This window comes from Leopardus geoffroyi, chromosome C1, assembly GCF_018350155.1.
Source record: "Leopardus geoffroyi isolate Oge1 chromosome C1, O.geoffroyi_Oge1_pat1.0, whole genome shotgun sequence".
In the NCBI taxonomy this organism is placed as follows: domain Eukaryota; kingdom Metazoa; phylum Chordata; class Mammalia; order Carnivora; family Felidae; genus Leopardus; species Leopardus geoffroyi.
In genome coordinates, this window is record NC_059328.1 from 211,039,157 (window position 1) to 211,157,921 (window position 118,765).

At 43.0% G+C, this 118,765-nt stretch overlaps 2 protein-coding genes and 1 long non-coding RNA gene across 6 annotated transcripts; 2 read left to right on the forward strand and 1 right to left on the reverse strand.

Annotated features, from left to right (window-relative positions):
- Nucleotides 1-9,199: 9,199 nt before the first annotated feature.
- On the forward strand, nucleotides 9,200-12,511 carry CCL20 (C-C motif chemokine ligand 20). Of its 2 annotated transcripts, none has more exons than XM_045475164.1 (4): nucleotides 9,200-9,360; nucleotides 10,509-10,623; nucleotides 11,340-11,417; nucleotides 12,069-12,511. In XM_045475164.1, the coding sequence occupies exons 1-4, from the start codon at nucleotides 9,282-9,284 to the stop codon at nucleotides 12,088-12,090; spliced, it is 294 nt and encodes a 97-aa protein (XP_045331120.1). In that variant the 5' UTR covers nucleotides 9,200-9,281; the 3' UTR covers nucleotides 12,091-12,511. The 2 variants fall into 2 exon arrangements, with proteins under 2 accessions (XP_045331120.1, XP_045331121.1); XM_045475165.1 differs by having other exon boundaries at nucleotides 10,512-10,623.
- A 38,683-nt stretch (nucleotides 12,512-51,194) lies between these two features.
- Nucleotides 51,195-116,488, forward strand: DAW1 (dynein assembly factor with WD repeats 1). 3 transcript variants are annotated; one of them, XM_045481570.1, is made up of 13 exons: nucleotides 51,195-52,256; nucleotides 64,006-64,078; nucleotides 67,714-67,858; nucleotides 69,760-69,818; nucleotides 76,484-76,606; nucleotides 80,326-80,425; nucleotides 84,201-84,308; nucleotides 86,504-86,610; nucleotides 87,712-87,814; nucleotides 88,892-89,006; nucleotides 96,077-96,153; nucleotides 98,404-98,566; nucleotides 116,452-116,488. In XM_045481570.1, the coding sequence occupies exons 1-13, from the start codon at nucleotides 51,839-51,841 to the stop codon at nucleotides 116,478-116,480; spliced, it is 1,620 nt and encodes a 539-aa protein (XP_045337526.1). In that variant the 5' UTR covers nucleotides 51,195-51,838; the 3' UTR covers nucleotides 116,481-116,488. The 3 variants fall into 3 exon arrangements, with proteins under 3 accessions (XP_045337526.1, XP_045337525.1, XP_045337527.1); XM_045481569.1 differs by lacking the exon at nucleotides 116,452-116,488 and adding an exon at nucleotides 98,922-99,141 and having other exon boundaries at nucleotides 51,196-52,256; XM_045481571.1 differs by lacking the exons at nucleotides 51,195-52,256; nucleotides 116,452-116,488 and adding exons at nucleotides 52,473-52,628; nucleotides 98,922-99,141.
- LOC123599581 lies at nucleotides 88,189-89,993 on the reverse strand. Its single transcript, XR_006713211.1, has 2 exons — nucleotides 89,732-89,993; nucleotides 88,189-88,901 (listed from the first exon to the last, which is right to left on the reverse strand). It is a non-coding gene; the product is annotated as an uncharacterized LOC123599581 (long non-coding RNA).
- Nucleotides 116,489-118,765: the final 2,277 nt, after the last annotated feature.

Below are 118,765 nucleotides of genomic sequence, written 5' to 3' on the forward strand. Positions count from 1 at the left end.
CTCTTTACTTCGGCTTAAACAACCCTGCAGGAATTCAGAAGAGAGCTGGCTTCCTGTTCTAACTGAAACCAATTCTTCAACCATCTCTCGGTGGTGTCTCTTTGGGCTCTTGAAAAGAAGCAGTTTATGCATGAGTCTGTCGGGGGCAATTATAGGATAACGTTATATGTATTTTTTGAAAACTAATGTCAGACCTGGTGCCTGTAGAAATTTGATCACGTATCACGTTGACAAGCGGATCCTGTTTAAGGTTGGGACTGAAACTGAAAGTGAATGGGGAAGACTTCTTTGTCTTGAGGCCTTTCCTCATGGTGCTCGCGCTGATGCCCAGAATCTTGACTCTGGTGTTGCTTGTTGCAGGTCAAAGTCCCATTACATTCTTTGGCTGCTCTTCTTTTCACTATCCCTTTAGTGCTAATTAGGACCTTACGAGGCCTCTTGGTGAATCTCAGAACCATGCGGCCTTGGTTTTCCAGAGTACAATGCGTAAGTATCTCTTAGGGTAACTACACACCTTTGCGTAATGAATCGATAGGCCAAAGCATTTGTCTCACGATAAATGGGACACAAGAAAACAGAGCTGTTACAAGCCAGTGTGTTCCAGGGAAGACTTTTTACCAAACAAAGCTGTCCTCCCGGGGCTGGTGGGGGAATCGGCTGACCTTCGCCCACGTGACGGTTCGTTTCTCCACAATTCCCAACCCCAGATTTCTGCTTCTAGAGAAGCTTTTCTAAGCCAATTGTACCAGGCATCTCTGGACCCCCTGTCACATTCTTTCAGCCACCATTGAGTTCAGCCTCAGCCCCAGATCCCAACTCACTGACAACAACTTACCTTGTCTTTCTGCTCTAGGAAATTCTCATGGCTGAGAGAAAATGTTGAACCCGTCTTTCCCCTCCCAAGGAAAACTTAAATCTGTAGGGGAACTAATACCCCTGGGGACAGTCCTCAACTAATGAGGGATGTGAGCCAACTGCCAAATACTCCATTCACCATCTTTCAGGGGCAAAATTCCAAGACATCTGTTTGTTTCTCAGGTGGTTCTAATGGAATCGGTGTCCCCAGAATGACCTTAAAAGCTGTGTTCTCCCTCCACCCTCCTGCTTCACTCGTGTTTCCTGATTTTATCACTCAAATAAATGACCTTCACCTGGGGCTTCGCTTTTAGGAAATCCAAACTAGGGTGCCAAGAAACAAGATCCTCGGTTTGTTTTAAGTAGTCATTGTGCGAATTCATATCGTTGCGACCCTCCGTCGGAGTTGTGGCGTATTATTTTCATTTTTAGTGATCTCTATAATACCTCAGCATCTGGTGGGTATGATTAAGCCTGTATGGAAACTACAACCTGTATTACTATCTAGAAGAAATGAAAGTGAAGCCTAACGATAGGTAATACCATCCATTGGATAATCAGACAATCAAAGTTTGAGGAGGAAATGAGGAACAATCCACTGACTTAGAGAGGAGGCCTGATTTCTAGATCTAGCTCTGGTCATGATTCCACAGTGACAAAGTCAAACGTCTCTCTGCCTTTGGTGTCCTCATCTTTAAAATTAAGGTATTGAATTAGATGGTCCCTGTCTTTCTCTAGCTTAGAAGTTCTGTAATTTGTACAAGTCAACACCGGGGTAAGAACCTTTCCTGTCGGCGGAGCTCAGCTACAGTCAGGGTCCACTGTGTGGAACCCAGAAAGCCCATGGCTGCCGGCTTTTTGGTGCACATCCCCTTGTTGGAATCAAACATCGGGTTTCTTTGCTTTCACAGCACATTCCCTGCCAAAACATCTGGCATCTCATAGGTGCTCAGTAAATGCTGTTTTAAAGGGAACTCCTACCATCTTCTAAAAAAGACTGTGCATGGAACTGTACTAGAAAGAGTATGGTTTTTGATGGACGCTCCATTAGTCAGGATGTCATAGAAATGGAAGAGGAATTAAGTAACTTTTAAATGGTCACATTTTGTGAACAATTTCTATGAGAATGCTTTATGTAATATGAATATGACACTTACCCAAATTGCCGTGTCTTGTAGTTACTTGTGTTGTGTTTCATTCTCTTATTGTAAGTTCTCTTGAATTTAGTCATGTTCTAGTCATCTGTATATACCGCTAAGTACTTGCCACATAAGACACTTGTCAATTTTGGGGATGGGAAGAGAAAGACACCAAGACTCCACTACATGTAGGAATTAGGACTCATTAGAAGTGTATCTGAGATATTTGAAAAGAACAGTTAGAGGGGTACCTAGGTGACTCAGTCAATTGAACATCTGACTCTTGATTTCCACTCAGGTCATGATCCCAGGGTTATGGGATCAAGCCCTGTGTTGGGCTCTAAGCTGAGCATGGAGCCTGCTTGAGATTCTCTCTTCTCTCTCTCTCTCTCTCTCTCACCCCCTCTCTTTCCCTCTGCCCCTCTCCCCTACTTGCACTTGCTCTCTCCCTAAAATAACAACAAAAAAAGAATAGCTAGAAAATAAATTCCAGTGTGATAAATAGCTTTCTAGTAACTTAGGTTTGAAATACTCTTTTTTTTTAGTAATTTTTTTACTTTATTTATTTTTCAGAGAAACACAGACCAAGTGTGAGCTGGGGAGGGGCAGAGAAAGACAGAGAGAGAGAGAGAGAGAGAGAGAGAGAGAGACAGAATCCGGTGCAGGGCTCGAACTCACAAACCGTGAGATCATGACCTGGGCCGAAGTCGAATGCTTAACCGACTGAACCACCCAGGCGCCCCTAGGTTTGAAATAATCTCATGTTAAACTTCCCATTAACGTGTTTATTGACCCCCCACCCCCCACCGAAAAAAAATCAGTTGAAGGTCACCTTTAAAAAACTGTTTAAGGGGCACCTGGGTGGCTCAGTCGGTTAAGCGGCCGACTTCGGCTCAGGTCACGATCTCCCGGTTTGTGAGTTCGAGCCCCACGTCGGGCTCTGTGCTGACAGCTCAGAGCCTGGAGCCTGTTTCAGATTCTGTGTCTCCCTCTCTCTGACCCTCCCCTGTTCATGCTCTGTCTCTCCCTGTCTCAAAAATAAATAAAAACGTTAAAAAAAAAAACTGTTTAAGTGACATCTGTCAAACCAAGCATTGGGAAATACAATTTCAATCAGTATAAAAAAGTACCAAAAGAAAAAAAAATCAGCCAAAAAACACAATGTGATTCCGAGATGAGAAAGAAGGAAAAGAAGAGAAGAGACAACAGGAATGGAGGAAGAAGGAAAAATGGAGACAGTAGAGGAGAGAAGATCTGTGCATAGTGTGAATGTTTGATCTAGGTAGGTAGAGAATTTTTTACTGTTGTTATGAGCTTTATTGACATATAATTCATGTATCATAAAATTCACTCTTTCCAAGTGCACACTTAGCATACTCACAGTGTTATGCAACCATTGCCACCACCTATTTTTAGATTATAGAGAAACCACATACCCATTAGCAATCACTCTCCATTCCCCTCCTTTTCCCCTGACACCCCACCCTACCCCTACTTCCTGGCTCTATAAATTTACCACTTTTGAACATTTCATACAAATAGAATCTTATAGTATGTGGCCTTTTGTGCTTGTTTTTTCTTTTTCACTCAGTACAGAGTTTTTAAGACTCATCCATGTTGTAGTATCTATCAGTACCTCATTCATTTTTGTTGCCAAATAATGTCCCATTGTACAAATTTACACATTTTATTTAGCTATTCATCACTTGATGACATTTGGATTTTTCCTCCTTTTGGGTGATTATGAGTAATGAAGCCATGAACACTCATGTACAGGTTTTTGTGTGGGCATATGTTATCACTTATCTTGGGTGTATACCTAGAAGTAGAATTGCAGAATCATCTATGGTTAACCATTTGAGGAACTGTCAAACTATTTTTCAGAGGGACCACATCATTTTTCATTTCATCAACAGCATAGTCCCAATTTCTCTATGTCATTGTCAATATGTCTTATCCATCTTTCGATTATAGCCATTCTCACGGGTGTGAAGTGATATGGTATTGTGGTTTTGATTTACCTTCCCTAATGAGTAATGACTTTGATGATCTTTGCATGTGTTGTTGGTCATTTACATCTCTTTGGAGAAATGTGTATTCAGATATTTTGTCCATTCTTAAATTGGGTTGGTTATCTTTTTATTACTGATTTACAAGAGTTCTTCATATATTCTGGATACAAGGAAAAGTCACTTATCAGATATACGAGTTGAAAATTATTTCATGCCTTTTTGTGGGTTATTTTTTGACATTTTTGTAATAACCTTCGAAGCCCAAAAGTTTATCATTTTTATATAGTCCAGTTTATTTGTTTTTTATTTTGTTGCTTGAGCTTTTGGTATTATGTCTGTAAAACACCATTGCCAAGGTCATGAAGACTTACTCCTATATTTTCCTTTAAGAGTTTCATTGTTTTAGCTCTTATATTTAGGTATGTGATCCATGTTGAGTTCATTTTTGTGCCTGGTGCGAGGTAGAGTGTTCTCATCATTTTTGTGCATGTGGATATCCAGTTGTCCCAGCACCATTTGTTGAAAAGATTTTTCTTTCCTCCACTGAATGGTTTTGGCCCCGCAATGAAAAAAAAATCAGTTGATTATACAAGGGGGCTTCTAACTGGGCTCTCAGTCCTATTCCACTGATCTACATGTCTACACTTATGCCAGTATCACATGATGACTTGTAGTTGTGTAGTAAGTTTGGAATCAGGAACCGTAGGTCCTCCGACTTTGTTCTTCCGTTTCTTTGTTGGGTTTGTTCTGAATATTTGGTATCTCTTGTAATTCTATATGAATTTGAGTATTGGCTTTTCCATTTCTGCAAATAAGCCAGCTGGAATTTTGGTAGGAATTATGTTGAATCTGAAGATCAATTTTGGGGGTGGGTGGGTGGTGCCATCTTAACAATGCCAAGTCTGTCTGATTTATGACGGAGGATGTCTTTCTCTTTATTTAGAAGTCTTCCTTCATTTCTTTAATAATAGTTTGTAGTTTTAGTTTCATTTTCCACATCTTTTGTGAAACTTACACCTAGGTATTTTGTCTTTGTTTTTGTTTTTGATGCTATTGTAGAAGTAACTGTCTTCTTACTTGTATTTTCAGGTGCGCATTATTATCAGTGAACACTGATAGTGTGTAGAGATACAATTGAGTTTTGTATGTTGACCTCGAATCTTGCAACCTTGCTGACCTTATCAGTTCTAATAGTTTTTTTTTTTTTAGTGGGTTCTTTAAGATTTTCCATATATAAGATAATGTCATCTGCAAATTAAGATAGCTGCTACTTCCTCTCCAATCTGGGTGTCTTCCTCCTTTTGTTGTACAGATGCCCTGGCTAGAATCTCCAGGACAATGTTGAATAGAATTGGTGAGAATGGACATCCTTGTCTGGGGCCTGATCTCAGGAGGAAAGCATTCAGTCTTTCGACAGTAAGGATGATTAGCTGTGGGATTTTCATCGATGACCTTTATCAGGTTGAGGAAGTTCTTTACTCTGCCTAGTTTGTTGACTGTTTTTATTATGATAGGGTGTTGGGTTTTATTAAATGCCCTTCATACTTCTTTTAAATTTAGTTAATATTATGTATGCCATTTCATGAGATAAGTCCCGCTTGGTTATGGTGCGTGGTCCTTTGTATATACGTCTGGGTATAGATTACTAATGTTTCGTTGAGTATTTTTGTGTGTCTGTATTGATTAAGGCTGTTGGCCTATAGTTTTATTTTCTTGTGATGTCTTTATCTTACTTTAATATCAGTGTGATACTGTCCTCATAGAATGAGTTAGAAATTGTTATCTCCTTTTCTACTTATTGGAAACGTTTCTGAAAGAATTAGCTTCAATTTTTCTTTGAATATTTGGTAGAATTTACTTGGCTTTTCTTTATGGAAATATTTTTAGTTACCAATTTGATATCTTTGTTTGCTGTTGGGCTTTTTGAGCTTTTTATGTTTCCTTGAGTCAGTTGTATCTTTCTCCTCATTTGTCCCTTTTATCTATACTATCTAACTTATTGCATACAGTTGTTCATAGTCATTTTTCTTTCTTACAGTTGGTAGTGACGACCTCTCTTACATTCTTGAGTTTAGCAATTTGTCTCTCAGGGCCCACACCCCCTTCCCCTGCTTTTCCTTGGTTAGTCTAGTTAAAGGTTGTTAATTTTGTTGACCTCTTCCAAGAACCAACTTTTAGTTCCACCCATTTCCTCTATTGTTTTGCTATTATTTCATGTGTCCTTGCTGTAAGTTTCCCTCTGAGCAGTACTTTTGCTGCACCACATGAATTTTGGTATGCTTGTGTTTCCGCTGTCATTCATGTCAACGTATTTTCTACTTTCCTTATGATTTCCTCTTTGACACATTGGTTATATAGGAGTGTAACATTTAATATCCCCATATCATTGTAAATTTCCCAAAGTTCCTTCTGTTATTGATTCTAATTTAATTCCACTGTGTTTTTTTTTTTTTTAACGTTTTTATTTATTTTTGGGACAGAGACAGAGCATGAACGGGGGAGGAGCAGAGAGAGAGGGAGACACAGAATCGGAAACAGGCTCCAGGCTCTGAGCCATCAGCCCAGAGCCTGACGCGGGGCTCGAACTCACGGACCGCGAGATCGTGACCTGGCTGAAGTCGGACGCTTAACCGACTGCGCCACCCAGGCGCCCCTATTCCACTGTGTTTTGAAAACATACTCTGTATGATCTCAATCCTTTTAAATTTATTAGGACTTGTCCTCCGGCCTTGCATGTGATTTATTCTGGAGAATGTTTTAGGTGCACTTAAGAAGGATGGATGCCTATTCTATTGTAGGGCATAGTGTTCTATAGATATCTGTTAGGTCTAGTGGCTTTTCTATCTAGTTTTTCTATTCATTATTGAAAATGTGGTATTGAAGTATCCAATTTTTATTGTTGAATTGTTTATTCCTCCATTCCATTCTGTCAGTTTTGCTTCATATATTTTCGGGGGTTATTGTTAGGTATATATATGATCATAAATCTTGTATCTTCCTGATGAATTTATCCTTTATTATAATGGAACCCCCTCTTTATCTCTAGTAACAATTTTTGTTGTAAAATTTATTTTGTCAGATATAAGCATAGCAACTCCAGCTTTTTTTTTTTTTTTTACTGTTTACATGGTATATCTTTTTTTGACCTATTTACTTTCTTTTTTTTTAATATGAAATTTATTGTCAAATTGGTTTCCATACAACACCCAGTGCTTATCCCAACAGGTGCCCTCCTCGATGCCCTTCACCCACTTTCCCCTCCGTCCCACCCCGCATCAACCCTCAGTTTATTCTCAGTTTTTTTTAAATTTTTTTTTCAACGTTTTATTTTATTTTTGGGACAGAGAGAGACAGAGCATGAACGGGGGAGGGGCAGAGAGAGAGGGAGACACAGAATCGGAAACAGGTTCCAGGCTCTGAGCCATCAGCCCAGAGCCTGACACGGGGCTGGAACTCACGGACCGCGAGATCGTGACCTGGCTGAAGTCGGACGCTTAACCGACTGCGCCACCCAGGCGCCCCATTCTCAGTTTTTAAGAGTCTCTTATGGTTTGCCTCCCTCCCTCTCTAACTTTTTTTTTTTCCCTTCCCCTCCCCCATGGTCCTCTGTTAAGTTTCTCAGGATCCACATAAGTGTGAAAACGTATGGTATCTGTCTTTCTCTGTATGACTTATTTCACTCAGCATAACACTCTCCAGTTCCATCCACGTTGCTACAAAAGGCCATATTAAAAAGAATTATTCACCACGATCAAGTGGGATTCATTCCTGGGCTGCAGGGCTGGTCCAACATTCGCAAATCAATCAATGTGATACATCACATTAATAAAAGAAAAGATAAGAACCATATGATCCTGTCAATTGACCTATTTACTTTCACCATATTTGTGTTTAGTGGATAGTTTTTGTTTAATGATTTCAGGGTTTTTTTAATTTATTTTTTTAAATAATCATACAATACTATTCATTTTTTTCTCTGGATGTACAGTTCTAGGAATTTTAACATACATGTAGATATGTGTAACCATGCCTGTGATAGGATAGAAAATAATTCCATTATCTCCAAAAACTCCCTTCCTACAAACCTAATCCCTAACATACAATGATATTCTCCCTTGTGGAGAGTTCTTATTATACCATCATAGGTCAGGGATTCATTTTACATTATTATCATTATCCCTATTATTTTTTTTTTAATTTTTTAATATTTGTTTATTTTTGACAGAGAGAGAGAGAGACAGAGCATGAGCGGGGGAGGGGCAGAGAGAGAGGGAGACACAGAATCCAAAGCAGGCTCCAGGATCTGAGCCGTCCTCACACAGCCCGACGTGGGGCTCGAACTCACGGACCGCGAGATCATGACCTGAGCCGAAGTCGAATGCTCAACCGACTGAGCCACCCAGGCGCCCCAATCATTATCACTATTATTTGACATTTATTTTGTGAATTGTCTTTATTCTTCAACTCTTCTGAGACTTTGTATTGAGTTATAAAACTACATCTGCATGAAGAGTTAAGGGCAGACGGGGAGTATTTTCTGGGCTGCGATATTGATTAGTCATATAAATGTAGAAGATTCTTAAAAGAATTGGCATGGCATCAAGATTGAGGCTTGAGTCACACTTAAGGTCTGGTATCTTCTGCCAAAATTGGGAAAACTACTACACCACTGTCATATTACCTAATCTGAGTGGTAGTTTGGAAATACAAGGTCTTCGGGGATAGCTGAGCACCAACTATTCAATTGTAAATGCGTCCCCAAATATGCCTGGCGTCCTGTCTCATCCTCTTGCTCCCAGTTGACTCTGGAAAGCAAATACAGTGTGAACAATAGAGTCCTATAATGTCCAGGTGTAGGACTGACCTTTGTATCATTGTTAATCCTTGTCCTCTCTTTTCAGAGACGAGACATTAAGTTGAAACTGCATGAAAACCTTTCCTGAGCCACAGGGCTGGGCAGCTTTTCCTTCTTTGCAAATCCAAAGGATTTAGCAGGATTTTCCCCTTCTCAAATGCCGCCCCCCTCCTCTGACCTTCACAGCTTCCCAACATTAGGGAAAGGCAGGAAGTTTTCCCTGTGGTTATTTTTTTGTGACGACATGATGGGGCAGGTTGATCAATGGGGGAAAACCCACGTTAGAACACGCCTTCTGTGTACATTCCCAATATTTGCTATAAGTAGGGCCATCCCAGACCCAGGCTGCTACCAGAACCCAGCAGCACTCCTAGCACACTGGGTACCCAGCACTGGGCAGATCTATTCCCTGAGCTGAAAATGATGGACAGTGGCAAGAATTTGCTCTTGGCTGCTTTGATGTCAGTGCTGCTACTCCACCTGTGCAGCAAGTCAGAAGGTGAGTATCACTCTTTCTGCTAACGCAGGAGGAAGAACTATTTTCATTTTCCACTAAGCCTTGAGCTCACCCGGGGGGTCCCCAAAGAATGGGAGCCTGTTAGAAAGTCTTCAGAAGTGATGGGAGTTGTCAGCTCATTGGCGAGTGAGGAGGGAAAGGTTGCTGCTGACTGGGCTTTTCTCTCTGCTGGCAATCCCAGCAGATTTGGAGGTGGGTGGGTGGGCTCTTAGAGACCCCCAAGCTCTGCAACAAGGCCAAAGTGCTATTTCTGGGAGTGATGTAAATTGGGTAACATTACCAGTAAATGGGGTCAATTCAGAAATGTGGGGAACACTCCCACCTTCCCAACTTTCTCACCTCTCAGCTAAATAGTAAAGATCCAAACTCACCCTTTAAGGGCAGATGATGGGACCTGTCTTCTCCATCCTTACGCGGCTTTGGGGCCATCTTTTGCCAACTTGGAGACAACATTTCTTCCTTACCGTATAGCAGGTTATAATTTAACCGGGGGGGGGGGGGAATGTCCAAGAATTGCTTTTTGACTGTCAGAGCACATGACGTCTAATGACAGGTGCATCCCTGAAAATGTGCGTGTTGAACTTTTATGATCAAAATAAAACATTAAAATAATAAATTAAATTAAAATATTTCCATTAATATTACACTTTCAATTGCAGCCCGGATAAGCAGCTCCTATAAATCACATTTTCCTTTATAACTTCTTGCCGTTCCCCTCCTCTTAGTACCCAGTGGCCAGATAATAGATTAAGATCTCCATACTTCTTCATTTTCTGAATTTGGAAGCTTATCTATAAGAGTTTCTTCAAGTGGGAGGTACTCATATTCTTGAGTGATTATAGTGAACTTAAAATAAAACACTGTCCATTTGTGTTTCTTAGTAAAGATATTCCTTTCGTTGGAGATCACGTGCTTCTAGACTTTCGAACCAAAATTGCTCAGCACATAAACCATTTTTTTTTTTTTTTTAAAGAGAGCTGGGAGCTACGTTAAATCAGGTCTCAAAGCCATTGGAACTCTTTCTCTAAATAGTTTATTTAGCATCTACAACTCCAACTCCAAGTAGTTCTGTAATACTATCACAAGATACGTTCATTCATGTGGACTCAATACTTGCAATTTCTTTTTAGCAGCAAGCAGCTTTGACTGCTGCCTTCGGTACACAGAACGCATCCTTCATCCCAGATTTATCGTGGGCTTCACGCAGCAGCTGTCCAATGAAGCTTGTGATATCAATGCAATCATGTAAGTTACCAACTGACTTGAATTCAATTGTATCAATTGAGTCTCAAAACATGTTTCGAGTCTCAAAACATGTTTGCTTTTTTTGGAGTTGCATTCAGAAATAACCCATGTGGCAAAGACACGTTTGTTTTGATAGGGCATATGTACTTCAAAGTTTAAATAGGACAGGACTAAGGTGAAAGCTTGGTTTTTTTTAGAAAAAGAACAGAGTCGAGGGCAAAAACCGCTTTCTAAGATAAACTTGTAAGCACCTAACGCGTTAGCTCATGAAAATATGGAAGACATCAATTTGGAAATGAGCATCTTCCACCAGGGAATGGTTGGGGCTTTTATATTTTCACATATAATATTCTTGATTCATATAGGATATTATACTTCGGAATGATATAAATTAGTCAGATATACTCATGTTTAGTGTAACCACCGGCAACAAAATTAAATCATTCTAAGACTGTTTTCCAGCCATTGTTCAACCATTTGTTCAGTTGCAGAGAAAGTAGGAGAGAGTCCCTTTCATTTCTTGCATCAAGCTTTATCAGAAATATTTTTTTTTTTTTTGGTATTTTGTTTCACCTCTGAAATAACTAACATGCTTAGTGGGTAGAGCAGGCAGCTGGAATACAAAATTTCCATTGGGTGTTCTGTGACATAGCCGTTCAAAACTTTTGAAGCACAAATAAAATTTTCTGGTTTTTTTGTTTTTTGTTTTTTTATAGCTTTTACACAAAGAAAAAATTCGCTGTGTGCGCAGATCCAAAGAAGAACTGGGTGAAACAGGCTGTGCATATCCTCAGGTATGAGATATTTACCATCAGTCCCTCTCCAAATGTCTGGGGCAAAGGTCAAGTGCAGAGTAGTGGATCATAGACTCGCTGGGACCCTTCCACCTAAGCACTGTAGAATTTTAAAGGGGAAATTTGAGTTGGACCATAAAACAAAAATTCATTTTTTTCCACTTACATCCTTTTTATTTTTTTTAATTTAGTGAGTTTTACGAGATGTGTTAGTCCCCCATGCATTTAATAGTCACAAGCTTCTTCATTTTGGTGCAAAGATGCCTCCTATTTATAGAATTTACAGACCGCATGATATTTCTTTGTTAAAAACTAAAAAAATAAAGAGTCGACCAGAGATCAATATTCTGATTTCCATTGATTATAATGGAGAGTAACATTTTATCAACATGAACAGAAGCCACCTAATCCAAAGGTGCCATAGACACTGAATTTAAAGATGCAACCTAAGCGCTCAATCCTGTTTCCATCTCTAGCCAGCTCACTTGTGTTGGGCAGGGCCCTTCCTCTCTGAACCTTGATTTCCTCATCTGGACTCTGAGCTGCTGGCACCCTGAGATTAATGAGAAGTAATGTTTAGGTACAAAAGGCACTCCTACCAGCCAGTCCACCCTGTCTTTGCTTATTGTTTTCTTCTCTTCCTCTTGACAGCCAAAGAGTCAAGAAGATGTAAAAACTGATGCTCTCTGCGAAGGAATTGGACAGAGCCCAAGAACAAAAGAATCTAGCTGGAGTTGGCAGTTGAGAGTTTAGCACTTACCTGATTTGTGCCTCCTTGGACTTGTCCAATTGATGACGTTGATACATATTGCATCATAGTTTGCTTTGTTAAGCATCACATTAGAGTCAAACTCTATTTTATGTTATTTATATCTATGTTTTTGTGTGTGTGTGTGTTGCTATTTAATACTAATTTCCTATAAGCTATTTGGTTTAGTATGAATGTGTAGAGGAATGAGGTTATATAGCCTTTCTTGTAAGCTGCAAGCTATTTGTAAAAAAAACTATTTAACATTCTTCTGTCTACATAGGTTTGTTTCTTAAACTGTTGTAATTAACCTGTAAAAGAGAAAAATGATGATTAAAAATAAATATTGAAAATAACAGAATGAAATAAAAATTATTTGTTGATAGAGTTATATAACACTAAGATATATATTAAAATATTTTTAAAATATTTAAAGGCATGGTAAATACCAAAATTGGGGGTGGGGAGGAATCGTATTTCCCCACTTACTCCTGCCTGGTTGTTCTTCTTAACTCTGTTCCTCATGGTCCTGGCTTTCATTCTATACGAATTATAATGAAAAGGTGCTTTATTTTATTTTTTTATTCAAAGTCATCCAAACCAAAAATTAGAAAAATCCTAAATCTGAGATCTATAGCTCAGTGTTTACTGATGTAAAACTTTTCAAAATAAAAAAGTGTACCCATAAACTTTGAGACTACAGGGATATAACAACTACTTCGAAAACACCCTGAGAAATTCCTTTGTCCAGCTAGGGACCTAGGAATGGGCACTTCAGCACTGAAACATTTCTGTATTTCAAAAGTCCTCCTGGGTCGTCTCCAAGCAGTTTCCAAAAAGAAAATGACTATGGAAAGGGTTCTAGAAACTGATTGCCTCACTAAGCAGAAGAGAACTTCTGGGGCGTGAAACCCAGCAAGAACCCAGACATAGGACAAAAGGGTCCTGAACCAGAGTGGTTATTATTGCAATGTTCAGGGGGCAAAGTTCATGGAGTGCCTGGACACAGCACTTGGGACAGTCTGCCTCAGATTTCAAAGGCCCCAAGGGATCACGGGAGGCAAGCACACTGATGGTCTGATGCAAAATCCAAACCCACGAACCCACAAAGCAGGGCGACGGAGGGTCATTGGTGTAGAGCCCAAAGCTGTAAGTGGCTCAGTCAGCCTGGAAGTCATCTCTATGCCCGGGAATAATAACACTGAGTCATCAGGGAAAGTATGCTCAATATCCTGTTTGTTTATTCATCAAATATGAGTTTATTACTTATGATGTGACAGGTACTGAGCCAAGTGAAGCTTGAGATACCGAGAGATTAAGTTCGGACTTGGTCTTTGCTCCCAGGTAATTAGGGCTGAGCAGTGAGTTGAGAGGGAGGGGACAAGAAAATCAGCTCTTACCACACATGGTGTGAACACCTGGGTAAGGAAAAGCACAGAGCGCGGTAGGGCGTCGGTAGTGAGAGCTTCCAGAAAGAAAGAATACTTGGTTGAATCCTATTAAATAGTCAACACTCTGTGTTCTTGAACCATGAGGATGGCAACTGTATATGATTCCATACGTGAGCTCAGGTATGAAGGGCCAGTACGAGCCACCCAGTTGGAAAAGCAGGGGCTGTTTGGAAATATCTGGGAGCATATTTTAGTTCTCAGAATGTCTGAAGGTGGGGTATCGCAGGTATTCAGTGGGCAGAAGACAAGAACGCTAAACCTATTGGAATGCACAGGCCAGTCCTGCACAATAAAGAATTGCCCCATCCAAAATGTCAAGCGTGCCACCAATTTGGCAAACTGGATGAAGTGGAAAGTATGCAGGGAGTGGGGGTGGAGGTGCAGTGGTTGCAAGTTAGGCGCAACTGTTATCTCCGCCAAATCTAGTGGTTTGAACTTGAACATGGGAGCCCTGAAGAACCACTGAAAAAGTCCAAGCAGGGGGGAAGGGAAGTGGAATGGGAAAGGGAAGAAGTGGCGAAGAGAGTGGCAGCGAGTAAGGTTAGACATGACGAGAACTCAGTGAGAGCCAGTGTGGAAAGACAGGGGCAGAAGAGCTGAACTGGCGATTTCTTTTTTTTTTTTTTTAATTTTTTTTTTCAACGTTTATTTATTTTTGGGACAGAGAGAGACAGAGCATGAACGGGGGAGGGGCAGAGAGAGAGGGAGACACAGAATCGGAAACAGGCTCCAGGCTCTGAGCCATCAGCCCAGAGCCTGACGCGGGGCTTGAACTCCCGGACCGCGAGATCGTGACCTGGCTGAAGTCGGACGCTTAACCGACTGCGCCACCCAGGCGCCCCGAACTGGCGATTTCTAAGAATCACTCTAGACCTCCTTCCCACCCACACCCGTTCCCCTCTCTTGGAACAGCACAGAGAAAGCAGGCCATGGTCAGGGAGCCCCGCACCAGGCTGGCTCCTGAGTGGTCTGGGCAAGGGATCCTCGAGGAGCCAGGAAAGTAGCACATGGGTGCTCCGAAGGCGTCTGACTCAAGACTAGGAGTGCTAGTAACTATTGGCTGAGTTTCTGGGGACTGAAATTTCCAGGTCAGGATGCCAATTGATTAATCACAGTGAAAACATTCCAGTGTCAAGTACACGGCCATGAGCACATGGGTGGATCAGCGCGTTCCCCCCTATGAGGTCAAGTTGGAATCACAAAGTCCCATTGCTCAAGCTGGGATCCCAGGGCACAGCTGAGTCCCAGCCGTACAATCTGAATGTTGAATTCCTTAGTCTCCCTGCACTAACCGCATGGGTGGATTAGGGGGGTCGCTCCCTTTACACAGCTCTTCCTCTCCCACCCCACCCCCCTTTTTTTTCATTTTGGAAAATGTGTACCTTTCTATTTAATTTCTAATTCAGGTATAATTTATGCAGAGTAAAGCACACAAATCTGAGCTTTGCATAGGTGCACGCCTGTGTGACGACTCCGGGCCATTCAGATGTTGAATGCTTTTAGCACCCAGAAGGTTCTCTCATGCCCCCTCACGTCTGTACGGCCCCAGAATAACAGCTGTTCTGATCCACTTCTTAATAGATGAGTTTGCCTCTTCTGGGTTTAGTAAGAGTAGAACGCCACGGAATGTACTCTGGTGTCTGGCTTCTTTCACTAGCCTCTTCTGTCTTTTTAACTGATTTTTAATTATACACGTAATACACGAATCCATTCTCTTTCTTAGATTCCAGTGATCGAGAAGCAGCAAAGGCCTCCTTCAACTTCCAACAAGGCCCCTCCTTCTCCGGAGGAAGCGCCACAGGATGGAGTTTGCTTTGTTTTACTCCGAGTGGCCCTTTCTATCTGTGCAGTCGTCCTGAGAACAGAGATCGCCACCACTAATTTACAATTAGAGTCTAGTCTTCTCTCCCAGGGATTAATCTCTGACCGCTTGAATGCGTCTCAGTTGTTCACTCCTACTTTTTCCAAATGTCTCTGTGTAAACTGCTAATGCAAATGCGGATTTGGTTTGTATCCTCAGGGGTGGCTCCAAGTTCTTCTGTATCTCACCAGTGCCTCCCATTAGTGTAGACGTCAATAAGAGGCCACAGAAGATCAGGATGGGGCAATAATGCCTTTTGACTCTGGCAATCGACTCTGTAGGTCATTGGTGATTTTAGAAACAGTGGGTTGAAGAATGAATGGTGATAAATAGTTTGGCAGCGAAAGGAAGAGGAAATGGAAGCTAGAAAGACAGCTTTTTGGTTTTTTCCTGACATTGGGAAACTATTGAAAAATCCAGAAGAAAGACAGACAGACAGACAGAAGGAGAAAGAGGTTGAGAAGACACTGAGGATATTAAAGAGTTGAAGATTCTTTTTTGTTTTAATTTTTTTAAAGTTTAATTATTTTTGAGAGAGAGACAGAGCATGAACATGGGAGGCACAGTGAGAGAGGGAGACACAGAATCCGAAGCAGGCTCCAGGCTCCAAGCGGTCAGCACAGAGCCCGACACGGGGCTCGAACTCACAGACCATGAGATCATGACCTGAGCTGAAGTCAGGAGCTTAACCGACTGAGCCACCCAGGCACCCCAGAGAATTGAAGATTCTAAGAGGAGGGTAAATAGTGTTAACTTCCCTCAAGAGGTGGGAGAAGGGGTTTCCAGAACACAGGTTCGCGGAGTTCGCATCTGGTGGTCTTGCCTTTCTTAGTGAAACACTCATTGTCCTTTCAGAGTTTTCAGAGTGCCGAGTGAAGAGGCAGAGTTGGGGCTTTGAGCTGAAAGGGGAAGCTTTGAGACAGCCCGTGAAGGACACAGGGACAGGCTGAAGGATTTTTCCGTGGTGTCGCGGTTTTACCGAGGTCGGGGACACTCGATGTGCTGTGCCTCCGACTGGCATGTGCCAGGCAGCCTGTTGCAAGGCGAGTGTGAGAGCAGAGAACTCATGGGATGAGTCCAGGCATAGGCTTTGCCTCTAGAGACAACGTGAGGACAAGAGGGCAAGACAGTCAATGTCGAAGGGAGAGAGAGAGAGGTTGAAGTCCTCAACCATGGGCTGTAGGCCAGAGATGACATGAAGCCAGACGGTATCTGAAGACTGGCAGAAAATGGAGAGGCCCCCAGATGAAAGGCCTCAATGTGGTAGAAGGGTAGGAGAGTGGGTGGGCTGGAGGGGCTGGAGGGGCTCCAGGGGCCAAGGTGCAGGGTTATGACTGTGGTGTGTGGTGCGTGGGGAACTGGAAGCCTTTCCGGTTGCATGGGCCACCCCCATGGATTGCTTCTCCCCACTTTGTATCAGGGAAAGTACAAAGGCAGAGGATCCTACACGGAGCCCCCCTCACACAGCTTTAACCAACGAACGGCCATCTTGTCACATCTCTTAACATCGAACTCATTTCTCTCCACTTACGTACCTCCTGAGTAACTTAGCAGGAATCCCCAGACACCAAATTACTCTGTCTATAAATATATATATTTGAAATGCAAGAACAATTTCAGGATCATAGATTTAAAGATCAACACTGATTCCCCAATATTACCAAATACCTGGTCAATACTGAAATAGTCCTGTTTGAAAAAGAAAGTCCCCGTTTGTTTGTTTTGTCTCCCCCCCCCCCCGCCAAAATTGTTTTTATTTATTTATATATATTTTAGCAGTTGAATTTTCTTTTGAATGAAAATCCAGGGGCGTGTGGGTGGCTCAGTCGGTTAAGCATCTGACTCTCGATTTCAGCTTAGGTCATGATCTCCCGGGTCATGCGTTTGAGCCCTGCATCGGGCTCTGTGCTGACAATGTGGAGGCTGCTCTCTCTCTCCCCCTCTCTCTCTCTGCCCCTACCCTGCTCACACCCTCTCTCTCTCTCTCCCTGTCAAAATTAGAAAAAGAGAGAGAGAGAGAAAGAGAAAAAGAAAATCCAGAGAAGGGCCACACCACTGTGTGTGTTTGATTGTTTCTTTTTACTTTTAATCAGTGTTTCTGGTCACCCTCACCTCTGCAATTGATGTTTTGGAGAAACCGGGACATTTGTTCTGTAGTTTCTTACCTTCTGGATTTTGTTGATTGCCTGCGTATGGTGTCATTGAGCATGTTCCCTAACTCCAAGTTACAAATAGAGGCTGAGTTGAAGCTTGATTGGAGGAGGGGGACATTTTATAAGTGACGTTGGGCCAGGCAGGTGTAAAGTTGCCTACCTTGATGTAGCAACAGGAATGAAAGAAGCGACCGTAGGCCTGTGCCAAAGTCTTCACAGAATGTGAAGGATTGTTCCAGACCTTCAGCTGGCAGCTGGGGGTGGTGAGGGAGAGGGGATGTGTTAACCTCATGTACTTCAAAGGGGGTGATGGGGAAAGTGTAGAGGAATGGAGAGGTGCCATCATGGAGGCACAGGAATGCTTGTCTCAACCTGCTCCCGGCCCTATGCTTGTCAGAGAAGACCAGAGGGAGAGTGATGTCCTTGCCTCACACCCAGTTTTCTTTTTTTTTTTTTAATTTTTTTTTTCAACGTTTATTTATTTTTGGGACAGAGAGAGACAGAGCATGAATGGGGGAGGGGCGGAGAGAGAGGGAGACACAGAATGGGAAGCAGGCTCCAGACCCTGAGCCATCAGCCCAGAGCCCGACGCGGGGCTCGAACTCACAGACCGCGAGATCGTGACCTGGCTGAAGTCGGACGCTTAACCGACTGCGCCACCCAGGCGCCCCCCACACCCAGTTTTCAATACAGGCAAGGAGCTAGAGGAGCGAAGGATGGAAGAACAGGAAAGAGTTGCCAGGAGAGGCCAGAGCGGGCCATCGTGGACATGAGTTGGAGGCACAACACAGAATTAGAGTGGGAGCATGAGCGGTCTGGGAAAGGACAGACGAATGCAAGGATTTGGGATTGGGTAGCAGTCCTGTCATCAATAATATCTAGACTAGTAAGCCTAGGTGCTAATATAGGCTGCTAAGACTGCTGATGTATTCTCTCATTTAAACAAGAGGTAGGGACTACCTTTGGGTCTGTTTTGCAGGTAGAGAAACTGAGGGTCAAAGGAATTAAAGAATTCATCTAGTGTCACACAGTCTCGTGAGATATGATGGAATCAGCTGGTCTCAGGTTCTGAGCAGGCATCAGGCAGAAAGATGTTTCTGTGTCAGTGAAGACGGTAACAACGAGTGGTATTATTATTATTATTATTTAATGTTTGTTTCAGAGAGAGACGATGGGGGGGAGGAGCAGAGAGACAGGGGGACAGAGGATCCGAATCGGACTCCACATGGTCAGCACAGAGCCTGATGCGGGGCTGGAACTCACTAACGGGAGCTCATGACCTGATCATGACCTGAGCGGAACAGGAGAAGCTTAACTTGGCTGAGCCACCCAGGCCCGGCGGACAGCAGCACCCGTGGTGTTTGACGCTTCCTAACGTTGCTTCTTTCTTCTGGCTCTTGGTCGTCTTCAGAGTCCCCTGTGAGCTCTGCCACTTTAGAATGTATCCAAGTGTTAGAATATGGAACCTTGTAGACTTTTGGGAGGAGGGGGTATCAAAATGACTTAAAAAGTCTGTTTCTTGGAGAAGCAAACTCCCGCCGTGATGTGGGCGGAGGCAGACGCTTGTCACAACGTTGTGCTTTTTCTTTCCCCTTAGGTGGCGGTTTGCCAAGCCGTGGCTCCAGGGCTGGGCCCAGTGGGTGCAGTCCCCTCTGGCTGGGAAGCTGCGTTTCACCAGTGGAAGGGATTCCATTTCCTCAGTTTCCGCCCCCAAGGCTCCCGGGGCAGGGTTCAGGTTTGCTCTCACTGCCTGTGTGTCTTCCTGCCGCAGCCACGCGCTCGGCTGGGCTCTGACCTTGCCTGGGCCTGACCCCCTGCCCCACTGTACAAAATCGGCTCCACAATCTCCAGATGTGAAACCTGCCTGGGGATGAGTCAGCCTAGGTGGAAACGTCACTTGCCGTGAAGGAGTGTTTTCCGCTTTACGGCAGACCGGGGACGAGGGGCATGTAAAAACATTGTCTCCCAGGAAAACCAACTAGAAACCCCCAACAGCACGGAGCGACCCAGGCAGGCTGACTGCCTCCTCTCTGAGAACGCTGCCTCTTTGCTGGCTTCCTAATCCCATTTCCGTGCACCTGCTGTGCTTTAATCTCATGCAGGTCTCTGATTTCTTGGTTCCCACCTTTTCTTTCAACCTGTCTGGCTTCCGTTCCTCGCCTGCCAACCGAAACCTTATGATGTGTCACCCCGTTTCTGGCCACCTGATCCAGGCTGTCTTCCCACCTATTTCTTAGCAGCTTGTAAATTACTCAGATAGACCGGCAAGCAGTTAGTGCCTCTGTTTCCACATTTATAAAGTGGGGGTAATTCTAGCGCTTGCTATGTGCTGTTCTAGTGGTTATTATAAGGATGAAATGAATTTATAGTGGGAACTGTTCTCAGCACCTCATAGACACTCAAATATTATCATTCCTGCCCCTTGCATCATCGATATTTATCCATTTATGTATCAGTCGGCTAGTTTCTTGAGCACATTCTGATATTGTAATGTAAGTTCATTGGTGCACATTTCTTTCTACTTGTATCCCCTGATACTCACCACTGTATCCCCAACGCCTAAAAGAGTGAGTACATAGAGGGGATTCTCAATAAATAAGAGTTAAATGGAATTATTTCTGTAAAATACTAATCAGGCATGTGTTCAGAGTATATATACATAGAAACAGAAAATCTACAAGAAAAGAAACAGAATTGATTGTTTGATTTTATATATATTATAAAAAGATAAGGATTATATTTTTATATTAATTATAAAAATATATATTGTATATATGTTATATATCTTATGTGTATTATATATATCTTTTATATATATTTTATAAGATATATATAAAATATAAATATATTCGTATAAATACATTATAAATTTATATTTATAAATAACAAATTATGTATAAACATGCTTATATATTATATAAATATAAATAAAAATATAAATAAAATCTATATCTGTATATATATTTCAATATATTATATATATCTTTTTATGTATCATATATATTATAAAAATATATATGCATATTCATAGAAAAATTGAAAAATGAAACGCCAATCTGATTATTTTTCTTAATTCTAGGCCTTGGAACAATGGGTACATTTTGTTTTCTTCTTAACATTTCATTTTCTTTTTGAAAACTTCTCTACCATGTACACATATGAATTTCATAATCAGAAAAAAATTTAAAAATGAATGCTATCTAAAGTTTTGATGAAATATCTAGACTTACTTAAAAATAGAAGCAGAATGGAAATAACTATCGGGTTTCATCTCTTACTTGTTAAAAATAGAAATTTCCAGAGATTCTGATTTATTAGGTCTAGAGTGAGGTCCACGAATCTCTATTTCTACAAGTGCCCAGCTGGTTCTCGACGGTGAAGTGAATTTGGTTCCTGGAAAAAGTTCGTGAGTAAGGGAACAGATCTGTTTATCTCTGTGGAGGTTAAAGTCAGCCTAGAGGAGTCCTATCTTAAAAAGCTCTTTAAACTGGGAGGTTGATTAAAGAAAAGTCCATTAAAGCAAGAAAAATGTTTTCTTCCCCAAGGGTTGGCCTTCTTCATCTAAAGGAAATAAGTGAGCTTTCTCTCCCTACCCAATGGGATCAGGTCACTCCCTGCTTCAAAGCAGTGCTATGTTGGACTTGTCCACGATGGGCACCAGGAAGACAGAGCCATCCAGGTGGGACAAATACCCAAGATTACATGGTCAGCAAGAGGTAAGGCTGGGAACGGAGCCCATGTCAGCTTGGTCCCCAAACCCATGTCTTTATTGAAGAGAATGAGACCATCATCAGATTAATGGTAGCATTCCAAGCACAGGTCACATACCCAGAAACCAAGGACCTTGATCACCACTCTATGTCAGAGCTCAGCAGAGTGCCTGTCACATGCTGGGAACCCAGGAATACCTGCCAAGTTAATGAATGATTGTGAACTTGGCCTGCTCCTGTACAAGACCATACATCGGTGATTTTCATTTAACATGAGGTCTGTAATTTCAGAGAACTCAGTGCAGTTGATACCCAAAAGAGGGATAAGAAATTAAAAGGAATTTGGGCATATCTGTGGTCTACCTCTGTCATCAGTAGAAAGCAGCAACCCGGGGGCGCCTGGGTGGCTCAGTCAGTTAAACGTCTGACTTCGGCTCAGGTCATGATCTCCCAGCTCACAAATTCGAGCCCCACGTCAGGCTCTGTGCTGACAGCTCAGAGCCTGGAGCCCTTGGTTCAGGTTGTGTCTCCCTCTCTCTCTGTTCCTCGCCTGCTCGAGCTCTATCTCTCTGTCTCTCAAAAATAAATAAACATTAAAAAAAGAAAGAAAGCAGCAACCCAGTGTCATTGTCAGAGTCAGAATATTGAGAGCAGATGGGCTTCCATTCTCAATTATGTCTCAGGCTCTCACCGGCGATGTTAGAAGAAACACGCCCCTCCGCCTTGGCTTTCTGATTGAAGTTCATTGCACACATACCCGTGACCTCTTATCTTTTTCAGAACCGCAGATTTCTGTGAAGCTTCTGTTATTTTATTTTGCTCTGTTTTCTTTTCCGTCTTTAATCAACTCTCTAACTGCTGAGTTTGGAGTTGGACCCGTAGTCGGGTAAGGTTAGTGAGCATCTCAAGGTGAGAGAGGCCCCAGGGAAAAATAAAGAAAGGTTAAGTAGAGAAGTGAACATAAAGTGTCGCTTATTTGAAAAGAGGCCTGAATGCTGCCCCAAATAAATGATATACATCACTCCTCACTTAACGTTAACGACGGAGTAAAAGATCAAAGGAAAGGCCACTGAGGTCACTTTCTAAAATGTACTTTCATTATTCATTTACACATTCATTAAAAATTATTTCATTATTGGGGCGCCTGGGTGGCTCAGTTGGTTAAGTGTCCGACTTCGGCTCAGGTCATGATCTCACAGTTTGTGGATTCGAGCCCCGCGTCGGGATCTGTGCTGACAGCTCAGAGCCCAGAGCCTGTTTCAGATTCTGTGTCTCCCTCTCTCTATGCCCCTCCCCCACTCACGCTCTGTCTCCCTCTGTCTAAAAAATGAGTAAACACTAAAAACAAACAAAAAAAAATTTCATTATTTTCAAGTTGTGCCTTTCACTCCAGGTCCCTGTTTTAAAATAATCATCTCTAAGATGGCTTCTAATCTTGTATCTTACAATTCCACGAATCTGCAATGTACTACTTTGAGACTCTGTTTTGGTAAATAAACAGTATCTGGAATGCGCTTTAAGCTAACAAAACTATTTTTTACGAGCTTGGTAGTGTATCGTATGCAATTATAAGCTTAATATGCAATTTTGTAAAGTTAAATGTGCATTTCTAAGTCACATGTTTAACCTGGGCACGGACTGTATTGCATGGTTTTGAAAGAAGTTATTTCATTCTTGATGCAAAGCTGGCTTTTCCTAACACAGAGTTCCTGCCATGTTGATAAACTGCTGAAGACGATAAGGTTATCTGTAGAAGAGGAAGGTTGGGAAATATCAAAATGTCAGCATGGAGATTCTTGCATCAGATGGAAGATTAGATCTCATGACATCTACAAACTTTGCACCTTAAAATCCTGCATGCTTGTCCATGGATTTCTGTGTTAGGCAGATTGCATCATAATTACCTGGACAGATTTTAAAAATACATGCTAGACTCCACCCAGAGAGATTCTTATTCTATAGGCTTTGGGTGGAGTCTGGTACTCTATTCCAGCGCCCAAGGTAGTTTGATGTTCCACATTATGGAATTTCTGACCAAATGTAAATTCCTGTTATTTCCAAATATCTTATATTTTAAGATACGTGTTTCTCAGATTCAGAAAACTTTCCAGAGTTCAGTGTGGATAACGGAAGCCCCTGTAGGTATTTTAATCAAAAAAGGTTTCAATGGAGGAAATTAGGTCTTTGAAAATTATTGGAAGGGTTGACAGAATGCATTCAAAGTTGGGTCTCCAGGAATAATTCTAGAACCATAAAGAAGTGACCCACCATGGGAACCAAGAATATTGATTGAAATCACCCACTGCTGGAAGTGGCCCTGGTGTCTCCACTTCAGCCACCTCTAGATTATCTAGAAACTGGAAAATAGGTGCCAGGATCTTCAACCCAGGGATTAGAAAGCCTCAAAGCCTCATCAAGAGGCACCGATCACTCCCTACCCTCGCGGGGAGAGATGGACTTGGGATGCTAGCAGAGAAACCTCACGATGTCGTGGTTTTTCCAGACAGCAAAAACCAGAAAAGGGGAATGTGAAGATGACCCTGCCTTATTTCTACATTCCAAATCTTGAACGAGTACATCTAACAGGCAGATCACACAGGCACACCCAGCACCCTGGCCGCAAGGGGTTTGAAAACTGTGGCTTTAGCTTTCCAACCTCTCCGATGACAAGAAGGAGGGTAGTTGGGAGGCTGAGTGAGTCCATTTCCAGTATCCAGCACACTGGGAGAACAAAGGGACCTCGTACAAAGGTCGTTTCTATCATGTAGAACAAAGTCATTTGTCTGACTATTGTGGGGATTACAGACAGGAGTATGGCAGGAGACACAGAAGGGAATTTGGGACTTGACTTTGAACCACTGGAGGGTGAATAACATAATCTGATCCTTGCTTGAGGTCCTCGTTTGCGTTGCTCACTGTGGATGGAATCATGGTTTTGTTTAGTGTATTCGATTAATATTATTTTAACCTTATTTTATTTTATTTTTTTAACATTTATTCATTTTTGAGAGACAGAGGGAGACAGACCACGAGCAGGAGAGGGGCAGAGAGACAGGGAGACACAGAATCCGAAGCAGGTTCCAGGCGCTGAGCTGTCAGCACAGAGCCCGACATGGGGCTTGAACCCACAAACTGCGAGATAATGTCCTGAGCTGAAGTCTAATGCTTAACCGACTAAGCCTCCCAGGTGCCCCGTATTTTAACCTTATTCTAAATTATACTCTCTATTAGTTCTAAAACATTCATTTATTCATTACAGTGTCCTCCTTTTGTTAACATTTTTCTTACAAAAATTTTCGGATGTGGAGAAAATTCGAAAGGCTGGGAGCAACACCGTGTATCGAATAACTAGTTTCGACACTTTTAAACATTTTGCCTCATTGTTCTCTTGCTTTTTTCAATCTCTGTCTGTCTGACTCTTTCCCAGAATTATTTAGCTGAATCATTCAAAGTAAGTTTCAGATATAAGGCTATCATATCATAAGAATTTAGCAGGCACCTCCTAAAACAATGAAATTCTCCTCCACGATTAACAGGTAAATTATCACCCCTGATAAAATTAACAGTCATTTTATAATATATCTAGTGCCTAATCCATATTATACTTCCCCAAAATTGTGCTCCACATATCTGTTTTGGCTAGTTTTTTCTTTCACATTAGTTTCCAACAAAGGTCTACACATTGTGCTTGTTGATTTATTATACCTCTTTTGAACAGTTACGCTAGTTATTTGTTTGAATAATTTGCTCGAATAATTATTTTATAAAACTACACATTGGGCATTTGGTGATTGTGTCTTTTAATTTCACTTATTCTCTGTCCTCCATATTTCCTGGAGGAGCAAAGCCTACGAGCTGACTAGATTCAGGTGAAATCTTCTGACATGATTTCATAGGTGAGGTTAATATCATGTGCTTCCCTTCACAAAGCACATAATGCCAGTTTGTCCCACAATTAGTGATGCTGATTTGGTCGCTTGGCTCAGGTGGTGACAGCTATCTCTTTATTTGTAAAGGAAGTAATTCTCCTTGTAAATAGTAAGCAATCTGTGGGATGGTACTTGGACACCATGCCGATATCTGCGACATAACTTATGTAGCAGTTTTACATCCACTGCTGGTCCCTGCATGAATCAATTATTTCTGGTGGTTATAAATCTCCTATTATTCCTTCTATATTACTGGTTGGAGTTCTTCTGGAAAGAAGAGCTTTTCTTCAGCGCTTGGGGATGATTTTCCCAAAAAGGTATTAATTTTCAGGATAATGATTTGGTACGGTAGACACCGCCAGTGATGGCGAACGTTTCCTTTCCTTTCTCTGGGTAATAGTATGGATATTTACTCACTCGATGTGTCACAATCCCTTAGGCTTCATGGAGCCCATAGTGTCCTAAAACCTGACTCCTGTGTCTGACATGTACCCAGTGATGTTTGCGCATTTCTTGTTTCAACAGCAAGATATCCCAGGCTTATCTTGCAGTTTCTGTGCCTCAGAACTGGAATCTGTGATTTCTCCAAGAAATCATAGTTGTGTCTGGGAGTGTGGGGGCGCTGTAAAGAAACCAAGATCTTTGTTCTAAGGTACTGGTTGTAACTGGGTGTACTGCTTCTAATATCTTCCCAGGAAAAAGGACTAGGGAATATGTTTCTAAAAATATATGAGTATCTATAGATATTTCCAATTAAATATTACATTTTGCAATTGTAATTAATATTGCAGAATTTTTACTTAGATGCTTGGGTTTTAGTGTTGGTCTCTCCTTTTGCACTGTCAATCTTGGCTCCTGATAATAACGATGTATTTACTTGCTTTATCTTACGGTATTTATGAGATAGTTTCAAAATAGTAGCAATGTTGTTCTTAACCATAAAACCAATAAATGAAGTTTATAATTTCTTTTTTAGGTCTATGTAGAATATATCCCACTAGGTTTATATACACTGCTGTGTTACAAATCACTTGAAATAAATGTTTTTCTCTGTGTTGTTATCAATTTGACCAATGACTAGGTGAATTATCTCCTTTTCCTTTTTCTTGTTGATTTGTTTCTCTAGCATTTGTTATAAGGTTTTTCAAACATAGAGAGAAATGGAAACAATTGTACAGTGAACACCCATATGATAACTAGATATCATGATAGACATTTAAGTCTGCTCATCTCCATCATCAATCTGACATGTTTTTGATGCATTTCCAATGACTTGCAGACATTAGCACACTCCACTCCCAACTATTTCAGCCTGCATATCAGGGAGTGTGGTTTGATATTTGTTCCAGTACTCCAGTTTTTTTTTTTAAGTAATTTACTTGAAACAAAATGCACACATCTTAAATGTGCCATTCCATGGGTTTTGACAAATGCATACATTTGTGTAATCTAATCTGTTATCAAGATATATTCTCTTTTGTGTTTGGTTTCTTTTACTCAGCAAGGTTTGGGGACTTATCCAGATTGAAGTATGTATTAATACTTTATTTCTCGGGGCGCCTGGGTGGCTCAGTCGGTTGTGCATCTGACTTCGGCTCAGGTCGTGATCTCACGGTCCGTGGGTTAGAGCCCCGCGTCAGGCTCTGTGCGGACAGCTTGGAGCCTGGAGCCTGTTTCAGATTCTGTGTCTCCCTCTCTCTTTGCCCCTCCCCCGCTCAAGCTCTGTCTCAATACACACTGAAAAAAATATTAAAGAAATACTTTATTTCTCTTTTATTACTGAGTAATAGCTCATTGTATAGATATACCACAGTTTGTTTATCCATTCACCTGTTGGTGGACATCCAAGATCTTTCTAGTTTAGGGTTTTTATGAAGAAAGCTGCTATGAATATTCTTGTAGAGTATTTTTGTGGACATACATTTTCATTTTTCTTGGATAAATTAACTAGGAGTGGAATTCTGGGTCAGAGGGTAAATACATATTTAGTTTTATAAGGAAGTGCCATATTTTTTTTTTTCTGAAATGGTTATAACATTTTAAATTCCCACCAACCATGTAGGAAAGTTCCACATCCTTGCCAATATTTACTGATGCCATAAAAAAAAAAAAAAAAAAAACTTTTTTTTTTTTTTTTTTTTTTTTAGCTATTCTGGTAAGTGTGTGGTGATTTTGTTATTGTTGCAAAAAGTTTTATCTTTTGAGAGTGTAAAATTTTATGATCTTTTCTGATTTATAAAAAAGTTGTATTGCTTTATTAATTCTGGGGCCTCAGTATCAATCTTTCACAGAAATTAAAGCCTGCCTGTGATGTTAGATGTTATTTAATTTAACTCTTTTTCTAGGTATAGAAAATGAGGCTTAGGGAGCTTGTCCAAGTAGATACCGAGAAGATTCTAGAATGTGAACTATGAGATTTCTATCCCAGTGCTCTTTCTTTTCTACAAAGCCCCTGCTACTTTCCCCCTTACTGATGACATTCTCTTCTTGCAAAAAGTTGCCTATTCTTGACTTTTAAAAAACAGTATGGCTGACTATGAGGGCACATGTGATCATTCTGAGTGAAGCTTTAATCTATTTTTTGTTTCATTGACTTATAAGTATCGTTCATTAAGAAGGATTCATTCATCAGTTAAGAAGGAATTGGGTGAGGCTGCCAGGGGCTGATAACAGGGAGGGTTGAGCCTGGAGAATCTTTCTTTCCATCTCAAACCTCATTTTCTGAGAGTGTTGCAAAAATTCACAATTTTCTAATGACATTCGCTTTTCCTACCAACTTTGGAGGAAGTTCTTAAATAACTTCTCCGATGGGCATGTACTTAACGTTCAATTTGAGGAACCTTTTCAAACACACGTTGTCCAAGTATTTCTAGAGGAAATGTCAAATGTGGAAAAGATTTTCAAATGAGAATTTTAAACCAACTTCTCACAGGGGCCCTAACCAAACGTCATTTTAAAACATTATAGAGCATTGACTCATACATTTAATTAACATCTAAATTAAGGGAAACACTGGTTTTTAAATGGGGAAATTTTTACTAGCAATACTACACTGGCATTTAAAAAGAGAATCCCTGAACAGTTCTAAATTTTTTTTTTTTTTACATTTATTTATTTTTGAGAGACAAAGTATGAGCGGGGGAGGAGGGGCAGAGAGAGAGGGAGACACAGAATCCGAAGCAGACTCCAGGCTCTGAGCCATCAGCCCAGAGCCTGATGCGGGGCTCGAACTCACAAACTGTGAGATCGTGACCTGAGCTGAAGTCGGACGCTCAACCGACTGAGCCACCCAGGCGCCCCTCTTTTACATTTTTAAACTTCACTCCATCTCATTTCTACTACCTCTCCGGTAAATAATCTCCGAAGAAGTATGAAGAGACAGTGCTAGGTAGGGCCCAAAGGGTCTCTTTTTTGCATTATTTAATTAAAAAAATTGGGGGGCCTGGGTGCTCAGTAGGTTAAGTGCTTGGCTCAGGTCATTATCTCACAGTTTGTGACTTTGAGTGCCATATTGGGCTCATTGCTGTCAACGCAGAGCCCGCTTCGGATCCTCTGTCTCCCCCTTCTCTCTGCCCCTCCTCTGCACTCTCTCTCTCTCTCAAAAATAAATAAACATTAAAACAATTTTAAAAATCAATCCATAGAAACTTGTAATTTTAGAAAATTTACTGCTGAGCATCTATTAATGGACGGGACGAGAATTTCAGGAGGGGCCCCAGGCGGTAGGTAGAAATGAGTGATTCTGCCGGCATCCTGCCTCCAGGGGTAGCAGAACTCCACAGAAAGTCCCTGGAAAGCCCAGATCTCTTGATTCCAGAACTTCTGGAATGGAAAGGCGGGATGGAAAGGCCCCTCCCGAGCTCAGGAATGTGGAGTGCTGACCATCCTTTCTCTTAGGGCTGGAGTCATGGGATGCACCACAGCCCCCTTCCCCTGCCCCCCCCCCCCATCCCCTGCACAGAGGCTTTTACAAACTTCGTCCTATGCCCCAGCAGTGCTGGTGGAGCAAAGCCTTTACGTGTCAAAGAAAAGAAGTTTTCAGAATAGTTGTCATTCCATGCGTGCTTAACCCCAGTTCTCCAAAGGTAGGTCCTTGGAAAATCGTCAGACACGGCATAAGTCTGGAATGAAACATAAAACATAAGGGAGTTTTATGAATTAATAAAGCCATGGGAGTTCTTGCTTCGACAGCACATATACTAATAAATGCATGGGAACACCCTCTAGAAACCAGTCAATTGGGTAGCTCTGGGCATAGAGAGATGAAAATGCCCATTCCTGCTCATCAGATGGGCAAAGAAGGTGAGGCTCTGAATCAAAAGGAATTTCCACGGACTGCCAGTGGGAATATAAATTGCTACCACCTCTCTGGAAGACCGTTTGGCATTTCCTACCAAAGCTGAACAGGAGCATTCTCTGTGACTCAGCGATTCTGTCCCATTTCTGACCTGGAGAAATAACATGCACACATGTGCCAGGATTCTTGTATAAGAATGTCTGCAGCAGCAATGTTTACAGTAGTTCCAAACTGGTCCATCAACTTTAGAGTGAATGAATAAATTGTGGGCTCTCATGCCATGGAAAATGTGCACGGAAGGGAAAATAAGCAAAACCACAGCTAAACGCAATAGCCTGGAATCTCAAACACAGCACTGAGTGCAAGAAACAAGACAAAAGGCAGGGATCTTCGTGCCCTACCCCTGGGATGATCCCATTTTTATAAAAGTCGAAATCAGGAAAAATGAAATGTTGTTGCTTAAGAAGGCATACGAAAGTGGTAAGACTCTAAAGTAGAGTGAGGAGGGGCGCCCGGGTGCCTCAGTCGGTTGAGCGCCCGACTTCGGCTCAGGTCATGATCTCACTGTCTGCGGGTTCGGAGCCCCACGGCGGGCTCTGTGCTGACAGCTCGGAGCCTGGAGCCTGCTTCGGATAAGTGAGGAAGTGATTAGCCTAAAAGGAGAGGATAACAGTTATCTTCAGGGGTAAGCCGTCTGTGTGACAAAGGATACGTGAGACCTTGAAGAGTGCTAACCCAGGTGGAGGCTCTCTGGATTTTTAAAAATTACTATTCAATGTACTCCATATTTGTTTTATGCACTCTTTCCCTATGCTGTTATATCTGAAAAATTTAAAAACAGGTCAATTTAGGGGCACCCGGGTGAGTCAGCTGGTTGAGCATATGACTTTGGATTTTGGCTCAGGTCACGACCTCAAGGTTGTGGGATTGACCTGAATGTCAGGTTCCACACTGAACATGGAATCTGCTCAAGATTCTCTCTCTCTCACTCTCTCTCTCTCCTTCTGCCCCTCTCCACTGCTCTCTCTCTCTCTCTCTGTCAAAAAAGGTAAAGAGGAAAAAAGAACACGTCAATTTATAATCCCACCTTGAATTTTTACTGATAAGGAAGTTAAACCCATGGGGTGGCAGAGGTAGACATGACTTTTGACTAAACCAGGCTAGGAAGGTCATGGAAAGGTGATGTCCTGCACGGGCACTGGAGGAACGGCAGGAGATAAGTTCGAGAAGAGAGGAAAGCATTCTGGGCAGAGGTAAAACTTATCCCGGAAAATGAATGATGGCTGAGACTCCAGGTTTATGTGTGAGAGCATAAGGGGCAGGCAAGGAAGGTCAGATGCCAAATGTCCCACTTGCTTATAGGAGATTTACTAGAAGCTTCCCCCCCCCCCCCAATAAATGCATTCTTGTCATGAAGCAAGAACATGAAGACCTAAAGAAAAAAGAGGAAACGAAGGAAAACTTCAAAGGGAAAATTGAGGCATAGACACAAAGGAGAAAAGCAGGTAGGGAATGAGTTGGGAGGAAATCTGAGGGAAAAATTTATAAAATGTATAAAAACTAAAAACATGAGGAAGGACTAGAGTGAGAGAAAGGCAGGCAGGCAGGCTGTTAAGACCATTTTCCTCTCAGGTGAAGGAAGGGGAAAGATACATGAAAGAGAATTGAGAAACAAAGTTTTAACAGAAAACAGAGAAATCGATCAGAAATGTCTAACGGGAATCGGGAAATTAAAAGTTCATGGGGTAAGAATAAAATGAGGCTTAGTTTTTAAAAGAACAAATATTTACAGGAAATCAAGAGGGCTTATATTTCAAAGTTCAACAAAACCAAGTAATAGAAGTTAGGGGGAAAAAAACCCAACAGCCAACAATGGTCATAAGAGAAAAGTCCAGTTAATTTACTCATTTGTAGATGCTTGGGGAAACGACCAGGTCAATGGGGGCAATATTTAGGAGTTATGATATCAGAGAGAAGATAGAAGGAAAAAAAGATGAAAATGGTTAGATTTTCTAAATTGCCAGTGTCTTTACTTCTTACTTTGCTAAGAAAAAAAGAAAAAGGAAACAAAAGATGAAAGATGAAAAACACCACAATGCCAATCATTTAGGGTCACTCCAAGTCATTAAAACAGGAAGGCACAGGCGGCCTGGTCACAGTTGGGAGGAGGATGGGAAAATGATGAGTTCACTTTTCCCGGGGGCAGGACACTCCCTCAACTGGAAAGGCCAGTTCCACTCAAGCTAAAGGAGCAGCTAGGAAGTGACTTCACAAAAATCTTCCTCTGCTCTAGGGTAATTTGTGCCTTTCATGATTTAACTCAGTCTACCACATCTTGACCTAGTTGAAAACTGGGTCAGACCATTTTATAAACGGAAGCCTAAAAACCACCCACCTTTAAACAAATTCCTATTTTGCACTATTTTCCATATCCAGTTTCTTTTCTAAGTTCTTGGAGATGCTCACAAAAACTGCTTGAGCCCGACGAAGAGCCCGGACTCTGAATCCACAGAGAATTGGAAAGGAACAGGAAATTCACCAGACAGTAAGAAGATTTACTTGCAGCCCTTCCTGCTTGGTCCTGGGTGTTAACTTAGGAGATGTTCAGCTCGTTTGGTGGTGATTGTGACATTTCTCCTTCTCTCCTTGACAATGCAAGTGCAGATGAACCCCATTTTGGCTCAAAGACTTATGTGAGAGGCTGGAGGAAGACTGTGTGGAGGGAGTTGGGGAAGAGAGGAGGAGTGAGTAACACTTAAGGCTGCAGAATAGATTGGGGGCAGGGACTCCCCGGCAACATGAGTTTGCGGGAATTATAAAGAGTGGTAATCTGCTCAGCTTCACATTTGAAGCAGGTTGGAAGGGACTCGAGTCTCTGGCGGAATGAGGGGGAAGAAATTGGTCTGAGCATAGGTCCAACGTGAGAAGCTGCTTACTATTGAACAAACTTTCAGCTTGTCCGGGACCATAAACTTCTCTGAGAGTGTAATTACCCATGCTGTGTTTCCCATCTGCCTGTTTGAAATGGGTACGCTCTCCCAAGGAAGGTTGCCAGGGAAAATAGAGGACAACCAGTTCATCTTGAGTTCCAGATACCCAACGTATTTTTTCTTAGCATTGTTATGTTGCAGGCAATATTTGGAGCAGACTTAACCTAAAAGTACTATGGGCTGATTATCTGCCATTCAAAGTTAATAGAGCATCTTGGGTTTTTATTTGCTAAATCTGACGGCCGCGTCACCAAGGCATTCTTGGGAACCACAGATAGAAGAAGCTAGTGCCGAAACATGAAAGCAGACTGTGCCACTGAATCAAAGCTTGCGTGAGAACTACACAGGAGGGCTGCCTGGATTTTAGGACTCCTCCAGCTTTTAGAACAGTAAGGGAGTAAAGAGATGTTTTAAGTCACTAAGGTTGTGGTAATTTGTTACAGGGATTAATACATAGCTTAGCACTTTGGAACTACTGAACCTCTTCTCTTCTGTTTTTCTTCCTTTTCTGTCTTCCTTGTCTACCTCTCCTTAGACACAGAGAATGCCACCGCTGGAGAGGATATTAGAGATAATTGGAACCAATTTGCTTGTTTTCAGATGAGGAAACTGAGGACACGAGGACCATTTACTTCCCTTGTAGAGTAGCTCGCAGTGTTCTTTGCTCCATGCTATCTATACACTTTCATATTTCTTGTCCCCTTCCTCCTCTCTTCATCTCATTGTCTCCCTATTCCAAAATCTTTCTAGTCTTCCTGTTTCTAGCCCTTATTCTTTTCTCCATCATCCATCCATCCCCCCTCCCTCCACACATGCATCCATCCATCCATCATTTATCCAACATAGTATAGTCTTCCCTGTTTTCTTTAGTTATTCAAAAGGAGCACTTTTCTTTTTTCTTTTTTTTTAAAAGAAAATTTTTTAAATGTTTATTTATTTATTTATTTATTTTAATTTTTTTTTTAATTTTTTTTTCAACGTTTATTTATTTTTGGGACAGAGAGAGACAGAGCATGAACGGGGGAGGGGCAGAGAGAGAGGGAGACACAGAATCGGAAACAGGCTCCAGGCTCTGAGCCATCAGCCCAGAGCCTGACGCGGGGCTCGAACTCATGGACCGCGAGATCGTGACCTGGCTGAAGTCGGACGCTTAACCGACTGCGCCACCCAGGCGCCCCAGACACCACTTTCTTCAGGCTCTGTCGGTCAACCTATAGTATCCCGGATAAAGATAAAGAAGGGACGTCATGGCTCTAGCCATTTCTCCTCATTTTTCGCATCCTCGGTGGTGAAAGCAGTTCTTCTTGTTGATTGGCCCAACTGGGAAAGAAAGAGCCAGAGGCCCCAGGGCTCTCTCCATTCCTGGTGGCCCCTTCCACCCTGGGCTGCCCCACCCCCCCCCACCTCCGGGGTGGTGGGGGGGTGGCTGAATGCAAATATTCTGGGTCCAGGTAGAGGTCTGGATGGTGGCGAACCTCATCCCCGGCAGAAACCACAGCTCAGACTTCTGTTTGGGAGCCAACCTTTCTTCATCACAGGTGTGATGAAAATTTGGTGGCCCCTGGTTCTCCAGGGCACATCAGAATCACCTTTTAGAAATGTGTAGGCACTTGGCTTCAGTTTAGCCCCCTGGGATCAAAGACTGTGGAAAGGAGGTGGTTGACGTATGTTTGTGTTTTGTTGTCGTGTTTTAAACCACAAAACGATCTGCTGTCTATTCGTAAAGACCTTACTATGCATCAGTGGTTCTCACCGATGTCCATGAGTACACTTGCTTGGGGAGCAATGCCTGAGCCCCACCCTAGACTACTTGTATCAGAATTATCTGGGGGTGCCTGGGTGGCTCCGTGGGTTAAGTGTCCAACTTCGGCTCAGGTCATGATCTTGCAGTTTGCGAGTTCGAGGCCTGCATCAGGCTCTCTGTTGTCAGCGCGGAGCCTGCTTCAGATCCTCTGCCTCCCTCACTGTCTGCCACTCCCCCGCTCTCAAAAAAAAAAAGCAAACCATAAAAAATTCCAGATGATTCTAATATGCTGCCAGAGTTGAGAATAAGAGGGAATAAATGCTTGTATCCACAAAATTTTGCATGGGCAAACATTAAGGACGCTTGTAGCCAACAGTCAGCTAGCTACGCTTCAGTGTGACTTTACAAATCACGTCGGCTTTTTTAGAAGCAGGGTAAGCATTGTAATAGAAGCTAATGCTTTCCGAGCACCTCCTGAGTGCCCAGTCCTGTTCCAGGGTTTGCACGTATTGCTAGAACGCACAAGGATGCCAAGAGGTCGGCACCATTATTATCCTTGTTTTACAGGAGAGAGGATGAGGGTTGATTCAGTCGCCTGGGTTCGTGCTGTGGAGTCATGAGGCCGGTGTAGAGGTTTGTGATACCCTGGCAATTAGCACGAGTCCAGCGGGACCCTTGTGAAGGGCAGACACAGGAAAAAAAGGGATCTCTGGAGCATCCCTAGTGGGAAAGAGAATTGGCGCATGAAGACAGCTGAGACTGAGACGAAGACAAAGGTTCTTATCCTGTTTGAACAAGTTTCCAGAGCTTTCTACCCTCAGAAGGGGAAGGAGACTGTCTTTTAGCGTGAGGCATGCAAAGTGTAACCTGCCCTTCCAGGGTGAGTTCTTCCAATTACCACGGGGCTGCCCAAAGAAAATCATCGGAGTTGAAGATACAGCATCGCACTGGTAGGCTCTAGAATGAGGGAGGCAGCAGCCCTTTTCCCTTGTGGCGTTCAGACCACAAGCAGAGAATGAGCCATACCTGGAGAAGCGGAAGAGGTGTGCAGGGTTTCGAGGTACCTTGAAGGGCGCATAGAGCTGGCTTCCCATGGGCTGTCCTGTAGAAGATTTATTAGACTTGCTGAGTCTGGTCTCCAGGGCTGGACTGTTGGTGGACACTGAAGATTTATCCTGTTAGAACAAAGCTATCTCTAACTGCCTTGAGAAGTGAATTCTTTATTCCTGGAAAGAACCAAGGTAAGTCGAACCATGCCTATGGACGAGAGCACCTTTCCAAGGTCTTGGCAAGTGACCTTGTGTGGTTCTGTGATGGTTCCTGATCCTTATTCAGTTAGTGAGCAAGGGTTTATTGTCCTTGAACTAGGCACGAGGGATGCAGTGGTGAACCCACGGATGTGGCAAGTAGGGAGGAAAGAGAAATGGCAGCTTCATTCCTACACTCATGATCCCTCGCTCCCAGGACCTATTCAGATTGTTCGGATTCAGATTATTTGGCACGTTTCCTATTATATTTCAGAGTCAACCTGTCTCTTTCTCCTTTTCTTTCCTTCTCTTTCTCCCTTTGCTCATATGCCCTACGTAATTCCCTCCCTCTTTGTCTGCTTTTAATGCCTCCTTTTCCCTTCTTTTTAACCATCTAACTCTGTTTTTTTAATTTTCTGTTTTATTCCCTGTTGTTCCTTTACCTCCATCCTATCACCCGCTAATGGGTGGAATGAATACATATATTAAAGAATATCTATGTACTATATTTATATAGGTACACACCTAAATATCTGCTCAATGTTTTTATATTTTGGGTTAAATTAGAAGAATCAAATGAATATGGTCTGCAAATATTCAAGGATTGCATATAACTTTCACTGGGCTTGTGAAATATTTTAACTAAAGAGAAAGCAGATTGCTTCTTTCCTCTAAACCAGTTCCCAAAGGTGAACTTCCTTTCTCGGCTCTGTGTATGGGAAGTACTGAGCAGGTTATGTCATTAATATGTCACACATTGTATATTTTTTTTTACCCGCCAATGAATAGCTTTCTTGTTCTGTTCCGGTTTATCAGGTAGCAACATTTTGAGGACAATAGCATCAGTGGGACAGCCAGCCCTGAAAGCTAACTTCGCTTCATTGTTTCAAAAAGTGGTGGTTTCCACTGTGAAGAAATGTGGTTTAAAGTTTTTATTGTTTTCACTGCTGGAGGTTAAGGTGGTGAGTGAATTTTGAGAACAAGCATTTCCAACAGTTCTGCTCTAACATGAAAGCGGAGACCATGTAACAACATATTTTAGGAACTCTAACTTGGAAGGTGCTAAAAAAAAAGAAAAGAAAAGAAAACAGTAGACGATTGCTATGTATTAAAGAGCACGTTCTACTCCAAGAGGGAAATAAATCAAGACGGTAGAGGAAGCAGGGAGCTACCCAAGAACACGGTTCTGTCACCTGTAAACCATTTAACGAACACATCTGGTTACAGCCGTGGTGCGGTCCCGAAGTTTTAGTGGGATATTAACCCCCCATTTTAAAGGGGACTTTGGCCCAGATAACTTCCTACCTCTAAAAAGAAATCAGATTGCCGTGATAGTTCCCCTGGCTTCATGCCCTGTTAAGATAATATCATGAATTCTTTCCTTACCGTTCCTACGATGTTGCACTATTTTTTTTTTTTTTTTTTAACCTCACTGTGTTTCTGGAAAAGATACGACCAGTTGCCAAACTGCCAAACAGATCTGTCGATTGTTGAGGGACGAGGAACCGCCATTTGGCGATGTGTGCCAGGTACTGTACTAGGTGGTTTACACTCATGATCTCACTTATTTCTCACGACAGGGAGAGGTTATCCTTCCACGTACGGGATGCTGGGGCTCAGCTCTGGGAAGGTCAGGATTCGGCAATCGATGAGGGGATTCACACTCTCATTCTTCTGCCTCTGACACCCCCGCACTTAATATTGCAGCTGAAAACAGAGCCCAAATCAGGGTTTAGACACCTCTCCCCCCATTCTGTTTGAGAGAGGTCTAGGGTGGCGAGGTCATGTGGAAAAACGTGTGCTAGAAGGATGTCTGGGAGATGCAGTCTTGGATTCTCAGCCTCCGGCGTGCAGTAAAGCCTGATCCAACACAAGGGGTTGGAATGGGCTAGATGGAGCCATTATCCAATGCTCGCCACAGACCACACCTTTGGCCCCCCCACACCCACGGATACCCTTCATCCTGCCTGTAAACTTTCAAACCACAGCAGCAACAACAAAAAATGCCCTCATTATTGTCATGAAACCATCGCTCATGCAAATAACATATTCAACCTGCCCCTCAAAGCAGACACCCAAATGTTACCGGTGTCAGCCATCGCCTCTGGAGGTCAGCCTTTCCTCCTTTAGTTCGATCTCTGCCTGGGTTGTTTTGCTATAACCTACTGGCAAAATTATAACCAAGCCCCATGTAAAATAGTAGGAAAAGGGAGGAACAAGGTAAGATACAACACAGCATGCTGAGCGGAAACATGTCACCCTCACAGTGTTCATTTCTGCATCTGGTTGTGTGGCTTTATTCAGTATTTGCTATTTCTGTCTTCCTTACTCCACTGCCGGTTCTGTGTCCCCCCCTCAGCAGGTTGGGGTTCTTAATTCAGGGGGAAACTGAAACCTTGGTTCTCGAGGGGCATGAATCTTAGGGAGGTCCTTGTTAAATTGGTCTTCCATTGACTTTGACCACCTGATACAGAGCATGATCTAGAGCCATTCCACAGGATTTCTCGGTTTGAGAAATATTCTCCCATTGTGTGCCTAATTTAACAGGAAGTCCATTTCTCCTTGAAAACCAACCTAATCTCCTCAGTCAGTGTGGTGACCCTCCTTTCCTCTTTTACCTGTTTATCCAGGGACATGAGGAACCCACAAGGGGCCAAAGGCAGTTCTTGGGTATGGAAACATAGTTTTGTCCAACGGTGGAGTAGTTTTGTCCTTGGGATCTCAGACCTCTAAACCAGTAGAACAACTGGTAAAAAGATGATCAGCAAACTTTCACGAGTGAATTATTAGATGGGATGTTAAGAAATGCCACTCTCGTGTCCATCCTATGGATCCCAGAATAATACATTCTGACGATGGGAGAATCAGTACCCAATGTGGTTGTTGGTTCAGAGCAAATAACCACATCAGGAACAACACACCCTAATCTAACCAAGTGTCACTTTCCACCCAGCTCTGGAACTGAGTGCTCCACAGGCCTGTGGCTTCCGGGTGGTGAGGTTGTGGTAAGGACATGGAATGCTTGGGCTCAGGTCTTCATGGCCTGAGCTGAGGTCGGATGCTTAACCTGCTTAGCCACCCAGGCGCCCCACAGAGGCAACACTGTTTAGATATCAGGATGATGTCTCAGTCTGTTCAGGCTACTAACAAAATACCGCAACTGGGCAGCTTAGACAAAGTAAAAATGTATTTCTCATTTATTTCTCTTATGTATTTATTTCTGGAGGCTGGAAGTCCAAGATCAGAGTGCCAGCGTGGGCAGATGAAGGCCCTCTATCAGGTTACAGATGACCTCTTATTGTGTCTTCACATGGGGAGAAGGGTTAGGGAGTTCTCTCTCGGACCTCTTTCCTAAAGGCGTTAATCTCATTCATAAGGGCTCTACCCTCGTGACCTAATCACTTCCTGAAGGCTTCATCTCCTGGTACCATCACATGGGTCTACAGCAGCACCACAGGCAGATCGTGACGCGTGAAGGAGCGTGCGAGGCAGAGAAGAATTCTTACCCAGTGTAGGTGTCTTTTCCACTGGGGGCGATTTTCCGTCCCCTCCATGATGAGAAGCTTCCGTCTAATAAACCTGATGGTGTCAGCCTGGTCCTCAGGGTCTATGGTACAAGAATGGGATTCCAGGTTGGTTGCTGCTGCGGATGATTTGGACCCACCAGACAGGCCAGTCCAGTGGTGACGAGAAATCCTGCCCGGGCCCTGCTTCCCCTTCACCCTTGCCTCTACAGCCACTTTACTCGTGGCCCATCGAGCAAAAAGCGGGGGTGGTGGGGAGGAGACGGACTGACAGCTCTGGGGTGGGTTTACTTTCTTTTTTTTTTTTTTTCTTCATCATTGAAAACCTTCCTTTTGGGGGCTCGGGGGATCGTCTTCGGTCAACATTCACAGGACGTAATAAAGATTCTCACAACCTGGCCCCATTCTGAGATCCCCTCCGCCTTCGTCTTCTCTAGACCTCCTTGTCTCCAAATTCCAACTTTTTCTTTCCAGTTCCCTGAACATTTTTCCAAGTGGTAGGCATTGCTCACACACCAGGCCCTCTTTCCCACCCCAGGCAAAGTGGACGTTGAGCTGTGCCGTTTCGAGTTCTGTCCCGAACATGGCTTTTCACTCCCCAGTGACCCTGACAATTACTTCTAACTGGGATTGTAACTCTGCGGCTGTCCATGTCCAACCCATGAAGGCACATTTCAATCATGTTTAATTTTTTTGTCTTCTTCAGCCCACTGCAAAGCTCCTGACGTGGCTAGAGGTGTGGGCAGAAGAGAAAACGTCAGGGGAGCAGTATAGACATCCTAGGGGTATACAGTTTGTTCATGCAACGAACTGATGCCTTCAGGATCTGCTCCAACGGGATCCCACGAACGTGCTCCCTCTTGTCGATAACGTGCTGCTGGTTACGCCTGACCTTATTGCTTACAGAGCCAGGCAACATCCAGTTTGGGGTGGACACCTCCATTTACAAGGCAACTGGTCTTTTGGTAAGGGGTTTAGCCTCTACTAGGGCTCCATAGCAAGCCAAGCACTATTTTTCCAAAGAAGATTTTCTTCAAGAAGCCATGGTGTACTTCGAAACCAGTGATTTTTTCCTTCACGTCTTTCTGTCTAGAGGCTCTATCCATCATCCATTATGCTTTGACCCTTAAGACCCAAGAGGTGGGGCTGTTCACACTGCAGCCTGGAGATCGGAGGGCGCTCCCAGCTCAGTCCCACTCAGTCAGCCGCCTTAGAGGTCATTCAGTAAATGAGTTGAGACCTGCCGTATTCCCACCAAGCTTTTTGCCTCTTAATTGGATGGAGTGTGGGGTACAACATCTTATTCTTCTCTGCGAAGCTTATGTCCCAACAAGCTTGAGAACACTGGTCTCCCACAAACATCTGGAAGGTGGCAGATCCTTGCATTTAACGGAATTTATCCCTGAACCACTTGCATCGATGGGGTATAGCAAGGTATCCTGCCCTTGCTCACTCCATCTTATTAGTGTATTGTCATTACCTAGTGAACCAGCATGATCTCTCGGGGGCCACTGGGATGGCCAAAGTGCCCCCATGCTGTGGACTCTCAATATCTCATCCTACAATGGTTACAGACCCAACCGTATCAGATGACCACTCCCAGATGCCTATCTTTGAAAATCTGCTCTCTCCAATCACTTTTTCTGACCGAGTAATGATTGGGCAGGGCTTTATTTTATTTATTGATTATTTATTTACATTTTTTAAAAAACATTTTATTTGTTTTTCAGAGACAGAGAGAGACAGAGCATGAGTGAGGGAGGGGCAGAGAGAGAGGGGGAGACACAGAATCCGAAGCAGGCTCCAGGCTCTGAGCTGTCAGCACAGATCCTGACGCGGGGCTTGAACTCATGAACTTCGAGATCATGACCTGAGCCGAAGTCGGATGCTTAACCTAGGGAGCCACCCAGGCACCCTTATTTATTTATTTTTTTAAGTTTATTTGTTTATTTCTAGAGAGACAGAGATAGTGCAAGCAGGGGAGGCAGAGAGAGAGAGAGAGAGAGAGAGAGAATTCCAAGCAGGCTCCACACTGTCAGCGCACAGCCTGATGTGGGGCTCGAACTCACGGACCGTGAGATCCTTCCCTAGGCCAAAACCGGGAGTCGGACGCTTAAGCGAGCCCCCAGGACTTCATTTTAAACAAAAGTCATTAAAACAGGAAAGGAGAACGTTTCCAAGTCACTGGAGGGCTAGAAGAACAGCTGTTGAGCGGAAACTTCAGGGGGGTCTGTGAAAACACCACCAGGGAGCCGGTGAACCACGTTGGTGGCCAGCTCTGCCTTGGTCAGAAAGCAGGGACTCAGGACGCCAGCACCCGGCGGATGGCCACCGGGGCCACAGCACCGTGGGCATTCCGGGTGGCCCGCGCCCTGCTTTCCAGCATCCACGAAGCGAGAGGGCAGACGTGGCAAAGTCTGTTAAAGCTGCTGCCGAAAAAGCTGCGGCGCTTCCGGGGCTGGGAGGCTGAGCCCGCGGCTGCAGCACAATCTCTGCTGCCCGACGGTGGCTCTGCTTCCGGATGGCACAGGCGCCGCCTGTTTGGTGGGAGTCAGGCCCCACGTGCACCCGGGCTCAGACCCCATCTGCAGCCACCAGCCGACCCGAGGCCCCCTAGCGGGGGGATGAAGCCCAGCTGAGGGAGAGCCTTCCTTGCAGGGTCTGCCAAAGGGGCCGCGCAGGAGTTCTGGACATCAAAACACTCATCCGGGCGATTCAACAGGAGGACAGAGAGGGAGGGAAGCGGAGGAAGCTTCCGAAGACGAGCCGGTTTGGGAAAAGGATGCTGTTCCGTAGGTCCCGTTGGAGACAGCAGCGCGGGACTGGAACAAGAAAGAACCAAGTAGATCAGAGAGGCAGGAGAAAGCCACAGACGCTTTGGGAAAGAAGGGGGTGGCATTGAGAGAAAGGGGAGCGAGGGGGGAAAGATCCAGAACCCCCACTGATGATTCCTGTGATTACCCCCAAACACCGCTGCTCTGAGACATACGGGAAGTCCAGGGGATTTAATTCCGGGGGAAAGGATGACAGCAGCAATGACAACAACAAGGACAGCACCCTGGGTCTCAAATTCCGTGTTGCCAAAAGTATTTCTGCGTATATTCCCATGGCAAAGAAGACAGGATGAGGGCGGTTTGAATTTTTTTTTTTTTTTTTTTTTTTTCCTTTTCCATTTTGAAATACGAGCTGTTAGCGACCAGGCCGTGGGTTGAATTGACCCACGTGAAGTCACAGTCCTGGCTGACAGAGGGACAGAAATCACTGCCCTGCAAGGGCCGTGGCTCTGGAGTCCGCACAGACTCCTCTTGGGGAAGGGGCTACATTCTTTGAAAGAAAAGCAGGGGGCCCCCGGGTGGCTCAGTTGGCTAAGCATCTGAGGTCATGATCTCAAGGTTCCTGAGCTCCAGCCGGTCAGCGTTTGGGCTCTGTGCTGACAGCTCAGAGCCTGGAGCCTACTTTGAATTTTGTGTTTCCCTTGCTCTCTGCTCCTCCCCCACTCATGCTCGCCATCTCTCTCTCTCTCTCTCTCTCTCTCTCTCTCTCTCTCCCCCTCTCTCTCAAAAATGAATAAACATTAAAGAAAACCTAACAAGAAAAAAAAAGGCAGGAGAAAATAGAATTTCAGATTTTTTTGAATAAAAAGTGTAGACTAAAAAGGCAAGCGAAAAAAATAAAACACCTGTTTAAAAAGGCCACACACAGGGGGAAGGAGGCTCAAGTTACCTTGCCCTCTCAAAGCCTCAGTTTTCCGTCTGTAAAATGGGGACAATGATCCTCACTTCACTGAGGTGTTGTGAAGATTAAATCAGGTCATAATTTGTGTAATACACTCACCCCTTTGTGGCTGGCACAAAGTAAACGCTCAGTAAATGTAAATTATTATTACGGTTACCGTTGCCAGCATATTTGCATGTTATTAGCAAGGCTCTCCAAACCACGTGTTTTGGTTTCTTACAGCTCTGTCTCCTACCGTAATCACTATCGTATTATACATTCCATAATTGATTTCTTTTGTTTCTGTCAAACAGATTAAACTGTGGCTGAGAATATAGCAGTGAGGCATAAGTAAAAAATGCGGTAGAAAACAAGAGAGTCTAGCTCACCAACATTGAACATTCTTTCCAAGCAAAGAGGAGCACACGTTCAAATGACCAAACCTCAACAGATACAAAATTACAAAAGGATGAACAAGAATCTGTCTTGTGTGCTGTTTTGGTATATCCAGGGCATGGTCTGCAAGGACAGGTTTCTGGAATCCAGACGGAGGGATTGCACTCTGCAAGAGGGTTGGTACGTTCTTTTGTGTGACCCAGTCTCTGCGGTCTCTGCACGTTGGAAAGCACGGGTCCCCGCTCATAGGGAACATATGTATAATGCTGCCCCCTACTGCCAGTGGGCTACTTAGCAGCTAAATAACCGCAACTGACGTGTAAAAGGCCCTCCAAGTGATACTTAGTTTGAAAGAATGGTCAGCTACATGGCGCATGGATACGTTCCAGAGTTAGATATTTCAGCTGTAGAGGCAGATAATTGCAGTGTGATAATGTTTAAAGAAAAATAATGTTAGATGCCTGCAGACTTAAAGGGGTAAACGGTGCGTTGCGTATAGTTACGCCATTAATCGGTGCACGAGTCTCACGAGGCCAACGCTATTATTACCCCTGCCGTGAGTGAGGGAAACCAGGTTCTAAAAGTGACCCCGCTGTACACGGCAGAACTGGCATTCAACTTCAAACTTCTCTGACTCATTTGGGCGTCCTTTCCAGGCCACGATGCCTCCCTGAAGGAGACACAGCGGTCCACAGCATCAAAAGGTTGACTGTTGGCAAGTCTAACAGAATCGCTTTTACACTGCCTCTGCCCTTACCTCTTCTGCATTGAGAAGCAGCTTGCAGGCAAATGCACTTCATTAGAGGATGAGCCACACAAGCGAGTTTAGGGGGGCTAAAGGCTTTTATGTGAATAGGGCTGGAAGGATCAACACCCCCCTTGGGCATGCGCGGAGGACAGCCCTGCTCTGGAGGAAGTGTGTGCAGAAACCTGGCCCGTGGCCAGATCAGGTCGGCCTGCTATGGGGGTGCCCCCATTAATCCTGGCCCTGGAATCCTAGAACGGTGAAGGGGCATCGTTTATAATTTTCCAACCCAGACGTAACACCTTTTTATAATCCCCCAAAGGCATGGCTCGTGCCAGTGTCGACTCCGTAGAAAGCACTGCTGAGTGTTATCTGCCTGTTGGTGATTCACAAGTCCGGCAGAAAGTACTGGCAAACCGGTTCCAAACCGACCCCCTTCACCAGCACCACTCACCAGCATATTTAGAAAATGACCCTGTCACGTGGGTAGACGAAGGAAAGTGGGGACAGTTTGTTATAAGATGAGGGGGGGTGACGGAGAACTTCTTTGGCGTTTGGGATCCAGGAGCAAAGAAGAACAATTCCAGCCTTCTCTGGGATACTGGAATCCAACAAGCCTCACAGCGGAGCTTTTGTGCGTTACCACAACGGGTGGAAACTGGGTAGAACTGGCAGCCCATGGTGGGTTAGAGAGAACCCCCTAATTTCTCATGGTCCAACTGGTGAGTCTAGACACCGGAAACTTCTCAGGGCCCACGACCGGGGCACGAAAGGTAACAACGGGAAAAGCTAGAGAGCCTTCTAGGTTCTGCTGGCCTCGAGGAGCAAAGGGAGAGGTGACGCACAGACGGTCCAGCTGGGATCCAAAGCAAGACACAGTCACATCTCAGCAGCCGGCTGCAAAGAGGCGGCAGGGAGGACCCTGGCAGGTAGGGGGAGGGGTTGCAGACGCAAGTAGGAGGGCAGGACCAAGGGTTACCGGGACTGAGACTTCCGGGCCTTTCTCCGCGGCAAGCCAGGCCAAGTGGCTATCATGTAAGATCTATTGGGAGTTTAGAGTAAACTCTGAGGAGCGCAACACAAATACAGTTCTGAATGTGATGAGGTTTTAAACACGAAATGGCTTCCAGAGGAATCTCCGGACTCATATCAACGTACCTGAAAGTGGCCGGGTGCAGGGTGCTGAATGGGGGCTCGAGGCGGGAACTGCCCGCGTCGTGATGGGAAACCCACACGCGCATGGTTAAATTGAGCTGAGCATGGGCATCATGCTCATGACTGGAGCCTGGTATGACGTCAGAGCAGAGGAAGCATGCAGCCTGTCAGGTGGAAGGATGTCAGACCCAGAGCCCAGAGCATGAATAAGCGGGCCACGTTAGGCTGCACCTGCATGGAATGAAAGACAACGATCTGCAGATGAGTAAGTGGGCGAGGACAAAGGATTGCTCAAAGGTCACCCATGGGAAGGGCAGGATGGGAGCTTTCGTCTCCCAACCTCCAGTCGAGCGCCATTCCCCTGTCCGCATTTCTTCCCTTGTGAAAACACACGGGCAGAGCAGAATCAAAGAACGGCAGCACCGACACGGAAATTAGACCTCCCATGTAGTTCGGACTCTCATCCCGTTGACATTGTGTCCCGCAGTCACAAGCCGGCAGCTGGTCAAAGCGCCTCCGTGAAAACTTGCCACGCTGGGAAATCCTCAGGATTTTCTGAGACAGGCTGGTCTGTTACTGGACATGCTGGCACGAAGTTCTCTGTATTGAGCTGCCCTCTGTCTCTGGGGATCTGCCTCTGTCGACCCTGACCTCTACCTGCACACAGTCAGTTACTTCCTCTTCCAAATGGACCCTCCAAGTTCTTTCTTTTCTTTTTTTAATATCTCTTTTTGAGAGAGAGAGAGAGAGAGAAAGAGTGCTCAAGAGGGGAAGGGGCAGAGAGAGAGAGGGAGGCAGCGGGTCTGAAGCACTGTCAGCGTGGAGCCCTATGCGGGGCTTGAACTCACGAACCGTGAGATCACTGTGTGAGCTGAAGTCGGACACTCAACCGACTGAGCCACCCAGGGGCCCTGGATCCTCTAAGTTCTTAAGCATCAGACACTAATGGAGGACTCACTCTGTGCCAGGCATGGAAGGCGGTATCGTGCCCATGCTAGGCTCCCTTGGTCACGTTTTACACATTCTCAGGTCCTTACCCATTTTTGTTGTTCTTCTCTGGACAGTCTCTAGAGTTGTTAAGATACGTAGCCCTCTCCTCCATTCCAAATCCTCACGGGCCATTTCTTTAAGAAGACAAATCTATTTGGATCTACACAGAAAGTAGTTACGTCCCTAGGGATGTAAACTAGTTTTCGTATTCATACGAATTATACCCATGCTAACATAACTGGAAATGTATACAGAGGACTCCAAATTGCACGTAGGTGATTATTAGAGGAATAGTTGCTCTAGGTTATCAGTTTAAATGGCAGGAATATGCATACACCCTTTCCCCAGTTTCAAACAAACAGCCTTGGGAAAACAAATGCTGGTTATCACCCCCATCGTTGACACAGAGTGTTTCTGAGCAAGCCAGACGCGGAGATAACAACCCCATTAATTAGATGCTGGCATCATTCTTATCTCTCCGATGAAGAAACTGAAGCCACAGGGGTCATGGACCTTGCCTAAGAGCACACGGCTGGTAGACAGCAGGGTCAGGCCTCAAGTCAAGCCTCCTGCTCTTAGTGGGAAAAGCTGTTGGTGCACCAGCCCTGTCAATGTGGCCCGCATGTCCCCACGGTGACCCCTCAGTGAAGGTAAATGCGGTCCCACCTAGAGACATGTCCCCGTCCTCGAACACAATAGTTTCAAACCACCTGAAGTCTGATCCTTTCTAGGAATGACATCCCCCAGGTATTTTTTTTTGCAGAATTAGATCCCTTGTACCTGAATGGTGACTCACACTGGTACGTCTTTTAGGCGTACTTACTGAATGATTCACTTAGTGGCCCCTGGCCCCACAGGTTTCCCGGTTCCAGGTTAAGATCAGTCCTTCAGTGGTGTGGAGGCAGGAATGGGAAGAAGGTTCAAAAGCCCAGTGGCAGCCGCTCTGGGCTCACTGTGCTGGGGTCCACTTACCTGGTGGGGGCACAGCTCTGCCCTGTACTGCCAGTCTCTGAACATTCAGATCTCATTCTTTGTACTTTCTTGCCAGGAAGGCACTGCCCCTTTTTAATGGACCGCTTTCAGCAGGTGCCCCAAAGACCAGTGAGTGAGGCCTCTCATCGATGCCATCACTCCTTCCAGAAGGAACTGGCCAAATGGGAACCCCTGAGCCCCACTGGGGCCGGAATCCCATTCCTGCCCATCTGTCTCACCTCAGTGCTGAGCCAGATTCTCCGGCCTCCCTTCCTGGGTCCTTCTCCTCTTCCTTCTTTCCATCTCCCACTTGTAGATTCCCCCGCCCCCAGCCTTCCTTCGCAGTCTGGTACCTATTGGTATCTCTCAGGGCACTGAGCCTCTGAAATCCAATTATGTGGAGAATTCCAGTTCCTTCCCACATTGTTTCTGGGTCTTACTCACAATCTCGGACGTGGCTGAGCGACCAGTTTACTGTCCCTGACGATCAGGGAAGACTGTACAGAATACATAACGGGCCTGACAGTAGGGGGACGGTGACCGATTTCACTCAGCCTTGGCCAAGTCATGGCCACTAACTACACCAGCTGAGTGGCTTTCGCTCTTTATTGTTCATCAGAATCACCAAAAAGGCTTGTTCAAACACGGACTGTTGGGCATCACTACCAGCATCTGTGACCCTGTAGGTGGCAGGGTGGGGCAAGAATTTACATTTCTAGCAAATTATGGGTGGCGCTGATGCTACGGATCCAGGGACCCACTGAGAACTGAAACCCAGAGTGGCTTCCGTTCACCAGACAGAATTCATTTGGGGGAGTGAAGTTGGTGCTACTAATTTTTAAGTTTCTGGTTGTTCAAGGCAGATGCCAGTGGGAAGAAACCCAGAGTCAAGAGTTACATTTATAGGTACCAATCCGTACGAATGGCCGTTGTTGATCTAGAGAGTCACTGATGCCCAAACCAACACAGAATGGCATGAATTGAGGAAAAGTATTCTACGACTTTTAGGAAGGTACCTGCGTAGCCCCGTGAGGAAGTCGCACCTAGTCAGCTGGACGCTGAGATGAGAACCCATTATCCGGGCAATGTGGGAGTTCTGGTTTTGCAAATTTCTGTACATCACTCATGCTCATAGCTCTGCACTGGGGCTGAGTTAGCGCGAAACAGACTTTGACTCAGGTTGAGAGATTCATGCAGCACCTTCTGGGAATGAGTAAATGGTGAGTCAGTTAAGTGTAGCTGTAACCTCAAGTGAAGCCAAGGCCAAAAAGAGAAATCTGCCGGCACTCGTGACCTTTGCTTGCTTCTCTTTGGATCACTGCTTCATTTGCATGTAACCCTACGACCTTCCAAAGAGGAGGATGGGGTGCTTACATTGGGTATTGGGACAGGATTATGGGTTGTCATGTCATAACACTAAGAATCCTATCAGGAGAGTGTCTAGGGAGGGAACTTGGGAAACTGAAGGACAGCCAGGGTGCTTGGACATCTAGATAAATGACTCTCGAGCAACAGCAGAGGTGAGGGCTCCTGACCTCTGGGGGCCATGGGCTGTGGAAAGATCAGACCTCAACGCCAAAGGCCTGTGCTCCAGGGATGGTAAACAGGGCTCTGGATATGATGTGGCTAGGAAGTTCTCTAACTTAAGTGGGAGAACTTGGCTTAACTTCTTTGAGCCGATGGAAGCATGTCTAAAGGTTCAGAGCTGGCATGCTTTTTTGAAAAGCAAAAGGACAACCTGTTAAAGTTTGGTTCAAGGGAGTAGGAGAAATCCTTTACCTGGAACAGAAATACAGGAGCCACTTAGGAAGTCCAGGAGTCCTGCAAATGGAGAGAGTGGGGAAGGATAGGTCGCAAAGGTGAAGGCTCTTGGTCTCATAACTAGAGGAAGATGGAGGTAGAATTAGGGGTGAAACAGGGAGTGAACTTGAACTTGGGACTCTCTTAACAAAAGTGCAGCCAAATAGTGCTGTGGTTGTTATCTATATCCTGGAGCATTCTGAAGCCTGGCTTGTTTTGTGAAAACAAAGGCCACTCTATTTTGTAATCATTTCAAACATATGAAAAAGTTACAAGAGTTGTATGAGGAACTTCTCAGAAGGAGCCCTTTTGCCTAGCTGGATTCCACATTTTGCTCATTGGCTTTATTGTTTCTTATCCACCCACCTATCCAAACACACACACACACACACACACACACACACACACACACACATACACCTATACATAAACATAAAGTCTTCAAAAAACATTTGAGAGCTGATTGCAGATATCATACCCCTTTATCTCTAAATAAGTCAGTGTATTTTTTTCTAAGAACAAGGACATTCACTTATATAACCAAAGTACAATTATCAAAATCAGGAAACATAATAGTGATATACTATTAATATAATGTTATCTAAACCACCATTCCTACTCAAATCTCATCCAGTTGTCCAACCATGTCCTTTAGAGCTAATTTTCTTCCTGGTTCAGGACCCAGGATCACTCAGGGCCTCTAATTGTTATATGTCTTTAGTGTCCTTTAAATTTTTTAACATTTACTTATTATTGAGAGACAGAGAGACACAGAGTGTGAGCAGGGGAGGGGCAGAGAGAGGGGGAAACACAGAATCTGAAGCAGGCTCCAGGTTCTGAACCCACAAACCACAAGATCATGACCTGAGCTAAAGTTGGACACTTAACCAACTGAGCCACCCAGGTGTTCCAATGTCTTTAGTGTTCTTTAATCTGAAGTAGCCTTCAGTCTTTTTCTTTCTTGACCTTGACAGTTACTTTGTACAATTTCTTCAGCTGGGGTTGCCCTGATGCTTCCTCGTGATTGGACACAGGTATGTATTGCAGGCAGGAATTCCGGAGAACTGCTGTGTCCTTTTCAGCGCTTGTAATAGGAAGTATGGATGTCAGTTTGTCACTATATTGGGGAGGTTAACTTTGATCACATGGCTATATGGTGTCTCCATTTACTATTTTTCCAAAGGCCTCACTTTAAATTTTTTTTTTTTTTTTTTACATTTATTCATTTTTGAGAGAGAGACAGAGCACAAGCAGCGGAGGGGCGGAGAGAGAGGGAGACACAGGCTGTGAAGCAGGCTCCAGGCTCCCAGCTATCAGCACAGAGCCTGACGCGGGGCTTGAACTCACAAGCCTTAAGAATAATGACCTGAGCTGAAGTCGGATGCACAACCGGCTGAGCCATCCAGGCGCCCCCATTTTAATGGAGGCCTCATTTAAAAAAAATTTTTTTTTCAACGTTTATTTATTTTTGGGACAGAGAGAGACAGAGCATGAATGGGGGAGGGGCAGAGAGAGAGGGAGACACAGAATCGGAAACAGGCTCCAGGCTCAGAGCCATCAGCCCAGAGCCCGACGCGGGGCTCGAACTCACGGACCGCGAGATCGTGACCTGGCTGAAGTCGGACGCTTAACCGACTGCGCCACCCAGGCGCCCCTGGAGGCCTCATTTTAAATGTCACAAGCATAAACAATAAATGGGTGAACAAAATCTACTAAAGGCTACCTGGTTTCTATAGATGAACTCTTGGCCCTTCCATACTTAAACCTTTTCCAGTGTTAACAATGAGGGCGGAGTTTGAACTCCGAGGAATCTTTAGATTTCATCTGGTTTTCTGTTTGCCAAGTGTGGGATGCTATGTGCTGGCCGTTTGTATTAGGCTACATTGTATCACACAGTAGCAAAGGTTCTCCTATTCATTGATCTCTCCGATCTCCTGGGTCCCGGAAGTAGAAAGGCTCAGTTGGGTGCCTAGGCTGTCTTGAAAATTTCAAACGGTTGCTGATTTTTCCCTATTTTTTTTTTTTATTTGTTTAAGAAAGGAGAGGCCTTTGGTTCTTGGTCTCTGGTAGGCAAGAGTGTAGGCTTATTCAATAGCGTTTAAAAAATCACATGTGGGGCACCTGGATGGCTCATTCGGTTAAGGGTGGGAATCTTGGTTTCAGCTCAGGTCCTGATCTCACCGGTTGGTGAGTTCCAGCCCCATGACGGGTTCCGCACTGACAGTGCAGAGCCTGTTTGGGATTCTCTGTCTCCCTCTCTCTGTTCCTCTCCCCCCTCAAAGTAAGTAAATAAGTACACATTTTAAATAAATAAATAAATAAATAAATAGTCACATTTATTTTTACAGTTACCTGCTGCTCCTCATTGAAAAGCGTGTGCAAATTTTAATTTACAGGATTAACACCTTTCTTTTTCAGTTTACGTTTAAAAACGTGAAGTAAGATAAGCGAGCCGATTTAGAGAAATTGGAAGATCTTAAAGAAAACTTTTAGGGAGGGGGTCATGGGAGGGATAAGGGAAATTCTGACTTGGAAACTTCGGCCAAATTCCTTAAAGGAAATGGGCAGTGTGGCTTGCTGACCCTTCCCGGCCAGTTTTCCTAATGGCAACTCAAGTTGGCAGGCAAAGGACAGACGCTGGCAAGAAATGGGACAGGCCACCAGAAGGTCCGGATGGCCTTAACCCCAGGGTTTAGGGCACACCGGGCTCCAGGTTACAGCCTCTCATCCCGCTTCCGCCGCTACCTAGCTGGGATCGGCTGTACTTTCTTTCAATCTCAGTCGTCTCATCCGTGACATGGGCCGGTAAGAAACGGTGCACAGCTCCTCCCTCGGTTGGTCTCTATCCCTATAGGTGCAGAAGGTCCCTGGCGCAGCGTCAGGAAACGTAGCCTCTTCGGTGGTGCTCCTAATTCTTTTGTGGGGACCGGGCCTGTGGAGGGGCCTGGAACGGTGACCCGGAGGGGATTTTTCTTCCATCCTCCTGGGAAACCTAATGGGCCACAGTGCACGCGGCCCGCACCTCGCCCTGCTGGGCCGCGCCTCTCCCCTTGTGAGGTCACCCCGACTGAGGACGCGAGGGGACCCCGTCTCTGTCCGGCCCGGGCGCCGAGGGTGCAGATTCGGACGGGAGCAACGCCGCGATCGCTGTCGTCGGCCACGCGCCCTGGAGCCCCCGTCCGCCCCCGGGAACGCGCGGGCAGGTGCGGGCGCGCCCCCTGGTGGCGCCTCTCGGGGCCGCGGGCCCCAGTCCAGCCTGCGCGCCCAGCTCCTCGCGCTGGAAGCCCGCGCATGCGCGCGCAGTTCGCCCCGCCGCTGTTTGGCCGTTTCCATGGCTACGAAGAGCATTGAAGGGGGGTCTGGGAAGGAGAAAATGAAACTCAAGAGCCTCCTGCTCCGGTATTACCCTCCAGGTACCGGCCGGGGCCCCTTCCGTCTTCGCGTGGGGTCCTTGGCTCTGGGAGGGTCTGGGGCGGAGGAGGCTGCGGGGACCCCAGGGGCCGGGGGGGGGGGGTCCCCTATACGGTGATCCACGTGGGGGACAAGAAGCAGGGCACTACCCAACCTAACCCACCACTCCTTCGGTTGCTGGGCTCTGTTCCTGGACACTTTCAAAATGATTCTTTTAGGAAACCTCTAAACGTGGAAGTTACAATGCTTTTCTCGCTAGTTAGGAATGTGGCAGGTGGGGAGGGAGAAGGCCCAAGATACTGGTTTCCAGAGGGGAAGACACCCAACAAGGACGGCACTTTTCATTTTAAACGTCCCAGGATGATTACGTCAAGGTATGTTGGATATGAAAAGAATGCATATTCAACAGAGCATATTACGTGGGTGACCGCATTCCAGACCACACATAGCAGTTGATCCGTGCATTTATTGAGGGCCTGCCAACGCGCACTCTGTGCCTTGGGGCTTGAAGGTCACAGCCCTTGACGCCCATGAGTTAAGGAATTTGGAAAGAAGTCCACAGGACGCTATAGTTTTAGAAAGGGATAAACTTGCCTGGTTCTCTTGTTTCATAGATGAGGACATGGGCATCTTTGAAGAATTGAGTGAAGCCCACTGGTCACCGGCTCCTTAGGTACAGACATAGGGGAAGAACTCTTGGTTCCGGGTCAGAATTCCCGTAGAAAATAAGAAGAATATAGAATAAAAAGTCCGCAAAACTTGCTACAAAGCAAGTAGGTGACCAAATATCCTGGCCTGATGAGACCTGAATGACTTAACTTTCACCCCTTTGCTGCGGAATGGAGGTTAACATGATGAGCTCTGGGGTCATAATAACTGGCTCTCACCATATACAAATTTTGTAACGTGGGCAATTTGTTTCGAGCCATCAAGCCATTTTGGTCACCAAGTCACATGGTGATAATAGCACTTCTCCCACTGGTCTCCTGACCCTTTGCAGGTGCTCTCCCATTTGTCTCTTTCCCTTCCCATCAAGCCTCCTTGGAGGAATGTTTTCCTCATTTCTCTTCTCCCGTCTGTCTGGGACTCACTCCTATCATGTTTTCACCTTCACCGCTCCATTGGAACTGTGCTTTTCAAGATCTTCAGTGGCCTCTAACATCACTAAACGCTCTGGCCACCTCTCAGTCCTACCTTTCCTGACCTGAGAGCAACATTTGATGAATTTGGCCACTCTGTCCATGTCCATTGGCGTCCACACCTACTTTTTTCCCTCCTGCTTCATTGTCATTTCTTCTTTGTCCATCATGTTGGCTTCTCTTCCTTCTGACTTTGATGTTGGAGTGTCCCAGAGCCCTGTCCTTGGACTTTTCTGTCTATACTGGGTGATCTCATCCATTCTCAAGGTTTAAAAACCTGAGTAGTCTTGAGTAACTCACAGCCTGCCTGGTTATTCCTTTGGATATGCAACGTGCATGTCATTGAGGCATCCTATGGTCTGTCTCCTATCAGTCAATGGCAGTTTCCTTCCTCCTCTTGCTCAGGCCACAACCTTGGACTCATTCTTTTCTCCCACCTTGCACACCCCACGTTTAGGCCAGTAATAAATCCTACCAGTTCACCTTTTTTTTTTTAATTTATTTAAAAATTTTTAATGTTCATTCATTTTTGAGAGACAGAAAGAGACAGAATGTGAGCAGGGGAGGGGCAGAGAGAGCGCGGGAGACACAGAATCCGAAACAGTCTCCAGGCCCAAGCTGTCGGCACAGAGCCCAACGCGGGGCTCCAACCCATGAACCGTAAGATCCTGACCTGAGCTGAAGTCAGACGCTTAACCGACTGAGCCACCCAGGAGCCCCTTACCAGTTCACCTTTAAAATATATACAGCTATATATACAATGGAGTATTACTTGGCAGTCAAAAAGAATGAAATCTTGCCATTTGCAACTACATGGATGGAACTAGAGGGTATTATGCTGAGCGAAATTAGTCAGAGAAAGACACCTATCGTATGATTTCATTCATCTGGGAACTTTAAGATACAAAACAGACGAGGGGCGCCTGGGTAGCGCAGTCGGTTAAGCGTCCGACTTCAGCCAGGTCACGATCTCGCGGTCCGTGAGTTCGAGCCCCGTGTCAGGCTCTGGGCTGATGGCTCAGAGCCTGGAGCCTGTTTCCGATTCTGTGTCTCCCTCTCTCTCTGCCCCTCCCCCGTTCATGCTCTGTCTCTCTCTGTCCCAAAAATAAATAAACGTTGAAAAAAAAAAACTAAAAAAAAAAAAGACACAAAACAGACGAACCTAAGGGAAGGGAAGCAAAAACAATATAAAAACAGGGAGGGGGACAAAACATAAGAGACTCTTAAATATGGAGAACAAACAGAAAGTTACTGGAGGAGTTGTGGGAGGGGGGGATGGGTAAATGGGTAAGGGGCATTAAGGAATCTACTCCTGAAATCACTGTGGCACTACAGGCCATCTAACTGGGATGTAAATTAAAAAGTAAATAATAAAGTAAAAGAAAAGAAAAGAAAAGAAAATATACACGGCATTCATGGTAGCAATGCCTACTATGTTTCCTGTTGTTAGTGCGTTCACCCTTGCCCCACTCCTGTTTATTTTCAACACAACAGCAGGATGACTGGAGAACCTAAATCTGATCATGTCACTCTTAGGCTTGAGTCCTCCAATGGCCTTTCATTTCACTTAACGTAAAAAGGCCATGGTCTTCAAGGTCATAATCTCCAAGGCCCTACAGGCCCTTCCCTACCTTTGCCTTGGACTCCACCCTCCTTCCCCTCCCCTCCAGCAAAGCTGCTCTTCCCAGTGTTCCTTGGCTGAGCTGGGCATGACCCCCACTTCCTCCTCTTTTGGCCTGGGATCATCTTCCCTGGACATCTACATCATCAACACTCTCATGGTTTGTGGGTTTTTTTGTTTTTTTTTTTTTTTAATAGCTCTGTCCTTAAAAGCAAGTACAGTGAGAAAAGTGAAAGTGGAGCTTCCCTTCTAGAATTTCTAGAATTGCCAGCTTCTCCTCAAGATATTTCATAGCCTCCCCGTCTGCTTTGTTTTTCCTTAGCATGATCTCAGCTCAATATACCATGATTTTAATTTACTTATTTCCCTCGATCACCCCTGCTACAATAAAAGCTTCATGAGATACGGGACTCTGTTTTGTTTACAACCGTATCTCTAGCACCTAGAGGAGACAGAGACTGGGGAATGAATAGACATGCAACATAGTTGTTGAGTAAATGAGTTTAATGGGATGATATGTATTGAGTAGAAAACCTGGGGCTCCTGAAATGTGAATAAGTCAGAGAGATGAGCTGGAGGGTTCGCTCCGGCTCTGAAAGTCCAGGTTCCAGCAATGCCACATTCCAGGAAGGCTGTGGTCTCCCACTGGCAACTATTGCCTTAATGGTTATCTTCCAATGAAGTCATATCACTTAGCAGGTTAGACACTGAATTTCTGAATTCCAGTCTTTGGTGAGCCATACATTATATGCAAGTTTCCAAGGTACTTCTGAATAGCAGGTGGGTGTCGGAATAACATTATCAAGTGGGAAAAAAATCGCTCACCGCTGAATCATTCCCATGTTACCTTTATCCCTTCTGCAGTTTTGTGTCATCGCTTCATCCCCCGATTTCCATCCTCCTACTTTCTTTTGAGTATCGTATAGGTCAGGAGCATTCCGTTGTTGGCATCCATGGAATGATCTCTCTCCCTCCTAAAGGTCCATAGCAGTAATACGGCTAATCAAACATGGGCATTCTCTTTTTATCTTATTCATTAATTCATAAGCTCTTTGCTTTGTGAAGAGTGGGTGTCCCATACGTGCTTTTCACCTGACTCAGGCATCACAGCCATTGTCTTTTACTTCTTGTGTGTAGGCCTCTGGTGTTTTGGGTCAGGAGAAGGAACTAAATAAACATTAATGAAACTAGTTAAGGGGCGCCTGGGTGGCTCAGTCGGTTAAGCGTCCAACTTTGGCTCAGGTCATGATCTTGTGGTTTGTTGGTTCGAGCCCCACGTGGGGCTCTGTGCTGCCAGCTCAGAGCCTGGAGCCTGCTTCAGATTCTGTGTCTCCCTCTCTCTCTCTCTCTGACTCTCCCCAGCTCGCACTCTCTCTCTCTGCCTCTCAAAAATAAATAAAAGATGTTAAAAAAAAAAAGCCTAGTTAATATTCTGGGCACTTTAAAGGTCTTTGTTGGTTGAATGTGATCTGAGTAAGGAATGCTCACATCTTTTAAGGCTTAGCCTTTGAGAACACTGCAGAATTTGGGGGGTAGCAGCTTCTTCGATGTTTTGGGAATCATGCCTATTACACGACAATGCACAACCAGGGGCAGATCAAGAAGACTAAGGTACTGTGGGAAACAGTCACTGAAGAACCACATGTACTCCTGGAGCATCTTTGTCTGTGTTCCGCTTGACCTCTTCACTGCGCACCACCCAGCCTCTGGCTCGTAGGGGAACTCAGTGGTCATGGGAGGGGTGAGCATTTGACCTTGGTGTTTTGTCTCAGTGAAATAGTCCAATGGTCAGGTTTCAGATGTTGCCCTTTGTTTTTTAGATCCGCTTGTATAGTAACCAACTAATTTTTAGTAGTCAACTTAAAGACCTAACATTTTTTTATTTTATAAGAAACAAGATAGTTGTGATTAAAGAACACAGAATTTTGTGCATTTGCTGCAATTTTTTAGTGCATTCCCTTAGGATATAGATTATGCTGTGTGGGCTGTCAAGTGCTAATTTTTTTTTTTTTTAATGTTTATTTACTTTTGAGAAAGAGAGAGAGTGTGTGCCTCTCTTCCCCCAACAGTGCACATGAGCAGGGGAGGGGCAGAGAGAGAGGGCGACAGAGAAGCCCAAGCAGGTCCTGCGCTGTCAGAGCAGATCCCAATGTGGGGCTCAAACTCACGAACCTTGAGTTCGTGAGCTGAGCTGAAGGCATTAAATTGATAGCAATTTGGTAGGTTTTATAGTTCTGTATCTTACTTGACTTTTCAAATAACCTTTCAGGGATCTTGATCTTCAGGACCTGATGTTCTACTAATGTTAATCTCTGTCATTTTTCTTCCTTTTTCTCCATGTTCTAATTTTTCTCCTACTTTTTTCTTTCCTTTTCCTCCGACTTTTTTTTTATTATTACAGAAGTAGTATTTACTTTTAACAAAATTCTGAAAACTACATAAAAGGTTAGCTGAGATCGTGCTCAACTCACTGAAGGTGTGACGGGCCCTGGAAGAGAGCCACCTGATATGTCTACCCACAGGAAGTGAGAATACCTGTCCCGAACCTTGCTAATATTTAGTTAGTATTGTCAATCTTTGCAATATTGCTAATCTGATGAGTAAAAATTATATCTGTTGTTGCATTTTGTGTTTCTTATTAATGGAGTTGGGTACATTTTAGTTTGGTCTGTTTATTGATCATTGTCTTTTTCTGTTTGCAAATTGACTATTCATGCCTTTTGGCCATTAAAAAAATATTTTTAGGCTCCTATATATTAAGTTCTTCAGGTTTTGCATTTAGAGTTGAAAGTTTTTTGCTGGCTATCATTTGTCTTTAACTTTGTGGTATCTTCTCTTGCGAGAAGCTTCAAATTTGGCTTCAGACAAATGCATCGGTTTTTCTTTTTTAGGCGTTGAGTTTCACATCATACTTAAAAAGCCAATTACATACACTAAGATGTAAATATGTTCTAGTATTTTGATCATTTTACAGTTTGCTTTTAATATTAAAATTTCTAATCCACCTAGAATATGTTTTTGTATATTTTAGAAATCCAATTTTACCAATTTTTCCAAAATCCAACTGCTTATTACACCATTATTTATTGAATAATTTATTCTTCCCCCTTAATTTAAAATATTACCGTCACTTCATTTTTAAATTCCCATATATAGATGATTCTCTTATTGATCCAATTTTGTGTCAGAACTGCACTTTATTGTTTTATAGTTTGTGGTAAATTTTCAAATTCCAAAAAATAAAATCATTATAATTACTTTAATTCATCGATTAATTTAACATCTTTATAATATTGCATTTTCTCATCTAGAAATGTGTCTCTCCATTTCATCACAATTTTCTTTTATGTTCAATAGTACAAAAAATTTAAAATAGTACAGCCAGGCCTTGTACATTTGTTGTTAATTTTATATTTAGGTGTTCAATGCAATTGCGAATTTGATCTTTCCTTTTCTTGAATCTTCCCTTGTCAATGTATCTAATTCTTACTTCCAATCTTAGCTTCTTGTATTCTATTTTTCTAAGCTCTCTTAAATCCTTTCCAGAACATATGGCATACAAATAGGATTTTAGAAAGATTTTGACAGTGTTATGACATCCATATTTTGTTGAAAAAGTTAGTGTGGAACATGAAGCCTGTTTTTACACTAAGGAAACAACAGTATTTACAGTGGTTGGCTCTCCACTGGATCCTTTCTTTTTTTTTTTTTTTCAACGTTTATTTATTTTTGGGACAGAGAGAGACAGAGCATGAACGGGGGAGGGGCAGAGAGAGAGGGAGACACAGAATCGGAAACAGGCTCCAGGCTCCGAGCCATCAGCCCAGAGCCTGACGCGGGGCTCGAACTCACGGAGCGCGAGATCGTGACCTGGCTGAAGTCGGACGCTTAACCGACTGCGCCACCCAGGCGCCCCATCTTTTTTTAATTTGTTAAGTTCGCTTCTTAGAGTCTGGCTTCAGGTCTTTGATATGAAAGAATCACTTCTTGGGGAAAAGAAACCAAATAAAACTGAACCAACCAGCCTGTTCGGTACAGCTGTTTGCCTGCTGGGTCTTGCTGTTCTGGGCAGTTTGTTGTTGTTGTAGTTGTTCGGTTATTAAGAGCATTTGGAATGATTTTTCGGTTACAAAATGTTACCCTTCATTACATAACGGCTGCTCGGGTTTGCCTACTTAGTTGTGGCAAATCCATGAAGCCGACTGTGTGAAAATGAGCTCCTCCTGAGACTGTAGCTGTGCAGTTGGGTGAGTGGTCATGTCTGACACCGAGGAACAGCTCTCCAGGAGAAACAGGATCGAAGGGAAAGATCCTGGACTTGTGGGAGGTGCAGGCGAGATATCTACATGTCTGGAACTCAGAGGAGGTCTAGACGGGAGAGTTATTTTTGGTGTTGATGGCAATTAAAGCCGTGAGGATAGGTGAATTTATACAGAGAAAAAGACTGGCACCCTAAATCAGTAGTTCAAGGTCAGGCAGAAGAGATCAGTAAAGGAGAAATGGAAAATAACAAAGTGGAGAAAAAGATGGAAGGATTTCATAGAAGCCTATTGAGGATAGTATTTGAAGGAGGGACGTGGTCATCGTGCCAATTATTTCTGAAAGTCCATGTGTCATAAAGACAGGGACTGTTAATTGCATTAAGCTGTCTGGAGACACTCATCCAATCATCTGTCCGTTAGTTCACGTATTCAACGAGCACTGTTTGGACAGTTCCTGTGTACCAAATTTCATGGTAGACGCCAGGGATGAAGAGAGGCAGACCCAGGAGACCATAGTCTAATGAGTCAGATGTTGCCAGGACAGAAGATAGAAAGACGGTAAAGACAATGACGTAGGCAGGCACCATGGAGGGAGAAATGGAAATCACAGAGGGGAAGTAACGTCAGTCCATTTGACAGTGTTGTTTGTACTTGAAACTGGCCAAATCATGCACTTATTGTGCGGAAACCATCACGACTCATTCCAGGGAGGGTCCTCCTGGGAGTATGAAGAAGCAAATAGTTTCCTTCTCAAAGGTGTCACAATCTCACTGGGAGAGAAGGCATCAATGCAATTTAAGTAATACAAGCTGACTATGTCGGATATGTCGCAAGGCAGTATTTGATTAATCGTTAGGTAATAAGCACTACTTAATGAGTTTCTATACGCCAGGAGCTTTATGTACGTATTCTTTAATTTCAACCAGCAAACTGAAGGTATTCTCTACAGATAAGGAAAGTGGGATATAAAGGGATTACTTTACTAGTATCATGAAGTAAGTAAGGAATCGAGCTGGAACTCAAACCTGGACCCCTTTGATACCAAGCACATGCCTTCTCAACCCTGCCACACTCCATTTCAATGGTGTAGTGCTTTGGAAAGCAAATACAGTGTTTTGATAGAATTTCCTATTTTCTCTTGATCTGAAATGCTTCAGAAATCCTATCTTTTATGTCAAATATATCTGATAGCAGGGATTCTCAAATTGTAACAGGACCCTTGGGGTCTCTTGCACCCTTTCAGTGGGGCCTCAAGGTCAAATCTCTACATAATAATAAAATAAATAATAAAAGTCAGATACCATCTGCTTTTTTCGCTGTACTGACATTTGCCCTACTCGTACAAAAGCAAGGGGAGGTGAAACTGCTAGAAACTTACTACAAATCAGGCGGTGGGTGGCCACAAACTCTCAGAGTGGTCATTGTATTTCTCACTGACACACACTGGCACAAGGAAGAAACCCCCTCAGTTTCACGTAGGAATGTCCTTGATGAAACAGTAAAGCTCACTAATGTAGTGAGACACTGACATAGGAGTACTTGCATTCTGGGTGGTGAAATAGAAAGTACTCATTAAACACTTCTGCACAGTAGTGTTCCGTAGTGGTTTTGAGGAAAACACCGTGCGGTCCTTTGAGCTCAGAGATGAACTAGCCATTTTCTTCACGGAGCACCATTTTTACTTGAAGGACTGGGAAGCAAATGTAGCTTTCAGACCCGGACATTTGGGAGACATTTTGCTTGAAAAGGGGCAAAGTGAGCCTGAAACTTACAAGCAAAAACTGTCAGCATTTCTTGCCAGTGACAAAATTTGAGCTTTGAAGCAAAAATTAGAATTTCAGAAAACTTGTATCTACCTCCATGAGCTGGGTAGCTTACCAACACTAAAAGAGTTTTCTGATGATAGATATAGGTAGTGATATTAACAAATGTGATTTGGGGGGGGGATATTGTATGATTATATACGTCAACATTTAGAAGATGTGCATAACTCAGTAAACTAATATTTTTCAGATGTCTGGTGCATGGTTTATAAACCATACATGAATAAGATATCCTTTGAACATGCGATATAGACCAGTGGATTTTAACGTAATGTATGCAGTTAATTGATGTGGTTTCAGATTCTGTATTGCAACCATTCTTTATGAATTAACACTTGTTAAGTTTTAATGTAGTATTAAAGAAGATTATCCATGATTACTGGAAAATGCAGTTAAAATATTTGTCCCTTTTCCAACTGCATATCTGGATATGACCAGATTTTTTTCCATATACTTCATCTGAAATATCATGTAGCAACAACTTGAACGCAGAAGCAGAGATGAGACTCCAGCTGTGTTTTTATTTATTTATTTTTTATTAAAAAATTTTTTTTAATGTTTATTCATTTTTGAGAGACAGAGACAGAGCACAAGCAGGGGAGGGACAAAGAGAGAGAGGGAGACACAGAATCCGAAGCAGGCTCCAGGCTCTGAGCTGTCAGCACAGATCCTGCCGTGGGGCTCGAATTCACAAACCGTGACATCATGACCTGAACCGAAATTGGATGCTTAACCGACTGAGCCACGCAGGCACCCTGAGACTCCAGCTGTGTTTAATTAAGCCAGATATTAAAGAGATTTGCAAAAGTGTAAAGCGATGTTACTTTTCTTGGTTATTTCTATAAAATATGTATTTACATTAACATGATATGACTTGATTATTGCTATTTTAAAACAGTTTAATACAGAATTAAAATTTTCTCAATTTTAATGTGGAAAATATTATAGAAATAAAGTTTCTTTGGCCTCCTCAATAATTTGGAGAATGTAAAATGGTGCTAAGGCCAAAACTTGTGAGATCCACTGGCCCACATTTATAGAGGTAGTGCAATAAAGTGGTTAAGAGGCTCTGTTCAGGTCCCCCCCCCCCTCCAGTAACTTATCTTTCTGTTGTTCAGATGGAATATAGTCTATTGATCTGTCTTCAAGTTCACTAATTCTATCCTTTGTCCTCTCCACTCTCCTATTGAACTTATTCAACAAGTTTTTCACTTTGTCCTTTGAATTTCCAGTTACATAATACCCATTTAGTGTGTTTTAAAAACTTCTATTTTTCTGAGATTTTAAAAATTTCTTTCACTTGTTTCAAGTGAATTTGTAAATGGTTGCTACAGCATTTTTGACCTCTCCTTTAAAATCCTTGTCAGATATTTCCAGCCTCTGATTCACCTCCATGTCTGTGTTCATTGATTATCTGGTTCTTGGTGTGAGAGGTGATTTCCTATGGTATCCTGGCTATTGGGGTTTGTCAGTGGTCTTTTCCTGTTTATTGTATCCTGGACATTTTGGTTCTTATGTTAGCAGACTCTTGATCCTATCTGAATCTACTTTGGCAGACTGTCACCACGTTTAGATTTAGCGTAGAAGTTCTGGTCTACTTTGTGGGCTTTAGTTCCAACGGCAGCTTAGTGTTTTGAGCCCTTGCAATGCTCTTCCGGTCTGCTTTGTTTTTCTGATGCTGCTAAGGCCTTACTCAGTTCCGGCTGGTGCCACCTGCAGGGTAGGAGGTACTTCCCAGGATGGCTGGTCTCACTGAGTGACCTTCTGGGGGCGGGGAACAGGACTCTACCTGGTTACACTGCTGGTTGAAATGCAGGAAGACACTTGCTTTGTCGCCTGGTTGTGGAGTGGGGTCTGGGATATCCCAGGACTTCACTGCTGCCCCCTTTGCAGGTGGATGAGACTGCCCACCAATGGCTTGGTTGTGGAGTGGGGTCTGAGCGGTCTGGGGACTTCTCTGTCTCTGTTGCAGAGAGATAAGATAGCACCCTGGGGCCCCAGCTGAGAAGCCGAGGTCGAGGACACCTGGGGCTTTGTCGCTGGGCTGCCGCAGGCAGATCAGAGCACTGCTGGGGCCCAGCTTTGCAGGAGAACTGGGGCAGCCCCGGGCTTCCACGGAGGGAATCAGACTGCCTAAGGGGCCCCAGCTGTGGAGCAGGGCTTAGGGCTCCCCATGAGTTTGTTTGTTTGACTTCCTTCTCCTGGTCCTCTGGCCACAGAGAGCAAGCTTTGCTGCAGCTCGGTTTTTGTTGGCTGTGCTCTTTGGTGGTTCTGGGCAGCAGGTCAAGCTCCTCTCCTGTTGAGGGACACGTGGGAGACAAAAAGAAAACCCAGGGGACTCACCATGCTGTCATTCCTCAAGTCCTGAGGCCTCTGGCCGGTCCACCTTCTACCCAGTTTGTGATTATTTTAGCATCGCCTGTTGAAGACTTTCAAGGGTATGTAGCTGTATTTAGAGGAAGGACTAGGGAAAAGCGAGTTCACGCAACCGTGTTTTAAAATCAGACATCACTGCATTATGTTTTATGCCGAGAAATTTTCATTTTTTAATTATTTACTTTTGAGAGAGAGAGAGAGAGAGAGAGAGAGACAGATAGACAGACAGAGCCTGAGTGGGGGAGGGGCAGAGAGAGAGGGAGACACCGAATCCGAAGCAGGTTCCAGGCTCTGAGCTGTCAGCACAGAGCCCGACACGGGGCTCGAACCCACGAACCGGGAGATCATGACTTGAGCCGAGATCAAGAGTCGGACACTGAACCGACTGAGCCACCCAGGCGCCCCGGATGCTGAAAAATTTTACAAACTAAAAAAATAGAGATGAAAGAAAGGTTATGGCAAAGTAGACTAACTTCTGACGTTGGCGTGTCATCCCCAGTGTCTTACACCACGTTTGTTTATTTTTACAGGAATTATGTTGGAATATGAAACGAGTGGAAAACTGAAGACCAAATGCATCGATTTGCTCAACCTCAGTCCCAGGTAAACCCGCCATGTGGTGCAGCCTGGGTTTCCGAGCCAGATTTGTTATTGACAAACGCTGGCGCAGGGCGGGGTATGGAAGGGCTGCGTGGACTCACCGTGCAGTGCTCAACACATGTCCTGCGGTGTATTATTTCCTGCTTGCTTCAGTGAGACCTGCTGGAGTGCCTTGCTGGGTGAGGACGAGGTGGGAAAGGATCGTCCGTCTGCCCTTTGTTTTTCTTCCTAAATACACCTGTTGTTGTTTTTAATCTTTTAGGTTAGAGCAGTTTTAGAAAGCTGTGAAGACAGGAGCTCCCCCACGCCCCATGCCCCGCATCCCAGACTCTTAACTTCATAGATTTGTGTGGTGCGTTGGTCAGAGTTAATGAACTGGTATTCACACATTATTACTAACGAAAGACCATATCTTATTCAATTTTACTTGTGTTTTGTTGTTGTTGTTGTTGTAGTTGTTGTGGTGGTTTTGTTTTTTTGCGTGATGAGCTTTTTCTCGTCCAAGATCCCACATTACATTTCATTGTCAAGTCTCCCCAGGCTTGCGGTGGGGGTGACAGACTCTCAGACTTCGCTTCTTCTTGATGACCATTTAACATTTTTGAGGAATGCTGGTGATTGGAATTTTAAGAATAGTACTGAGCCTGTTATTTCCCTGGTAGACAAACATCTCACGGGGCTGACTGTATTCCGCTCCCCTCATTAACTGTCATGGGGCAGAAGTAGGAGGACCCCATCTTTGTCTCCAAAGCTTGTGCGCCCAGAGGAAATCCTCTGGTGAGGGCATATTGCCCAGAATTCATTCCCTTTAGGAAATCCTGTGCAAAACTAAGAAAAAAAAAGTCATCCTCTGCAAAACTCCACTTCAAGAGACAGGATCAGATCAGTGATTATCCTGTGGGAGCCCAGGCTCAGATAAGGTGAAGATATTTTGAGTGGAAGAAAATTGTAAAGCGAAACAAAAATGCCACGATATGTGTTTCAGAGTTGTGGGCCAGCGAAATAAGTGACTTTCCACCGTGACTGACCTGCTTGGCCATGATTAATGGAGCGGGGACAGACACGGGCAGCGAAGAGGACCTCTCACAGAACCACAGTTAGATAGTAGACGAGCTGCTCTCCAGTTTGAAACCTCTCTCATGGCCACGGCCACTTGAGCGGTCTGGAGTCTGTGGTGAGGACCGGTCGTGGCTCTGACGGTGACGGCCCAGGTAGAGTTTATTGCCACTGCCAGGTGACCCCACAGAGAAGGCGGCCAACTGTTTGCTTTTTAATCAAAGAAGAAATGGTGGCAAAGCTAAGGCATCGAATGTCATCCACAACAATCATTGCTCTATCTATTTTTCGGGGGAGACAAAGTCTCAGATCAAGTGACGATTTTCGGTTCTTGTTGTAACTGGCACATATCACTGGTAAGTGTGATTCCGCCAGCATGCTGAAAGTTCCTTCGTTAGACATTCATTTATTTAGTCTGTAACGATGTTTTGTGCACCACCTCCATGCAAAGCTCTAGGTTAGGTTCTGTAAGAGGTTCTAAAGATATTAATCTTAATCCCTACCTCAACGAATTTATTGTCTAGCTCACTAGAGAAACGACTTGTATGAAACATGAGTGGCACAGATAAATGTCTATATGAGAAAATATCTTGCAGGTAGAGATTCAGAAAAATACGGATTTTTTATTTAAAAAACTGTAGATCCTTGGGGCGCCTGGGTGGCTCAGTTGGTTAAGTGTCCGACCCTTGATTTCGACTCAGGCCACGATCTTAGGGTCGGTGAGACCGAGCCCCGCATCAGGCTCTGCACTGACAGTGGGGAGCCTGCTTGAGATTCTCTCTCTTCTTCTCTCTCTGCCCCTCCTCCATTCTCAAAATAAATAAAATCAACATTAAAAAGAAGTGTAGATCCTGGGGATGCTGTAGTCATCCTATGTAGTGAATAAATGTCTCAAAGTAGAAAAGAGAAAGGATGGGTCTTATTTCTAGTTCTGCTCAAGAAGCTGAGTGAGTTCTGCACATAAAAACATTTGCACGACATGGGGCACTCTCGAGTTACTGTATTAGAATTAGAATTCCACAGGGTTGGGATGGACAGATTAAATATCTAGTTAATTTAGACCTTGCTGGGAAATCTGTTTTGCTTTACAACATTTGTTGGAAACCTTTCCAAGAGGCATTATTATCTTTCTAATTCTTACGAAAGTATAACTCCTTTGACAACAGACTCTGGAAATTCATCCAACTCATCATTGTAAACTGTCTCTGATTCATTCCTGTTCTAAATATTCACTCCTATTCTGATAGGTTGTATTTCTTGAGAGCCAAGATGACATCTTTTACACTCCCAGGGCCCAACCGTAGTAGGGACTCAGTAAATGTAGGTGGGATGAATCGTCTTCTAACTCAGTCCCTTACACAAGACTGGAGCTCAGGAGATGTCTATTTACGAAGACCAAGGCCTGCTTATCAGAGTTTGCATTTCTGGGCAGTAGAGGCTGAGACGGAGGCAGGTGGGTGAGAGGTTTATTGGGAAGTGACATCTGTGACAGACGGGATGGAACAAGGCTCAGCACGAGGAGCCATCAGCCACGATGATGCAGAGGTGATAACATTTTCTGCCAAGCCCACGAGGGAGCTCCAGAGTAAAGCTCATTGGTGAGAGTCGCTTGCGGGGCAGAAATGGCCAGGCTGACCTTGGGCTCAGCCCTGGGCTCGGGGCCGCTAGGGAAGAGTATGCCTCGGGCTCCGATGCTGAGGTGGATCCCGAAGGAGCGGCCGCTGGAGGCTGTCAGCTACCTAAACACCTGCCCCCCAGCGGGGCCCCGAGTCCTTTCTTGAAGGGAGGGAACTGGACAGTACATCTTCGAGACGTGTTCGTGACGCGTTTTGCAGAATGACCCCATTTTGGATGCTTTGTGGCTTATAGACGCTATTCATTGTCTTGAACAATTATTATTCTGGGCTGGCAAAATTTACCAGAATCGCTACAGGCTATTTGAATACGGAGGGAAACCTTGAATCTGCACATCCCCAAGCAGTTTTTTTTTTAAAGAAGATGATGTTGTAGCCCGTAAGAACTATTAATGATAATCATCATCATTCTTTGAATGTTCATTTTTTGGTTCGCTACTTGCTCCTTCCCTAAAAAAAGTATTTCAAACTTAACCTTTTTCAAATCTCAGTTTCTTCATCACCAAAGTAATTATGATAAAAGCGTTATATTAGAGGATTGTTGTAAGATTAAACAAGAAAGCATATGGAAGGCACAAAGTATAGTCGTGTCGGGAACATTCTGTATATGTTCATCAAAGAGACAAAGGAAGCAGGAAAAAAGCAAAGAGAAAGAGCTCAGTCTGCACTTGACCTTCCTAGGTAAGCAAATCAATATCCTTGCTCCCCTTTCCGCGGGGAAGTCACAATTAATGAAGAATCATTCTGAAGAACCCAAGCCACTTTCAGGCAGACTTGATTTCTTTATTGATTTGTATTCCCCCCCCCCAACAATCTCTTAGTAAAGGTGATGGTGTTTTTACATTTTATAAATGTGCTTCATAAATGCAATGTCATGCTTCATGGGTTGCGTGCGTGTGTGCAAATTTTGGTATAGAAAATAGTAACTTTTGTGTGTGGGAATTTCAGTACTGACGTCAATGCCTTAGCAGAGGAGATACAGAAGGCGGAGCCGGTAATCACAGCTTCACGATCAGACCAAGTAAAGCTTTTACTACGGAGATTACAAGACAAACTCAGGCAGCACAGCAACCACCAATTCTATCTTTTTAAGGTAATGCATGTTTTAAAATGACCAAATAGAAGAACTGCAAAGAATTGGTTGACATCCGACCAATCTGAGATAAAATGCAGATTATATTTTCTCTTTCCCTTGGTGTCTCATATATATTTCCCAAGACTAAGTCTCAGCAAGTGTTTATTCACTGACTGAATGAAACTGAAACGTGTTTCTCAAGAGAAGTTAAAAAAAGATTTGTAGTAAGTTTAGCCATTCTTTACGATGTTCCATTTAAAGGATGACCATTAAGGTAGCTTCAAGTTATTGAATAATTGAAGTTTCTTTCCAGTTGGAGTAATATTAAGAAGTTCTGTTTCATGGAATATCAATACTTACTATTTTCTGCTTCCATGTGAACTAAACTATATTTCAGGAAATTATTTATTGATACGGCTTACATAATAATTTTAATGCAATGTAAATGTGCCTATTTTTCTCTATAGTTTTCTCGATGATTAAATTTAAAGTATAACAAATGTAGTCAATTACTCAGGAATAGCTTTTAGTTTTTCTTAATTATTTAACAATATTCAATAGTTTATTCTAATATTGCTTCATATCACACTGGTTTTCTTTTTATGATTTAAATGAATTTTGAAGAATGCCATTGTTATCAGGGCACCTGCGTGGCTCAGTCGGGTGAGCATCCGATTTATGCTCAGGTCATGATCTCACAGTTCATGAGTTCGAGCCCCGCGTCGGGCTTTTTGCTGTCAGCTCAGGGCTGGGAGCCTGCTTTGGATTCTGTGTCTCCTGCTCTCTTTGCCCCTCCCTTGCTCGCTGTTTCTCTGTCTCTATCTCTCAAAAAGAAATAAACATTAAAAGATTAAAAAGGAAATGTTATTATTATCTATATATTTGGCATATTCTGTCTCATAAAAATTACATCTTTTGTAGTCATCCCTTTAATGTATTATTGAAAGATGAGGAAGTTATTCTTGTAATATTTATTTTTCCAGCAGATGGCACTATTTAACTTCAAATATCAGCTCTATAACTAGAGTGACCTTGTCATTTGTCTTCCAATGGGAAAATTTTTGATAGTGAAAGCAGACACTATTGATAATTATGCCCCCGCAGCAGACGTAACTGGGACTGTCCCAGCCTAGCCAATCACTCCATCTGCGAACAGATTATCCAATTTATGTATGTTCGTTTGATAAATATTAAGGTATCCACTCTGTGCTTGACAGTGTAGGAATTGAAAGATAAATGAAATAAGAGCCATCCTGACTCTAGAGGAGCGTTAGGATTCCAGAAGTATTAATTAATTGTAAAATCTGCATTTGAAACGTATTTAGTGTATTTCCTGTATATGCTTTTTATGCCTATGGACAAAATCGTGCAGTATTTAAAAGACAATATTGTGGGGCGCCTGGGTGGCGCAGTCGGTTGGGCGTCCGACTTCAGCCAGGTCACGATCTCGCGGTCCGTGAGTTCGAGCCCCGCGTCGGGCTCTGGGCTGACGGCTCAGAGCCTGGAGCCTGTTTCCGATTCTGTGTCTCCCTCTCTCTCTGCCCCTCCCCCGTTCATGCTCTGTCTCTCTCTGTCCCAAAAATAAATAAACGTTGAAAAAAAAAAAAAATTTAAAAGACAATATTGTAAATTAATGCTATTTGGTATCTTATTTAATAGCAGTAATTTATCTTAAAAGCCATTTCATGAAAAACACAGATCCAATATTGTTTTTGTAATTATGTTAACTACCAAATGTTTTATTGGTCTTAATGGTAGGAGATACGTAATTTTTTCTCTTCTGCTCACATAGTGAATATTGTCCACTTATTATGTATAATTAAGATAAACTTGAATATCTTCCTTGGTTTGAAATTAAAATTAATGATTTAAACTTTTTTTTTTGAGTTTAAAACAAATGCTGTTTTCTTTCATTGAAGGTTCTCAGAGCACATATACTGCCATTGACTAATGTTGCACTTAATAAATCGGGGTCTTGGTAAGTTTCTGTTATTTATTTAAAACTTAAAATTTTAAATGAAAAAATTATTTATTTATTTTCTTGCACCCAAAGTCGAAAAGTTGCTTTTATTTTATTTAATTTTTAATTCTTAATTTTATTTGAATCCAAGTTAGTTAACATATAGTGCAATAATGATTTTAGGAGTAGAGGTTAGTGATTTATTACTTACATGTAACACCCAGTGCTCATCCCAACAAGCGTCCTCCTTAGTCCCCCTCACCCATTTAGTCCATCTCCCCCAACACCCCTCCAGCAACCCTCAGTTTCTTCTCTGTATTTGAGAGTCTCTTATGGTTTGCCTCCTTCTGTTTTTATCTTGGTTTCCCTTCCCTTCCCCTATGTTCATCTGTTTTTTTTTTTTTTTTTTCAACGTTTATTTATTTTTGGGACAGAGAGAGACAGAGCATGAACGGGGGAGGGGCAGAGAGAGAGGGAGACACAGAATCGGAAACAGGCTCCAGGCTCTGAGCCATCAGCCCAGAGTCCGACGCGGGGCTTGAACAAATCGGACGCTTAACCGACTGCGCCACCCAGGCGCCCCATCTGTTTTGTTTCTTACATTCCACATATGAGTGAGATCATACGATATGTATCTTTCTCTTATCTTTCTCTGACTTTTTTCACTTAGCATAATACACTCTAGTTCCATCCACATTGTTGCAAATGGCAAGATTTCATTCTTGTCGATCTGTAATATTCCATTGTACATATAAACCACATCTTCTTTATCCATTCATCAGTCAGTGGACATTTGGGTGCTTTCCATAATTTGGCTATTGTTGATAGCGCTGCTCTAAACATTGGGGTGCATGTGCCCCTTCGAATCAACATTTTTGTATCCTTTGAATAAATACCTAGTAGTGCAATTGCTGGGTCATAGGGTAGTTCCTTTATTAATTTTTTGAGATGAAAAAGATATTAAAAAAATTATTAGACTTCATTATTTATAGTGGTTTTAGGTTTACAGCAAAATTGAGCAGAGGGTACGGAGATTTGCCACATACGTCTGGCCCCCACACACCCTCAGCTTCTTTCACTGGCATCTTCCCCCAAGGTTTGTGCATTTCCTACATTTGATGGGCCTACATTGACAAACACATCATTATCACTCAAACTTCATAGTTTACATTAGGGGTTGCTCTTGCTTTCTTTCATTCTATGGGTTGACAAATGTTTAATGACAGATCTCTACCATTAAGGCATCACACAGAGCAGTTTCTCTGCCCTAAGGATCCTCTGTGCTCCATCTATTTATTTCTATATATCCCTTCCTTCCTTCCTTCCTTCCTTCCTTCCTTCCTTCCTTCTTTCCTTTCTTCCTTCCTTCTCCCTCCCTCCCTCTCTTCCTCCTTCCCTCCCTCCCTCCCTTCCTCCTTCCCTACCTCCCTTCTCGTCTCTATTTTAGAGAGAGAGCAAGTTTTCAGGGGAGAGGGGCAGAGAGAGGGAGAGAGAATCCCAAGCAGGTTCTGCCCTGCCAGGACAAAGCTGGATTCGGGGCTTGATCCCATGACCCTGGGATCATTACCGAGCTGAAATCAAGAGGCAGACACTCAACCAACTGAGTCATCCAGGTGCCGCTCTATATTTCCCTTTCTATTCTTCATTTCTAATTTTTAACAACCAAGGATACATTTTTTTAAATAAAATTGTATATATATTTAAGGTGTACCACATGATTTGACGTACATACACATGGTGAAATAATTGTTGCAGTCAAGCTAATTAACATATTATCTCCTCACAGTTACCACTTTTTGTGTGTGTGAAGAAAGCACTTGAAATCTATTCTTTTAGTGTATTTCCAGTATTCAAGCCAGAATTATTATTTTATTTTATTTTTTATTTACTTATGTTGTAATGTACATTCAAGTTAGTTAGCATGTAGTACAATAATGATTTCAGGAGTAGAATCCAATGATTCATCCCCTACGTATAACACCCAGTGCTCATCCCAACAAGTGTCTTCCTTGATGCCCCTTGCCCATTTAGCCCATCCCCCCACCCCCAACCCCTCCAGCAACCCTCAGTTTGTTCTCTATATTTAAGAGTCTCTTGTGTTTTGTCCCCTCCCTGTTTTTATATTGTTTTTGCTTCCCTTCTCTTATGTTCATCTGTATTGTATCTTAAATTCTACATATGAGTGAAGTCATATGATATTTGTCTTTCTCTTACTAATTTTGCTGAGCATAATACACTCTAGTTCCATCCATGTCGTTGCACATGGCAAGATTTCATTCTTTTTGATTGCCAAGTAACATTCCATTGTGTGTGTGTGTGTGTGTGTGTGTGTGTGTATGTATGTACACACACACACACACACACACACATATGGCACATCTTCTTTATCCACTCATCTGTTGATGGACATTTGGGCTCTTTCCATACTTTGGCTATGCACTCCTATGAACAGTGGGGTGCATGTGCCCCTTTGAAACAGCACGTCTGTGTCCTTCGGATAAATATTCAGCAGAGAAATTGCAGGGTCATAGGGTAATTCTATTTTTAATTTTTTGAGGAACCTCCATACTGTTTTCCAGAGTGGCTGCACCAGTTTGTATTCCCACCAGCATTCCTCTTTTTCCACATCCTCAACATCTGTCATTGCCTGAGTTAAATTTAGCCATTCTGACAGGTGTGAGGTGGTATCTTATTGTGGTTTTGATTTCTATTTCTCTGATGATGAGTGATGTGGAGCATTTTTTCATGTGTTGGTTGACCATCTGGATGTCTTCTCTGGTGAAGTGTCTATTCATGTCTTTTGCCCATTTCTTCACTGGCTTATTTGTTTTTTGGGGGTTGAGTTTGATAAGTTCTTTATAGATTTTGGATACTAACCCTTTATCTGATATGTCATTTGCAAATATCTTCTCTCATTCTGTCGGTTGCCTTTTAGTTTTGCTGATTGTTTCCTTTGCTGTGCAGAAGCCTTTTATTTTGATGAGGTCCCAGTAGCTCATTTTTGCTTTTGTTTCCCTTGCCTCCAGAGACGTGAGTAAGAAGGTGCTGCGGGCAAGATGAAAGAGGTTTTGCCTGCTTTCTCTTCGAGGATTTTGATGGCTTCCTGTCTTACATTGAGGTCTTTCATCCATTTTGAGTGTATTTTTGTGTAAGAAAGTGGTCCAGGTTCATTTTTCTGCGTGTCGCTGTCCAGTTTTCCCAGCACCACTTGCTGAAGAGACTGTCTTTATTCCATTGGATATTCTTTCCTGCTTTGTCAAAGATTAGTTGGCCATACGTTTGTGGGTCCATTTCTGGGTTCTCTATTCTGTTCCATTAATCTGTGTGTCAGTTTTTGTGCCAGTACCATACTGTCTTGATGATAACAGCTTTGTAATTCATCTTGAAGTCCGGAATTATGATGTCTCCAGTTTTGTTTTTCTTTTTCAGGATTGCTTTGGAAATTCAGGATCTTTTCTGGTTCCATACAAATTTTAGGATTGTTTGTTCCAGCTCTGTGAAGAATGCTGGTGTTATTTTGATAGGGATTGCATTGAATATATAGATTGCTTTGGATAGTATCGACATTTTAACAATATTTGTTCTTCCAATTCTTGAGCATGGAATATTTTTCCTGTTTTTTGTTTTGGTATCTTGTTCAATTTCTTTCATGAGCTTTCTATAGTTTTCAGTGTATAGACTTTTAACCTCTTTGGTTAGATTTATTCCTAGGTATTTTATGGTTTTTGGTGCAATTGTAAATGGGATCAATTCCTTGATTTCTCTTTCTGCTGTTTCATTATTGGTGTATAGAAATGCAACTAATTTCTGTGCACTAATTTTATATCTTGTGACTTTGCTGATCTCATGGATCAGTTCTAGCTCAGGCCAATATTATTAACTATAGTGATTATGCCTGTGCATTACATCTCTAGATTTATTCATCCTACATAACTGCAAATTTATGCTCTTTAACGAATGTCTCCCCATTTCTCCCACTCCCCAGTCCTTGGTGACTACTGTTCTACTGTCTGCTTCTATGAATTTGACTTTTTTTTAGATTCCACCTGTGTGTGAGATCAGACAATACTTGTTTTTCTGTGTCTGGCTTATTTCACTTAGCATAATGCCCTCCAAGTTCGTCCATGTTTTTGCAAGTGGCAGAGTTTCTTTCTTTGTCATGGCTAAATAGTATGACATTCATTCCCTGATGGATATTTGTTGTTTCAGTGTTTTGGCTATTGTGAACAGCGCTGCAAAGAACATGACAGTGCAGATACCTCTATGAGACCCTGATTTCATTTAAAAAAAATTTTTTTTAAACGTTTATTTATTTTTGAGACAGAGAGAGACAGAGCATGAACGGGGGAGGAGCAGAGAGAGAGGGAGACACAGAATCTGAAACAGGCTCCAGGCTCTGAGCCGTCAGCACAGAGCCCGACGCAGGGCTCGAACTCACAGACCGCGAGATCATGACCTGAGCCGAAGTCGGACGCTCAACCGACTGAGCCACCCAGGCGCCCCTGATTTCATTTTTTTATATACACCCAGAAGTGAGATTGTAGGATCATACGGTAGTTTTATTTTTAAGTTTTTGGGGGACCCACCATCCTATCTTCCATCACGACTGTGCCAGTTTACATCCCTGAAAAGCTAAGAGGAAGTGTCTGGAGAAGAATCAAAGGTACACTGCCTTGTCAACCCTTTTGTTTGGTTGAGTTTCCTTGTCAGAATTTATCATTTATCTGTTTACCTTTTATCGTTACCACTTGACACTCAGACTGGTTTTTTAATTTATTTATTAACTTATTTCTTGATTTAACTTATTTGTTTTAATTAATTTATTTAAATTTAAGTTAGCATACAGTGCAGTATTGGTTTTGAGAGTAGAACTCAATGATTCATCACTTCTGTATAACACCCAGTGCTCATCACAAGTGCCCTGCTTAATGCCCATCACTCACTTAGTGAACCCTAACCCTAACCCTACCCCTAACCCTACCCTGCCTCCCTCCCTCCATCAACTCTCAGTTTGTTCTCTGTATTTAAAAGTCTCTTACGGTTTACCTCCCTCTGTTTTTATCTTACTGTTCCTTCTCTTCCCTTATGTTCATCTGTTGTGTGTCCTAAATTCGACATATGAGTGAAATCATCTGATACTTGTCTTTCTCTGACTGACTTTTTTTTTCACTTAGTATAATATACTCTGGTTCCATCCACATTGTCGCAAATGGCCAGATTTCATTCTTTTTTATTGCAGACCAGCTTTTTACATCTGTGCACTTTTTTCTGTGTTGGGGAAGTAGCTTTCCTAATGGAATACTTAAGGAATAACTAAGATAGTATTTTTAACTTTAAAACATTAGAGGTCAAGGGGTGCATAGGTGACTCAGTTGTTTCAGTGTGGTCAACTCTTGATTTTGGCTCGTCATCTCAGGGTCGTGAGATCGAGCCCTTCATTGGGCTCCATGCTGAACGTGGAGCCTGCTTGAGATTCTCTCTCTCTCTCTCTCTCTCTCTCTCTCTCTCTCTCTCCCCCTCCCCACTTGCATGTGCTTCTTCTCTCTAAAATAAAAAACTACATATGAGAGGGCAACGTACAAATTATTCCTGTAGAAGAATAGTCATGTAAGAGGATTGCTAATCTTCAGTAAATATTCACTGACACTTACTAGTTTGCCAGTCATGTTCCAGGTCCTGGGGATGATGGCAGTAAACCTGATGGGTAGAAGAAAGACTAGCAAAGAGGTGAATGTACCTGCTCAGGGTGTGCTTTGGGGTCAAGTTGAGGTCCCAGAGACAGCCAGTGCTGTTGGTCTTGTGGGCCATGAGCAGAAGTTTGAATTTTCCTCTAGATTGTTAGGAAGCCATCAGAGGGAAGTTAAAAAAAAAAAACAAACAAAAACCTCCAATTTCGGTGTGGAAGATAGACTCATAAGGAGTAAGGACCATGTGTGAGCCAAGATCTATTAGAAGATGGTTTCATTGTTTAGGCAAGAGACGGAGGCAATGGAGCCTGGTGAAATGCAGCCACACTAGGGGTGTATTTTGAGATTGGGCTCACAGAATTTACTAATAGATTGTGTGTGGTATGTGAGGGGATTAGAGGAACCAAAGATGATGCTAAGATTTTATGGGCTGACCAATGGGAAGAACGATACTGTTTATTGAGATATGTTAGAATTTCAGAAAATGTTGCTGATTAATATTATTTAATTCGTAATTATTTATAAGAATGATTATTGGCAGGATTACTCTTTATTTGATTTAGTGGCTCCTTTTTGGTTTAAGGATAAAATTAAAAAAGTTTCTAATAAAAGGATGTAGCTATTGTTCCCAATTTAACGGTTCTCCATACACAATTTCATTTTGTAAAAAGCAAGATAGGGGCACCTGGGTGGCTCAGTCTTGGTTAAGCATCCGACTTCAGCTCAGGTCATGATCTCACGGTTTGTGAGTTCGAGCCCCGCCTTGGGCTCTGTGCTGACAGCTCAGAGCCTGGAGCCTGCTTCGGGTTCTGGGTCTCCCTCTCTCTCTGCCCCTCCCCTGCTCATGCTCTGTTGCTCTCTCTCTCAAAAATAAAGAAAGATTAAAAAAAAGAAGAGCAAGATAAATGGGGTTATAATCTTGTAGGTAAAAAAACGAGGTCTTTATTAACACCCTGCTGTTGTCACTTTGTGATCTATTTGTCTCCCGCGTGTTAGCTTTATTACAGGAAGCTATGATCGGACGTGTAAACTTTGGGATACTGCATCTGGAGAGGAGCTTCATACCCTGGAGGGCCACCGGAATGTGGTTTATGCCATAGCATTCAACAATCCGTATGGGTAAACAGACATTCAGTCATTCATTTCTTCCTCATTAATCCATTAAATCCTTTATTTTCTCTCCATTTATTCATGTCTTCCTCTGGTTTTTGGGGGATGAAAAGAAAAAGAGAACTAAAATTTCCAAGTGCCTGGATGTGTGCTTTGAAAGCTTTTTAAATACCCCTTTCGGTGCTTAAAGGAGTTTGGGGATAGGTCTTCTTTTTCTCACATAAAGTATATAAAGTTCAAGGACCTTTCTCAAAATCACGGGGTAGTTAAGAGGGGAGCTAAAGTCCCAAGTTCAAGCAGGGCTGAGTCCCGTCCCCTGGGAGTTCTCTGACAGGCACTTATGTCCTATTGATGTTTAGAGCACTGGCTTCTGGAGAATGTGACATACCCCCAGAGCATGGTTTACCTTGTTCAGAAGTTAATTTACAGTCTTAGCCGAAAAAAAAAGTGGATCCAGTAGCATGCTAGATAACAGTACAAGATATAATAGCATTTTTAAACCAGCCTCTAGTTAACTGATTCGACAGATGAACCAGTGTTCTCTCTAGCTCTCCTTCTGCATGACGTACTGCTGGTACCCAAGGCTCCCTGGATATTTGCAGAAACTGGGCCATCCACCGGTGTGCTCAGCTTTTCTTCCCACCGGTTAGGTCTAAGTCTACGATGAGTTACTTGTATTTGTCCATAAATCTGCTTGTGTTTGTTGTGATTTCAACTTTAATGATCGAATTGAATTAAATAGTGCTTAAACTAATGAAATATGCACGTGAAAAGAAAGCTGTTATTTTTTCGTGAAAACGCAGCTAAGGTAAATCTTTGAAAAATTGCTAGTGAGTGAAGTTGTAGGTGAGGTCAGTGTAAACATTAGAAAATGCATGGAAACATCTTGAACTATCTTTGTACGCACATGGTCCTACAAGTGTGTTTAAGTTCTCAAATTGGAACTTGTAGAGGTTGGATATGATTTCTGTAAGGCAGATAATGAGCTCCAGGTAGCCAAAGAAAAGGCCTTTGCCTTGCGTATTTGAGTAAAAGTTTTTAATGTGTGTCTTTTTTCATGACTGACCACTGTGACTTTTTCCATTCACTAAGCTGTCTCAGTAAATATGTCTCTTTTATGATAGTATTATGATGACTAGAACACAACAGTAAATGGCATGAAAGTTAGAAGATAAAGGCCAGTGGGATTTCTTTTGGTGGAGGTTCTGAGGATGATGTGCAACTCCAGCAGAAGCTTGGAGGTGGAAAATAAAGGAGGTGGGAGGGCACCCTGGGGGAGGGCACCCTCCAGCTCCATGGCCTAGGTGGGGCTTTGCCCAGCTCCCCCAGTGCCCCTGGCTCTCTAGTGGATGTTTCCTGGTGAGAATCAGAAGTGGGTGAGGTCAGAGTGTTCTGCGTAGTTTGAACTCTGTTCTGGACGATTGAGTTGTCATGAAGGCTTTGTGTACAAAGGAGGGACGCAATGCAAGTGCCATTTTGGGAGGGCTGTTCTGGCAGAGAGAAGGGGTCCGAGGGTTTGGATTGGGATGAAACAGGAGGCAAGGAATTTAGTTAGGAGGCAGATAAAAAGATACATTCATGGGATGATGAGAACAGTCTAGGGTAGTGGCAGGGGCGATAAAGGGAATCCTATCAAAATCTGATGCACTTAAAGTAGAAATTTTATACCATATATGTTAAAAACTTGATATGTAGGTTGCTAATGTCATTATATCTTTCTGAGATGTAACACAGTTTAAATCACATCAATTGTGATGGCACAATCAAACTTAATTGGTACGTTAAAATGATTAAGTATTCCAATTACATTACCAAAAACTTAACTTTGATGTATGCAGTTTTACATTGTAGAGAATGATAGTTTTTATAATGCCTTATTGCACCAACCTGTGGGAGAGAGGTTTAATTGATATTATAAATGATAATGCTTTACCTCTACTATAATTCCTACTTTACTTGCAGTGTTATTTAAAGGACTTTAACAGTATGTTCTGCATGATATAATATAATATCCTATAATATTATACTTACAAGACAGGATATTTTTGCATATCTATCTTAGAACAAAGTTTTAGGGGGATAGAGAGGGGAGGAACTCTTCATCTTTTGGCCTTTCTATTGGATTCTACCAAGACCCCCTGACAAAAAACTCGCTTGTCCGATTACATAGTCTGATGATTTATGTATGGATTAAAGCAGCCTTTTTCACAGCACTTTGGGGCACTGGGGTTTCAGCAGAGTGAGTTCAAGATTCAAGATCGCCACCAAAGAATGAGACGGTGTGTGTGTGTGTGTGTGTGTGTGTGAGAGAGAGAGAGAGAGAGAGACAGAGACAGAGACAGAGAGACAGAAAGACAGAGATAGAGATAGAAGAACCAGGTTAGTTCTTACATGTTTTATACATTGGGTCAGAAGTAAGCTTTGATTCTATAAAGTAATTCTAAAAACTGTGAAATCAGTGTTATCTTTTATAATGTAGTGGTGAATGGGTGTAGAGAGCAGTGTGTGATCCAACAGGAACTGAGAGAGAAACAGCAGCAACTTGAGACAATATGTCTGAGGGGGAGGAGGGCTGGAAAGTGGAGGGAAGGAGCTGACAAAGAGCACACAGTGCTCTCAGCATATCTGAGCAGAAGTTGGACATCAGCAGCTGATGAGAAACGCTCAGACCAGATGGGGAGAGAGTTAGTGCAGACTTTGGGTTGACAACCAGCCTTGAGTGTTAGGAAGCTCGAGGTGGGTGGGTGGGTATTCTCCAGAACAGTCTGTTCCTGAAGCATGGAGCATGGACAGAAAGGACCTGACTCCTTTAGTATCAGAGACCACAGAAATACTTATGTGGGTGGCCTGAGAGCGAAGGAGAGATACAGGGCATTAATGTTAGTTTGGATAAAATATAAATCCAATGACTGTGCCAAGCACATAGAATTTGCTTTAAGGTACGTATTTGGGTCTTAAGACCCAATGAGGGTCTTGAACAATGAGCTTGCAGTATAACCGGTGACCCCGTTGGGTGAAGCATTTTGATGAGTTGCTATGAAAGACAGGGGTCAATGGTAAAGGAAAAGATTTAGTTCCATGGTCAAAGGTTATGCGGGCCAACCTACTCTTATCTATCTGGTGTTGATAGTAACCCTGCTCTGCGGTGTACACGGAAAGCCTCTTGTTTGAAAGGGACTGAGGTCTCACCATATTTCTTCTGAAAACTGTCTTCCTTCACCAAAGAGCTGACAATTGGGATATTAGCAGCATTATTTTCCCAAGGAGACACTAAATTCTCAGAAACTCATCTAGCCATGTGGTTCATTGGATTTATACCTTTTCATTTTTCTTCTTTTAAATTCAATGTTATCCTTGTCAGTAGATCTAATAGAATTTTTCCGTTTCCTGCATCTCATACATTTTTAATTTCCATTTGGTAGGAGTTTTCTAAACTAAAAAATTTACCATATTCATTGTGCTAGTTTAAAAACTGATTGTAATCCCAAACATAAATTTATACTTTCAACGTAAACCATTTTAAATTAAATGCATAATCTTATATTATTGAAAAATTAGACCTTAAAATTGTTATCCACCGAAACAAACGTAAGATTGTTTGTTGTTTCAAAAACGAAGTAAATTTCTGAGTAGATGCAGACCTACGTATTAATGTCTTGTCTTAATTCAGTGTCCCATACAGTGTGTTTGAATTTGTTTTCAAAATCTACCTTTGTTTTAAATTTTAGTGACAAAATTGCCACTGGATCCTTTGATAAGACTTGTAAGCTATGGAGTGTAGACACGGGAAAATGTTACCATACCTTTAGAGGTCATACAGCAGAAATAGTGAGTATATTTATTTTGTTATATTTTTTATGTTGTTGTTTTCCTTCTTCTTCTTTTTCTTCTTCTTCTTCTTCTTCTTCTTCTTCTTCTTCTTCTTCTTTTTCTTCTTCTTCTTGTTCTTCTTCTTCTTTTTCTTCTTCTTCGCTTTTCTCTTTCTCTCTTTTTTAATAGACTTTATTTTTTACAGGAGTTTTATATTCACAACAAGACTGAGTGGAAGGTACAGAGATTTCCCATATATTCCCTCCCGTCCCCCCAAAACCAAGCATGTCCCTTTATGAACATCCCCCACCAAAATGGTACCTTTGTTACAATTGATGGACCTATGTCAACACATCATTGCTTTTTGTTTTTAGGAGTCCATTATATAAAAGTGGTGGTTCTACCTTCATGATTAATTTTATAATTCTATCCAGTATTTTTAGTTTACATTTATTTCATATGGTGACATTTATGTAAATTACAAGCTATTCGAGTGTTTATATATTAAAGATGTCGTTCAATAACCTGCATCCTGCATTGACCAATTAGATGTGTAATATGGTAAACATTTAAGTGCAATATCCAACCTGACTTCTTCTTTTTCATTGACTTGCTTTTGAAGGATTGACTTGATGGGGGTTGATAAAATTATTAACATAGCTTTTAAAGTACCTTTTTTTAATATATATATATTATATCACGGGAAATATTTAGGCTGATTGTTTCCCGGATAGCGTTAGAATTCAAATTTGAATAAATAATTTGATACTCTAAATAGCTTTCGCTATTGGGAGGCCTTGACCTTGGCCAATTCTGTGTTACAGCTTATAACAATTAGTGAGATAATTGGCACCCTATGGAACAAATGATAGCTTTTAAAAATAAACAAGCTGCTTATTTTAGGAGTAAAATTTATTTATATTTATCCTTCAAACTCATGGTGTACTCATCCAATAAGGGCTCATGCTATGTTTAATACTTTGCTAGACACTGGGGGATAATGCAGTGAAAAACTATAATCGACTCGTTAATTGTGCTCAGTGTGCACAAAGCGCTGTCCTAAGCCCTTCACATATATTAGCTTAGTTGCATCTCATAACAACCCTAAGGGCTAGATATTTCCCCCTTTTACAGTCCAAGATGCTGAGGCATAGAGTACGTAATTTACCCAAAGTTATAAAAAAGACATAATCCTCATTCTCACACTCCCTTGGAACTTGAAAAAGTTTTTTTTTTATATATGGTTCCTAGGAAAATATTGATTTTTTCATAGTCAACAACATTAATCCAATAAATATTTACTAAATATTGGCGGCGTGTCGAGCCCTGGCCTACGTGTCTGGCATGCCAAATAGAATCACACATAGATCTTGTCCTGCAGGGATTTTGTACTTTAGTAGAGGGAGTAGAGGCGCCAATAAATAAGTTCAAAGATGCTTTGTGGGTGTGCTAGAAGTTTGTGGGGAGTTTAGTGTGGTCACAGAGGGGAGCATCCAGTAGGGGGGTGCTGAGGAGAGACTTTGCTGGTGTACTCAGGACGAGGAAGCAGCACGCCCAGAGGAGGTGTGCAACGGTGGTGGGTGCGTTTGAACTCGGGTGACTCTGTGTGGCCAGAGCAGCGCTTCCCAGCCTCACCCTGGGGTGATATACACAGAATATGCCAACGTGGCCATGCAACGCATGGAGGGGATCTGCCTTCTGCCCATGGGCAGGGGTGCTGGCTGAGGACCCCTTGTGCTGCCCAGATGCCTGGATTCAAGGCACCTTATCTTGGCACCTGCAACCCATTCAGAGCCTAAGGAATTAGGGCTTCATCCTGTGGATGGTGCTGTGCTGTTGGGACTCTTAAGCTGGGGGATCGCGTGGTCACTTTGAGTCTTTGGGAAGATCATTCTTTTGGCAGTGTGCAGCGTGATCGGAGGTAGGGGCCGGTCGGGCATCTTGTTTCCAAGCAGAGATGACGGAGGCGTAGGTGGTGGAGGAGTAGGACTGGGTCAGCAAGTAGATGTGAGGCCTGAAGGAAAAAAGGGCCCCTAGAGAGATTCCCTGATTTCAGACAATGGCAGTACCATTCACCAATTCTCTATAGAGAAGGAAAAGCAGCTCTGTGTTCATATGACTCACGTGTCTTAGACTGATTGGTCCAAGCTGCCCACGTGGTGTCCATCGAAGGCCCCTTGGGCCTGAATTGAGTGGCAAAGTCTGGGCAGGAGACACGGATATGTGGGTGAGTCAGTGGTGTTAGGGTGGCAGTGGGGACCACTGAGGAAGTGAAATTTCTGAAAGGAAAAGGGTCAGTATGGGGAGAAGTGTGATGGCATCTTGAGCAGACGGAGAAGAGACGAACCCTCCAAAAGATACAAAAAACAGATAGGAAGCAAAAGAAGAAAAGCAGAGCAGGGTCATGGCTGTCAAGAGGGAAGAAAATATGGAGAAGAAAGGGGTCAACACTGCAGATGTCAAGGAGGTTAAGTGGGATGACCGACAGAGCCATTGGATCGGCCCTTTAACCAAAGTGGTTCCAGCAGAGTTGAAGAGTGGGGGATGGGCAGTCAGGGATTTGGTGGTGAAAGGGAAAAAGTAGTCGAAAAGGGGGCACATAGAGTCAAGGGGGGGTTTGTTTTTATGTGGGAAAAGCCCAAGCATGTTTCTAGGCCACTAGGAGGGATCTAGTCCACAAGGAGAGAAAAAAATCAGTGGGCACGTGGCTCCTAGGTATGTGGGCAAGAGGGTGTCTCAGAAGGGCAAAGGGATCCCTCTGCACCTGAGACGGACGGAAGGGAGGAGAGGCCCAGGTGAGGAAGTCCCCCCCCTCCCCCATAGATGAGTTTTCTCAGGGAAATAGTAGGAGGCCAGGCTATCTGTGGAGGAGGGGTGAAACAGACCGGGGACAAGGGTGGGGAAAGGGACAATGTACTGAGGCAGAGGCACGTTCACGTCGGGAAGGGTGCTGAGCACACAGCTGAGGACAGAAGGCACGAACGAGCAACGCCATAACCTGCTGTGCAGTTTTCTGAAGCTGAGTGGTGACGGAGGGCAAGTGAGCGAACGCAATGGCAGTTGCTACAGTTGGTGGGAGTCTTACGGGTGGTGCAGTGGAAAGACAGGGAGTGAAGGTATTGAGGATACTGGCAGGAGCCATGTTCTCAAGACGTCAGCTGAGTGGGGGATGAGGGGCCGGGAAAAGGTCTGAATGAGATGGAAAATGTCCTGGGGATGGCTTGGTGAGGAAGGAAGCGGAAGTCCTGGGAAATTGTAACTCGGGATTGGTGTATTGGTAGTGAATTTTCTAGAGGAAGTGATGTCAAAGTCCAGGGTGTGGCCATGGGAGTGATTATGAAAGGGAGTGCAGGGTCACGGGTTCTGGGGTACTGGACTGGTGCCTCACAGGAAGGCCGCGTAGGACTTGGACTTGAGACTAAAATCCAGTAGCCAAAGTCCTTGGTGAGTGAGGGGGAGGATTGAAAGGACTGTGAAGTTAACACCCAGGAAGCCGGAAGCCAGAAAACACGAATCTCATCTCGAAGGAGATGGGTTTGCTTTTGTTCGTGTTCTGTGGTCTGGAAGCGGGGAGGGGCGCCAGTGCCCCTGAAATCCTGAGCCGGTGCCGTGGGAGAGCAGGAAGCTTCTTCCCAAGAGGAGAGTGCTTCGGGATCGAACCGGCACAAGGCAGGCCACCCGGATCTGATGTTTCACTTCGTGGTTTACAAAGAATTAGGCTGAATCCAAGGTGGTTGCGTCCCGGCGTAAAACTCTTCTCTCTCTCAAATCTCTTCCACTTCCTGTAATTCAGGTGTGTTTGTCATTCAATCCTCAAAGCACCCTGGTGGCCACTGGCAGCATGGACACAACAGCCAAACTGTGGGACATTCAGAACGGAGAGGAAGCGCTCACTTTGACGGTACGTTCAAAATGCCGACAGCCTCCGGAGCCTTGCATTTTCATTCGCCGCCCTTTAGCACCGGCCTATCATTTGAGTTTGTTTCTATTTTTGTGTTTATTGCAAACTGACCTCTTGGGCTTTCAGACTCTGCAGTGAAAAGAGTGTCCCGGTTGGTTTGCTGGCTCTTCCAAAAGGCTTCGATGGGAGAGCGGGGGAAGCCACGCGGGCTCTTTCCTGTGACTGGCTTTAGTCTGTAAACCATACCAACTGTGACTTAAAGCCACCGCCGTCTTCCTGGCTTAAAGCCAAGTAGGAGGAGGCTGGCACTTTCTGGAAGGGGCGGAAGTGGAGAACTTGCCAGAAGATTCCTTAAACGGATGACTGCTCGCTCCGTCCTCCACCACCCCCCACCCCCCAGTCTTAGAAGCCTTCTGTGTTACAAAGTCTGAAATGACAAGGGGCCAGCGGAAGGAGGAGCAAGGCCACAGGGCACCGCCCATAGCCCCGGTGCTGCCTGTCCCCACAGGGGCCTCTGCCCACTGCCACCAGGCGTCCAGCACTTCCCTGCCACCTCTGCTTCTCCCCACTGCAGCCCACACCCCCGTACAAAAATAGGGTGATTCTCTGTGCTGATCAGTGGGAACTGGTAGCTGGAAAACCCAAGTCTTATCCTTCCAAATTATAAATGGACATTAAACACAGGGCCCCTCTCCTAGGAGAGCTTTTTCCAAGAAAGTTACAAAATGGCCCGGAGAGAGAAAAAGCACCCTTTTTAACTAACGCCGAGGGATGCAGAGTGCCAGCCTTAATTAGCGTAAGCATCCTCTTTGGATCTTCGTTCTCATCCTGTCCGAGGGCGGCTGCCTCTGCATTACCTCCTCTTTCAGACACATGCCTGACAGTCCTCGAAGGACGCATCTGTCCCTGAACACCTACACCTGCCTGCCGCCAGAGAACACGTTCGTTTCGTGTGTTCGGAATTGCCATGTTCAGCCGCATTTAGTTTTTTGCCATTCGGGATCAACCAGAAATTTGATTTGTAAATGAACCTTTCCGCTACTTAAAAAAGTAATATATGTTAATTTGCTACAAGAATTAGAGAAACAAGGGAGACACTGCCGAGTAGAATCTGCTGCAGAGAAGGGCTTCTTCGGATTGTCTCAGGACGTCTGATGCATCAACCGTAGACAGGGACCAGGTGAAAGTCAGGCCAAAGGCCAGATATTTATTAACCTATTTGATGTTAAGTCATCATAAGAATAGCCTTTAATTTTTTTTTCAGTGTTTATTTCTGAGAGATGAAGAGAGAGAGAATGAGTGAGGGAGGGGTAGAAGAAGGGAGACACAGAATCCCAAGCAGGCTCCAGGCTCCGAGCTGTCAGCACAGAACCTGATGTGGGGCTCAGACTCGTGAACTGCGAGATCACGACCTGAGTTGAAGTCAGACACTTAACCGACTGAGCCACCCTGGTGCCACAAGAATATCCCTTTTTTTAAGTTATTAACTTTATTTCACAAACTTGCCTATTGTTAACCCATAAAGCACACAGCCCTTTTATTTTTTTTATAATCATTTTAAGTTTATTTTTTGAGAGAGAGAGTGTGTGTGTGTGTGTGTGTGTGTGCATGTGTGTGTGTGTGCAAGAGAGCTTGAAGGAGAGGTAGAGAGGGAGGGAGACAGAGAATCCCAAGCAGGCTCCGCACTGTCAGTGCAGAGCCCAACACGGGGCTCGATTTCACAAACCGTGAGATCATGACCTGAGCTGAGATCAAGAGTCAGATGCCTAACCCACTGAGCCACGCAGGCTCCCTGCATACAGCTCTTTTAAAAGTGTTTTTAAGACGATGTGAAAAAAGCCCTCTGATTTCCCAAATCATGTTCTCGCCCTGTCTATTCAAACAGAAACAAAAATTAAAAAACAAACAAACAGCTGTACTATGTAAAATTGACTTGATTTAAGTGTGTAAGTCAACTTTTAGAAGAATTTAGTCAAGTGCCACTTTCCCCAAACTCTAGTTTTCAAACATTTCCCTGGAAAGAAACCTGTGCCCATTTGCAGTCTCTCCCTATTGCCACCCCCAGTCAACCACTAATCTTTTTTCCCCCTATAGAGTTTTGCCTTTTCTAGCATTTTCTTATCAACTAGAATATTGTGCATTTGTAGGGAGTGTTTTTCCACAGGTGTGCGTGACGGTATCCACTCTCTTTCTAGGGACATTCGGCTGAAATCATCTCTTTGTCCTTTAACACCTCGGGAGACAGAATCATCACAGGGTCTTTTGATCATACAGTTGCAGTGTGGGAAGCTGAAACTGGAAGGTATTCTCTGTCTTTAGGAATATTAAAATCTGTGGGGCGCCTGGGTGGCTCCGTCGGTTAAGCGTACAACTTCGGCTCAGGTCACGATCTCATGGTTCGTGGGTTCGAGCCCCACATCAGGCTCTGAGCTGTCAGAGCCTGGAGCCTGCTTCGGATTCTGCCTCCCTCTCTGCCCTACCCCTGCTCATGCTCTCTCTCTCTCTCAAAAATAAAATAAGAAAACATTAAAAAAATTTAAAACCTAAATCAGAGGGTTAAGAAGACAATCTTTGCTGTTCATTAGTTTAATCTTATATCTATTAAGTGTGCTTTGGATTCTATAGGAGTAGGACACACCACAAGTAAATTAATTCATTATTTAATGGTATTTCTGATCCATAAAACATGTGTATTTTCTTAGAATTCTGAGCAAATAATGCCACACAGCAACATACAAGGAGAATGTTAACAGTAGCCTGGGTGTATGGCTGTTACTTATTCTGTATACTATGTAATCACATTTCAGTGGCTTGTCATTACGGTAGGCATGGATATCAGGAGTAAATAAAATCATGGCTAATTTCCCCTACTTAATTTAGCCCACGAACTTCAATTTCCTTCCTAATTATTTTTGGTTCTAGTTGCTAAGATGTTAACTAAATTAGACTATTTGTTCTATAAAGCCCTACCTTGGACCTGTCTGCATCTTGGTAAGGGGGCTAATTGTCAGGGGTAGCAATCAAGATGAGGAAGGGCCCTTCAGATGCTTGAGGGGAAGTTTCTGAACTACCAGGGGGTCCGCTCATCTGGTGTAAGAGTGCTTCCAGAATTTCAGACGATCTTTATTATTTTTTACCCATGGCTTTCTGAGGTCTTGTCTTAAGTAATGTTGCCATCTTTGAGTGCTTAACGTTTTGGTATATTTCTGCTGAAATGAAATGAGTAGCCTAGTTGACTCTTTTTGAGCTATAGTAAAGCCATCATTGTTTGGTCATCAAAGATGTTATTTTGTAAAAACCAAAGTTTAGATTCTTACACCCACAGGGGGCTAGACATCATTATTTGGGCACATATCCTGACGTGTGGCATCGTTCACCAGCATGCATCCTTTCCATTCTGCAGGAAGGTGTATACCCTAGTTGGGCATTGTGCTGAGATTAGCAGTGCTTTATTCAACTGGGATTGCTCTCTGATATTAACCGGCTCTATGGACAAAACCTGCATGGTGAGCTCAAGAAACACCTTTGCTTTACAGTTCTTGTGTGCATGCTTTTACTGTGTCAGACATTCCCTGCAACATTAACAAATTTCAAAGGTACTGTAAAATTAAGATACTAATTTATAAATGATAGTTGGCATTAAACATTTTTTTAAATGTTTTATTTATTTTTGAGACAGAGAGAGACAGAGCAGGAGCAGGGGAGGGGCAGAGAGAGGGAGACACAGAATCCGAAGCAGGCTCCAGGCTGTGAGCTGTCAGCACAGAGCCTGACGCGGGGCTTGAACTCACAAACCGTGAGATCATGACCTGAGCTGAAGTCAGACAGACGCTTAACTGACTGAGCCACCCAGGCGCCCCCTTTTTAAAAAAAATTTTTAAATGTTTTATTTATTTTTGAGACAGAGAGGATAGTTGGCATTTTTAAATGTTGTTTCTGATCTCCCGAGTTTAAAGAAACTATGTAGTAAAACAATGTTAATTGAATCAGATCAAACAATGTTAATTATTACAAGATCTTTAAAAAAAAATAAAAGGCATGTTATTTTTCTTTATTCTCTCTGTTCATTTGTTGAACTTTGATTAGAGGCAGTCTCATTGAGGCTCAGCACAACATCTCCCTGCCTTTAACTTTCTTTTGCTAAGAGCTTATGCTCTGGAATTATTATTTGATTACACATCCAATGTATTATAACCTTAGTGTACTTTTCATGTGCTGGCGTTACAGTTTCAGATCAAGCTCCTTATCATTTGATGACCTTCTTATGAAAAGAGGACACTTCCTCTCCAGTCAGCGAAACAGGCACTTTGAGATTTTTCCTACTATCGTGGCAGATTTGTACTACCCATCCTAAATGTCTGTCTCTGATCTTCTCGTCCAAAGTGTGCCTTGTTAGTTGGTTGGCTGTGGTCTTTTGTCATGAATCCAGGTAGAATTAACAGAACATGTGAAAATGATACACATGATCTTGGCCCAGTTATTTAGCCAGCCATACGCATGTCATCAGGACTACTACTTGCTGTTTTTGCACTTCAGACAGGAAGTTATCATAGTCGTCTCTCTTTTTTTTTTTTTACTTGTAGCTGTGGGACGCTGCAAATGGAAAATATGTGGCAACATTAACAGGCCATGATGATGAAATACTAGACAGCTGTTTTGATTACACTGGAAAACTTATTGCTACTGCTTCAGCCGATGGTAGGTCATCGGTTCATACATTTAATTTATGGGGGGGGGGATTTATGCTTTGTTTGAGAAACATGTATAATTCTGCACTATAGGTCATCTACCTGATGACCAGCTGTGGTACAAACCACATGTGCCTCATCTCTGTGATGTTGGTATCTATGTCCATATGGTATTCTTGGTAACCATGTCACGATATCTGCGTCACCTCCTTGGCAACCACGTCTGGTGTTATACTCGGTCTTCACACCTCCTTGATGACTATAGATGGTGGTATATCCTGGATCATCTCCCTGATCCTGCATTATGCAACACTGTGTTGACCTCATCAACTTGACCACCATCCACAGAGCTATAATAAGTCTATATTATCTCCTGTATCCACACGTGCTGCTCCATTATGTATAGCACACCTTTGTGACGAACACACATGATGCTGTGCTATACGTCATCTTCTCCCTTACCATTGATGAGTCTACACTATATCTGCATCATCTTATTGGTAACCGTGGACTGGTGGTAAACTGTGCATGCCTCAACTCGTTGAAGACCACATATGATGCTACAATACATCTCTGTCATCTTCCTGTTGACCGTGCATATTATTATGTCCATCTCATCCCTCCAGGACACAAGTTACAGGGTACGTCTACTCCAGCCCTGGGTCACCAAGTAAGACCCTACATTATACCATCATCCCCTCCTGATGGCCGTAAATGATTACACACCATACTCACATTTTCTTAAAAACCATGCACGATATTCCATTTCACTGCATCATCTCCTTGATTGCTGCCTAGGAGGTATCCTCTCCTTGATAACCATGTATGGTTACCATGAACTCACCTTGCTGACAAATAAATATGATCTTACACCATGTCTTTGACATGTCACTGAAAGCTGCATATCATGCTATGTGACATCTGTCCCCCCTCATTGACAAGCATCGGTATTACAACATTATGAATGCACTCTGTCTTGGGTGGTAATTTATTATACTAAACAACAGGTCACCCTCATAACTATGTATTCCTGACAAGCATGTAAGAGACTCCACGACTTCCGCATCATTTGCTGGCAACCCTGTCATTATGTCCACATCACGTCCTTGACAGCTGCATGCGATGACACATCTGCACCATCTCCTTGGCCAGCATACATGACGCTATACTAAGTCTATGTCATCTCATGACATCACACAACCATGTGTGATGCTCTTCTTTGAGTCATCACTCTGATAATAAAGTATGATGCTACACTATGTCATCTTCCTGAAGACTGCAGGTAATGCTACTCCACACCTGTGTTATCCAGCTGATGACCACGTATGCAGCTGCACCTCGTGTGCATAATTCTTTTAATAGCCACCTACGATGCTACATTGTGTCCGCACCGTAGACCCGAGGATTACGTTTTAAGTTACACCATGACTTTGTTATCATTTAAAGACCACACTGGACGCTGCACTCTTATCTGCCTCATCTCCTTGGCAAGCTGGTGTGGTGCTATCCAAAGTCTACCTAATCTCCTGGGTAACCATATGCAATGCTATTCCATGAGAGACCTCACCTTGGTAGCCAAGTGTGATGCTGAACTGTCATCTCCCTGGAGACCAAATGTGATGCTACACTGTGTCTATATCATCCACCTGATGACCATGAAGGGAGCCACATAAGTCCACATTATCCCTCTAATGACCATGTATGATGCTATCTTGTGTCTATATCATATACCCGACCGCTATGTTTTAATTTACAGTCCTTGTCATTCTCTTTAAAATCTTGTATGATACTACACTATACCTTCATCTAATCACTTACAACCATGTATGATCCTCTGCCATATCTTCACCACTTCCTAGAAATTTATGTGCGACGCCGTAAACACGTCTTCAAGGTCCGCTATGTCTGCTTCACCTCATTTACAAAACTACATGATTCCACATCATGTCTGGATTGTGTTTTTGAAATCTGCTCCTCAGGCTATACCTTTTGTGTCATCTTGAGTGCTACGTGTGATGCCCTAGTGCCTGTCATCTCAATGGTAGGCTCGTATAACGTTAATCTGTGTCAACAATTAATAACGTTATGTGATGCTTAAGTGCTTGCTACCCTCCATTAATGATGGTACACTCTGATTGCATCATCTCCCTGGCAACCATATATAATGCTACACTGTGTGTCATACCCTGATAATTACCTCATCTCCCTGACAATCAAGTAAGGTGTTGTGCTATTTCTGTGTTATCTCCTAAAACACATGTATGATGTTATACTATGTCTGTCTCATGTTCTTCCTAGCAACATATAAAGCTATATCATTTTCTTGATAATCATGTATAATGTCTATACTAGGAGAGATTCCTTGATGACCATGCATGATGCTACATGATATATGCACCATATCCTAGAAAACCATGCTACATTATGTGAAACCCCCTGTACAAGTATGTGTCATGCTCTACGATTACTACATCACCCCTTTAACAACCCTGCACCATGCGACTAAACTATTTCTGTATTATGTCTGTGATAATCATGTATGACGCCACACTATGTCTGTGTCGTTTGGAAAACAGGATATGGTGATGCATTATTTCTGTGTTACTTTTCTGTCTATTATTTGTGATGTTGAAATATATGTGTCTTGTATTCCTGATCAACACCTGTGACATTACAATATGTCTGTGGCGAGCCTATTATATCCACATATGACACAAGTTGTGTCTATATCGTCCCTCTGATGACCACATACAACACTGCACTGTGTGTCCTCTCCCTGATAATGTACGACACCACACCACATTTGCATCATTTCCCTGACAGCCAGGGTGATGCTACACCATTTCTGGTCCTCTCCTTGACGACCACGTACAAAGCCATGCTGTGTCTCATCATGTCTCGGCCAGCGAATGAAGCTATAGACTCTGTTTGCATATTTCTTAACAGTCATTTGTGATGCTCTATTATAAGGAATCTCCTGACAATCACATATGGTGCCGTGAGATATCTGTGTCATCTTGCCCACTGCGCGCGACCCTGCACTGTCTGTGGCCAGCCCACGTGATGGCATCCTGTAACTGCATTACCTCTATGATAACTGTATTTGTTTGCCAGGGTTGCCATAACAGAGTACCACAGACTGAGTGGCTTAAAAGACAGACATTTCTCTTCTCACAATTCTGGAAGCTACAGGTTCAAGATCAAGGTGCTGACAGCGTTGGTTTCTTCTGAGGCCTGCGGATGGCAGTTTTCTCCCTGTGTCTTCACATGGTCTTCCCTTTGCACATGTCTGTGTCCTAATCTCTTTTTCTTACAAGGGCACCGGCTATATTGGCTTAGGGCACACTCTAAGGACCTCATGTTAATCTCATTTCTTCTTTAAAGACCCAATCTTGGGGCACCTGGGTGTCTCAGTTGGTTAAACGTCCGACTTCGGCTAAGGTCACGATCTCGCAGTTGGTGGGTTTGAGCCCCGAGTCAGGCTCTGTGTTGACAGTTCAGAGCCTGGAGCCTGCTTCGGATTCTGTGTGTCCCTCTCTCTCTCCCCCTCCCCGGCTCGTACTTTGTCTGTCTCTCTCTTAAAAATAAACAAACATTTAAAAATTAAAAAGAAATAAAATAAAAAGACCCAATCTCCAAGTAAGTCAACTTCTGAGGCACAGTGGGTTGGAAATTCAACATATGAGTTTTGTGGGGACTGCAGTTTGGCCCAATAACAGCATGTGTGACATACAGCATGTCTGTGTCTTCTGCCTGAAGACTTCTCTTCTTGCAAATCACACAGTATGACATGCCTGTATCGTGTCTTTGCTAATCATGCTACACTCTGTCTGTATCACCTTTTAACCTACTGTATACGATGCTACATCGTGACTTCCCCACCTCCCGAGAGCCATGGATGATGCTATACCAGGGATAAACTCCCTGAAGACGGTGAATGACGCTTCTTGACGTCTGCATCATATCCTTGACAAAAACATGAGATGCCACACTCTGGATCATATCTTAAGTATGTGTCATGGTGTGCGATTACTCCAGAATGTTTCAATACATACATAATGCTCTGCCATTATTCAGGTCTTTGACAACCTCGTAAGGGTATATGCTGTATATCCTATACTGTGTTTATATCATCTCCTTGATAACCATGGGGAGCACTATGCTATTTTGCATCATCTCCTAGACAGCTAAGTGTGATGCTAAGTGTGACAGTGTGTGTCATGTCCATGATGACCACCATGTATGATGCTCCAATATATCTTGCCACCTGTTGATGACCCCATATGTTGCTACACTGTGTGTTTTAATCTCTTTGGACAAGCATACATCATGCTATACTATGTCTGCCTCGTCTCTGTGATGGCCACATAGGACACTATGTCTGTGTCATGCTCCCATGAATGCATATCATGCTGTGCTATGATTGTGTCATCACCATGTCAACAAGCATAAGCCTCCACTGTGTCTAAGGCATCTCTTTGATATTCACATATGATGTTTTATCATGTCCAATTCCTTCGTGACTCCAGGGGACTGTACATCATGTCCATGTAAACTTCTTAACAGCCATTTCAGGAATTCTAGCAAAGATGGAAGGCTTTTGGGGGGGGGGCGTGATTTGTTCTTAGTTTTCCTGCATTTGCTCCTTGTGGCTAACATACTGTTAAGCAGTCGCGTGTCTTTTGTGTTATAATGACTTGTAGAGTTTTGCCAGTGATTCATTTTAATTACACAGTCTTTATTCCACCTGTGTCTCCTTTTTAAAAATTACGTTTGCATGCTTATTCTCTTACTCACTAAGACTTTTCAAAGGTGATCCTTTGATCATACATAAAGTTCTTTCTATGCTCTGGAATTATAAACACCCTGAATTTGAGAGTTCTGCTTTTTCAAAGCACTTACTTTTTCATCTTATCACAGAGCTTGGCTTTTTAAAAATCATCCCTTAACTGTAATTAATCTACCCTTTTCATTTTAAATATCATTCTCACTTATACAAAAAAATCCATTCGACACAAGTAGAGAGGGTACCTACTTTGTGCCAGGAATCGTTTTAGGAGCATGGGATAGATCAATGAGCAGAAGAGAGAGGAATCCCTTCCCTCATGGAGCTGTACTGTGGAGGGGGAGACAAGGAAGAATACCATACATATGTTTTACATAGAATGTGAGGATATAGAGAATGTTAGATTATAAAGAATGTTAAATTATAGAGAATGGCAGATTAGGAAGCATGTTAGGACTTTGTCAGCACTAAGGGGGCAGAAACAAGCCAGGTCTGGAGATCAGGATGCTGAGGGATGGGTAAGAATGAACTGCACGTTCAATTCTTCTCCTTTTGTTTTCTCTACCATCTGTTAAGCCCCCCTAGCAGTGATTCTATTCTTTCCCTGTTCAACAAGACGTTGCTTCAAAAAAAAAAAAAAAAATCTTCTTCTTCTCTTTTGGTGTGTCTTGTGAGCCTCTTCCCATTGTGTACCTTCTAAGAAGTCTTGATGCTTAGGATATCTTGTTTACTTAATCTCTGGTTCTTGCCCCACACCCCCTTCTTAAAATTGGATCCATTCAACTGGGTTAGTTACCTGGGTTAGTTACACAGCTACATCTGTGTGTATATATCACCTTTTTCTTCCTCACTGGAATCGTTCTCAAGACTGAATTATTTTTTGGTGTCCTATTCATATTTCTGTCTTTTTAAAATCATAGTTTCAGACTATATTATTTCTGTCTTGCCTGGGTTTAAAATGCTTCTGAGAAATCTCGAGAATGACTCTATGTAGAATATTCACTTTTGTTGCATTAACACCTTCTTAAAACACGTTGGTCACTTGAAGGTTTTTGGAATGTCCAAGTAGCAAGTTTTATATTTTTAGTCATATTGATTGTACAATAGCACTTTTCATCTACTCCTTCCTGAAGTTGACATTGTCAGAAGGGCAAGTACAAAATTTACTAAGATATTTTGTTCTTCTCTGAATGAAAATTAAGTAACCAAAATTCGTTATCTTTGCTAATTTTGCCTCTATCTAATGTTTTTTTTTAATTTTTTTTAATGTTTATTTATTTTTGAGACAGAGAGAGACAGAGCATGAACGGGGGAGGGTTAGAGAGAGGGAGACACAGAATCTGAAACAGGCTCCAGGCTCTGAGCTGTCAGCACAGAGCCCGACGCGGGGCTCGAACTCACGGACCGTGAGATCATGACCTGAGCCAAAGTCGGCCGCTTAACCAACTGAGCCACCCAGGCGCCGCTCTATCTAATGTTTTAATTGCACTAATTTTGCCTCTGTGTAAAGTTATAATTGCAGTAAGAGAGCAGCCTTCACCTGGCTAGATAAATTTTAACTTTTTTCTGATAATTTTACTACTGCTGTTTTTCTCCTTCTACACTTGTTTAACTCCTCCACTCCTTAATTCTAAAGAAATGTATATACCTCTCCCTCCTCCCTCCCCACTTCCTTCCTTCCTTCCTTCCTTTCTTCCTTCCTTCCTTCCTTCCACCCACCCATCTATCCATCCATCCACCCACCTATCCTGTATCCACTTAATGGGTGTCTACTGGGAGCTTGGCACTTCTGGGCACTGGAGAACATCTGGGAACAAACCATTCTACTAGCTCTTTCTGTAGAAAGGCATCCCTAATGCCTATTCTTTGCCCAGCAAGTAGTGGCTGTTGTTCCTTTTCAAGAAGGCCTCCTGAACCTTCTGTGCCCTGACACGCTTTTTGGTGTGTGGTGCTGGTCTGGTGGCTTATTTCATCCCCAACTTCTCAAAACTTGTTTTGATTCTCCCCTTTCTCTTTAAGATCTTCTTTCTGGATTCCTTCCCCGCCTTTTCGACCTTGGAACCCATTGTTTCTTCTAGTAAGCTCAGGGCTATAGACGCACCCTCTTCCCCCTCTTCTCCCGCGGTGGCACCAGCTTGCACGGACAGTTTCAGGTGATGGCCCTCGCCGCAGGAAGGGAGACAAACACACAGAGCCTGTATGTCAGAAGGATAGATATTTACATAATTCAAAGCACATGGTTCAAAGTTCTGTATTGCACATGAATTCATATGTATCTCCACTCTTTCAAAAAGGAACGGCAAGGGTTTTCAGTGCAGCCACAAGGAAATGCATTGCCAGATTGGAAGGCCACGAAGGTGAAATTTCCAAGGTGAGTTGCATTCTCATCTGGAGCAGTTTCTTTAGTTAAAAAGAATCGAATGCATAGTGGTCTGTTGGCACTAGGGTTTGCCCAATTATCCTACTCTTTCTAGAAATCATAAAAATGATATTTTTAAGTGTGACCTCAAACTCAGCGTAATAAATGATTCCTAAAATATTTAAGACAGTTTAAGACAGTATTTTTTCTCAGCCATCAGCAAAAGATCGAGTTAGCAGAAGATACTTATTAAAGCCATTTAAGAAACTTGTGAAGTACTTTTCTCGGTCTTGACTGACACACAAATGTATATTATGCAGAATAACATGTTGTTCAGCAAGTATCAAGTGTGCTGTGAATTCAATGCAATTGAGAAAGTGTGTCCGGGAAATAATTAATACTTCACAGTTTAAATTTTTTTAAATGTTTATTTATTTTTGAGCGAGAGAGAGCATGAGGTGGGGAGGGGCAGAGAGAGAGGGAAACACAGAATCCGAAGCAGGCTCCAGGCTCTGAGCTGTCAGCAGAGAGCCCGACGCGGGGCTCGAACCCGTAGACTGCGAGATCATGACCTGAGCCAAAGTCAGATGCTTAACTGACTGAGCCACCCAGGTGCCCCAATACTTAGTAGAGTTTAAAATGACCTATTTTGAAACTTCAGAGCTGTAGCTTAGGATTTTGTATAAGCTTCACCCATACGTGATTCACAGAGCAGAGACTTCCAATCAGTGACCTGAAGTTTAGCCATGTCCTGTGACAATTTTGGAAAGATCTGGACATGGGGACCCTCCACTCCCACCCAGTTCAGCCCAGTTCTTTGGTCTTGTACCTGAGATCAGATTTGCTCCTTCCTTTTAAAGTATCATTTTGATGGCTTCAGGTCCTGGAAGGCTGCCCCCAGACCCTGGAACTGTCCCTGTGGTGCTCCCCACCAACCCACACCCCCCTCCCCCCATACCTGCTGCTGGTGGCCCGGAGCTCAGGAGCTCCTGTCTTTCAGGGTTGGTCTCTAAGGCCACGCAGAGCACATCTTCTCCATAGGCTGGGAGGATGGGCAGGAAGGGAGAGAGGGAAGTGTGGATGTGGGAGGCAGCCTGGGAAGAGAGCCCAGACTGTGTTTCTGAGTGGCTGGTCTAATAACTCGACATGCATGATGTGTCCTACTCAACAAGTGCACATGTTTTTGTGTATGTGTGAATATGAAGAGTTCTCAAACTCTGTATTATTGCATTTTAGGCTTATATATTTTAAGAGAGAGAGAAAGAGAGAGAGCACAAACGGGGGAGGAACAGAGAGAGGGGAAGAGAGAGAGAGAGAGAGAGAGAGAGAGAGAAAGAGAATCCCAAGTAGGCTCCACATTGTCAGCATGTAGCCCCATGTGGGCTCAAACTTACAAACAGTGAGATCATGACCTGAGCCGTAATCAAGAGTCCAATGCTTAACCAACTGAGCCACCCAGGAGCCCCTCAGCAAATGCTTTTTGATAGCTTCCACTGTGCTAGGCGTTGTACTGGGGACATAAGGACAAAAAAAAAAGGCCATGGCCTTGAGCCTTTCCCTCATCAAATTTTTAGTCCTAGAGGATGTGACCCAAATCATTGTGTTATGATGATTTAGAGAGGCTTAGAAGCATGGTGCCCAAAGGAATAGTGAACTGACCATTTCCTTTGACAGCTGCTCAGATACGTTTGACAACACTTGGCACATAGGAGGCACTAAGCACAGGTTTATGCAATGTGCTTTGCTTTGAGTGGCAGTAGAATGAAAGTCCCTGCTTATAGGCACGACATTCACTCATTCTGTGGCCAGGTTGAAGGAGGATCTGTACGCTTTTGCTTACAGAAAGTTGGGTTACGGGGATGACATGGGGGGTTGGATTTGAAGGAGCCTGACTTGTGTCCTCATCCACACCAGGGCTCTCTTGGTTTGCCTGGAAAGACTTTGGAAAGAGGCTAGGTGGGGAATACTCAAATTAGAAGAGAGCTTCGGTCTTTATCCTTAGAGTTGTTGTGTGTGGTGGTGGTGGTGCGGGGTGTAGCCAGTTAATTTCTTCTGTCTAGAAGAATTATTATGTATTAATAATAATCATGTATTAATCCCCGCAATATTTTTTCCCGTCAGGAAGGAACTATTCTATGTAAGAATAAATGCCAGGCCTAGGAAGATGACAGGTGCTTAGTAATGTCCTGTTTTTGCTGGTGAAAAATATGTCGGGAATCATATTACACAAACCTGTGATCCTTTTTCCTTTCTGTCTTGTAGATTTCTTTCAACCCCCAAGGGAATCGTCTTCTAACGGGCAGCGCTGATAAAACAGCGAGAATCTGGGATGCTCAGACTGGTCAGTGCCTCCAGGTTCTTGAGGGGCACACTGATGAGATCTTTTCATGTGCTTTCAACTATAAAGGCAACATAATCATTACAGGTATGGGAAAGAGAAACACTGTTTTTCCATTTGATGGCATCGTTTGAGGGGAGGGCAGAGAGGATAAGCAGAGGGGATGCCCGGGGTGGCTCCATTCTCGTCTTGGCCAATTCTGAGATGCTGTGAATTTCGCTCCTGTGAGTAGGACACAGACTTGCCCAATTTGTGACTGACAGGAATCATTAAAAAAATTTTTTTTTCGCTCCCCAAATGCCCGAGCTGCTCAAAGGCTCCACGACTCGACACACTGAGTGTATTGATGATTGTCAACGACCCAGAAGATGTTAATTTGTAAAAAGAGAGAGTTAGTGAATAAAATAAAGGAAAAATAACTTTGTGCAACTTGTTTCGTTAGGTAGCAAGGATAATACCTGTAGGATATGGCGTTGACAGAAGAGAGCCGGCTGATGAGCGGATTTGCTAGCGATGGAGGTGAAGGTAGAGCTTCGCAGTTGTCAAGGAAGCTACTTTCACGTTTCACATCTTCTCTTTTTCCGCAAGTCAACTATATGCTGTCGTTAGCTTCACAGATATGGCCGTTAAAACTAATAAACTGATATCACGTCTTCATAGTATTTGATGGAAATGGTAGGAGAGACCACAATGTGTGGCCAATGTCACTGGTGATTGCATCTTTGTTTCTATTTTTAGTAGCATCATGATAGTGATAAAGGAAATCAGAGTGATTTCACAGTGTGTCTCAGATTCTCCTTTGAAAGCTCTTATAAAATCTGTTGAATAAAGGTTTTGGAAGCAGTTGTGAGTGAATTATCCATCTACATGTATGATGTATGTGTCTCTTGTGATGAGAACTTTTAAGATCTACTGTCTTAGCAACAGTACTAAGTAACTTAGCAGTTAGTGTTTTCATTTTCTTCAGGAAATACCCAGAAGTCGAATTACTGAATCATATGGTTCTATTTTTAATTTTTTGAGGAAAGTCCATCCTGCATCGTGGCTGCACCAGTTTGCAGTCCCACGTTTTTAGGAGGACATGTATGTATGTTTGGAAATTGACTAGAAGTTTTATTACTTATTTTGTGATTTTACTTTGTGCAGCTAGGAATGAGAGGCAAAATTGGAATGGAAACTTAATCTTCCCTCATATTCAAAAGTGTATCTATGCCTCCTCCCCCCAGAAAAGAAGTTGCCAACCTACACTGATAAAATTAAGGTCGCATATAAGGAAGGCAAAATGGATATCACTTAATAGAAAATACGAATTGAGTTCATAGTGGATGTAAAATATATGGGCAGGTTTTTCTTCAAAAAAAATGTTAAACAGGATAGACATTCAGACGAATGAATTAAAAAATCTGGATGGAAAGCAACTGGGATACCAGGAAAATTCATCCAACACCAACCTGATTACTGCTGAAATAGTGAAAGCTATTTTTTTTTAAAAGGTTTTTCTATGTAAACATGCCTTAATGCATATTAAAAGTTACTGTTAAAGCACAAGTTAGAACCACTGATGCTTGAATCCGGAGCAGGAGAACACATGAGAGTCTCATGGAGTCATTTTCTTAATAATAACAAGAGTGGTCAGTGTGGCTGAGGGTGACGCCCGCCAGACACTGCCCACCCACCTCAGACATCATCCCTGCAACCCTCCAGCCAACCGTTTCCGAGAAGGTGACGGTCCTGATCTGAAAATGAGGAAGGTGAGTCACACTCAAGTTAGATAATCTACCAAAGACATCGCGTCCATTATACTCCGTGCTTAAATGAACACTTATGGGAGAAGAGTATCAGACGTATCTGTGGGAAGGTTTGGGCTGAGAATTACCCCTCAGATCATCTATGGATGTCCAGAACCCAAGAAGAAAAATAAAACAAAAGCAGAACAACATAAACAAAAACTTCAGCTGCTGGAAGCAGGACCTTCAGAGATGGTGGAGCCAAGGAGAGCTCGGATTAGAAAAACCTGGGCCAAAACTTAGCTACTTCTTATGAACCCAGGAAGAAGAAGCTGCCATTGGCTCTTCCTCTGACTCTGATGGCTTTAGGGAAAGTCGCAATACTGTTTTGTTATGTCATTCAATAGAGAGAGCCATTGTATAGTCATGGAGATCATTCTACATCTCACTGACCTATTTAGCTGTAGGAAGCCCTTGGTCAGAAAAGGCTCCTCTAATTTTTATGTGTTGAGTCAGTCTTTCTTCATAGAATATTTACTAAGGTTTCCAGTAGTATTTTTTATTATCAAAGTATAGTTGGCATACAATGTGGTGTTACTTTGAGATGAACAACATAGCGATTCCACAATTCTATACATTCCTCAGTGCTCACCTCCAGAAGTGTCGTCACTGGCTGTCACCACATGTTACTACAATCGTATTTACTATATTCCTTACGCTGTCCTTTTCATCTCTGTGACTTATTTTATAACTGGAAGTTTTACTTCTTCCAGCAGTATTTTTAAAACTACTTAAAAAAAAATGTTTGGACACTGAAGATCATAAGAGAAGTGATAATATACTCACTTAATTTTCATCTGGAGTGTTGTAGAGAGGAAGTGAAGTGTGTGTGGAGTCTGGAGTCAAATTGCCTGGATGTATGTTCTTCCTCTTTTTTAATGTTTATTTATTTTGAGGGGGGAGGGGCAGAGAGAGAGGGGAGAGACAGAATCCCAAGCAGGCTCCACACTCAGTGTGGAGCCGGATGCAGGGCTCAATCTCACAACCATGAGATCATGACCTGAGCCAAAGTCAAGAGTTGGACACTCAACCAACCGAGCCACCCAGGCGCCCCTGCCTGGACATACATACTCTGATTTCCACTTTGAATTGTTGGACCATTACCCCCACCACGCTGCCTCAGTTTCCTCAGTTAGACAATGGTGATAATAATCATTCTTGTTTTGAGGATTGGGAATATCTGGCAAGCATGATGAATATTTTCTATTATTCTTATAAACAGCGACTTAGCAGTCACCTTAAAAAAACTATCTTTGATACATGAGCACATTTCTCAGGAAAGAACATAACATTATTTACTCAGAAGTGATAGTTGAAATATAACTCACTTTAATGTATTATAGGTATCCTGGGGAGAAATAGAACTCAAATTTTTATCAGTTAAAATTTAAGAGCCCTGGGATCATTGTCCTTTTAAGATTTCTCTCTTGGACAGAAGCGCTGAGATGTGAGGTGATCATCAGTATAAATGATTAATGTCTAACCCATCTTCATATATTCAGATTTAATATAGGATTTTAGGAAAGTGAATCATTCTCATAAAAATGAAACCTCTTTTCTAACAACTCCTGTCTAAAACTGCGGTAGCTCATGCTTTAGCATAATGCCTGATTTAGAGACAAAATAAATGCTTTTTGAACTAAACACTGCTTTTTATACGCCCAACTTTTACATAGCGATTTAAAAACACATCCATAATCTTTCAAATTACAAGTGGCTTAGCTCCTGTCTCCCCACAGCTGTGGTTATTCTTCAAACAATTTACCTTGGTGGGTCTCCAAAGGGGGGGAATTTGTAATGACAAGAAAAAGCAATTACTATAATTAAAGACATGTTCCTTCTCAAACACAAAGAATTGTAAAAACTGGCTCAAAATTTCTATAATCTTTTTAGTTATCTTACCAAGATTATTTCATTTTTTTGTTCAACTTCACGGTTATCTTGATTCGGATGATTTTGGTGGCAAGTAGCAAAATGCACAATTAAAACAAAGTCATTTCCAAAGTTGGTTGTTTAAAAAATTTTTAATGTTCTCTGTCAAAAATAAATAAATAAACATTTAAAAAAATTAAAAAAAGGGGGGGGCGCCTGTGTGGCTCAGTCAGTTGAGGGTCCGACTTTGGCTCAGGTCATGATCTCACAGTCTGTGAGTTCGAGCCCCACGTTGGGCTCTGTGCTGACAGCACGGGGCTGGAGGCTACTTCCGATTCTGTGTCCCCCTCTCTCTCTGCCCCTCCCCTGCTCATGCTCTGTCTCTCTGTCTCTGTCTCTCTGTCTCTCTGTCTCTCTCTGTCAAAAATAAATAAAAAAACATTTAAAAAATGTTTTTTAATTTTAATGTTTATTTATTTTTGAGAGAGAGACAGACAGACAGACAGAGCATAAGTGTGGGAGGGGCAGAGAGAGAGAGAGGGAGACACAGAATCTGAAGTAGGCTCCAGGCTGTGAGCTGTCAGCACAGAGCTGGAGGCGGGGCTTGAACCCTTGATCCGTGAGATCATGCCCTGAGCTGAAGTCAGATGCTTACCTGACTGAGCCACTCAGGTGCACCCCCCCCCCCCAAATTGGTTATTTAGTGGCAAGAGGACCCAAGGACCCAGGGTGTGAGGGCTTTCCCTTTTGTTTCCTATTGTTGACTTGTCCTGTGTATCCTTCCTTGTTGCTAGATGCCTGACATGTTTTCTTGGTTTAGGTGTCTTGCCATCTTTTTAATCTCATCAACTCCAGAAAGAGAACTTACTTCCCTTTCTATGATTTTCATTTGCCCTAACATCTTAGCAGTTCTATTCCTGCCACTGACGGAACCATCTTGCCTTTTTTCTCTTATTTTCTCTATCTGCCCACCATATCATAAACACTTGCCTCAATTAAAAAAAAAACAATTTTAGCTAGCCAGTCTCAGTGCCATTTTTATCTGTAATATGTAATCTCATTACCTCTGTACTAGAAACTGAGACAATCTTCTCGTTAATTATCTTGGCTTCCTTTTGCTCTATCCGATGATTGCTTTCTAAAATGAACAGAAAAATAATCCTCCAAATATTTATAGGTTTTACAGTTTACAAGACTTTTACATAACTCAGTTCATTCGATAAAGAGGAATGAAGTAGGAATTATTGGAGCCCAAATTTAGAATTGATAACACATAATTTAGGAGAGGGAGGGTGGCTTGCCCAAGATCATTTGGCCAGGGAGTAGCCAGACATGAATTCACAGCCTAAAAAGGCTATAATGTATACACACACACACACACACACACACACACACACAGACGTATATATACATATATATGTACATATATACATTTATTATTATATATGCACATATATATGTGTATATGTGTGTGTGTGTGTGTGTGTGTGTGTATCTATATATGGCCAAGACAGGCCTCAAATAATGGTGTGTTGCCTGAGTTTTTCCAACATGGTTAGTGTGTGTTTCACATACTAGCATGCACTTTTTATTTAAAAAAAATTTTTTTTTTAACGTTTATTTATTTTTGAGACAGAGAGAGACAGAGCATGAACAGGGGAGGGGCAGAGAGAGAGAGGGAGACACAGAATCGGAAGCAGACTCCAGGCTCTGAGCTGTCAGCACAGAGCCCGACGCGGGGCTCAAACTCACGGACTGCGAGATCGTGACCTGAGCCGAAGTCGGACGCTCAACTGACTGAGCCACCCAGGCGCCCCTAGCATGTAGTTTTTAAAAATTGTTTGGATTTCCTTTGAATCCTCTGAATAACTTTTCATTTTTTAAATGTTTATTTATTTATTTTGAGAGAGAGAGAGCAGAGGAGGGGCAGAGAGAGAGAGAGAGAGAGTCCCAAGCAGCCTCTGCACTGTCAGCACAGAGCCCAATGTGGGGCTTGAACTCACGAACTGAGATCATGACCTGAGCCAAAGTCAAGAGTCAGACGCTGAAGCTACTGAGCCACCCATGCACCCCCTGAATAACTTCTTAAAAATAAACATGATGAAGCCTGGTTCTTTTTTCCAATTAATACAAGTTTGAGTTTGGACCTTTATTAGGCGTTCCGTTATTTAGTAGCAGGGTCCCAATTTCCTGTGGCCTGGGAATCCTAAATTCACATTTCTCCTAGCAATCATATTGTAACAGAATAGAAATGTTTATCCCAAACATTACAGATACCAGATGAAAATTAAGAATAAAAGCTTTTGGAAGTAGAAAAGAGCAAGGGCTCAGATTCTTTTTTTTTTTTTTTTAATGTTTTTTATTCTTGAGAGTGAGAGAGACAGAGCGTGAGTGGGGAGGGGCAGAGAGAGGGAGACACAGAATCTGAAGCAGGCTCCAGGCTCTGAGCTGTCAGCACAGAGCCCGATGCGGGGCTCGAACTCACAGACTGAGATTATGAGCTGAGCTGAAGTTGGACGCTTAACTGACAGAGCCACCCGGGTGCCCCACAAAGGACCTCATTTTTAAATGCAGTCTGTGATATCCAAAGTACTGATTTTTGACTTACTAACACAATAAGCCAGTGACAGGTTATGATTCACATATATTTCTTTCCTTTCCCTTATATTGGAATGAGTTTATCATTCTTAAATATGGCCCAGGTGCACCTATATGGTTAAAGGGAGTAAAGATTCTAGCACAGAAAAGTGTCCTCTCCACAGCTGTACTCATTCTGGTGAGATCCCTGAGCCCAACTAGATTCAATTATGGTTGGTTGTGACTTGATTCACCTCTGCTTTTGGCAAGCGCCATCTTTTATGTTGTTATTTTTCATGATTTAAACATCAATATTGAGATTCCTCAAAAGACTAAACATAAAATTACCATATGACCTAACAATTGCACTCCTAGGTATATATGCTCCCTACCCCCCCAAAATGAAAAATGGTACTTAAATATAATGTACCCTCATATTCATGGCAGTACTATTCACAACCGCTTAACTGTCTTACCGACGGGTGTATGGATAAACACGTTGTGGTATATCTATACAATGCAATATTATTCAGCCATAAAAATGAAGTATTGATATACGCTACAATGTAGGTAAACCTCTGTTGAACACATTATGCTGTAAGTAAGAGAATCCAGATACAAAAGATCATATATTGGGTAATCCCATTTATTTGCTATATCCAGAATAGGTAAATCCATAAAAACAGAATGTAGATTGGTGGTTTTGCCACAGATCGGGGGTAAGGAGAAATGGACAGCACCTGGTTTACAGGAGCAGAGTTTTATTTTAGGGTGAATTGTTCACATTAAAATGGTTCATTTTATGTTATATGAATTTCACCTCAATAAAAGTATATCAAATGTTCAATCTAGGTCCACAGTCTTTTGCAAGTGGTTAAGTTGTTAATTTTCTTGGTTTTCACAGCATGGTATACTTGGGTGGTTTTTTTTGTTTTTTTGTTTTTTTGTTTGTTTGTTTTGCCTGTCAGAGGCATATTGTTTAAAGGAAATTCACACATTGACCTCATGAAGAAAAAGACATACTCAGTAAGGACATGGGTATTAATTCTTTAGACATAGTCATAGCTGGATTATATCTTTCAACAATTACTTATTGTCTCTGAGACACTAGGTGCAAAGAACTTGATTAGTTTTTTGGTGAAAAGGCTATGAAATTTCGGGAATTTCATTTTTTTTTTTTTTTTAGAAATAAAAGTATATTGTGGAGAAGTATACTTTGAAATAAAACCTGAAGGATGAAATGATTGAATCATGATGGGAAAAACGCTTTCTTATTATTGCATATAATCTGGCCCAGAAAGAGAGAATTCAGTTGGTTTTTATGCTTTGGAAGTTACAAGATCCAGAAGCCTTCAAAATGTCTTCTTATGACAATTCGTGGTTTGATACTTTCTGACTTTGGTTTGGTTATATGAGAGCAGTCTGTGTTTGGGAATGTTACTTTTAGGATTGCCCTGTTCTTTTAGGGTGAACAGGGTGGAATTTTACAGGCCTCTATTCATTGTAACATCTGGAAGATTCCACCAGGGGGTTTTTATAGCTTTGAGTCTTCTACTCCTTTTTACTAGCCACCTCCACCTTTTTCTCCTTTCCTCTGAAATACTCTGGTTTTTATAAGAAATCCTCAGAAAGATATTGGCTTAAAACATGGAGAGGAAATGATAAAGTGTGTGTGTGTGTGTGTGTGTGTGTGTGTGTCACAGGGGTCCTTAAATTCTGCGCATTAAGGTAAAACCATCAGTTTCTCTCTACTCCTAAATTTCCTCTTGAGTTTGGAATTTCAGTTTCATTACTAGATCTGACAAACGAGTTTATGAGAATGCAAGAGGTGGAAATCTCAGAAAAGTTGTCTGGAAGCTGTAAATACAATGAAGACCAGAACTGCTACTCATTCTACCTTCTGGGAAATGTTGGATGCATCTCTCTGAACAAAGTTGCCTTTGCTACTATTTTCTTGGGACTGTGAGATCTTAACGAAGTAATTAATGTTCCTTCTCACTAATGATAAAGTAGAAAATGTTGCTGTTTTGAAAGTGCATAAGATTGCCTGCCTTTATTCTCTTATCTCAGCAGGTGGCAGTGTTTATCTTTTGGCAGATAAATTGTTGCTTCTAATAGCTATAAATGGAGAGTAAAGAGAGTAAACTTTTTATTCTCTGTCCTTTAAAGATCAGGGTTATGTGGGGATATATAACCATGCTCAGATTTTGGTGTGGTTTACACTTAGGGCCATCTTGGTGTCTCTGGGGCAAACGACACATCTTGATGCAGTGTAGAGATATTTTTCTATGAGGACTTAGACCAGTAAGGTGAATGGGAGACAGTTCTTTTTTTTTTTCCCTATAGGCCCCTCTATTAATCATTTTAAAACACAATCAATCTGTCAAGGACTCCAACATTCATTTATGTCTTTTAATGGTAATACCTGATCAGAGTGTAACCGATTCCTTTTATGTTTTAATAAAGTTTACTGTAATTTCACTGGGTGAGAGTCTAAGAATTGTGAATACTTTGAACTTCAGTTTGTTAACATGGCCATAAATCAAAAGGGTCAAGTTGGTTTGTGTTGGGCTATGAAGGACAAGAGTAAGTCTGAGACTAAATTAACAACGGCTGCTTATTCATAAAACTTGTGGGAGGGAGAGCCAGGTGCTGTGACTTTCCTTCCAGCGGGAGTTTAACTGTTCAACGGAGAGTCAGTTTCCTGGAGTAAAAACATGAAACACCGAGTCTCTGACGAGTGTTCTATTAGGATGGGCGCTTTGGGAACACCTTTGCGCTTTTGGGTGGGAATGCAAACTGGTAGCTTCCTAATTGGTCTTCAGGTACCTTAGGCAGTCCTTAGTTGGTTTCAAGGGGGCACACAAATAGCTTGGGGCCATTCCAAAAGGATTGCTCAATGTTATGGGCAAAGGGTTCTTTTTTTTCCCCCTGTGGTGGCTATTTCCTGGAATAAATGGGAATGCTTTGTTGCCCTCAAACTGTCATACTATATTCGTTATTTGGTGAAGGATGGCTGCTGTGACAGCCAGTTTCTTATGAAGGACAGCATTTTGGTAATTAAAAACATGAATTCAGGAATCAGAATTCCTGTCTCAATACCAGGTTCAACCACTTCTTAGATGTGGGACTTTGAGAATTCAAACACCCCTTAGCTCAGTTTTCTCATCTTTAAGAGAGGACTAACAATAGTATGGGCAAGTTTGTGAGCGTTAAATAAATTAAGTTAATAGAGACATAATGAGACTGATACATTGTAAACATTCAGTTAATGGGGCAGCTAATATTATTTGTAGATGCTGCTTCAATGATTTGGATTTAAAGGATTTAAGAGTTGAGGAAGAATTTGCACATTCAAGGCGAATTTTCTTATTAATTCATGATGGTTTGGGGCCTGTCAAAGACTTCTAGACAAAGACTTCTAATTCACCTTCTCCTAGGAAATTAATAAGGAAGGGATATCTTGAGGGCTCATCTCTCATGAGTTCTCACGGATTCAGGTATGTGAATAAAATTTCGGTTCAGCTTAACACACACGTTGTCTCTAGAGCTCTGAATCAGCCCAGAGTTTCTATATGTTTCCCCTTTTGCAAAGCTGTGTTTTAGGTAAAGCCTTGTCCAGCCTGCACAGCCACGGAAATCACGGTTGAAGAGGAAGAAGGTGCAAATGCCATTAATTAAGTGGAATTTCAAAATTCTTCCTGAAACCCTCCTCTTAGTGCTCGAGGAGATGTTCTTATTAGGGAAATTAGAGGGGATTTATCAAACACTTCTCAGAAATATCTTAAAGGTGCAAATAGTCCCCAGGATGCTCTCATGTGCCTATTAAAATGTCAGTGATTTGCATGTGTCGGAGGAGTTGACAAATGCCCCCAGATTTGGATTTTAATTACTCACACCGGTCGATCAAAGGAGCCAGTGCCCCTTCAGTGAGAGTGAGCACACCCTCCCGTCGTCACCTCCGGCGTGTGACAGGCACCGTGTCGGGTTTGGACTCAATGCCCAACATGCAATAATCCCCTTTGAATCTTCTGTGATGTGTTTCCTAGTTGTAGTGTTTTTCTGCATCCTAAACACTTTGCCAGTGGCTAGTATTGGACTCATTCTCATCTTTAATTATGGAAATAGCAGTTCAAGGAGGAATGGCTGAATTTCGGCTCCAGGTAGAAGTGGTTTTCCCGTTTTCCCAGAGGAATATACACTCCCGCAGGGGGAGATGACACTGGGTGTTTTTCCCCAGGCGGGAGAAGACTTGTTTCCCAGGTGTGCCTGAGGCAAAGGGACACGCGCAATTATTTTCTAGGTCAGAAAATCTCCGACAGGGGGTAGAGTAACTGTTACAGTTATTAACTCTTGGGTTATTACCATGAATAATCAGCTAGGTTGAGTCATGCGCAGTTGCCAATGTTGACAAATGTTGATCTGCGAAAAGTAATTTCGTGTGGGTCACCCCACTGTATTGCTGTATACGTGCAAGGTGAGAGATTTTATGTCCGTGTTTGTTCTCAGATGGATCCTTGATCACGGCCCACGCCCATTATTGTGGCTTGGTGCCCTCCTCTTGCAGAGGGCAGACGGCAGGCTTCCAAAAATGGCTGATGGTATCTTGACCTTGATCATTGGCAGAGAACTCGCACTTAACACGGTGTGTGCCACAGAGTGTGCCCTCTGGAATGAGACAGGGCTCACCTCATCATTTTATTATTATGCGTAAGTCATTTGACCTTCTTGGGTTTGTTTCCTCATCTATAAAGTAGGAATATAATAATAGACTGAAATGAGATAATACACACAAGGAAAAACCAACTCAAAGGCTGTGGGATAGCTGGCAGGTAAGAAGTGTCCTTGACCTTGCGTTACTCCATTAAGAATGCGCCATCTCAGGGTTGCAATCGGTGTTGACTTGGGTGATGGGGACGATGACGATCTTGCATGAACTGCCCTTGTGGGTGCTTCTCTGCCTTTCTGAATGCCAGAACCCTCCCTTCCTAAATGTGTTTCTCTCTAGCCACTCAGAGTTTACTGACTCCCTTGGGAAAAGCAGGTGGCCTATATTTAGAATAGCATCAGCTGCTTTCTTAAGCATTTGAGCTAATGCTTACAAGTATTAATCACAAAAACTTTTTAAGCATTGGTGGAAAGTAAACATTTTGTTTCAGACAGTCTTTTAAATATCCCAAGGGTCTTTTAGACTTGGTTTGAGAAGGAGGATAAAAATAGAAGAGTATGAACATATATATCTGGGAACAAGTCTCTTTGGAGGGAAGTCAGTTCCTGCAAAATATACATTATAACCTATATAGATAATTAGTACATGAATCATGTTAGCAAGTTTCACCTTCAGTTTTGAACAGTCTAATGAAGTGATGTCATGTCAGGTGTTCATACAGTTCACTGTTTAAAGAAGAGGCTCAAATCTCCCGTTCTTATGTTCTAAGGTATCAGGGAACTGGTCCTAACCTACATTTCTGCCCTAATCTTTCTTGCTCCCTGATATCCAAGATGTTATGGGATAAATTGTATCTTTCCAAAATTCTTATGTTGAAATCCTAATCCACTTCAGAATGTAATCAGAGTGTAATTATATCTAGAGATAAGGCCTTTAAAGAGGTGATTATGTTAAGGTCTTTAAGATGGTCCCAAATCCAATCTGACTGGTGTCTAAAGGGGAAATTTGTACACGCAAGGAGACACTGGGGATGCACACGCACAGAGAAAAGACAAATGAAGACAAAGCAAGATGGCCAAGTCAAGGAGAGAAGCTCAAGGAGAAGCCAAACCTGTCAAAAGCTTGATCTTTGACTTCCAGGCTCCAGAACTGTGAGAAACACATTTCTGTGGCTTAAGCCATCCAGTTTGTGGTGTTTTGTTACGGTGGCCTGAGCTGACTAATACAGTAGATAACTAGACCACTCATCAGGTCTCAGATACATGCCAGACCTTCCTCCCTCTGTGATTTTACTGTTACCTGTTTTAGTCCACTTGGCTATTACAAAATAATGTCACAGACTTGGGGGGCTGTGGCTTATAAACACCAGAAATTTGTTTCTCACAGTTTTAGAGGCTGGAAGATCCAAGATCAAGGCACCAGCGGATGCAGTGTTTGGTGAGAGCCTGCTTCTTGGTTGATAGATGGCCATTTTCTTGCTGTGTCCTCGCATGGTGATGACGCAAGGGAGCTCTCTGGGATTCCATGAGGGCATATAATCCCATTCATGTGAGTTTTACCTTCACGACCTAGTTAGCTCCCCAAAGCCCCACCTCCTAATGCTATCACACTGGGGGTTAATTTTCAACATACGAATTTGGTGGGGGGCACCTATCTACCCTAAAACTCATTTTCTTGTATCTCCAGCTGGACAACCCCCCACCCCATGCTTTACACTTGACCCCAGATATCATTTTTTCCTTGACCTCTTCTTTGATCCCCCCCACCCATCCTTACCCCTCCAAGGTAGGAAAGATCTTCATCCCAAATTCCCTTTGTGCATGTCTATTTTATAATTTTAAGTTATGTTATTTTTTTTTTTTAATTTTTTTTTTCAACGTTTATTTATTTTTTGGGACAGAGAGAGACAGACCATGAACGGGGGAGGGTCAGAGAGAGGGAGACACAGAATCGGAAACAGGCTCCAGGCTCTGAGCCATCAGCCCAGAGCCCGACGCGGGGCTCGAACCCACGGACCGCGAGATCGTGACCCGGCTGAAGTCGGACGCTTAACCGACTGCGCCACCCAGGCGCCCCAAGTTATGTTATTCTTTTTTTTTTTTTTTTTTTAATTTTTTTTTTTTTTTTCCAACGTCTATTTATTTTTGGGACAGAGAGAGACAGAGCATGAACGGGGGAGGGGCAGAGAGAGAGGGAGACACAGAATCGGAAACAGGCTCCAGGCTCTGAGCCATCAGCCCAGAGCCCGACGCGGGGCTCGAACTCACGGACCGCGAGATCGTGACCTGGCTGAAGTCGGACGCTTAACCAACTGCGCCACCCAGGCGCCCCCCAAGTTATGTTATTCTTAAGAATATGGACTGCGTTTCAAGAACTTGGGCTGGAGATGAAAAAGTTGAAGGGGCCACCGGTCATCAGAGGCAATCGTTTGTTTTAGAATGAATGAAGCTTATGCCTGATTTCAGACGGATAAAATTGTTCGAGTGGCAAAAGGAAGGTTGCAGAGTTAGGAGGAAACTGAAACTTGCTGGAACCTGGTGTTAAAGGAGACAGAAGAGGTGGTCAAAGAACAGACAGAAGGTTGATGTTGAAAGAAAAAGAGTTCATGTTCTGACTCTGGATGGGAGGATGTGGGGAAGAAGGTAATTTTCCTAATTTTGTGGGTTGTTATTTCTAAAATCATGCAAAGCATGAGCTCGAGCCAGATTCCCGAATCCCTCTACCCATCATGCTGGATCTGTGACGCGGAGGGCTTTTCAATTCCATTCAGTCTTTTCCTTCTTTCTTTCTTTCTTTCTTTCTTTCTTTCTTTCTTTCTTTCAAGTTTATTTATTTTGAGAGAGACAGAGACAGCACGAGTAGGGGAGGGGCAAAGCGAGAGGGAGGCAGAGCATCCCAAGCAGGCTCTGCACTGTCAGTGCAGATCCTGATGCAGAGCTAGAACTCACCAACAGTGAGATCATGACCTGAGCTAAAAACAAGAGTCGGATGCCTAACAGAGTGAGCCACCCAGGTGCCCCATCAAATCCTTTCAATCTTAGTGTTTCCATATCTTCAGTGGGCAAAATTGTCACTGTCATCAAAGGATTAAATGAATAACACATGTTTAGCACAGAACCTAATGATAGTGATAACAAAACTCCTATTAGTAATATCAGTGTCCTCCTGACAAAGGACAGATTGGGTAGATTGCTCCTTGGAGGAAAGAATGTACTCCCCTGAGGAATCATGGAGCCTCTCACAAAGGGAATTTTGGAAAGGATTTATTACAGGGTTTGGGACTGTGTTAGGTTCTTGGGGGAGTGTTTAGGGATTTTGCTCTTTACTCCAGGTTGCTCTCAGAAAGCGGGTGCAATTCTGTGATTGGATATACTCAGATTTTTTTGCAACTGGTAAATTTTATGTAATTGGTGAGGGAACAGGCACCACTCATACGAGCCAGGAGAGGGGCATGTTTGGTCATTTTTGTGCTTGAACAATGGTAATATTCTGGCTGTGTTTGGACATGATAATGGAGTGGTTTTGTTTTTGCCTTGATGTCAAGGAAGCAGCAACACCAAGACCTGGCTGATAAATGCCTGATGACCTTGGTTTCTGTAGGGTTGTCTGCTGAGAATTTGGTGCTTAGAGACTGAGAGGAAGGTTGCCTTTTTTTTTTTTTTTTCTCCCAATAGTCACTGAAGGAAATCCAAAAGGCTGATGGGCAGGCACCAAAGGTTGAGCCAGTCGGGACCATGGATGTGTGTAGGCATCCGTACTGAGATTGTGGGATTCTCTCCCAAGGTGTTTGGTGGCACAGCACAGGTGTAGAGAAGGCATGTCCTACAATTGGCTCTGGCCTGGGGTTTACTGAGAGATCAGGACAAAAGGACAGCAGCAAAATCGAGAGTGCCAGGGAGAACAGTTCTGTTGGTTGGCCGTGAGGTAGGGGCAGTGCAGTTCGCAGAGACAGAATATGGGGAGACTAACCTCCAGCACAAGAGTCTTTTAGAAAGCCCAGAAGTCCTTCTGGGTCATGAGAAGATCTCTGGCTAGAAGGAGTCTAGGGCATTGGAAGTGAGAAAGTCAGGGGGGAAATGGAAAGTCTGCGTCGCAGAATGAACCAAACAAGTAGACTGAATTCTCTCTGGGCCACTTGGGATTTGTCAGTCTTCCCTTTTCTTCTAAGACAGGATCTAAGTGAGGTGACAAATACCTGCCTCTGTCCACAATGACCCTCACCTTTCCCTCTCCTGAAAGGTGGCATTCTCTCACATTCCATTTTTAGAGGATGTTCCACTGTAAGTCAAGATGATGCTTCTGGCACTGATGCTCTGTGTGGTGGTTTGTCGTGCGGGCTACGAAGCAGCCTTGCCCCCCCACCCCCTCCGGCTTTTGAGACTTTCAGGATGGAGTAGTTCATTTCTGCCTCCTCTCCCCCAGGGCTCTGGCACAACTTCACGGAGGAGAGAGGAGGTCGGAAAAAACCTTGTCAGCACCTATTTGTGGTTTTTAGAAAACTCCCTCTCCTCTCTCAGGGACTGTCTTTGAAATAAACCTCAGAGCCTTAGAAGGCCACCTGTCAGGACCTCAGGAGAGTCATCATTGCCTTTCATGCTGGTCCCACCACCAGGAGGGACCCTCTTTTCACCCTGAGCTTCTCCAGAATGTGGCAGAATACTCCAAACAATGATTGACTGACTGGTTAAATGAGTGAACTAATATTGACATGGCAATGTCAGTGCTTCAGCACTGATTTTCAATAGATGTTTTATGGAACATTAGCTGTTCTTTAGAGGTTTCTTAGAGACATCCATGCCGGTGGGTGAGAATTCCGTCCTCCACATCTTTCTTTACCAGAAGAGTTTAACTTTTTTGTTCTTCCTGACTTTCGCCTGCAAGTGAAATGCATTCAGAGAAAGGTTTTTGAATGTTTGAGAGAGAGGGAGGAGAGAAACAGAGAGAGAGAGAGAGAGCCACGACTGGCTACATTCCATCACGAAATATCTGGTCATGATTGAACCTTCCCAACTTATTTTCTTCTATTTGCTCTAATGAATTCTTTGTTGCATCTAGCTTATCTCATCCAGCTTATACAATGTATCTGAGAATGCCGTTTCCAGTCTCTACACTTTTGGTCCCTAATTCTCCATCCTGCAACTTCAGCTCATGGTGGAAATCTTCCCTTGTCACCACGGCTGGATGCTTTCTTCTTATGATGAATTGCATAGCATTTATGGTGCTTTTATGGCCCACCCTTTATATTGCATGCTTTTTCCCCATCTGGTTCATTCCCCATCTGGTTCATTCATTCACTCAGTCATTTGGCAAGTGTTCATTGGTGCCTGTTATGGACCACGCATATTGCTAGCTATTGGGATTCATAATGAAGAACACGGATACCTCTGCCTTCAGAGTATACAGTCTAATGGAAGTTGGCGTGTATTAATTAACATTCAGTCAGAGAAATAGAATTGGTAGGAGATACATATTAAGAGATTTATTGTGAGGCTCACAGGATTTGAGGGATCACAAGAAGTGTCTGAAAGCCTCAGGGCAGGCCATCAGGATGAGCTGGGCGAAACTCTCAGACCCAAGCTGGAGCTGCTGCCCATGGGTAGAATTTCTCCCAAGAAGGCTTGGTTCTGCTCTTAGGATCTTTCACCTTGTTGAATCAGGTCCATTCATATTTAAGATAGCATTCCTTACTTCAAGTTAGCCAATTACGAACTTTGATCACCTCTACCAAATACCATGATAGCAACCTTCATAGCAAGTGTTTGATTGAATAACTGAGGACTGTGGCCTAAGCTGACAGATAAAACTGACCATTGCAGGGGAAAACATTAAAGAAATCACTCGGGGGTGACTGGGTGACTCAGTCAGGTAAGCGTCTGACTCTTGATTTCAGCTCAGGTCGTGATCTCACGGTCCATGAGTTTGAACCCCTCATCGGGCTCTGCCCTGACAGTGCAGAGCCTGCTTGGGATTCTCTCTCTCTCTCTCTCTCTGCCCCTCTCCTGCTCGCGTGCTCTCTCTTTCTCTCTCAAGATAAATACATAAACTTAAAAAAAAAAGTAATAATTCGAAAATATCATGATAAGTTTCAGGAAGGAGAAAAGGTTCTCTATTTTCCTCTGTTTGCTGGAAGTTTAAAGTTAAATTTAATGTACAATTTTAAGATGTAAGAGACTTAATTTATTCCAGGAGTTTAATGCAAGTATCAAATCCACTGAGTCTCAAACCAGAAATCTTGATGAAAGATACTAATGCCTAAACCCTAATATGGACCAATTAAATTGAAATCTCTGGGGCTTAGCTCTGGCATTGGCATTTTGGAAAGGCATTTCTAGGTAATTCTTTGTTTGATTAAAACAAATTTTAACGTTGATTTATTTTTGAAGGAGAGAGAGAGCGTGAGTGGGGGACAAGCAGAGAGAGAGGGAGACAGAATCTGAAGCAGGCTTCAGGCTGTCAGGTCAGCACAGAGCCCAACATGGGGCTCGAACTCACGAACCGTGAGATCATGGCCTGAGCCGAAGTCAGATGCTTAACCGACTGAGCCGCCCAGGTACCCCTAGGTAATTCTAACACATAGAGTTGATAACAGCTGTTCTAACGAACTTGAATATTCTAGTTGCCCACCTTTATACTTGTTTTGATATTGAAATAAGCTTTTCATCATCCTTGGAAGCAAATACTTACATAAATTAGAAACAAATAATTATTTTAGCTCAAAATATGTGGGCTTATCACAGATCACTGAAGTTACCTCCCTGGATTGTACACCTATCACGGGCAAGTACCGTGTGTTAATCATCAATTAGGATAGATAAGGTTAAGCTGCAATTACAAACAAGCAAAAAGACCCTCAGTTCTCAGGAGGTTAATAAACAGCAATTAATTTCTCACGCAAACTCTGCAATGGGTCTAGGCAACTGTTCGGGGCAGGTGTTCTCTCCGGATAGCTCATTAGTGAGATCTAGTTGATTTGCTTTAGTATCTCTGCATTTAGCCCAATAACTGGCACATCGTAAGAGCTTACTAGATATTCAGCGAATTCACATCCTCAGCTTCTTCTCTTTTAGATACTGTGTGTGATTTTGTGTACGTGTAGGTAGCAGACCTACTTTTTTTCCTCTCCAGGCGGGTGTTTCTCAGCCCGCTAGCTCTGTAGTCTACAGCTCCCCAAACCCATGGATCCTGGGAGTGGAAGAACAGATACCTGGCACCATGAGATCTTTGTGATGCCAACTGCAGGGACATCATCGGTGAAGAGAAGCTCCCTGCGATACCTGGCCTTCGTCCCTTCAGACTTTCTCTTTTAGACCAAATAAAAAGGCAAGAGACCTTTTAGAAAACCCCCCATAAAAAGTCGATTTGCAATGAACCTGACTAGGTTCTGTGGAGAATCAGTAATGTAGTTCCAGATTCACTTCCTTAGATACATCTCCCTAGTCAGCCCTGTCACTGCACATCCCAGATCTGAAGATTTGAGGCTTGCCTGAAAAGGCCTGTAGTCAGGGCCTCTCCAGGATCTTTCTAGTACCTGCGCGCTTCTGCATTTCCTAGCCCTTCCTGTGAGAGATGTAGCCAACTGGTTAGAGAGGTTCACCAACAGACTTCCAGAGGGTGAACTTTCCATGAACATCTCCCCAGGACGAAGGAAAATGGGAACATTTCTATAGCAGAGCAGCATTGGGGAAGACACATCTTTATCCAGACGTTAGATTTTCATTGGAAATACTTGCTTTGGATTTAGATTTCGTAAAATTTCCCATTGAAGAGTTAGGCTCGCATACCTAAATTTTCCAACCATATTTGAAAGTTTCCCAATAACTAAACTGAATACCAAATAATCGTTTTCCTTTCATAGACCACCCACATTGACAGACCTGGTTCATCTTTATTAGAGGAATTGATTTGGCCTTGAAGCAAAAGCATCTGTTTCAAAATTACATATGTCCAAGTTTTAACTAAATTCATTAATCCTGCTATCAATCTTTATTATTAACTTCAAATTAATAAGTAAAATCAAAACTTCACTCCCTCAGTTACATTGTCCACATTTCAAATACTCAATAGCCATAAATGACTAGTGGCTACCATATTGGAGAGTATAGATATTGAAGATGTCAGTTCTGAATAACACAATTAGGTGGATTTACGATAGTTATTCTGTAGCCAAGTCAAGGCAGAGGCCAAGGTCAAGCTGGATAACAGTATTTACCTTTTCTTTGTCTGGCTTGGGAAGCTTCCATTTTATGGGTAGACTGACTCTAGTTTGTCTTGAGCCATGGGGCTGCCAACCTCCAGGTAGTCCAAGGGCATGCGACTACTACCCACTGTTTTTGTGTGGGAGATGCTCAAATATTTGTTGAGCGATTGCCAAGTTCATTTACTGCCTATTTGAATCTTAACCTGTTTTACCTTGAGAGAATTTTTTAACACCTAGTCACAGAAAAGGAAGATTGAAGTACTTATTAACTTTTCCAATTTGCTGCATAAACTTGATTTTTTTTTTTGCATAAATTAGTTTTGCCATTTCTAAAATGGCACCACACAAAAGCAAATTAAGGCAAGACCAATGAAGCATCGTAGGTGATATTTGAATTTGGGCTTCCTGACTGTTTTTTGGCCTCGCTCATGTCTTTCTGATTTAATTAATTTGGAAGTTTTGTCAAAGAGAAGCTTAGTGTAGATTCAAAGAAATTTTTAGCCTGAGGTGCTTGTTTTTTCAGAGACCTAGTCTGACAAATATGAAGTTTTTATTTTTAAATATAATTTAAATACTTAACTTTGTCCAAACACAATGACAAATGTGTTATCATGAGGAAATGCATTTCTTAAAGGAAGCTGCTCTAAATTCCTTTAGCAATCTCTTTTGATAAATCCTCAGTCGCTTGTGTATATTATTAAAAGATCAGCCAGCAGGAAAGATATAATTTTATCTGGGTTAAAGTCTTTAGTTTTAAAATAATGAAGACAGATAAATAACAGGATTTTAGATACAGCCTGGTCTGACCAATGAGCCATCACAGAGGCCCAGTAGAAGATTGTTCTTTTGTGCTTGGGTCTTCTGATTAAAGTCTCCAGCTTGAAGCAATGGATTCATGAACTGCTGTTTATGCTTCTGCACGGGCCATTTTTGTTTCGTTTTGTCTTTCAATTTTTTTTTAACATTTATTTATCTGAGAAAGAGAGAGAGAGAGAGAGATGGAGAGCTGGGAGGGGCAGAGACAGAGGGAGACACAGAATCCGAAGCAGGCTCCAGGCTCTGAGTTGTCAGCACAGAGCCCGACCCGGGGCTCGAACTCACGCACTGCAAGATCATGACCTGAGCCAAAGTGGGACGCTTCACCGACTGAGCCACCCAGGTGCCCCGGCATGGGTCATTTTGTA

Excerpts from the sequence above, each read along its gene's own strand:
- DAW1 (XM_045481569.1), top strand. The coding sequence starts at position 51,839 with ATGGGCCACAGTGCACGCGGCCCGCACCTCGCCCTGCTGGGCCGCGCC. Across the intron at positions 87,815-88,891 it reads CTATGGACAAAACCTGCATG|CTGTGGGACGCTGCAAATGG; the intron begins GTGAGCTCAAGA and ends TTTTACTTGTAG. Across the intron at positions 98,567-98,921 it reads AGGCAACATAATCATTACAG|GTAGCAAGGATAATACCTGT; the intron begins GTATGGGAAAGA and ends TTGTTTCGTTAG.
- CCL20 (XM_045475164.1), top strand. The coding sequence starts at position 9,282 with ATGATGGACAGTGGCAAGAATTTGCTCTTGGCTGCTTTGATGTCAGTG. Across the intron at positions 9,361-10,508 it reads CCTGTGCAGCAAGTCAGAAG|CAGCAAGCAGCTTTGACTGC; the intron begins GTGAGTATCACT and ends ATTTCTTTTTAG. Across the intron at positions 10,624-11,339 it reads TGTGATATCAATGCAATCAT|CTTTTACACAAAGAAAAAAT; the intron begins GTAAGTTACCAA and ends GTTTTTTTATAG.